At 52.6% G+C, this 139252-nt stretch overlaps 7 protein-coding genes across 10 annotated transcripts in view; 6 read left to right on the top strand and 1 right to left on the bottom strand.

The window, feature by feature from the left end:
• The window catches only part of PTK2B (protein tyrosine kinase 2 beta), a 92865-nt gene extending 70758 nt beyond the window's left edge, over positions 1 to 22107 (bottom strand). The window contains exon 1 of one of the 2 annotated variants that reach the window (XM_055145431.1): positions 21803 to 22107. The gene's annotated coding sequence lies outside the window, so the exon portion shown is untranslated. Of the gene's footprint in view, positions 1 to 21765 lie in introns of both variants that reach the window. The other variant, XM_004614733.2, reaches the window with a different exon arrangement.
• Positions 22108 to 31429: 9322 nt separating this feature from the next.
• Positions 31430 to 38605, top strand: TRIM35 (tripartite motif containing 35). Its single transcript, XM_004614731.2, has 6 exons — positions 31430 to 31894; positions 33061 to 33156; positions 34832 to 35062; positions 35284 to 35306; positions 35852 to 35970; positions 36672 to 38605. The coding sequence occupies exons 1-6, from the start codon at positions 31475 to 31477 to the stop codon at positions 37259 to 37261; spliced, it is 1479 nt and encodes a 492-aa protein (XP_004614788.1). The 5' UTR covers positions 31430 to 31474; the 3' UTR covers positions 37262 to 38605.
• A 19789-nt stretch (positions 38606 to 58394) lies between these two features.
• On the top strand, positions 58395 to 77609 carry STMN4 (stathmin 4). Of its 3 annotated transcripts, XM_055144725.1 has the most exons (8): positions 58395 to 58506; positions 69376 to 69426; positions 70418 to 70513; positions 70916 to 70996; positions 71491 to 71699; positions 72797 to 72988; positions 73707 to 73760; positions 75971 to 77609. In XM_055144725.1, exons 2-7 carry the CDS (start codon positions 69414 to 69416, stop codon positions 73725 to 73727), a joined length of 612 nt encoding a protein of 203 aa, XP_055000700.1. In that variant the 5' UTR covers positions 58395 to 58506; positions 69376 to 69413; the 3' UTR covers positions 73728 to 73760; positions 75971 to 77609. The 3 variants fall into 3 exon arrangements, with proteins under 3 accessions (XP_055000700.1, XP_004614747.2, XP_055000694.1); XM_004614690.2 differs by lacking the exon at positions 73707 to 73760 and having other exon boundaries at positions 58399 to 58506; XM_055144719.1 differs by lacking the exons at positions 58395 to 58506; positions 73707 to 73760 and adding an exon at positions 58543 to 58567.
• A 7817-nt stretch (positions 77610 to 85426) lies between these two features.
• LOC101544016 (tripartite motif-containing protein 75-like) lies at positions 85427 to 86812 on the top strand. The gene has a single exon (XM_004614730.2). It carries the CDS (start codon positions 85427 to 85429, stop codon positions 86810 to 86812), a length of 1386 nt encoding a protein of 461 aa, XP_004614787.2.
• Positions 86813 to 95403: 8591 nt separating this feature from the next.
• LOC101543765 (tripartite motif-containing protein 75-like) lies at positions 95404 to 116145 on the top strand. The gene is made up of 3 exons (XM_055127825.1): positions 95404 to 96493; positions 96584 to 96715; positions 116069 to 116145. Exons 1-3 carry the CDS (start codon positions 95404 to 95406, stop codon positions 116143 to 116145), a joined length of 1299 nt encoding a protein of 432 aa, XP_054983800.1.
• Positions 116146 to 117007: 862 nt separating this feature from the next.
• On the top strand, positions 117008 to 118408 carry LOC101543500 (tripartite motif-containing protein 75-like). Its single transcript, XM_004614728.2, has one exon. It carries the CDS (start codon positions 117008 to 117010, stop codon positions 118406 to 118408), a length of 1401 nt encoding a protein of 466 aa, XP_004614785.2.
• Positions 118409 to 128387: 9979 nt separating this feature from the next.
• LOC101543232 (tripartite motif-containing protein 75-like) lies at positions 128388 to 129788 on the top strand. Its single transcript, XM_004614727.2, has one exon. It carries the CDS (start codon positions 128388 to 128390, stop codon positions 129786 to 129788), a length of 1401 nt encoding a protein of 466 aa, XP_004614784.2.
• Positions 129789 to 139252: the final 9464 nt, after the last annotated feature.

The raw sequence follows: 139252 nt of genomic DNA on the forward strand, positions 1-139252 counted from the left end.
AGCAATTTCAGTGCCTGAAAAGTCTGGAGACATCAGAAGTGTCATCAGGCAGGAACTTTTGTCTGCAGCTACTTTTTAAGACTTTTTATTTTGAAATAATTACAGACTTATAGGAAATTGCAAAAACAGTACAGAGAGTGCCGTTTACCCTGGGCCTCACAACTCCCAGTGGGGAAATCTTTTCTTACAATGCCAAGGCCAGATAGATGATTGTATGACTCTGACAGGACAACCAACACAATCCATCTTTATCAATAGGTGTGTGTGTGTGTGTGTGTGTGTGTGTGTGCGCGCGCGCGTGCGCGCGCACGTGCACATGCCTCACAGGTCTGTGTGGTCTACATATGTGAAGTTCTATGTAATCTTACCCTATGTTGCATAACTTCCCCCACAACCAAGAAGTCCTTTAGGATACACTGCTCCCTGCATCTCCTCATTCCTGTCTACATCTCTAGGCCCAGCTCTGTGCTTTAGTCTTTGTAAAACTGTTTCATGGGGCTGGAGAGATAGGCCAGCAGGTAGGGCACTGGCCTTGCATGTGACTGTCCCAGCTTCAATTCCTGGCACATAAGGGCACAGCCAGGCCCTGAGCACAGAGCCAGGAGCTGCGAGCTCAGCCAAGTCAGCCCCCAAAAAGAACAATAAAAGAATTTTACCTCCATGTGTCACACCGGAAATGCATCGATGAGACGAGGTTGGTTTGTGGTGCTGGGGACCCAATGCTGGGCCAGTGTCCTTCTCAGCCGCTTATCCAGCGCCAGGAGAAGGCTCCAGGGAAGAAGCTTCTCTTCACCTCTGTGAATGCCCATGAGCCTGGTCACGTATGGACCAGCACTGCTGAGCAGTGCTCTGGGTTCAGACCCAGCGGCACCCATGTGGGCTGGGTTGGCGTTTTGCTGTGGATCGTGGGCCAGACCTGCTCCCAGGGATGGGGCTGTCAACCCTCTGCTCTGCCTTTCGTGACCATGAGGAGGGGAGGGGTCTCCGCTCGGCCACTCCTGCTGCAGGTCTCGGAGCTGGAAGGGGAACCTGACCATTTGTGACATGTGTGGGTGTGATAACGGGCTTCCTGACCGATGGCTGTGGTCCCCACCACCTTCCTCAGCGCCCTGGGCCTCTATGCCCCGAGTGCAGGTCTGGGTGAGCCCGCCAAGCAGCAGACCCTCTGCAGATGGCCAGCCGTGCTATCGTCACAGCCACTGTCGCACACAGGCCCTCCCCACCTGTCCTTGCAACACATTCTAGAAAGCACCAGCACTCGAGAAGGGCCACCAGCCACAGCGCTGCGTTTCCCCTGCCCGTCAGAGCAAACATGGAGATTAGATTCCGGGCCTGAGCTGTGGCTGGGAAGGCAGAGCCTGTGGCTGGCATTGTGACGCCCTGGGTTCCATGCCCAGCACTGCGTGCCCCTCTCCCCTGGCAGCACCACCTCGGCGTGGGGGGAGGCTAGTTTTTTTCTTTTTAAATGGACAGGGGCCAGAGTGATCGTAGAATGGGGCGGGCGCTTGCCTTGCATGTGGCCAACCCGGGTCCGATCCCCAGCATCCCCATAGGGTCCCCCGAGCACCACCAGGAGTAATTCCTGAGTGCATAGTCAGAAGGACCCCTGAGTATCGAGGGTGTGACCCTCCCAAATAAAATTTAAAAATGGGCGGAGGGTCTGCCCTCAAGTAGGGTCTTCAACTGGTTCCCAACTCGCAATTACAGCTACTCCTGTAGTGAACAGCTTGATGTGTGTGGGAGCACTTCCTGCCTGCGGGATGTTTCCTGGGAGAGAAATCCAGACGTCCCGGGAGACTGATGGGCTTCTGGGACTCCCCGTGCTCCCTGCCAGTCGCTTTCCAGACACAGCGTGGCACCAGCTGCTTCCTGCTGCCATCATAAAAGGACCATGCTTACAGTTTGTTGTTTAGGAGGTGCCAGAGATGGGACACAGGGCCAGCGCGAGACAGGGTGGTATAGAGGACCCTCCCTGAGTAACAAATGACCACACAAATGATGGCTTCAAATGACACCCAGCAATCTGAGAGTTCGGAGGAGATGAGCAGCCCTCAAATCCATGTGTTCCTCCTGGAGACACCAAAGGGGGAAAAAAATACATGTTCCTGGGGCAGGAGAGATAGTACAGTGGGTAGGGCACTTGCCTTGCATGCGGCCAAGCCGTCTTCACCCCCAGCACCCATAGGGCCCCCCAAACCTGTCTCAAGTGATCCCTGGACAGAGCCAGGAGTACGCCCTGCCTTACACTGCCAGGTGTGCCCCCCTCCCTCAAAAAAAATCTAAACAAACAAAAATTTTCCTTCTTGTTTCCAACTTCTAGTAGGGAATCTTTTCTCTGTAGAGTCATCTGGGTATTGATAACATCACCCACGGGCTTTAACTGCAGGCAGGTAGGCCACGGGCAGCCGACAAGAAGCATCCGTGTCTGACTCGTCACACACCAGGGCCAGAGCATGTAGCCCCAGGGGTCTTCCATCACCCATGACCCAGACGGTCCCCACTCCCATGGGCCTGCCTGCCAAGGCCCTGCGGCGTCTCTTGGGGGGGTCACTGTTAGGCACCCACCGGCCAGTATTGAAGTAGTGAGTCCTTAGCACAAGGGCAGCACGTCTGCAGGGCTAAGGGGTGCACCAGGAACCAGCTCAAGACAGAAGGGCGAGTGGGATTCCAACGGAAAGTTGGAGCCCCCCATCCCCCAAATAAAACATGATCTTTCAAAGGCAGGAAGGAGTGTACACAAGCCCCTCTTGCAGTGGGGTGTGAGTTCAGGCCCATCAAGGACTGACTCAGAGCCCGGCCCGAAGGCCCAGGAAGCCACATAGGAAACCTGTTTCCCACAGCCCAGCAGCACACGGCCGGAATTCACCACCAACCAAAACTGTTGACCGACAGCACGGCAGCGTGTGGATCCCTGGCCTTCACCCCCGCCTCTCGCAAAGCTGCACTGACTTTGTGCCCACGGCACGAAGAGAGGGTGCCAACCCCACAGCACTTCCCATGCCAACACTTCCCTCCAGACCATGTTCAGCGGTCCTGCCAGCGCGCACTCGCACCGGCGGGCCGCAGAGCTCTTCACGGCAGAGCCCGCGCCCGAAGGAACTGAGACGCTTGGTCTGCGGTGACTTCCCCAACTCCCAGACTCTCGTCACTGTGTTGGCTTCCTCCTCCCCCATAACAACCAGAAAGGAGGCTCTCCCTGCCCTCAGACCCCCTCATGACGTCCCCCCTGGGCAGAACACGGCGGGGACCCCTCCTCAAGCTGGGGCACACGCTGTCCCCTGGCCCCTGGCCCTGCAGATGATGCCCCAGGAACACACAAACCAAGTTGTGGGTCTTGGGCAGTGAATAAACCAACGGTGAGAGGGGAGAGGGTTTCCTCCTGCAGGTGAGGCTGTGGGTGCGGGCTGGGGTCATACGCTGCCATGCTCCCCATCTTTTTGTCCTGTTTGGGGGTGGTGCTCAGGGGCTACTCCCAGCTCAGTACCCCAGAGCTGTTCTTGGCAATCTCTGGGGGGCTGTGCAGACAGGGGACAGAACCCACCGGTTAGGAGTGCACTTAGCCCTCTGGGCTCTCAGCCCCTTTGCACCAGCCCTGAGGGGCTCTCGGCTGCCTGAACCAGCTGCCTCAGACTAGGCCCTCTGTGGGTGATGCGAGCACTGAGTCCCCTCTCTGGAGCCCCCTCTCTGGTCACCCGCCACCAAGAGCACAGGCGAGGGTGACAGTAGGGGTGAGGCGCCTGCGTTTCCTGCCTCCCCTCGGCCCACAGCCCTGTTCCTGGCCACTGCCTGCAGAGCTGCCTGGTCAGCGCATAGTGACCCCCCCCTGGAGGAAGGCATGGCCGCTCCCGGGAGACCACGGGCAGCGCATGCGCTCACTCGGACCTGCAGGGAAGGCTTGAGGATGGAGTGGGTGACAAGGTTGGGGGGACTGACAAGGAGGCAGAGACAGAGATAGAGCGAGACAGAGACAGAGACAGAGACAGACAGAGACAGAGACAGAGAGAGGGCCAGGGAGACGGCTCAGTAGTCAGGGGCTCACAGGTTCCGGCAACCAAGTTTGAAGTCCGGTTCCATGTGCCCACACCCCAGGCGCCATCAGGTGTGATCCCACTGGCCCCCAGCTCCGCAGAGACCTTGTGGCACTGCATCCTTGGCACTGGACACTGGCCCACCCACCCAGGTTAGCAGAGCATCCCTGTGAGGGGCTTTATTTATTTAAATTCATTTTGTTTTGTTTGCAGGGCCACACCCAGTGGTGCTCAGGGCTTCCTTCTGGTTCTGCACTGAGGGGACCCCCCCCAATTCCTGCACCTGGAAAAGCTCAGAAGACCCATTGGGGTGCCGTAGATGGAACCAGGTCAGCCCAGGTCAGCCACGTGCAGAGCAAGAGCCCTAACCACTATCCTATCACTCCGGCCCCTCCCTGCTTTCTTATTTCTGCTCTAGAAAATGCTGTGAGTGTTTCTCCTGCCCTGGGGTCCAGCCGACCGAACCTCCAGAGACATGCAAGCTCCGATCTTGGCTGACTCTTCCCTGCCACACGTTCCTCACAAGTGCGGGCTGGCCCGGAGGCACCCGTCCCTGGACGCACGAAGCATGACCCGTTCTTGCTGGAACAGCCCTGGGGAGAGGCAGGAGGGTGGCCTCCACCCGCCCGGCTGCTGCTGGCCCAGCACCCGCTGCCATCCGCCCTCCTGAGCCCCGAGCCTGTTCTGCAGAGGCTTCGGGGCTCGGGAAGACGCCGTTTGTCAGGATCACAGGGCATTTTATAAAGAGTAGGGTGGTGGGCAGATGGGGAGGGGTGGGAAGGGAGGGGAGCGGAGCCTTCAGCTCAGAAGCGCCGAGGGGGCTGGGTTTGATGAGTGGGTGGACAAGGGGGTACCCGTGAGCGTGGCCCCTGGCATCACGGGTGATGGACACAGGGGGATGTGGGGTTTGACGAGCGGATCTCATCGTGTGCACGGAGGCAACGAAGGGAACAGAAGCTGAGGCACAGCTGTGCGGGCGGCCAGCAGCAACTCTGCTCATCGTGCCCTGCTAGTGAGGGGCTCTGCGGGCTAGCGGCAGGGTGGGGGGGACACTGGACCCAACAAAGTACCAGCCCCGGGAACTTGTTTTCAGTCTGGAGAACTGGCTATGTCTGGGTGTTGGGCACCTGGCGAAGGTCCGACCCCACACCCGCCCCCTTCATTCCTTCTCTCCTTCCAAGGCGCGTTTGCGAAATTCGCGTGGACACTGTCCAGCGCTGATAACTCCAAGTCAGGTTCCACACGGCCAGGACCGATGGGCAGCACGGTCACATCTGGGCGAGATCAAGCTGTTCCGGCCAGCCGGCGTCTGGCGCCGATAGAAACCTCGTTCCCTGGGGACCAGTGGAAGTGTCAAAGGGCCTCGAGGATCTGGAAAGTTCCCTTTTGACCTCCCTCCAGGCCACCTTTCTGTTTGGTTGGGCGTCTTTTTAATCTGAAAAATTAAAGCCCGAGAGCAGCAGAGAAAAAGGGCTGGCATCCACATGGCCACAATCCCGAATTAACCACCGCTCATTAGCGTGTGGGAGACGCTTGTTTGTTAATAAAAGGGTTTGGACCCGGTAACTGCCTGCCACGGGCCCTTCCAGCCTAACCTCAGAGCAGTGACTCACTCTCCCAGCTTAAATCTGTTTTTTCACTGTTCCCCCACTTTATAGCTACATTTTAATTTATTAATTTTTTTGGGGGGGAGGGCTTTAGGGACCATACCTGGCGATGTGCACGGCTGATTCCTAGTTCTGAGCTCAAAGATCACTCTTGGCAGAGCTAGGGGGACCTAGGGGGTGACAGGGCCAGAAGCTGGGTCACCAAGGACTTTCCCAGCTATACTATCATGTTATCCCTCTTTCCCGACATTTTTTTTTAAAGTTAGTTAGGGTACTGCCCATGGATTCATCTGTCTCTCGAATCTTCAGCCTGATACAGAAGGAATTGTTGGCTTTCCAACACACATCCTGTTTCCCTGTTGCCCAACATCAAGAGACTTGGGGTGGCGGGGGGCTGGGCAGCTGCCAGACTCCCTGTGAAACGGCACCCTTCTCCCCAGAGCTGGAGGGTGCTGGGGTGTCATTCCCGCTGGATCTTCCTCGGGCACAAGCAGGGTCGGCGGCGAGAAACTTTGCAGAGGGCGATGCCGGCATCTCTCGATGCAGGCTGGCACTCCCTGGCCACACTCCCAGTCTTCAGGATTTCAACACCCTTCAGATTCCCTCCTTGCTGGCCGCGCTGTCACTGGCTACACACTGTGGGTGTCACATGCTCCTCTACCACCTCCAGCTCTGGGGAGTGTCTGCAAAGTCAGCGCTTCTCTGAGGCTTACTAAAGCCGCCAGAGCCTGGCAGAAGAGGCAGCCAGACCCCAGGGCATGCTCCTTCGGGACCTCTGCCCCCACCCCAGGCATGTTCTGACTCATGTGTTTTTCTCAAGAAAAGGTTAGTGCCATATCCTTTCCCAAGCCAGAACTGGAAGGAGCCTCTAGAACATTCCTGGGCTGAGGTTTGAATGAGGTGAGCTCGGTCACGGAGCCTCGGAGATTAGGGAGTGGAAGAAGACTCGGGCACCGAGAGCTTCTGGCTGCCCGCCCAGCCTGGTGTCGAGAAGGGTCTGGCCCTGCCCACCAGCGCTGGGGTCATCACCATGTGAGCTGTAAACACCGTGGGATCCAACCCCTCAGCTTCACAGGGGCACACGGTGCCAACTGCAAGGCTATTCTTCACCTCGGACATTTGCGAAACACCCTGGAAAGTGCCCAGGTGATGGGCACGGAGCTTCCGGCAGCTACGGGCTGGAGGGGCTGATGTTCTCAGCTCAGAAGCAGCCCTGGGCGGTGGGATCGGGGGCCCCGGGAAAAGTCTGGAGGTGGCACCGGAGCAGACCCTCCTTCCCAGCCTGCAACATGGGCACTGCTTGGCGCTTGCCTGGAGAATGCAGCCGGGAAATAGGGCGGCACTAGACGGAGGACGGTTTCCGACACCCCCGTGCTGCTGCTGGCACCCAGAGCACCTGTGGGTGTGGTACCTGAGCTTGGGAGCCAGGAGTAGCCCCTGAGCATCACTGGGTGGGGCTCCTGAAACCCAACAAACAAAAATTTAAAAAGAAGAAAGGGGAGGAAGACGTCTTCTGAGCTGAGCCCCCTGGACACTGTATCTTTGGCCAGCGTCCTTCTGGGTTCCTTCCTGGCATTGTCACGCTAACCTGTGGGGCAAATATTCCAACCCCTTCGGGAGACAACGGTTCGGAGAAGCAATGAACTTGCTGGCAATCACGAAAACAAGCTAAGAAGGGAAAGGAAGCCAATCTGGGGCTGGAACATATGCTTGGTTCTCTCTGTCCATGCTCCGGGAGGCCCTGGTCAGCCCAGCATAAGGACAGGAGCTGGCCCTTGAATCCTCGAGTTGGTACTGCAAGTGGCCCCTCAGACGCGGCATGTTGGCGACAGAGACTGGCAAAGGGGACGAAGGAGAACTGACGGCAGAGGGAGCAGGGCCTGCAAGGAGGAGGAGGCTGCAGGGAGCAGAGGAGGTGGGGAGGCAGGGGAGTGCCAGAACATTGCGGAACAATCTCCAAATGGAAGAGCCCGCAGGGGTGGGGGGTGGCGCCTGGTGGGGGGCTGCGGGCTGGGTGCAGGGCAGGGCTGCGTGGGAGCTGAGAGCCTTCTGCAGTCCCCCCTGTCTGCATCGCAGTCGTCCCCGAGAACAAGTGCAAGCAGAGAGATCCGGCCCTTCGAGAACCGCCTACACACACGCCCCCACAGAGGCAAAGCCGGGCAGCAAGCAATTTGGGCCCCCGGGGGCTGTGCCGTCTCTCTGGATCATGGTGCTGCCGGGGACCCCTGACAGCCCACTACCTTCCAGCTGCAGAGACCAGCCGGATAACTGTCGCTGGCGGGCATCACCGCAACATCACCGCCAAGGCAGGGAGGAGGTGTGAGCGCGTGCGCCCTTGCCGGTTGCCAGGCAACAAGGGAGCCAGGACCAAGCCGGCTTCTAGGAGGCGCGTGTGCGGGAATCTGCGCTCCCACCGCTTGGCGGGTCCGCGGGGTGGAGAAAAACGGAGGCCCGTTGTGCAGAGTGTGTGTGTGTGTGTGTGTGTGTGTGTGTGTGTGCGCGCGCGCGCGCGCGCGTGCGCGCGTGTGTTAGGAAGTTAGGGAGAGCCCCGTCTGGCAGAGAGAACACAGAAGTGGGCTCCATCCTCCTGAATTTGGGGAGGCCATGCAAAGAAAACATGGACAAAGACAAATGCCCAAAGGTTTCCCGACTCTGTGGAATAAAAAAAAAACCCAAAAACCAAAAACCAATGAACACAGCAAATGGAAAACTGAATAAACTGACAAAGCAAACAGAACCCAGCAAAAGACACGGAGACCAAACTTGGAGGCGGGGCGTGGTGGGGTACTGGAGGGAAGGAGGGTGGAACCTGGGAAATGAGTAAAGGAAGGGGTGGGAATACAGAGGGAAATGATCCCAGCTATAAGTAAATAACAAGGGAGCAGTGGGCAGTAGTGTGGGGACCTTTGGCAAATTCTAAAAATGGCTAAGAAGGGCGGGGCAACGGGCTTGTTTACACTGTAAACTCATGCAAGCAGCGTGTCCTGGAAACACACCTGAACTGAGGTTCCATTGAGTCAACTTTACTTTGAGCAAAGAAAGGAACATTTTGACTTGGACCTAGCTGGCTTTAAAACTGACCCCCCACGGGGTTGAAGCGATAGCACAGCGGGTAGGGTGTTTGCCTTGCACGCGGCCAACCTGGGTTCGATTCCCAGCATCCCATATGGTCCCCCGAGCACCCCAGGAGTAATTCCTGAGTGCATGAGCCAGGAGTAACCCCTGTGCATCGCCGGGTGTGACCCAAAAAACAAACAAACAAACAAACAAAACAAACCAAAAACAACTGACCCCCCCCACACACACCACAATAAAAAACCCTACCCCCCGAAAACTATTGCAAGATAGAGGTATCAGGCCTCGAACCTCCCCAGTCTCTGACTTCTGGGATATTTCTGTTCCCTTGCCCCCCCCCCCCCCCGCCGAGTTCTCCTCGGACAGGACAGAGAGATGACTGTATTTATGGGGTGTTCCTGACACCTGAGTGAGAAGATAATGTCCCTGTGGTTGGGGGCTCGAGGCCCTTCTCAGCCCCGCAGTCCCGGGCACAGGGCAGTAGGAGCCAACACCCTGGGCTGCCCTGGGAGAAAAGAGTGTCAGCCTCTGTGGGGGTCCCCAGGGACCCAACAGCCATCCCCATGAGAGGCTCTTGGAAAAGTAACCACAAGGAGAAGTCAGGCTGCAAGGCAGCAGACATGGAGCTGGGAGATGAAGACCAAGGCTGTGTTCTGGGGGGCCAGGTCAGGCCAGCTCTGGGGGGCTAGCGAGGTGCAACGTCACAGGTGGAACTGCCCCCTCCTGTCCCCATACTTTCACGCTGATGTCTCCACCGCTTCAGAAGGGGAAGCCGAGCAGGTGACCCTGTGCAGTCAATCTGCATCCTGGCAAGACCCAGGTGGGCACAGGGGGAAGACCCCGGGCCCAGCCCAGAGATCAGCCTGCCTTTCACCGTCACCTTCAGCCCTCAGGGTGCCTGGGGCAGGAGTCACCTGGCCCAGCGGTGTTTGTGGCCAGCCACGCTGACTGGTATGAGGATGGTGAGAGACAAGGGGGGCTGGGCGGAGAACACGCTGCAGGGAGCCTGGACACACATGAGCCCAATGGAGGAGTCCAAAGGGCCCTGTGACAGGTGGGTCTCCCCAAGGACATGTAACACACACAACATTTGGGATCAACAGGCCGCAGTGGACAAGGCAGGGTGACTGTGTGCCAGGCAAACACAGTTACCTCTCGGAGCCCCCCAAACAGCCCGTCTTTGGGCAAATGCAACTTCCCTCCACAGTGGGTTCAGGTTCCAGAGAATTGGACTCTGTGTAAAGAAGAAGCTTCTAGCAATCAGAATCTCCCAAGAGATTGGGAGATTGGGTGCGCTGCCCATCGGAAGTGTTGCCCACAAGACTCGAGGGAACCCAGACCGCTGTCCACGAGGTACTGGATGGATGCTCCCAGCAGGGACCCGCTCCTTCCCCCAGTCCTCCTTGGTTCTGGCCCACAGGAGCACCCCACTTCCGTAGGAGGGTGTGGGGGTGCAGACCATCTCCCAGCAGAAGTCAGGCTCTCCTTTCAGTCTTCGGTTTGGGGACTCCCTTTGGCTGTGCTCGGAGCTTACTCCTGGCTCTGGGCCCGGGGATCACTGAATCGTTTTCAGGGGACCCAGTGTGACTCTGGGAATAGAAACAGGGTCAGTTGTGTGCAAGGAAGGCACCTTAGCCCCTGTGCTGTCTCTCGAGGCTGCGTGAGAAGAGACTAGGGAAAGGCACACAGGGAGACAAATGCCCTCTGGGAAGTGCTCTGCTCTTGAGGGAGCAGGTGAATCCGAGTCTTCTCGGCTTCAGAAAGTCTCGAGATGACTTCTAACCCCCCACCCCACCGTGGGGCAGTGGGGCTGGTGCAGCAGGGACAGTGCTGACATGGCACATGGACTCAGTTTGACTCCCAACACCAGTGACCCAGAGCACAGAGCCAGGAGACATCCCTGAGCACTACTGGGTGCGGTCCCCAAGCCCCAGTGAATCAATCAGACAGAGTCCATCACTTGGCTTCTCTGTGCAGATTTGGAGAGGGAGAAGGCAGCTGTGAGAGCAGAGACGGCTGCTCGGGGGTGATTGGGCTCCTGGGGTGTATGGAGGAAGAGAGTGTGAATATGCACATGTGCGCGTGTGCATGTACATGTATGTGCATGCGTGTACCTGTGTGCACATGTGTGCATGTGTGTACATGCGTGTGCGTGTGTGCATGTGTCTGTGCATGTGTGCGCACACATGTGTGCATGTGCGCCCACATGTGTGTGCATGTGTGCATGCGCACGCGTGTGCGTGTGCGTGTGCGTGTGCGTGTGTGTGTGTGTGTGTGTGTGTGTACTCCCCCAGCACAAGCAAGGACAGAGCACGGCATACAAGTACTCAGCATTGCCGGCTGCATTCTGACTCCAAGCACAGATCCCACCAGATCCCATGAGGACGGGTCCCCTCAGACCCCCTTCCACCTACTTCACCCACCGCCTCCTCAGGCCTGAGGGGTTTCCTGCCGGGCCCTGCTGGGATGCAGAGACGGTCTTTGCTCATAGGGTCAGTGGTTCATTGTAAAGGTTACAACCCACAAGCCGCCGATGGAAGACAGACAGGGCTGATGCCCCCCACCCCCGGCCCACCAACACTGGTCCCCAGCACCCACAGGCATGTATGTACGTGTGTGCATGAGTGTGCACACCCCGAAGCCCCCCGCACCCCACCCTCCAGGGCTTTGGTGGGGGCTTGACGGCACAGCAGTACATACAGGCGGGGTGTCCCAAGGAGGCCCGCGGCTGACGGTGCAGGGATGGCCCTGGGTGGGGCCCAGTGTAGGCAGTGAGGGGCCAGCAGCCCCACGTGGTTCCGCCATGTGTGGCCCAGGGACCCCCAGAAACACAGCGTCATACTCGTGGGCCCTGCACGCTGAGCCCAGTCCCGCATGTGTGGGGGCAGCGCCTTGAAGGAAGGAGAGTCGGGGGCGGTGCGCAGGAGAGCCCGCCTGGGGGAGAGACGGACGCCAGCCGCCCCGCTGGCCCTGGCTGCCGGCTGAGCCCAGTGGTGTCCACCTGAAGCCCCAGCAACGGGCGGGACGCACTCTTCTCTGCTCACCTCCAGGACCCCCTTCAAACCAGCCTTTTCCTCACAACTCCAGCCCAGCCGACGCCTCCCCAGCCCCCGCCTGGCCCAACCTTTGCCGAGTTGTGACCGGGAGACTCGGGAGCACCGGCAAGGCTTGTACTTGTGAAAAACAGCCTTATGTCTAGGGAGCAGGTGACAGCAGAGAGGGGACGAGGTCCCGGGCGGAAGGCGGGCGTGGAGCTGGGGGCTGGAGTCTCACCCCACCTTCCAGCCGGAATATCTCACCTGCTCCCGAATTCCAAGGAAAGCTGCCAGCCAGCAGGGTGGGGAGCAAACACAGGCGGGCTGAGGGTGGGAACGCCGGGGCCCAGCCATGGCCCTGCAGGCAGTCTTGGCTATGGCCCTGTGGCCAGTCCCGGCTATGCCCCAGAAATGCCGGTTCATGTTCCTCCTAACGAAAGCCAAGTCTGCGCTTGGTACCACCCTGGCCTGACCGGCGGCCACAGCCTCTTCTCTAAAACAACCCCCCACCCCCTTGAACTGCTTCAGACCTGCTCTGGAAGGAGGTCACCCTCCCCCCTCGCTGCCCTCGAGCTTCCTGTGGCCAGAGAAAGACGTGCGATGCCAGGACCCTGCGCACCAGCGGTCACCACCACCATCCTGCCGGGCACTGAGCGGCCACGGCTTCTGAGAAAGACACCATTTCTCTGAAAAGGCTGTGCTCAAGAGCGCCTCTCCTGGCCGTGCTCCTCTTCACCCTTTAACGCCCTTCCCAGCATGACCCTCGTTGGTAAACCGTTTTTCTCCACATTGGATTAAGTTGCCAGCTCTGGTCTCAGGTCTCCGAGGCCAGGGCACAACTGGCCTTTGGGGGTGGGGCGTGCTCACCCACCTTGCTCCCTGCTCTTGGGTTTGTCCCCGAGTGTCCCCGGGGCCAGAGCAGGCCATCGGACCCTCCGCGCCAAGGCCACTGACCCCCCGGGGGTGGTTGAGTGTCTCACCGATGTCAGGCCCCTTCCTGACACAGCTCAGTTCTTTGGCTCCTTCCTGCCGAGGAACCAGAACTCAACCTCAAGGCTTGGCTTCTCGGACCTCCCTCCCCTGTCTAGACCCGCCCCGCCCACACCCCTGCACAGCATTAGAAAAGTAGGAGAGGCCCCAGAGGGAACCCACGAGGTCAGGTGCTCGCCTGGCACACGGCCAACCCCAGTTCCATCCCCAGCACCAGCTGGGGTTTTCCAAGAGCCACCCCGGAGCTAGCCCTGAGCAGGACTCAGCCCCGAGCACCGCTGGGCGTGCCCTCTCGCCCCTCCCTCCCCCCCACCAAGAGTCACATAAATAAGGAAACAGGACTATGGGAAGTGAACCGCAGACGCTCTTTCTCGCAGATGTTTAAACCAGGGAGGTGGTCACGTGGGGGGGCTGGACTCAGTCTCAAGGTGCTGAAGGGAGGGCCAGCTGGCCAGCAGAATGCAGGGACGCTAGCTCGGGATGGGGGAAAAATCGCCAAGGAGGGAACCCCTCTGCCCCGCCCCTGCCCCGCCCCCTCTCCAGCCCCGCCCCTTTCCAGCCCCGCCTCCTTAGCCCTGTACCCACCCTTGGACACTTATCACAAGGGCCCCGGACACTCCCCCCGCTCTCCCCCCCCCCCACCCCCCGTGTAGCCTGCCCTTGCCCCAGTTCCCTCCCGGGTACTGCTCCAGCCAAGAGCCTGCTCTTAGTTTGGCCAAACTGTGGAAATACCCGGGGCCTGCGCCACTGGGCAGGGCAGCTGGCTCCCCTGCTGACTCCTCTCTGCTCTCCTTCCCCTTTCCTCCGTCTGAGCGTCTGAGCCCCGGCGTCATAGAGCTGCCGGAGGACTCCAAGGGGACCCAGGTGTGGGACAGGCTCTGTCTGTGGAAGGGGCTGCGGGACACTCCAGGGGATGGATCCCTCTGTCCTGGGGTCCCCCGTGAGCCCACAGTCCCTGGGAGCCCCTGGGGCCCCCTTGCTTCCATCCCACCCCTTAGATGGACCCCAGGCTTCTGCCAACCTGATCCTGAGTGTGAGGATGAGGGGGGGTGGTTCCCAGCCACTGCCAGTAGCCTGAACAGATGTGGCCCCCCGACTAAACATGATGAAGACTCCAGACCACAGAAAGCTCTCAGCCATGAGGCTGGAGCAAGAGCACAGCGGGTAGGGCGTTTGCCTTGCACATGGCCGATCCCGGTTTGATTCCCAGCACCCCATATGGTCCTCTGAGCACTGCCAGGAGTAATTCCTGAGTGCAAAACCAGGAGTAACTCCTGTGCATTGCCGGGTGTGACCCCCCCCCAAAAAAAAGGAAAGAAAGAAAGAAAGCTCTCAAACTCTCAGCCTTGTTTTCAACTTACGACTACAATCTACCCTCAGAACACACACCCAAAACAAAACAAAACAAAAAAGCTTCATTTGAAAAAGATATTTGCATACCTGTGTTCACTGAAGGACTCGGTACAACAGCCAGAATATAGAACCAACTGAAAGGCCCCAGTGACAGATGGTTCTGTAGGCACGGTGGAATATTACACAGCTGTCAAAAATGATGTAGTCACATAGTTCATGGGAATGCTGATGGAGCTGCAGGGGCTTGTGTTCAGTGAAATTCTCAGAGGGAGAAGGGCAGCTACTGGATTATCTCACTCATCTACGCACAACAGAGAGACAGAACAAGGGAAGAGACAGGACAGTACAATGGTGCCCCCTTGACCGTCCATTACAAAACTTATAGACAGACACGTGGGAGAAGGGAGGGAGGGATGAAAATCACACCCAGGTGAGAAGGGACACTGGGGGAGGGTCATGGGGGGAGGGGTGCAGTGATGCTGTGCATTAATCCCACAAACAGTAACACCGTGGCAATATTTCCTAAAATATTAGAAAACGACTAAGATGAAACTGGTTTTCCATGACCTCAAGGACAGAGCTGTGGGCTCAGGGACCAGGGAAGAAGGCAGAGAGGCTTGGCGGCTCAGCTCATTCTTGCTCATTCATTTATTCATACATTCATTCATTAATTCATCCCTAAAATCATCGGTCCACCCATCTATCCATCCACCCACCCATCCACTCATCCACCAACTTAATTTTTTAATTCGGTTTTAAATGTTATTTATTTGAAATGCTTTGGTTCCGGTGGGGGCACAGACCCCATATACTCAAGGATCCCTCCTGGCTCTGCACGTGGGAATCACTCCTGATGGTGCTTCCGGGGGACCAAGTGGGCTGCCCGGAATGGAACCTGGCAAAGAGGCGAGGCAGACGCCCTCCCCGCTGGGCTCTCTCTCCATCCCCTCATCCACCTGAAAATGTCCGCACTTGAAGTTCCCCCCGCCTCGCTATCTGCCAGAGAAGGGAACTGTGTATTGCAGCCCTTTCAGATCCTCTCACACTGTGTGTTGTTCTCGCAATAACAATGGGGATGACACCGGCCTGGCACCACGGGCTGCCATGGCACTGGCCTGGCACTGGCGGCTGTCCTGTCATTCCGGGAGCTTACAGACATCTGGGCTGGGGACAGAGTACCGGGGTCAGGTGCTTGTTGTATGTGTAGGCGACCCCGGTCCCCAGCAATGCATAAGGCCCCCTGGGCACCGCCGAATGTGCCCCCTCCACACCCAACCCCCTGGGTTTCCTGTTGGGCGTTTAGGAAACCACATCAGCTTCTTTATCTCGAGGGAAGCATGGGTCGGGGCGTTCGAGATGCAGCAGCACCACCATCCACCACGCTGCCCCCGGGACAAGGGCCCGGTGCCTCGTGCCCAGGGTGACCCAGTGCGTCTGACCGGGAAGGGCCTGGCTCTGGGTTCTGGGTTCTCAGGGTTATCTGGTTTTGTTGGTTTGGTCTTTGTCTTGGGGGTGGGGGGGCTGGGCCACACCTGGCTCTGTGCTCACACCTGGCAGGCCTTTAGGGACCATATGGGGCGCCAGGGATCAAACCCAGCTGGTCTCGTGCCAAGGCAAGTGGCCCCCTCGGAACAGTCTCAACCCGGAACAAGGACCCTCTTGCTCCCTCTCTCTCCAGCTTCCCCCCAGCAGCGCCGTTCACCCCCCGCTCCTGGGCTAGGCCCCTCCGGCCTCCTCTGGAGTCGGGCGAGTCGGGCGCGACCTGCCCTCCTTGCTGCCCGGGTCAGCCGTGCTGGACAAAGTCCAGCCTTATCTCAGACGCTCTGCCCTGATCTTCCCCCTGCTCTCCTCCTCCACCCAGGGTGAGTCATCCGAGCCGAGTTCCCACCTCTCTGCTTGGATTTACACCCCCTGGCCACGGTGGTCATCCCATGTGGCCATGGACACTCCGCCCAACACCCCCAGAGGCCTTCCTTCCTCCAGGAAGCGCCCCAGGATTGCCCGGCAGCGGGGACTGGCCTTGGCTTGTCAGCACCGGGCCCCTCATTGGCTCTTTGTGACCTGGGGGCCTTCCCCTGTCAGACCTGCCGCTGGTATCCTGCCTCTCCCGGGCTGCGAGTGTGGAGGGGAAGCGGAGGGGGTGTGTTGAGCTGCGTGGAGTGAGTTACTGATCACGATCACTGCTATTGAGAGACAGACTCCCGAGCAGTCCCCAGCCGGCCACGTCCCACAGGAGGCCACCGACAGAGCCAGGATTCCAACCCAGGCCCAGAGCAGGGCGCCTGCCTTGCCAAGGACTGACCCAGTTCCATCCCTTAAGGTTCCTGAGCCCCACCAAGAGTGAGCCCCGAGCACAGAGCCAGGAGTCAGCCCCGAGCACAGAGCCCTGAGCACCGCTGGGTGTGGCCCCCAAATAAAAGCAAAGCAAAAAAGATCCAAATTCACTTCCCTGACCCCAGTCATGTCCCTCTACAGGGACAGTGCCCAGTGGGGCCCTGTGAGGACGCACATACCAACCGTCTCTCCCGGGGACCCTGTTTCTCCCGGGAACCTAATTCTCCACCTGCGGCTCATACACGGGGGGAGAGATATGGACCGCTGCCCCTTGGTCCTCAGGCTGGTGCGGGAAACGGGGCATGAATAAGTTCACTCATGGAGAACCCTGAGAGAGCTGGGTGCTCCCCAGGGAGAGAGCTGGGTGCTCCCTGGGGGTCGGGCGGGAAGCAGGACTGCTCCCTCCCAGCTCATATTTCCCAGCAGGCCACCGGGCAGACACAGAGCCCCAGGGAACCTCCCCAACACCCCACCATGCACTTGGGGGCGCTGGCCAGGGTGATTTCTGGGTTTGACCAGCATGGAGGACCAGGGCGCCCCTAAACCACTGTCCCGCCCTGGACACAGGTTCCCTGGGTCACTCAAACTCCTAGGCTCAGCAAACAGCCTGGAGCATGAGGCCCCCAGCCCCGCTCCCCGCGTCAGCTGCCACCCCGAATGACCATTACCCTTTGAGGAACAGCAGACACCCCGAGAGCAGCCCGCAGACCCCCCCACCCCAGTGGCCACAAGCTCTGCGCCAGGCACCCGGGAAGTGGCACCCCTCCCTTCCCTCCTGCGTCAGCTCCGGGCCTGGTGGCCAGCAGGCCTCCTGGCTGACCGATTAGCGGGCGCGGCCTGGCTGCCGACTGGGCGGGGAAGGGGGAGAATCAGCAGACAGGGGCGCGGCCCAAAGTGAGTCTGGGAGACCCAGGGCGCCTCGTGCTCAGGGCAATAAGGAGAGGCTGGGCCCCTGCTTTGGGGGGGCCATCAGGAGGGCGGGCATGGCCGGCCGGCCTGCTCACGGTCAGACTGGCACGGCCGGAGTAGTCTGACAACAAAGTCAAAGACAGTGCCAGACTCCGAAGGCAGCGGGCAGCATGGCGACATCTGGGAAATCACAGGCACACCCAAATACTCAGGTCTTCCGGCCCAGTGGCCAAGGGCCCCGCACACACAGGGCAGGGGTCTCCCCGAGACCTCCCTGCCGGAGCATGGCTGCCCCTCAGTGTGACTCCCCCAGGTGGGCATCTCAGGCCATCCTCAGACGGAGCTGACGGGCGTGAGGCTGGGTTGGGTGGGGGCGGGGGGCGCTGGGTCCCTTCCTGGAGAGGAGGCGGGTGGCCCTCCCCAGGAGCCTTGCCCCCTGCTGAATGCTGCATCTCGGCAACCCCCAAACCTCCCTGCAGAGGCCTGAGCACCACAGGGGGGATGTGAGTGACTGGCGTCCTTCCCTGGGGGGCTTAGCACAACCCTGATCCAGCACTGACCACAAGGGAACTGGATAAGTTCCCGGGGGCGTGTGTGACTGGCACCCTGGCGACACCCAGTGCCCACTATCTCTCTCTGTCTCTGTCTGTCTGTCTGTCTGTCTCTTTCTCTCATAGAGATGTTCCCGAACTCTCTTTAATGCTGCTGGGAAGGGCTGGAGATAACTGGGCTGAGCAGGAAACGAAGCCCCCAGGAGACGTTTTTAACCCAACGGTTCCCTGCTCACTGGGTGTTTTCTGCTCTCCCCTCCCCCCGACATAGAATTCACCCCCCCAACCCCCCATGGCCCCGCCGGGCTTCCCAGAAAGGCTTCCCTGCAGTCCCCCAGTGGGCAGGCACCCTCTCTTCACTCACCCCCCAGCCCTATTTTCCCAGTGAGACTCTTGTCGATCTCAACAGGAATAACCAGGCGGGGGGTACGAACACAAGCCTCCGAGTGGCCGTCTTGCTTGGACACGGCTCCGGCTGACTCGGGGTACCACGCGGCCCCGTCACCTCCCAGAAGCCCCAGGAGTGGCCCCCATCACAGTTTGAAAAAATCCAGGAAAGGTGACGGCTAAGTTTTAAGGAGTGCTTGTCCACAGCTTCACGGCGGGTTCTCTCTGGAGGCATCACACTTCCCTCCAGCCATCCCGGGTCCCCCCCCACATCCCCCCTCAAACCCGCAGAAGGGGAGCTGGTGCGTCTTCCTGGACTCAGCCCCCCCGGGAAGGAAACAGTGAAGACAAGCGTCTCCCAGATTTTCTCTCTGCTCCGAGCCCTCCCGCCCCACCGATGGCGTCTCGGAGCATCAATAACTATAAATGAGAATGTCTGAGCCCCACCCCGTCTGTGGGAGCTATTTGGGGCTCCCCCCACCCCAAAGAAGGTGCTAAAACAATATCTACCACTTCTTCATTAGCGCTAACCAGGCGATTTACATACATTATCACCCGTCTCCCCGCAACCCGGCAAGGAGAATCTCTTCTTGGCCTCTTTTCAGAAAAGAGATTTTGGGGTTCCCGGGAACTCTGTGGAGTGACCCCAACCCAGGCTTGGGGTTAAGGGGTCCAGGACTGAGCCCTGCTCCTAGGGGGCGTGCACGGTTTGGCAGTGGTGTGGACCAAGAGGCAGAGTGGGAGACAGACGCTGTTTTGTGGCCCTGGGAGGGGGCTGCGGGCTGCGACCCCCGGGTGTGGGGACAGCTCATGTGGGGTGCCGAGGGGGCAATGAGGCAAGCCTGAGTGGTCCAGCTGCCCACACCTCCGCCACACAGGCAGCCTTCTGAGACCCCGACCCTGTGTGCGCCCCTTGCTGAAGCCACACACGGAATTTGCCCTGAAACTGTCGTCAGCACGGAAGCCGGGCTCCGTCCTGTCCTGTGGCTGCCTTCGAGACCAGCTCGAGTCCTGGGGCCGGGCGCCCCAAGTCTGCCTGGGGCGATCTGGCACCCCCAGCCTGGAGGGGCGGCGTGCTAGAAAGTCTCCTGCCTGGTTCTGGGTCCCACGTGTGGCTCCAAGGAGTTGCCATGGCAGCCTGCACAGTCCTTCTGGAAACTTCTACCTGCCTCCCTGCTCCGCCTCACCCCTGCACTCTGGTGGTGCTCGGAGTACAGAACGTTTCACCAGTGATGTTAGGTTTCCTGTGTGTGTCCTGCTGCCCCCCGCCCCCAGGTCTGGTACTTCTGCCTGCCCCCACCCCTCCTCCTTAGCCCAGCCATTCTTATAGATCCTTGGGTTGCAACTTAGAGCCACTTCTTCCGGGAAGCCTTCCTGAATAACCATGTCCACCAGCACTGACCTTAGCAGGAACAAGTCACATCACTGCTGCCCCACATGGCCAGTGCCCAGCCTGAGCCTTCGGTGAAAAGTGAGGGGGTGCTAGGGAAGGAAGGAAGGAAGGAAGGAAGGAAGGAAGGAAGGAAGGAAGGAAGGAAGGAAGGAAGGAAGGAAGGAAGGAAGGGAGGGAGGGAGGGAGGAAGGAAGGAAGGAAGGAAGGGAGGGAGGAAGGGAGGGAGGAAGGAAGGGAGGAAGGAAGGGAGGGAGGAAGGAAGGGAGGAAGGAAGGGAGGGAGGAAGGAAGGGAGGAAGGAAGGGAGAGAGGGAGGGAGGAAGGAAGAAAGGAAGGAAGGAAGGAAGGGAGTGAAGGGAGGAAGGAAGGAAGGAAGGAAGGAAGGAAGGAAGGAAGGAAGGAAGGAAGGAAGGAAGGGAGGGAGGGAGGAAGGAAGGGAGGGAGGAAGGAAGGAAGGAAGGAAGGAAGGAAGGAAGGAAGGAAGGAAAGAGGGAAGGAAGGAAGGAAGGAAGGAAAGAGGGAGGAGGAAGAGGGAGGCAGGCAGGCGGGCCCGAGGGAGCTGTCCAGTCTGGCCAGAGCCGGTCAGCCCTGGGTCCCGTCTCTCCTGCCATCTCTGCTCGGGGCTCCCTGCCCCCACGCCCAGCTGGGAGAGGTGCGAGGTGCAGTGGTGTCTGAGGGCACAGGGCAGAGCCGGGGTGCAGCCTGGGGCGGGGAGACCGGGGGCTCGCACCCCTGCATCACAGCATGACCTGCAGCTGCCGTCCGCCACGTCTGTCCCCGCGTTGGGGACCCCCGACCAAGGTCTCCATGTCCAAAACGGGGCTCCCACGGGCCCTCACAGGAGCCCCTGGACTGCCCACGTGGAGCGGGGGCGGCAGTGTCAGATGGCAGAGGCTAGGGCGGGGGCTGGGCTCAGAACATCGCCCAGGCGTTCCCTGCGCCCACAGGTGCCCACGCACAGGCTGACAGTGAGAGTTAACCCCGCAGTGGCCGCGCTGCAGTCAGCCAGCCCCGGGGCCCGGAGGGGCACCCCCACCACACACGTGCATGCACCACACGCAACCGGGACTCACACACACGCCAGCACTCACACATGGCCCCCGCGCACACACACACACACACACACACACACTCCAGTACCCGCACACAGCTCTGTACACACATACACTCCAGCATTCACACATGGCCCCGCACACACACATACACACACACACTTCAGTACCCACACACAGCTCTGTACACACATACACTCCAGCATTCACACATGGCCCCGCACACACACATACACACACACACTTCAGTACCCACACACAGCTCTGTACACACATACACTCCAGCATTCACACATGGCCCCGTACACACACACACATACTCCAGTACCCACACACAGCTCTGTACACACACACACTCCAGTACTCACACACAGCCAGCTCTGCACACACACACACACACACACACACTCCTGAACACACACACCCTAGAACTCACAAACATACACCAGGGATCACACACAGCTCAGTACACACAAAACACACACAAAAAACAACTAAGACTCACACATATATGCCAGGACTTACACACTAGTGTTCACAATGCAGTACATATATACACACCAGGACTCAGACCCCAGTACTCACATACAGCCCAGCACACACAGACAAACAGACACACAGACACACACGTACACACCCTGGAACTCACATACACACGCTCACATGTACACACACCGTGGGACTCACATACATGCGCGCGCGCACACACACACCCTGAGACTGACACGTATACACGTGTACACCTACGCACATGTACACACACACACACACACACACTCCAGAATTAAACCCAAACCTGCGCTCTGGCACTTCCTTGCACGTTGTCAACTCTCACAGCCACAGCATACCGGCTGCACACACACCCACACAACTCTCACACTCAGGCCGGCCGGGGCCGCGGGGCTCAGAGCGGCTGGGTCCGGGCCCTGCGCTGCCCTTTGCGGCCCGCGGCCCGCAACCCCCAGCCCCCGGGGGCCGGAGCCCGCAGAGGACCGGCCGGTCTCCGAGTGGCCGTCCCGTCGGCGCTCAGCGCGGGCCCCCCCGCTGCCCACCTGTGCACCTCCAGCCTCGGGCGGCGCCGGGACTCACGGGGCAGCTCCGTGGCTCCGCGGAGCTGGACGGGCCGGTGCGCAGGACACACGGCCGGACGGGCAGGTGCGCGGCTGCGGACAGACGGACGGGCGGGTACAGCACAGGACGGCCGGGTGGACGGGTCCGAGCGCAGGACGGACAGACAGGTCCGAGCGCAGGACTGACGGCCGCACGGGCAGGTGCGCGCGGTGGGCGCACGGACGGCCGGGCCGGTGCGCGCGCGGCAGGTGCGGCCCCGCGGGGTGCGCGCTGGCTGGTCAGAGCGCCCCGCTTCGCCTCCCCCTGCGCTCGCTAACCACACCCCTGCGCTCCCCTCCCGCTCCCCTAACGACTGGGGAGTGTCGTCTGGGCGGCGCCGCCCGCTCGTACCATAAAGTCTGAAATAGACCCGCGGCCACTTCCACGCAGCCTGCAGCCCCTGGCAGGGGCGACCCGGCGCGGACCCTTCAACGCCTGGGCTCTTGACAGGCTCTCTCAGCCCCCATCTCCAAGGGTCTGCCCCAGACACTCTCCCAGGGCGTCTTCGCCCCATGCGGAGTGAATTGGGGGTGGGGGAGAGGGGGCTGGGGCAGGACGCGCCCCCAGGGGCCGGCGCGAGGCGGGGGGCGCACGGGTGACTCAAGACGTGCCCCATCCCTAGAGATTTCAGGCTTCCTCCTGCGTCCCAGAAAGTGGATGGGCTTAAAATCAGTTCCCAAAGCTGCCATCCACTCACGGGGGCTGGGGGGGGGGGGCACTCCAAGTTCCTCTCCAGAGACCCCGCCCCACACTTCATTCCGCCCGGAAGAAGGGCCGGGTGTCCTTCCAGGAGATGTGCAGGCAGGTGTGCAGTGCGCGTGGCTCTGGGGACTGGGAACTGAGCCCAGGGCTCCCAAGGGCCAACGATGAGCTTCAATTCTGGGTCTGTGCTCAGGAATCCCTCCTGGCAGTGCTCAGGGAGCACTCCTGGCTCTGCACTCAGGGATCACGCCTGGTGGTTCTCAGTGCTGACTCCTGGCTTTGTGCTCAAGGCTTGCTCCTGGCCATGCTCAGGGCTGACTCCTGGCTCTGAAGTCAAGAATCATTTCTGGTCATGCTCAGGGATCACTCCTGGCTCTGTGCTCAGGGATCCCCCTGGCAGTGCCCAGGGATCCCCCTGGCAGTGCCCAGGCCTGACTCCTGGCTCTGTGCTCAGGGATCTCTCATGGCAGTGCCCAGGTCTGACTCCTGGCACCTCTCAGGGATCCTTCTGGCAGTGCTCAGTAATCACTCTGGCTCTCTCTACGCTCAGGAATTTGAGCTCAGGGATTCCTGGTGGTGCTCAGGAATTATTCCTGGTGGGGTTTGGGGAACCCTATGGGGCACCAGGGATGAAACCACAGTCGGCCGCGTGCAAGGCAAGCGCCCTACCCACTGCACTATCTGTCCAGCCATCCCCTCTGTGTGCTCAGAGCATGAGGACGGTGAAAGCCAGGGGCCAAACTGGGAGCAGGTGGTGTGGACGCGCTGGTTGAAGGAAGGCATTGCCTATGCTGCTCCCGTGTGGCCAAACCTGGTACTGCACTCTCTTCGACCCAGATACAGCGGGGACCTCCCTTTCCCAACGTTGAGAGGTTGTTGAAACTTTGCGCGATTTGTTTTGAAGCTGTTAGAATCGTAGAAGTGCAGGCTTGGTTGGCGAAAGAGACTCCGGAGAGTTCTCTGGCAGGGGATGGCACGGGAGGCGGGGACGAAACGACTTCCGTGGTAGGAGCTGGGTTGCCCAGGGTCTCTGATACCAGCCTCCCCCACACTCCTTCCCTGTTGTCTTATTACTGTGATGAATGCACCCCCACCCTGTGCACACTTGGCTGCAGTGCACCAAAGTTCTGTAGTTCCAATTGGCAACGTCCCCTGGAGTCACAGTTGGCACATGGGGCAGTGCCAAGGATCAAACTTGAGTTCTCATGCCAGCAAGGCAGATTCTCAGACCCTTAGTTACCTGGTTTTTATCTTATTTTATTTTGTTTGTTTGGGGGCCACTCCAGGTAGTGCTCAAGGCTTACTTCTGGCTTTGTGCTCAGAAACCCCTCCTGGCAGTACTCAGAGATCATTCCTGGCTCTGTGCTTTGGCTGACTCCTGGCTCTGTGCTCAGGGATCCCTTCTGGCAGTGCTCAAGGCTGACTGCTGGCAGTGGTCAGAGCTGACTCCTGGCAGTGCTCAGGGCTGACCCCTGGCAGTGCCCAGGAACCATACAGAGTCCCGGGGATTGAATCAGGGTCACTGCATGCAGGGCAGTACCTGAACCCTGTGCTTCGTCTCGGCCCTTCCCCAGACCATGTCTTCTCATGCATCCTTCCAGGGTGCCCCTGGGGGTCAGCAGCAGTACCCCAGAACCATGTACTAGAACCATGGTAGTTCCCCCGGGACCCCCTTCTGGCCCTTCCCCACCTGCTACTTCCTCTCCTGAGTTTCTGTGCCTCCGTCCTGTGGGACCCCTGGCTCCCCACCCCCACCCCGTTCTGGAGGGTTGGGGACGACACACAGAGTGGTCTCAGCTAGCAGTGGACTTGAGGGCTGCAGCCACAGGGCAGCAGGGGAAGGCACCTGGGTGGACACAGGGGTCTGTTGGTGAGGAGGCAGAAGATGTGGACTGGGTGGGTGCTGCTGAGACCCTTGGAAGTGACACCTGTACCCACACCTGAGAAGGGCATCAAGGGTTGGGGTTCAGGGGCTGAGGGCGTAGGATTGTCGTTTGTTGGAGATGAGGGCGGTGGGGCAGGCATCAGGGGCCCTGGGAGGGGTCAGTCAGAAGGAAGTGACTTCGACCAGGGCACAGCCGTGTCTCTGTCTCCCGTCTGCCCACAGGGTACACAGCTCAGGTAGCAATGCTGTGTGGGCTGGGGGCAGTGTTTACTTGGCTTAGAGGCCACGTCCAGTGGTGCTCAAGGCTTACTCCTGGCTCTGAGCTCAGGACTCACTCCTGGAGGTGCCAGGAATCGAACCTTTGTCAGCTGTGTGCAAAGCAAATACCCAGCCCACTGTACAGCCCCTGAGGGAGGCATTTAGAACCCGACCGTGGAGTCAGGGGGAATAGTGGGCAAAGGTCGAGAGCTGTTGGCTCACGGTGAGCTGCTCGTCTGTGCCCTGGGTGTATTCCGTTACTGAGATAGTCTACACATGCCTGCACATAGCTATTACACACCTATCTGTTCCATCATGCTACTTCCAGACATATGGTATACTATAGAGAGCACGGTCACGCAGAGAGATATTCCGTAGTCGCCCATCATACGGACGTCTGTGACACAGATAGCATCTAGACCATGACGCAGATTTGACATATCTATCTGTCATATAGCTGCTACAGATATACTACATTGCTACTACCCATATCTGGTATATTGGTATGACATTTATCTGCTAGGCTCATATCTGCTATGCAGATCCTGTAGAAATAGCTATCCGAGAGATATTATATGGTCATTTGCTCCATAGATATGCCTATGGATGTCACAGATCTCCCCAGGAAGTGGTTCTGTCGATACGAGTGTCTTCCTGTTCTATATATTACAGGCACCTGTGGCAGAGATAGCTCGTGGATATCCGTTCCACAGCTTGCGTACATCTGCTGTACATCGGTACAGAGGTACCTGTTACACAGAGACGGGTTCTACCATGTAGAGAGTATGTACATTCTGTTTATAGATGCTCAGAAGCAGCGGTTCCGTCCTGATGTGGTTCTCACCGACGGGTCCACACTGCCTCCCAGAACCACGTTCAATACACAGTGCTGGAGAACACGCCTTGGCGTGGAGAAACAGACTCACCAAGGGGTGGGGAGACAAGATGCAGAGACCAAGGTGACGCAGCTGTCTCTGCTCACGCCCACCCGGTACCCAGGGGTGCCATGAGCGCTGAGGCACTGGCCTCTGGCCTCTCAATCTCCTGTTCACCTGTCAGAGCCTCCCTGATGGCCATCCCCACGCCAGCCTGCGGGTCAGTCCTGAAGCATCGGGGTGACCCATGAGCCATCCTGGTTTTGAGGGGACCCATGTAGTTCTCAGCACCCGGGTCCTGTGCTTGCAGCTGTGCTGGAAGCTTCTCTGGGAAGTGGAAGCAGGCTGGGGCGGATCCGCTGTTAGCCAGAAGAGCCCGTAGGTAGGAAACAAACAAAATGCCTGGCACAAGCAAAAGACCGCCCAATGTGAGCATCTGGGACCCTTCACACCCCCTCGTGCTCGCCAGCGCCCGAGGTCACCCCTCTATTACCCAGCATGGCACAGCAATTATTGTCTATTTTGGTAAATCGGGGGGGGGGGGGAGTGCAAGTTCCGCTCTGCAACCTACTGGCTAGAGGCAAAGAAAGCTACCCTGCATCTCTCAAAAAGCCACTAGTCAAGAACATTGGGTGCCCGGTGTACAGGAAGGTGGGAAGTCGGGCCAGGTTTTATTTCTTCAGGTATCGGAGGGTCCTGGGCAGACCTTGGTGATGGACAGCAGCGTGGCCTCTGCGGGGACGGCGGAAGCCCAGATGCCACAGGACAGGTGGCTGATGCGGAGACGAATGGAATAGAATCAAGAGCCACTAACCAGCACTTGTGCATATGGTCACACGATTTCTGAGCAGGCTGCCAAGACCACTCCGCGGAACAAGAAGAATCTTTCCCGCGAGCGAGCGGGGCTGGGAGATCTGGACCTTCACAGGCAGAGGAGGAAGCAGCCGCCGCCCCCCTCCCCCTCCCTGCTCAGGCAGCCTGGAGAGGGCTTCGAAGGCTGTCCTGGTGGTCCTCAGGGCCACTGTGATCCCACCCAGTGGGGCTCGGCCAGAAAACTCAGCACCTCTGCTCACAAGGCACGTGCTGTGGCCCTCGGGGCCGTCTCTCTGGCTCCCCCAAACATGACCTCTGGGAAATAGCTGTCCCAGATGGGCGGCAGGGATTTGGAGATGGAGCAGGGTGAGGCAAGGGGGCCTGGGTGCGAGCTGAGCGAGACAGAGGTGGCCACCCAGGAGGCTTTTCTGGGAGGGAGCTTCGGGCCACAGCTGACAGAGCTCAGGGGCTCTTCCTGTCTGTGCTCCCCGGAATGACCCCCAGCAGCGCTCAGGGGGCCATCTGCAGAGCCAGGAATTGAACTGAGATTGGCGGCAAGTGGGCGGGCGCCTGAACCCTCTGCTACCTCTCAGGCCTATTAGACCTTGCCGTGGGCTGGTCATAGCCAGGATCCTAACTCCAGGGCCGTCCCTCAGGAATGCTGCCTACTGAGCAGACAGGAGGCAGAGACACTGGCCCTAAGGCTGCTGGGAGTACTGCCTGTCGCTATCAAAATTGTGCATGGAGAGAGAGAGAGAGAGAGAGAGAGAGAGAGAGAGAGAGAGAGAGAGAGAGAGAGAGAGAGAGAGAGAGAGAGAGAGAGAGAGAGAGAGAGAGAGGAAGAGAGAGAGATGGAAGAAAGGAGGGAGGGAGGGAGAGAGGAGGAGAGAGGGAGGAAGAGAGGGAGGGAGGGAGGGAAGAGAACACTCTGGTAAGAACTTGGAACACCCAGGTCCCTTTTTTTCCCTTTATGCTCCAGGAAAAGGGATCAAGTGAGAGAAAGATTATGCGCCAGTCCTACCCCTCTGGTTAGTCAGTGGAACTCTGATTAGAACCAAATTCTTTCTAGAATTCTGGGAAGATGGGAGAACCTTACTGGTTTAACGGGAATCTTGAAATCCTACATTAGAAAAAAAAAAAAAGAAAAGGAAAGGAAAGGAAAGGAAAGGAAAGGAAAGGAAAGGAAAGGAAAGGAAAGGAAAGGAAAGGAAAGGAAAGGAAAGGAAAAGAGAAGAAAAAGATAGCATCTATACGTTCCTCTTCAACCTCACACTCCCGCGGTGATCCTGATAACAAAACCAACAACAAAAAAAAAACTGCACAGGGAAATCACATGAAGCCCCGGTGGAAAACAGAGACAGCAAAATCCGTCCAGGAGAAGCCAGAACTCTGTGCTCCGGGAACAGGCTGAAACCAAATACATGAGTCACTATTTCCCCGGGAGGGGGCCCGAGGCTGGTGGGGGGAGGGGAGGGGGAGGAGGGGTGCAGCAGGCTGCTGGCGCCCTCTAGTGGCCTTCTTGGACACTGCCGCTAAGGTTACCGCTGGAGCCAGGAGCCAGGAGCCCGGAGCCCGGCCCTGAACACTCTCCAAGCTGCTCCAACCTAGTCTGATTCTCACCTAGAGTAAGTGAAGATGCACGTGCCTGGGCCTTTCCCCAGAAAATGGAGGTGGGCCTAGAAATCTGCGTAAGTGACTTTTCCAAACTGTGGCAGGAGGAGCCTGACCCCAGACAGGGAATGTTCCAGAGAGGGGATGAGGAACTCTGGGTCTCCTTCCCCGTGGCCCCGTGATGGAAGGACTATCCTTGTTTTGTCTGTTTGGGGGCCACACCCAGTGGTCTTGGCTTGGGTGTCATTCCAGGTGTTGCGTGGGGGGAACTGTGTGTTGGGAACAGCCCCTGGGAAGTGGGGAGCCCATGCCTGGCCCACCGAGCTGTGTCTCGGGCCCCAAAGGGCTAGTCTGAGCCCAAGAAGCTTGGAAAGACAGTGCCAGAGCCCTCAAGGGCTGGAACATTATTTGCAAGCTGCCTTCAGAGTACTGTGGGCTGAAGTCAGTACGGGCTGAGCCCCCGACCCCACGCGCTGATGGAACGATGGTGCTGCAGAGTGAGAGCTTCCCAGATGTCTCGAACAAACTTGTCGGTTGAATTGCTGATTCTTTATCAACCTGCAGGGGCTGAGAGCAAGGGGCTCGGTGACTACACAGGCCCCAGCCGGAGTCCAGGCAAAGGTTTCATCCATCCATTATCGCATCCTGCTTGGCGGCGTCAGCCGGCCTTCTAGCTAAGCGAGAAACATCATTTTGGCACCAAAGTCAGATGTTTGCAGTGAACCTTGAACAGTTAAAAAAATATTTTTCTGGTTGGCCACTGAAAGAGCAACGTGTGAGAGCTGCTTTGTTGAAACTCAGGTTATTCTCAGGCATCTTGCCCCTGTGTTCTTGGAGGGTCACTTCCTCACAGTGGTTGGTCGCATTATAGGGGCTGGACTGGAGCTTAAGAAGATTAAGGACCTTTGCCTAGAGGGAGACTTTATTTCCCCAAGGCACCATTGGGGTGTTCTTCGTGGGAGATGGGAGAGTAAGGGGGGAGTAACCCCCATGTGAGTGCTATTACCCACTCTCTACACCCACCTCCATCTGCAGGGAAGTGCGGGGGTGGAGGGTGGGTGTGCAGGACTGGCTGAGTCTGTCACCAGCACCCTCATGGTGTGGACATGGGCATACCACCAATCCCATAAGGCAGCTGCCAAACAGCACCTGCTGTCACCTGATTGACATGGCCCAGATCTACAAGGGTTTCGGGGGAGCTGTGTGGCCTCAGCAGGGAGCCAAGATTGCTCTTTGCACAGAAAGAAGAGTCTGTTATGAGCTCTGCCTAGGTTCTCAGAGTCAAGTTCCATCTTGGCAAAAAAGAATTACAGAAGGAGATACAGAAGCAGGTAAAAAGGGTTTGCTTAGAAAATATGAGGAGGCAGAAATGAGAGAGGAAGGAGGGGGAGGAAGGTAATGGGAGAGAGAGAGAGAGAGAGAGAGAGAGAGAGAGCCAGAAAGAGAGGAGTAAAGACAGAAGGAGGGAGAAAGGGCACGAGAAGGAGGGAGGGAGAGGCATGTTCAAGAGAGAATAAAGAATGTGGGCTACTCCAATGCCCAAACTGCAAACTGAGAAGTGGGCAACTCCAGATGGGAAACGTGCTGATTGCTTTTGCAAATCTGGATTTTGGGGGGGGCATGTAGGGGCACATCTGGAGATGCTCAGGGGCTACTCCTGCTTCTGCACTCAGGAATGACTTCTGGTGGTGCTCAGGGGACCATACGGGATGCCAGGGATTGAACCCATATTGGCAGTGTGCAAGGCAAGCACCCTCCCCACTGTATTATCATGCAGACGCCTGCAAATTTGGGTTTACAGGTGTCCCCGCCCCCATCATATCTCTACTTGAGGCCTTGACTCCGCATCAGGCTGGTTTCATTCAGGCTGCCCCAGAGAGGTACCCTCCCCAGCCCAAGGGACCCAGCCCTGACAGCAGACCTCCACTACCCAACCGCCACCATGCTCCAGGCTGCTTTCCGACACATTATAAAGCATTTCCTACCCATTTTCTATAATTACCACACCATATTTGATGGAGTCCAGACAGTAGGCAACAAATCATAGACAGTAATATATATCAGTAGGCAACAAATCATAGACAGTAATATATATATATATATATATATATATATATATATATACATACCACATACCTCTTGGAGAGCCCGGCAAGCTACCAAGAGTATCCTGCCTGCACGGTCAGAGCCTGGCAAGCTACCCATGGCATATTTGATATGCCAAACACAGTAACGATAGGTCTCATTCCCCTGACCTGAAAGAGCCTCCAATCGTTGGGAAAGACAAGTAAGGAGAGGCTGCTAAAATCTCAGGGCTGGGAGGAATAGAGATGTTACTGGTGCCCGCTTGAGTAAATCGATGAATAATGGGATGACAGTGATACAGTGATACAGTGAGGCCTTCAATGTCCACATTTGTTTGAGAACTTTGTCAAGGGGAAAGGACTTTGAATTTCTTGCAAATTCTTACTTTGGGGGGCGGGTTTCTCCACTCTTGTTGGGGGGGGGGCCCAGCCTTTCCTTTAAAGTTTCATTGGACGGCATGAAGTGGTCCAGCCTTCATGGTATTAGGCTGCTTTTGGGGTGGCGATAGAGGAACTTATTTAGATCCTTTGTGTTTTATGACTTCCCCAAAACTCACTGCCAGCTGCCTCCATCAGATGCATTCTCGAAGATAACTAAAAGAATGCAAGGCAGGGCTGTCCCCGGCCCTGTGCAGAAACACAAGACAGAGGCACATTGTCCTCTAGTAGAAAAACCAGGGCAAAGGGACGCAGCCAGTGCAGGCTGTAAGGCCGGCAAGGCCGGGCAGGAATGCTGAGTGGGGAGACCCAGGGCTGCTCTCTGCACAAATTCAGCCTCAGTTCCAGTTCCCTCATCTAACTCTGCGTAAATCCTTAACACCTGGATTCCAGCTTAGGCATCTCCCTTTGCGTAAATCCTCCCTGATCTTTGCCTGGGAACCCTGTAAGGGGTCAACCCGTTGATCTCCATGTAGTCCTCCCATCTCATGAAGACAAGGCCAATCCTCTGTCCATAGAGGAGGAGATATTATGCAGGGTTGTGATTTGCCCACTTATTCACCCACCTCCGGCGACGGAAACTAGCCTGGCCAAACAACTGACGCCTGAGTGGGCACTGATCTTTGAGGGGGCCTCCCAAAAATAAGTTTTGCAAGTCGAATCCGGCATCTACTCCCGGAATCAGGAACCGCAGTGCCAGAGGTTTCCGGGGAACCAGTTTCCAGAAGCACTTTCCCTTCCCACCGGAAGTGAATTTCCGGAGACACGAAAGCCGCCCCCCGGGGCAGGCCCAATCCGGGCCCAGCCCAGCGCCTGGGCCCGCCCATCCCACGGGCCCGCCCCCACTCTTCCGGAGTTTCCCCAGAAGTGGGGCACCGCCTCGACCGCGCGCGCCCAGGCGATTGGCCGGCGGCCGTGTCACTCGGGTGACACGGAAGTAGCCGCGCGGAGTGCGGAAGTAGCCGCGCGGCGGGCCACTCGGGCCATGGATGCTTCGTGCCCCGCGGCCGTGGGGCCGTCGCGCGCCTTCAAGGAGGAGCTGCTGTGCGCCGTGTGCTACGATCCCTTCCGCGACGCCGTGACGCTGCGCTGCGGCCACAACTTCTGCCGCGGCTGCGTGAGCCGCTGCTGGGAGGCGCAGGCGGCGCCCGCGTGCCCCGTGTGCCAGGAGCGCGCGCTGCCCGGCGCCCTGCGCACCAACCACACGCTCAACAACCTGGTGGAGCAGCTGCGGCGCGACGAGGCCCAGGGCGGCCGCCCCGCGCGCCTCTGCCGCTCGCACCGCGCCCCGCTCGGCCTCTTCTGCCTGGACGAGCAGGAGCTGCTGTGCTGCGCGTGCCAGGGCGAGCCTCGCCACCAGGGCCACCGCGTGCAGCCCGTCGGGGACACGGCGCTGGACTTCCGGGTGAGGGTCCCCGGGCCGCTTCCCCTCCCCGGTGCCGCAGCCCGGCGACAGAGCCCCCGGGGTCCCCGCTCCTCCAGCGGCTGGCGACCCTCGGGGTTCCTCCCCGGAGCATCCCCTGCAGCAGCGGGCCGGAGGCGTCAGACGTCAGGGGCTCCGGGTTCCGGCCTGACCCCCGTCCCGGGAGGGAAAGGCTTGGCCTCCCGGCTGCTCTGTGCTTTCGCGTCCTGAGGCCGGGGGATGCAACCGCCCCGGTCTCGCCGCGTTTCCCCTAAAACAGCAGCAGCAGCTGCACGGAGCGTGGAACACTTGGCACCGAGGGTGTCTGTTGGCGGGGGCCACGGGGGAGTCCTCGGAGTCCAGCCCTGGTCCCCCGCAGCTGGAGCTGCGTCCAGGGCGGGCTGGAGACTCTGGGTCCTGGACAGGAGGCAGGGCGAATGGGGAAGGCGACCCCCTCCCCTCGTGTCCTGTCACCCCCCTGCCCAGTGGCCTGCCTACCTGCGTTTCCACTCGCACCCGTGCCAGGTGTGGACCCGGGGCAGCTGGGGCCTGGCCTCCCGGGGCAGGGCCCTGAATCGGCCCTCCTGGCTGGAGAGACGCCCACAGAACAGCGAGCAGCGGGAGGCACACCCAGCAGCCGTGGGCAGCAGCCCAGGCCTGGCACAGGGTTCTGCCCATTCCTGCCCCCAGGAGCTCCGAGCCGAGCCCGGCAGGTGACTCAGCAGCCCGGCGGGTCTGGACTGGGGAGACTTGCCCCGCCTGAGAGAAGCTCTGCCAGCACCAGGCTGGCGCTGCAGGGAGGGGCGGGCGGGAGCCACAGCCCGCTGTGCCTTGGGACCGCTCTGCAGCCTGGGATCAGGACCCTGGTGGGGACAGCTCCGTGGCCCTCGGTCTAGACCCGCAGGTGCTGCACATCAGGGCTTGGGCTTGGAGCCCTGTTTGGGCAGCTGCAGGCCCGTGCAGGCCTCCCTGGTTGAGGGGGGGGGGCCCTGGACAGGGCGGGGGGGGCTTTGTGTGCCACCTCCCAACCTGCCCCCCAAGCTCCGGTAGAGGTGTTACCTGCAGCCTCGCGGTCTAGGGGGCAGGGGGAAGCTGGGATTGCGTGAGCATTCATGTTCCCTGCTCCCAGGGCCCCTGCAGCCCTAACCCGCCCCCGCGTGCCCCCACAGGCCCGGTGCCGGAACATGGAGCACGCGCTGCGGGAGAAAGCCAAGGCCTTCTGGGCTGTGCGGCGCTCCTACGAGGCCATCGCCAAGCACAACCAGGTGAGGGGGTGGGGTGCGTCAGTCCTGACCTGGGACACTGACCCGAGACACTGGCTGTTGCCACCCCTCAGACCTCAGGGCCCACCCGTGCCCCCTGCTCTCCCGTCCACCCTCTTCAGCATTGCTGCCCCGTGAGCTGGTGCCACCAATGGCCACTGTCAGAGGGGCCGTGTGTCCTGCCCCCAGGCCTGTGTCCACAGCGCCAGCCTCTCCTAGTCCCCACACCCCGGCCGCACAGTGCGAAACCCTCCCCTCAAAGGCCCTGTGATCCCGGCTTCCACATGGGGGCGGGCCCCCTGCTCTCGCTGTAGCTCATAGCCATCTGAGCTTACACACTGATGTCCTCCCGGTTCGCCAGTAGGGAGCGTTGGTTTTTCATAGTTCTGAGTAGCCCATAGTATTAGGGACTTGGATTGATTTTGAAGAAGTACTTCCTCCTGCTCTTCCGGAAAACCTCTGGATCAGTGAGTTTGCGATCCTGAGCTGGGAAGTTTGTGATTTCGGGACTCCCCTGCCTGTTTCTCTGAAGGTCTAGGTCGGAACTTGTGTGTGCTGACAATTCCAATTTTTTCCAGATATGTCTTTATTGACAACATTGGTTTATACTGGGAGTTTTGGGGTGTGGCTATATCTTTGGAAGTCTGTGTACCGTAAGCCATGATCAACAGGGAAGTCTGCCTTCCCTCCCCCAACATTGAGGGCCCCCTGTCCCCGCAACTCTAGCCCCTGCCCGCTGGTACTCCGCCAGGTGGTGTGCAGGGTTTACTCCTGAGCCCAGGGGTCACTCCTGCAGTGCTCAGGGACCATTCGTGGTACGGGAGATCAAACCTGGATCGACTGTGTGCAAGGCCAGCGCCCTACCCGCTGAACTATCTCTCCAGCCCCCGTTCTCTCTATCTTAAGGATGGCTTGGGGGCTGGAGAGATCCCTGAGCACAGAGCCAGGAGTAAGCTGCTGGGTATGACTGCTGGGTATGACCTGAAAGCCAAAGGAGAGAGAGAGGGAGAGAGGAAGCAGGCTTCTGATGTTCTTGATTTGCTCTTTTATTTCCAGCTGAGTGAGACCTCGCCTGTGCCCTTCCCCCAGCAGAATTCCTTGGCAGGGAGGTTGTGTTGGTGCAGAGATGAGCTGCCTGTGTTTCAGAGTTCCTCCGCTTTGTGCCCTTTCTTTTTCTTCTCTTTTTTCTTTCTTTCTTTTTTTTTTTGGAGGGGGGCACCACCAGCTGTGCTCAGGGCTTACTCCTGGCTCTGTGTTCAGGGATCACTCCGGTTGGGGCACAGGGGGCACCATACGGGGTGCCAGGACTCAAACCTGGGTCGGTTGGGTGCAAGGCATGTGCCCTCCCCGCTGTGCTATCGCCCTGGCCGTCTGCAGTTTCTTACACACCTTCACGCTCTCCTGAGTGGACAGACCGTGCACAGCACTGCACTGAGCTTGTTGTGTCTTGGCGGCAGGTGAAAATAGAAGCTTGTGAGTTTTTGTTTCGGGCTTCAATCATATCCTTCCCCCAACACACACACACCACGAATGCACATAGTTTATTAAAACCTCATTATGCCTCTTGACTTATTAAAAACGTGAAGCCGCATCCTCTGTTCTCACCTGCTGGGGTCTTCCAGTGGGACCCGGGTGCAGAGATGTCTCTGGTGCGGCAGCTGCCCCCTCTCTGCTGCAGGGGGAGCGCGCGTGGCTCGAGGGCCGCATCCGGCGGGAGTTCGAGAAGCTGCGGGAGTTCCTGGAGGCTGAGGAGCAGGCCGTGCTGGACGCTGTGGCCGAGGAGGCGCGCCAGAAGCAGGGCCTGGCCGAGGAGAGGATGAAGCGGCTGGCCGAGGACGCGGAGGCGCTGACCCACGAGATGGAGCGGCTGCAGAAGGAGCTGAAGGAGGACGACGTCTCCTTCCTCATGGTGAGCCGGGGAGGACGCCGGGACACGGGGCACCGTTGTCCCTCGAACCGTGCAGAGCTGGCGGCCAGGACCTTCCCGCCAGGGTCAGGCCAGAGAAGCTGCTGAGGGCGGCGTCCCAGGAACGGGAGTGGGACTGGCTTGGCCGGGAGCGTGGCACATGGGGTTCTGTGTGCGGCAAAAACTGACCCGTTTTCCGTCGGTGTCTCTGGCTTCTCTTTCAGAAACACAAGAGCCGGAAGCGCCGGTGAGTGGCCAAGCAAGAGCAGATGGGCGGTGGGGGGTGGACGCCAGTGGCTCCGGGCCAGCAGGTCAGGGAGGCGCGGGTTGCATTGGGGAGGGGGGCACTGGGGAGCTTCCCCGGGCTGTCCACTTGTGGGTGGCATGGGGCGGCTGCCCTCCTGCAGCTGACCTGCTTCCCTAGAGGGCCCCCCGACATCTCAGGCCCTCCGAGCCTCAGGATGCCCCGCTTAGGGTCGGAGGGTGGAATGAGGCAGGCCGGGTCCTGGACAGGCTGTGCAGAGAGAGGAGATTGGGGGGCCTGAGTTTCCCTCTGTCCCGGGCATCCTTGAGGCGGTTTCTGTCTCCACTAGGGGAGGACCGTGTTAGAGAACCTCCCCGGCCAGGCGAGCTGACTGCTGGGTTCCTGGCGTGCCGCCCTTCAGAGCCCGGTTGGGTCTGCCTGTTGGGTCTGCCTGGCCAGAGGCGGGTGCCAGGGTATGGCAGCCCTTTGCAGAGGTGGGGTGCCCTGGGGCCCGGGATGCAGGGCCCACCGCCCACCTCTCCTTGCAGCCTCTTCTGCACCATGGAGCCCGAGCCTGTGCAGGCTGGCCTGCTGCTGGACGTTTGCAAGCACCTGGACTCGCTGCCGTACCGGGTCTGGAGGAAGATGATGGCATCTGTGGAGTCCGGTGAGTGCACCCGGCAGCGGAACGCTTCGGAAGTGCCTGCTCCCTCCAGGGTGCCAGCCCCACTCGGGGCCAAGGGCTTGTCTCCCGCCCCACTGTGGGATGGCATTTGGTGGTCATGAGTCTCGATGCGGAAAGGCACCACATCTGGTCCTCTGGGAGGACGCAGCGGGGAGGTGGTCAGGCCCCCTGAACCCGGGGCACCCCCAGTACCCACAGCTGCGCTGGCACTTGATCCGGGCTGTGATGCTGTAGCCGTAGCTACCCGCCACACTGGTGACAATACGTCTCGTAGGTGTCCTGGCCCTCGTGGGAGCATCAGGACCCGTCTTCCTGCCAGAGCCACCCCTGAAAGTGCAGAAGTGGTTTGGCTCTGAGTGCTGAAGTTGGGTCAGCACTGGGCTTGGAGTTCTGTTAGGCAGGTCCTGGGCCCTCTGGGGGGACCTGCCAGCCCAGGGTCTCTGGGGGTCCTGCTGGCCTGGGCCCTCTAGGGGGTGCCCTTGCCAGCTTGCGCCCCCTGCCTCCTGGGTCCATGCCCTCACCCCATCCGTCCCCTCTCCTGAGGACCACAGTCCACTGGTCAGGACCCTGTAAGGCCCCCCTGAGAACGCAACTCCTTTGGATTCACTCCTGGGGTTCCCCTCAGCTGGGGGAACAGGGTTGGCAGAGGCCACTGACACCCCCTTCCCCCCCTCCCCCCGCAGTGCCCTTCAGCTTGGATCCCAACACCGCGGCCGGCTGGCTGTCCGTGTCCGAGGACCTCACCAGCGTCTCTAACCAGGGCTACCGCGTGCAGGTGGAGAACCCGGAGCGCTTCGCGTCGGCGCCCTGCCTGCTGGGCTCGCGCACCTTCTCTCGGGGCTCGCACATCTGGGAGGTGGACCTGGGGGGGCTGCCCAGCTGGCGCGTGGGCGTGGCGCGAGTCCGCGCTGATGCCGGCCCCGAGGGCCACACGCACAGCTGCTACCATGACGCCCGCGCCGGCTTCTGGTACCTGAGCCGCACGCAGGGCGTGGGCGGCGACCACTGTGTCACGTCGGACCCCACCGCCTCGCCGCTGGGGCCCGGTCTGCCACGCCGGCTGCGCGTGGAGCTGGACTGCGACGGCGGGGAGCTGTCCTTCTACGACGCCGAGCGCCGCTGCCACCTCTACACCTTCCACGCCCGCTTCGGGGACGTGCGGCCCTACTTCTACGTGGGGGGCGCGGGCGCGCGGGGCGACAGCCCAGGCCAGCCCGAGGCGCTGCGCATCTGCCCGTTGCGCATTGTGGTCAGGGAGCTGCTGGATAGCTGAGGCCTAGGCGGGCGCTGCCCCTGCCTCTCCCCAGGGCTCCTCTCTGCAGCCTCCTCCCCTGCAGACCCGCCTCCCCCTGCAGACCCGCCTCCCCCTGCAGGCCCGCCTCCTCCTGCAGGCCTCCCTCCTCCTGCAGACCCCCTCCCCCTGCAGGCCCCCACCCCTGCAGGCCCCGCCCCCTGTAGGCCCGCCTCCTGCAGGCCCTCCTGCAGGCCCCCCTCCTCCTGCAGGCCCCGCCCCCTGCAAGTCCGCCTCCCCCTGCAGGCCCACCTCCTCTTGCAGGCCAGCCTCCCCCTGCAGCCCCGCCTTCTGCAGGCCCCCTCCCCCTGCAGGCCCCCCTGCTCTTGCAGTCTCACCTCTGCTCGCAATCTGACACCACCTGGAGGAACTGTTTCAGTGGTTTTCTTTGGGGGCCATACCTGGTGATGCTCAGGGCTTATTCCTGCCTCTGTGCTCAGGGATCACTCTTCTTGGTGCTCGGAGAACCAAATGGGTTGCGGGTGATTGAACCTATGTGGGTGGTGTGCAAGGCAAGTGCTCCCACCCCCCCCTCCCGGCTGTACGAGGGCCCCAGCCCCAGTGCTACTGTTCTTTATGCAGGTTCTAGAACTGCCCTGGCAAACCTGGTGGCCAGGCTGGGGCAGGAGGTTGTGGGCTACTGTCCCAGAGGAAGGGGAGCCCTGGGGACCCTGGGGTGCTGGCTGGCTCGCGGAGGGGCCCTCCTTAAGGGAGGCTGGGCGTTGAGTCTGCATTTGAAACAGTTGCGGGTGCCGGGTGCCTGCCCCTGCGGTGGGTTGGAAGCCCTGGAATGGCCACATTTGGGGGTCTGGGAGTTGGTTGTTTGCACCAGAATACCTTTGCAGGGTGTAGGGAGGGACTCCGGGAGAGGTGGTCATCCTGGCACGCCTATGGTGGGGAGCCCCGCCTCCTGCCCAGCTTGCAGCCTCCCCTGCCCGGTGTCCCCCTGGGAGCGTGTTTGTGACACGCCCTTCGGCCCTCGCCTGTGCCCGCCTCCCGGCGGGACCTTCAAACAACCTGTGCCTCGGCCCGTGGGTGGGTCGGAAGGTGCTGTGCTCGGCCTTAACCTGGGAGGTGCCGACCCTCTGGCGGGGCTGGACTCGGCAGTTAAAGCACTTTGGAGCCAAACACTTTCGGGGCCAGCGTGTCAGTCTGGCCCGTTAAACAATGTAACGGTCTTTAACCTGAAATTATGTTTTTGTTGTTAAAACATTTGATGTTTTTATTTCCATGTTACATGTTGGATTTGTTACTATTTTTTAAGTGGGTCCGATGGCCTTATCCTCTTTTGTAAAACGTGATTTGAATAAAGCCCCCTTTCCTGGCCTTGCGTTCTTGGTTCTTTCTGTCCCGTTCTGGGGAGTGTCCGGCGCTTGGCCTCACTGGGCCTTGCCTTGGGTACGCACGGGTGTGCTGTGTCCCCTCCGAGGAACATTGCTTGGGCCCTAAGAACGTGTCATTAGCATTGGACACTGATGGCTGAGGCTTCTCGAGCTGCCATGTGTGTCCAGGGTGGCTGTGAACATACTTAAACCACAGGCAGAGGAAGCCCGCCCCCTGCCACATCCCTCCCGCACCTGGTCCATTTGGTTCATTTGGTTGGTTGGTTGTGTGTGTGTGTGTGTGTGTGTGTGTGTGTGTGTATGTTTGTGTGTGTGTGTGTGCTACATCCCTCCCACACCCGATCCATTTGGTTGGGGGTGTGTGTGTGTGTGTGTGTATGTGTGTGTGTGTGTGTGTGTGCTACATCCCTCCCGCACCTGATCCATTTACCCCAGCCAGAGTGTGTGTGTGGGGGTAGGGGGGTGGCGTGGATTTGCAATTCCCGTTGCCTGGAGAAGTTCAGCTCCGTTCCTGTGCTTAGTCACCCCCATGTGCCTGCCCAGGGCATCATCTCAAAGGTCCTGTGCCCATTTTCAGGTGTTTTTTTTTTTTGTCTTCTATTGTTACATTGTAATTTTTTTATGTTGGGGAGGGGGTTGGGCCACATCTGTTGGTGCTCAGGGCTGACTCCTGACTGCTCAGACCACATGGAATGCCGGGGACAGAAGCCAGGTCAGCGTCCTTCGAGGTGAGGCCCTCTCCGCTGTACTGCCACTCTGGCTCCATGCTGTAGCTTTTTGTTGTTGATCGAGCTGAGGTGGGACTGCCGGTGTTTAGGGAGCTGAGGTATAATAGGAGCAAATCCATGGGACAGAGGAAGTACGGAGGTTGGTCGGCTGCTTGCGAACACAGCCAACCTGGGTTTGATTCCCGGCTTCCCATATGGTCACCCAGGCTCACCAAGAGTAAGCTATGAGCACCGCTGGGTGTCGCCCCCAAACCTAACGATGAAAAAACAGGAGGGATGCCCAGCCCTTGGCCAGGGTTTGTGGGAAAAGGGTGAAGGCGGTGGGTCACCCACGCCTTGGGTGCTAGGGCTCAGTGAGGGGAGTCCCAAGGGCAGCTTCACAGGGGACAAACGGCCTGGCATCCAGTGCCCTGTCCCCAAAGCGGCAGAGGGCCCCGCCTGGGATGGCGGGAGGTTATTTAGGGTGCAGATGCCCACGTCTTGTCAGCAAACACACAGCGTGGGGAGATTGGGAGTGTGGCCCTTCCCTCGTGTTGATGACGAATCCCGAAGGCTGGATGGAAGCACCCACGCCGGCAACGTTCTTTTTTTTTTTTATTTTTTTTAAAAAATTATTTTTTTATTGAATCACCATGTGAAAAGTTACAAAGCTTTCAGGTTTAAGTCTTAGTCATGCAGTGATCAAACACCCATCCCTTCACCAGTGCACATGTTCCACCACCAAAAACTCCAGTATACCTCCCCTCCCATCTCCCCGCCTCCCCCTCCCCCCACCCCACCCCACCTCTCCTGTGTGCTGTGAGGCTGATGATTTTCACTTTACTCTCTTTTACTTTGATTACATTGAATATTTCAACGGGAAACTCACTATTATTGTCTGGAATTTCCCTCCAACAACCAGACCTGCCGAAAAGGCATCATTTGATAATTTGTTTTCCATTGCTGAGAATGAAGAGCATATGAAGTCACACGGCTGCTAGATTTGGATTCCTGGTATTTTAGTAATTAAGTCCAGAGAAATTTCTGCCAGAAGTCGTGTCACTGCAAGCTCGTACCTCTGTTTAGTGGGCCTTATAAGATGGTGGTCGTCACACCACCGGTGAAAGGAAAGACAGAAAAACCTTTCCCCTCCCGGGGCAGCATGAGGCTGTAGCTTAGTTCACAGTCTAGAAGCATTTCTGCCGCATATGGTTATTTTAAAAATACACCCCACGACACTTGGGAAGTCTCGGGCTGGGGCTGGTATGGGCTCCGGCTTGCGCTCCGCCGGGATTCGAACCGGGGGGCCATGCGTTTGCACGGCCGCTTTGCTGCTGAACGACCAACATCCAGAGCCAGCTAGATGACTTCTGAACCCAGCAAGTGCTCGCAACCATGTCCCCAGACCATGAACTAAGCTTTTGCTTTATGCTGTCCCAGGAAGGGAAATGATGAAATTTCCCACTTAAATCTCCATGTACTTAATTACTAAAACACAGAAATCCTAAACCACACAGCCGCTATGGCGGCAGCGCGACCTTTTACCTCCTTATTCTCATTCATGGAGAACTAATTATCAAATGTTTCCTTGTCAATAGGGCCGTATTTTGGGGGGATAAACTCCAAGAATAGTGAGTTCAGTGCTGAAACCCCAACAACAATAGTGAGTTTTGGGTTGAAATATGGAATGTAATCAAGGTAAAGAGAAAATGAAGTGAATCTTATCAGTTATGCAGGTGGGGGTGGGGGGTGGGGGGGTGGGAGGTGTACTGGTTTTTTCTTTTTTTTTTGGTGGTGGAATATGGGCACTGGTGAAAGGATGGGTGTTTGAACATTGTATAACTAAGCCTGAGAACTTTGTAACTTTCCACATGGTGATTCAATAAAATAAATTAAAAAAAAATACACCCCAGGTTCGGAAAGATAGCACAGCAGGTAGGGCATTTGCCTTGTGTGTGGCAGACCTGCGTTTGATCCCTGGCATCCTATATAGTCCCTTGAGCACTGCCAGGAGTAATTCCTGAGCACTGCCGGGTGTCTCCTGTCCTCTGCAACAGATACCCCTAGGCCCCGTGGAGGTCAGCAGCCCTGGCCCTGGTCCCCCTAAATCTTCCCTGAAGGTGCCCTGGCACCAATAGCACAGGCTGACCTAGATGTGGTCTGTGGCATCCCGTACTGTTCCCCCAGGATTGCGGCCCGAGAATGCAGAGCCAGGAGTAAGCCCTGAGCACAGTCTGATCTCTCCCTCCCCCTCAGAACAGGAAAAGCACCCCCCTCCCAAACACCACCCCGAGACCCCTTATGCCAGCAAGCATCCCAATTCTGAGTATATTTGCTTCCCTGCCTGCTGGGAAGTGTGAGCAGGTAGGCAACGCTAGCAGGTCCCTGAGCAAGGCGACAGGCAGAGGAAACTTGGACGGTGCTCTGCTGATTTCCCCTCCGCCCAGGGAGGTTCGTGGCGGGGTGCTTCCAGCAAGCCAGCGTTCGAGAACTCGCTTCCTCCTGCTGAAGTGCTTTCTCCTGGGTGACCTGGCAGACAAGCTCTCAGCACGGGTTTTTAGGGTTCCAGTCCTCGGTGGGTGCCCGGCCATGGGATGGGAGAGGGCTGGAGGACCTGGGTTCCGAGTCCACACGGTGTGATCCCGGTACGAGGTACATGATGGCTCTGTGCCTCAGTTTACCACCGTGTGCTACAGAGGGTGGGCGAAGTGTGGGGTCTGGCACAGCCCTGCAGTGGAAGTGACCGTTTGCTCGGCTTTGCTAGCCCCTTGCCGAGCTTTCTGGAGTGGGGGAACTGAGGACACCCCAATTTCCAGCGCCAGATCCTGTGACTCACAATTGGTGTCACTAGCAACTAAAATAAAAAAGCCTCGTGTCTTGCAGGCGGTCGGGGCGGTGGAGGCGGGAGCTGCTGCCCGCCTGGGGTGGGGGACAGACAGGTCTGGGCGAGTGCCCACTGCCCTGGGCACAGGCGATGATGTGGGGGGTCACACAAGGTGCAGCCTGGGCGACTCAGTCCCCCGCGGCCACACCCCAGGGCGCGGGGGCTGTGGGCCTGGGCGTGTCCCATGGTGGGCTTCCTTAGAACCGGCAGAGACGGCGGTTTCCATGGAGACGCGAGCGGGGATGTGCAGACGTTCCCAGAACACACAGTCTGGAACAATGGGGACCAACGGGGCTGGCGGCGCACGCGCGGGATCGCGGGAACCCCTGGCCGACTCAGCAGCCCCTGCCAGTGTCCCCCCTAACCCTCCCCTGCAGACAGCCGTGTGTTCGCTTCTAGGGTCCCCCAATCCCCGCTTGCAGGAACATCCGGCTCCCCTCCTCCCCTGCAACCGCCTCAGTTCCAGATTGGGGAGGGGGGGCTTCCTGACCCCCCCCCACTCCCTGCAGAGACCAGCAGCCCTGACAAGGGAGCTAGGATAAAGAGGGGAGGGGTGGGAGAGGGGTTGGGAGAGGGGGTGGGAGGCGTGACTGTGGGTCCCCGAGGCTGGCTGGGGGGTTGAGGGGAGACATTGCAGCTCAGGGTCCCGTCAAGGGATGAGGCAAGGGTCTGTGAGGTCCCTGGGGGGTGACCTCTCACACAGTCTAGAATAAATGGGGGGGCATCTCGGAGGTGCAGGAAGGAGATGCGAGGGGTGCTGGGGAGGCAGAGGGGGCGACCTGTGGACAGAGACCTGAAGACCCTGCTGAAGGTGGGATGGAGGGTGGGGAAGATGAGGCAGGATTGAGCATCTCACCATGGAGGAAGTCAGACAGATGGAAAACGGCTCAACATCAGGGGGGAGTGAAGGCGACTGGTTGGCAGGACTTGGGGAAGGGCCCCAGACGATAAAGCCCTTGGAGCTGGTTTTCTTGTTTGTTTGTTTTTTGTTGTTTGTTTATTTGTTTGGGGGCCACACCCACCCGTGCTCAGGGATCACTCCTGGCGGGGCTCAGGGTGTGTGCCTGGGATGGAACCTGGGTATGCTGCATGCACGGCAAACATCTTTCCCACTGTACTATCACTCTGCCCGGAGAGATTTTTTTTTTTTTTCTTATAACCCTTTTGAGGTGGGGAACCCAGGGCTTCGCATAGGCAGGCATGTTCCCCCTCTCTGAGCCAGAGCAATCTTAAGCTACATTGTCCCGTGTGTGTGTGTGTGTGTGTGTGTGTGTGTGTGTGTGTATGTGTGTGTGTTCCACATATGCCAGATGTGAGGGAGCCTCATACATTGGCCTCTAGCTTCTAAAGGGCTGGGCTTGTCCAGCCTCGAAGGCCTGCTCCCAGGTTACTGACTGTTTGATCTCTTTTTGCCCCTATGAACACGTTCTTCTCGGGATGCTGGAATCCCACTGGGAGAGATGGGGCTAAATTGGGGCAGAAGTGCAGAATTTCAAGCAGTCGTAAGAATGAGAATGCAAAGAAGTAGGGAGAGACCTTTCCTTAATTAAGGAAAAATAAAGATGTGGAGGACAGAAAATCAAAGCCAATTTAAGGATTACAGGTGTTGACCAGAACAAATTAAGAGTGACCCATGACTGGAGTGCAAGTAGGGATTGAAAATGTATGTCGAGAATGACCAGATAATTTTCTGGTGAAGGCCTCCTGAACTTTGGCCTCAGGAGAAATGGGTCCAGAGCAATAATATAGCAGGTAGGGTGTTTGGCTTTGTATGCAGCCAACCTGAGTTCGAACCCCTGGCAGATGGTTTCCCCAGCACCATCAGGGGTAATTCCTGAGTGCAGAAACAGGAGTCACCCCTGAGCCTTGCGCGTGTGGCCCTCAAACAATTAAGGTGCTGGTTCTGCTCTCCCCAATCTTGCGTGCTCATTGTACGTACCCCCGGCAGAGAAAGCTTATCCAGCTGAAATTCATCTCTCCTTCAGGCCATCAAGTTCTTTCCCTACATGCCCTTTCCTTTCACGGTAGCCGGTGAGACTCACTTCTGTGCTTCCACCTAACTCCCCTTGACTCACCCCCTTTCAGTGTCCCTGGCCCCACCCTCTGGGTACCCACCCTTGGCTCCGCCCACTCCCAGTCACTTGCGTGTACTGTTACTTCCCAATAAAAGTGCTTTGACTCTAAAAAATTGAAAAAATTTTTTAAAAGAAAGTGTATGTCGCATCTTGGATACGCCTATGGCAAATGCTTTGAACTACAGGATAGAGGAGAGATAATAGCACCCAGGGCTCTTACGGAGAGCCACATGCATGCATGGAGTCTGTGTACAAATGAATATAAATCTAGTGACCAAAAGACTGGGAAGTTGGGGAAGGTGATGCATCCCATCTTTTTCCCCCCAAGGATTGCTTTAGCTATTTGTGGGGGTTTATTGTTCCATATAAATTTCAGGAGTGTTTTGTCTATTTCTTTGAAAAATGTCATGGGTATCCTGATAGGGACTGCATTAATAAAGTTTTAAAAAAAATTTTTTTTAAAAAAAGAAAGACTGGGATAGGGAGGATAAGTATAAAATCCTGAGCAAACTTTCCCGAGTCCCCTGAGAATTTGAAACCCAAAGTTGTACAAAGGTCAGAAAAGACATTTCCAGAAAGGCAAGGATTAGAGACCACCTAATTGAAATGAAATGAAATCAAAATGATCTCATTGGAGATGTCTTATCTGCAAATGTCAACAATTATTTTTAGCAGCCAATGAAGGGACTGGACCTGGTGAGCTCATTCCATACTCATTACCTTGTCCTGTTTCTCTATCCACCACAGATGAATGAGCTCATCCAGTATTTGTCCTCTCGCTGACTTATTTTGCTTAACGCGATGCCCTCAAGTTCCATCCAAGTTGCGGCAAAATGCATGATAGGAAAATTATACTTGGAAGAGATAGTACGTAATGCAAAACATAATGGAATAGCAATGATCTGGTCATATAACTCCAGGTTATATTAGCCAGATCAGACCATCAGTAGTCAGGGAAAGTAAATTTCTTAATCTTTCCTACAAAGAAGGAGGTGAGAAGGAACAGAATTTTATAATCTATATGTTATTATTCTTTTGACATTGAAATAAGTTTATATTCGAAGGTAACTAAAACACCAGGAGACTTTAAAACACACATATTCTTTCCCAAATATGGAAAAATAGAAAAGAAATGTAAGTGCAGGCAGCTTAAAGGAAAAAGGAAGGAAGCAAGATGCTGCAAAATTAAATGTAATTGTTGCTATGCCAACAAATACGTGCCTGTTAAAAATTAAGATTTGCAAATAAGATTTGAAAAACGAATCAACTGCTTGTTAAGTGAAAGGACAAAAGCACGTCTCAGAAAAAAATAGGGAATTCACCACAGCGGTAAGGGATCTAGTTCTGATAACACAGCCAGCCAGAAAGAAAACAAGGGTGGAGATAAGTAATTTCACACAGAAACTTAAAGAGAAAGAACAAAAGGGAGGTCGAGGAACATTTCATACCGACAAATGTGCGAAGCAGATGGGGTGAGATGTTACATGAGCACTACAAGTTTGAATTCCTGCATACAAGCCCCCGGAAACAGACAGGGTAAGAGATATAGTAAAAGTGAATTCAAACAACACAGTTTACAAAGCTCTACAGATCTTATACCAACACTGTCGGGTTAAAAAATAAAAGGAAGAATTCAGTCACAAAAGCAAACCGGAGATATAAAATTTTTCGAGTGAAAATTTGAAACTGAACTACAAAAATTTACTCTGATTTTTTTTAATTTTTAATTTTTTAAAAAACAGTTTTTATTAACGAATCACCGTGGGGTACTACTCTGATGTTTTTAAAAGTTACTAGGGGGCCAGAGAGATAGTACAGTGGGTGAAGTGCTTGCTTGGCACGTGACCGACTCAGGTTCAATCCTGGCATCCCATATGGTTCCCTAAGCACTGCCAGGAGTCAGGAAAGCAGCCAGTGAAGGGTCTGGAATCAGGAGTAACCCCTGAGCATTGCTGGATGTGGTTCCCAAACAAAACCAAAAATTGATCAATAGGCATAAATCAAAATACCCCCCAATATTGGTTTTAAAAATAAAGAAAGCGGTTTTATTTTAACTTTATTGAGGGCCACACTGGGCTTTTGCTTAGGGCTTCTGGCAGTGCTCTGGGAACACGTGGTATTGGGGATCGAACCAGTGTTGGCCGTATGTAAGGTGCCTTAACTCCTGATAAATTTTTCTGGCCTCATCCCCTGGGTGAAATACAACAATCTTCAGACACTCTCCTCTAAGGAAAGTGTTTTGGAATGTTTTCAGTGGATTCTTCACAACTGTCACTGTCATTGCCATCCTGTGGCTCATTGATTTGCTTGAGCGGGCACCAGTCATGTCTCCATTGTGAGACTTGTTAATGTTTTTGGCATATCGAATATGCCACAGGTAGCTTGCCAGGCTCTGCTGTGTGGGCGAGATACTCTTGGTAGCTTGCCAGGCTCTCCGAGAGGAATACAGGAATCAAACCTGGGTTGGCCATGTACAAGGCGAACACCCTGTCCTCTGTGCTATCACTCCAGCACCTCTTCACAACAGATAACACAAAATAAATTATTTCAGTTCTGCTTTGGGGCAGGGGTTGGGGTTTGGGATGGAAACACCCAAAATAGCGTGGTGGGAAGCTGTTCAAATATTAAGTGTAATCAAATATTGTGAACTACTTTATAAAAATAAAATAATTTTTTTGAAAAAGTGAAAAAAAAAGTTAATATTATTTCAGTTGGAATCCTCAGAAAGGAAGGTTAATCTAAACATATGTTTTCTGGTTTGCTTTTTTTGGGGGGGAGTGGTCAACCTGGCTGTTGACCTGGCTGTTGATTAAGGCTCAGGCCTTAGTCTTGGCTGTGTACTTAGGGATCATTGCTGAGGGGCTTGTAAGGCTGTATGGGGTGACAGGGGTCAATCCTGGGTTGGCTGCACGCAAGGCAAGTGATCTATCCACCGAACTCTCTCTCCAGTTCCAATCCAAATATTTGAGAAGCAGCAGAGTCTTTAAGATGATTATATCACTAAGATTGCATCTTTACAGATTCAAACGACCAAACAGAAGCTTAGGAACGAAGGATTCTTGTTCAAGGCCAGAGAGATGGCTCAAGGGCTAGCACGCAGGCTTTGTGTACAGGAGACCTGAGTTTGGGGTTCGATCCCCAGCACCCCACGATCTTTCTGAGTGGCCCCAAAACCCCAAACGAAATTATGCAAATGATCCTTGTTCATCATAGGACTTGTTTAAAGTAGGGAGTAGTGGACAGTAGTGGAAATGAACAAAGAGGAAAGTATGTTTGTTCCTTAGGCTGACTAACTGTAAGCCACTACGAAGGAAATAAAATGAAACTTAAAAATGTCTCAAGAGGGAGGGTGGGAAAGGGGGGGTATTCCCGGGATATTGGTAGTGGGGAATGTGCACTGGTGGAGGGATGGGTGTTTGATCATTGTGAGATTGTAACCCAAACATGAAAGCTTGTAACTATCTCACAGTGATTCAATAAAATTAAAAAAAGAGAGAGAATTTAATGAGATGATGTTGATATAAAATGTGCATCTCAAGCAGTGGTTATTCAATAAACAATGCTTGGAGGTTATAAAAAAAAAGAATGTCTCAAGACTTGAGGAAATGCTTGTTGACAGCAGGCAAAGTGGAAAACAAAATAAAATATGCCCTACCTCCACCCCGCCAAGACTATCATCCACGCAAGTCCAATTTGCACGTCTTTCATATTTTTGAAGCAAACACCCTGTATTTTGAACTGTGGATCTCTTGTGTGTATTGATGATGCTCTTGCCCCTGCTCTCACTCCTTGGATTTCTAGAAGGCACACGCAGGGGACTCACCTGCAGGAAGCTGTGCATTAAGCGCAGGATGTGGTGGGACCCAGGCTTTATTTTCAGAACCTCAGGCTATGAGAGGTACAGGACGCAGGGACCCAGAGAGAGGACGGATGACCGCATGGGGACACGTGGACACAACCGCACTGACTCATTCTGAATCCAGGGTCACCGGTGGTGGGGGGGTGCGGGGTGGACACAGGCAACTCTGGGAGAGCCAGAAGCTCTGGGGGAAAAGGGCGGGGAGACACAGCGTTTGGAAGGGCAGCCAGCGAGAATCCGAGCTCACGGACCCAGAGGTGACCTCAGGCTGCACAATTGTGCAGCATCGCGTGTGCCAGGCAGGGGTCCGCAGGGCGGGGCAGGCAGCGTTCTTACACCCCCTCTCCCCGCCGTGCAGGTCATTACGGCATCCGGGTAGCAGGAAACTTTCTTCATCTGGGACGCTTCTATTGGCTCCTGCTACTGGCATGATGTCACCATCAGCCAATGAAAAGTCCGTTTCTCCTCCCATCCTAAGTAGACAATGGGGACTTAATTAACTCTTCCTGAACCCAAACAGCTGAAACTGTTCCTCTAGCCCTTTGGGGTTCTCTTCAAAGGGGATTGAGGGGAGGGGAGTGAAGAGGTGGTGATGGAAATAAAGATCCAGCAGATAGTGACAGGTTTTGCAGATACAGGGATGGACGCATTTTTTTTTAAGGTATAAAAGTGATGTCTTTCATTCAGAAAATTGTCAAGAGAAGCCAGAGCTCTAGTACAGTGGGTAGGGCTGACCTGGGTTTGATTCCAGCACCCCACATGATCACAGAGCGCTCCAGGAGTGATCTCTGAGATAGAGCTGGGAGTAAGCCCAGAGCACCTCTGGGTGTGCCACCCTCTTCCTCACCCACCTCAAGACAAAAAAATTTGTAAAGAGCATCACTTAGCATTCCACCATCCTGAGTTATTACCACCAGACATTCAATGTAATCTTCTCCTACCTTTTAAACCTTTCAAGTCTGAAACTTGTGCAGAAATGAACTCACTATACTTTGGGGCATTTTGTAGTTTTACCTACTGTGAGAACAATCTTTCGCTATTTTTTTTTTTTTTTGCCTTTTGGGTCACACCCAGCGATGCACAGAGGTTAACTCCTGGCTCTACACTCAGGAATCACTCCTGGCGGTGCTTAGGGGACCATATGGGACGTTGAGGATGAACCCGGGTTGGCCTCGAAGGCAAATGCCCTACCCGCTGTGCTATTGTTCCAGCCCCAGTCTTTCCTTATTAAGCAGTCTTCAAATGCGGAATATTTAATGGTGGCAAAAACTTTTCAATGAAGTGAATGCTCCATAAGTGCGTTGTTTTTTCGTTGATGAATCAATGCTCTGATCTGTAGTGCTACAAAGAGTTTTATTGTCTGGGTGTCATAATTAATTTGAAAAGTGCTCAAGTCGTTGCTGTAATGCTCTGTGGGATAGAAATTGTCTTGTAGGACCCTGGTCCAATTAGTTCCGAAGGATAAAGTCTGACAAGCAAAATTCCTCTATCAAAGAAATATACATGGTCTTTGAGCAAGCAGTTCCTCATGTCCTAAATAAACCCGAGTAAACATCACCAGAACACATCAAGCACATCTTTGATATTCTAGTGCAAAAGTATAGATCGTGTTTTTTTGGTGTGGGTTTGTTTGTTTGTTTGTTTGTTTTTGCAACACACCTGCTGATACTCAGGGCTTACTCTTGATTCTGTGCTCTAGGGACCACATGTGGTATTGAGGATTTATTAGTCCTGGCAGTTCTCGGGGACCATATGGAATGCCAAGTATCGAACTTGCGTCAGCCTCCTGCAAGGCAAATAAATGCCTTACCTGCTGTACTATCGCTCTGGCCCCAGGATCGTGATTCTTTTCATTTCTTTCATTACCGTAATAGAGCCATATTTCCTGGCATCCTGGCCTCTTCATGAATGATCTGTCTTCTTTGCCCATTTGAAAAATTATCAGGATGTTCATCTTCCCCCTTTCATTTCTATAATCTTCATTTCAGGTCGGTGGTATTTTCTCATGTTTTCCTATGATCTTAGTGTGTGTCTTCATGATGCTGTGCAGCTTTCCCCTGTGGGGGAATGGTCTCTGTTACTTAAAGAAGCAGTTGCTCCTGGAGGCCACGACTGGATCAAGTCTAAAATAGCTTGCGATGCTGTTAATTCAATTCTAGTCTTCTATTTATTAAAAACATTAATGTTATTCATTTTTAGCTAAAATACTTAAAGCTCTAACTAAAACTTTGTCAAAATTTCTTATCAAGAGTTAACAAAAAGTAATATTCACTTGGGTACAAATACAAAATTCCAGGGAAGACAGTGATCAACAAGTTTCTTCTCTCTGTCCCTAACCTACTTCTTTCCAAGCAACCATATTACTGGTTGATTATGGATATTTCCAAAGAAATACTCCAAATAAGTCTATTCTTTATTAAGATTGCAAGATGTCACAGTATATGTGTGTATTGTCTTTTAAAAATACAAAATAATTTTTGTTTTGCTTTTTGGGTCACACCCAGCGATGCTCAGGGGTTACTCCTGGCTTTGCACTCAGGAACTGCTCCTGGCAGTGCTTGGGGCACCATATGGGATGGCGGGGATCGAACCCGGTTCGGCCGTGTGCAAGGTGAACGCCCTACCCACTGTGCTATCGCTCCGGCCCCCAAAAATACAAAATAATCTGATGATGACATCTTCTTTAAAACAAATAGAATTGGAAAAATTTTTATAGAGCAATGTCACTCATAACCAAAGATTAGAAACAAAAATCCTGTACAAACCAAATCTTATTCAGCTATATTTGGTTTGGGGGTCAGGTCCAGTGGTGCTCTCTCCCTAGCTATTCTGAACTATTGCCACCCTCCTGTGCTTTGGGAACGGCAGGGTGGAAGAACCATATTCCCTGGACCAGAAAACCAGAAGAGATTGGGTTGGGTCTTAAATAATGAGGAGGTGGGTGTCAGTCTCGAAGTCAGAAGGAAGGACAGTGCTGTCAGTGGCGGGAAATGGGATGGCAGCTTTGGGGGAAGGGGGCAGCATCTCAGGTAGTGCAGAGATGTATGCACCTTGTTTTTGGAGGTGCTGCGAAGTCAGTGATGGTTTAGCCGGAGGGTCCAGCTAGGAGCCAGGTTCCCAGCAGCCTCCCCTCTGTGTCTGGGCGAGGAGAGTTGCCAGGAATAGACTGACTGCCTGGCCGTGCTCCTCGTCAGCACGGAGCTGCCATCCCTGGTCTCAGATCACCTGCCTCAGCCTTTCCCTGGGGTGCTGAGAGCATCCCTGGAGTCCTCAGTGCCTCAGTCACCAGGATGATGTCATGCTTCATGTGGCCGCCTGCTCCTCCCTCAGGGACAGCCAGGAGCATCTCCCTGGGCAGGAGGGAGGTGGTGCAGGGCCTAGGGCTAGGCTCTGAGTTTTGTATGCAGCGTCCACACCACCTGCCTTTCTCCAGCTGCTCTCTTGGGGGGCCTTCAGCCCCTGATGCTTTAACCGCCTGTGCAAAATGTGCCCATGTTTCTCTCCTGCACCGGAAACTATCCCAAGCATATCAACCTGCAGCCAGGAAGAAGATGGACCCACGAAGGAGATGAGAAACTGGGCATTGTTTACCAGATTGGGCACTCTCTGAAATTAGTTTGCCCACTAGCCCGCAGAGCTGGGGCCTAGAGTTTCCACCTGTGGACCCTCCGCTCTGCATAGGCCAGCCCATGCCATATCCTTGAAATCTGGTTCTCAGTGACAGCGGGTTGGACCCCAACAACTCTGCCGGAAAGAGTTGTCCAAGCAGGCAGTGGCGTCCCTGGCCAATGCAGGGGCTGCTCCCGTTGTCCTGAAGAAATCTGTCTACAGTTTCTGTCTCCAAATGTTCCCGTCTCCTTTTTATTTATTTATTTTTTGGTTGTCTTTTTGGGTCACACCCGGCAATGCTCAGGGGTTCCTCCTGGCTCTGCACTCAGAAATTACTCCTGGTGGTGCTTGGGGGACCATATGGGATGCCGGAGATCAAACCTGGGTCTGCCACTTGAAGGCAAAGGCCCTCCCTGCTGTACTATGGCTCCCACCACCTGTTCCCAGATCCTTAAGTGTCCCACTTCCCGGGGGGTTTCTGGGACATGCTGGGCTCACAGGCTGTGGGCACCTTCCACTCCCCTCCCCCTCCCCCCACTCTGCCAACCTGCCTCTGCATTATGGTGGAAGGGCATAAGTCAAGGATGGAGGGGACCAAGAGAGCACTCATCCCGCAGGACAACAGGCAGACACATTCTTCCCAACTCTCTGGAGAGAGTTCCAGAACCCTCCACGGTGAGTTCTGGGTCTGCATTCTTGTGAAAAGGCTGAGGTCGCCAACCTCAGGCCAGGTCCCGGGATTTGCTCGCTCATACCATAAGGGGGAAGTCCTAGCAGGATCACCCCCATCACGTGCATCAATTCTTTGGATAAATGAGATTAGCAAGGGAAATGAGAGTTTAATTTTGTGCGTCCATAAGATCCGGAACTTGGTCAATGGTTCAGACAGCCACTGCCATTGCTCTGGCACAAATAAGCACAAACAGGATGAAGAAACCGAGGCGAGTCCTGCTCCAGGGGAACCCCACAAGCTTGAGAAGCTTCTCCCTGCAGCTCCCCCACCCCCACCCCCTCATCCCTGCCCATAGCTCGTCCTGTGGTCATCCCGAAGACCAGGGCACCTGGAGAAGGAGCAGAGACCGTTCCTGCTGGTAGGGAAGAGGGAGCATTAGGGATCAACATCCTCCCAGATCACCCCGAGGGATTGCAACACTGCCCAGAGAATGCTGTGCCGTGGGGAAGAGGGTGTCGCTGTGAGGGTGGAGGCTGATGCGAGTCCCAGGCGAGCAGGATTGCGAAGCAGGATTGTGAGCAGGATTGTGTGTGTGTCTGGGTGGCAGAGGAGGGGAAGGGGTGTGTGTGGGGAGAGAGAGAGAGAGAGAGATACTGAGATAAACAGCATTGCAAATCACAGTGCTTAAAAGGAAAATGAGAGAGAGAGAGAGAGAGAGAGAGAAAGGGAGAGAGAGAGAGGGAGAGAAAAAAGAGAGTCTGCCATAGAGGCCATAGAGGTAGGCTGTGGGGAGTGCAGGGGTATGTGTGGGAGGAAAACTGGTGACTTTGGTGGTGGGAAATGTGCACTGGTGAAGGGACGGGTGTTGGAACATTGTGTGACTGAAACTAAAACATGAACAACTTTGTAACTATTATCTCATGGTGATTCAATTAAAAAACCTAAAAAAAATTAAAAAATAAAGGAACCGACCGTGCAACATCATATGCTCTTTGTTACCAATAATAGAAAACATATAATCTAATGATGTCATTCCTACAGGTCTGACTGTTGGGGGTAAAACACCAAATAATGATAGCGAGTTTCCTGTCGAAAATTGAATGTAATCAAAGTAAGGAAAGAGTAAGGTGATAATCATCTGCCACACAGGCAGAGGGGGAGTGGGATGGGGGGTATGCTGGGGTTATTGGTGGTGGAACATGTGGTGGTGGAGCATTAAAAAAAAAGGAACTGAGATCACTAAAGCAAAGGATAGGGAAATGGAGAGAGGGAGAGAAATAGAGATGGGAGGGAGGGGAAGAGAATGGAGAAGAAGGAGGAGGGGGGAGAAGAGAGAAATAGAGAGGAGAGAGGTAGAGGGAGAAAAGGGAAAGTTAGAGGCGGAGAGGGAGGAAGGGAGAGAAATAGGAAGAGAGAGAAGAAGGAAGGAGAGAAAAGGGAAGAAGAGAGAAGTGGAGAGGGAGAGAGAGGGAAAGGGGGAGGGGAAGGGAATAAGAGGAATATAGAGAGGGATAACAGAGAGAGAGGAGAAGGAGAGAGAGGGAGAGAGAGGGGAGGAGAGAGAGGGAGAGAAAAGGAGACAGAGGGAGAGAGAGGGAGAGAGAAGGATGGAGAGGGAGGGAGGAGAAGGGAGAGAGAGAGGAGAGGAGAGAGGAGACAGGTGTCCAGCCTGCTGACCCCTCTGTCCAGCTGTCTTATCCCCGTTGAGTTCTACTTCTCAGGCTCCATGTGCCTCTCCACAGACTCTGATGAACTTCCTGCTTGTGCGTCAGGTGACTGGAGCAGTTTCCTGTTTGTGCGTGGCCCAAGATGTTGACTCGAATGGTCACGTGAATGCAGGGAGCGGGTGCAGACTGAAGCCAGGAGCAGCTGCATGTATGACTGATGTTTGGGGGTCTTCCAGTGTTTCTCCTGAGCTCGGCTTTGGGGCCCGAGATGCTGACTCCCCACTTCCTTCTAGAACTTCCGAGTCCACCAAACTCTGCATCCAGCCCCTGACAACCTGCTCCCAGTGGAGAATGGGAGCAAACCTGTAGCCCCTGGTGAGATGGTTCTGGTCCGTTCTGGAATCCCGTAGGTGCTGGTGAGATGTACTGGTCCATTCTGGATCCCTTAGCCCCTGGTGAGATGGTTCTGGTCTGCTCTGGAATCCCATAGCCCCTTGTGAGATGATTCCGGTCTGTTCTGGAATCCCGCACGCTGGTGAGATGGTTCTGGTCCATTCTGGATACCCGTAGGCCCTGGTGAGATGGTTCTGGTTCGTCTTGGAATCCCGTAGGCCCTGGGTGAGATGGTTCTGGTTCGTCTTGGAATCCTGTAGGCCCTGGGTGAGATGGTTCTGGTCCGTTCTAGAATCCCACCGGCAGCTCCTGGGCCTCAGGCTCTTCACCCCGGGGCACGTGCCAGTGAGGAAGCAAACGTGCCAGTGAGGAAGCAAACCCTTTGTGGGGGAAACTCACTAGCACCCTGATTTTGAGACCCCTTTGCTGGATGGGGAGATGTATGTCTGATGTGAAATGCACGTGAGGAAGAGATTGGGGTGATCCGTGGGGAGAATGAGGCCACGGCAAACATGGCCCCCTCTGCACCCCTGAGCTGAGAGAACACAGGTGCAGGAGGGCAAGACTTGGAAAGGGAGACCCCCAGTCCCCTGCTAGGGCCAGAGGCAGCCGGCTCCATTAAGCCGGGGTCACATTTCCCGCTCTGCTATCAGGGGTGGGTCACTTACCCCAGCAAACCTGGGCTGTGAGAGTGGCAGCCACAAGCACCACCGGGGACCTGTGCCTGGGGGCTGGCGTCCATGGCCCTGATGGGCCGAGCACTGTCCGCTGAGTCAGGAGGCTCAGGGACAGTCCCAGCTGAGCCACCAGCCCCAGGAAATCACTGCCCCGCATCGCCTTCCAGTGCTGATCTTGCCAACTTCTCTTCAGGTTGGCCCCAGCCCCCCACCCCTTGGGTTCCAAGCTTCCCTGCACAGTTCTGTTGGGAAGGAAGCTGTTCCTCAACTCCTGCCCCTTCTCGCGGCTGGAAGGTCATCCTGTGGACACGAGAGGTCAGCAGTGGACACCTGAGACAGAGGCAGACTCACGGGCTGTCTCCTCCACAGACCCAGAGGTGCTCCGGGTTCCAGAAAGGGGTCCTCCAACTCAGGAGGGGAAAACGGGACAAACAAGCAGCAGGTGGCAGACCCCCATCTGGGGCCCTATGGTGGGCAGTCCTGGGCTTTAGAGGGCTGGAGTGTTCGGGGGTCCTCTCTCATGTCTCCCTACTGAAATCACATGCCCTGCATGTCTTTTTTTTAATGATATTTGGGGGCAGGTGGCACCCTGAGATACTCCGGAGTTTTTTCTGGCTCTGCACTCAGGAATCACTCCTGGCGGTGTGCGTGCTGATATGCCAGAATCGAACCCAGGTTTTCTGCATGCAAGGCAAGAGCCTTACTCACTGTACTAGCTCTCTGAGCCCCCTCAAGGTCTGCGGGTCTTTGGATGCCAAATCCTTGTCTTTGTCTCTTCACCCCAGCAGCCAGGCTCCAGAGAGAGGTGCTAGGAGGCCCCTCTTATTCTCCTTCCCCAGCGCCCCCACCTCTCCAGCCCCGCCCCCCAAGACACTGGCTACTGGGAAGTTCCCTTTCCCATCGCACTGTTTCTTTAAGAAATGGGGCAGCACACCCCTCTCTCCAAGGCATTGTGAGAGGAACAGGTTAGGGACGCACCATCTCTATTTCCATCTCAACCAGTGCTCAAAAGTGGTACAGCTAGAGATTTCTAGAAATAGGGCAGCCCTTCCCCGCCTACCTCCTGCTATCGGTGTAGTAGTGGCCTGTGAATGTCCTGTGCCTGCTCACCCCACCCTTACCCCCCATTCACCTGTCCAGAGCTGGGGGCAGGCTGAGGACCCCCTCCCTAGTAGCTGAGTATCTCTTCTCTCATTGGCTGCCATCACCATGGCAACTCACAGTACCCTCCCCCACCCCTCTCCAGATTTATGGCATTCTGCCTTCCCGCAGCGCAGCGGGAGGAGGGGAGGGGAGGGGGACTCCTGGACTGCAGAGGTGGCCACCTGGCGGGGTGCGCCCGGGTTGCCCAGCCCCGAATGCACTGTGGGGGGAACCCTGGCATTCCACGTAGGCAGCGCGGAGTCCCTTGATAACGATCCAGCCCCAAGGGCCAGGGGCTGGTTCCTGGGGGCTTGCGGGCTCAGCGCGTTGTTCAAAGAGAAGCGGGCAGTGCCACGCAGCCAGTGGGGGGAGGGGCTCTGGAAAGCCCCAGGACTGCTGTTGGGGTCCTTCCTCACTTTGACCACAGGGGTATTAAGGGCCCGGGAGGGGAGGGGTGGCTTCATTCCGCCCGCCCAATGCACGGGCAGGAAGGGGGCTTCGCTTCTGTTAGCATGAACCGCCAGAGGAAATCCAGGAGCAGACACTGAGTGCCAGCTAGGGGGTCCCAGTGGAGGGTGCATGTGGGGGTCCGAGAGATCCTACTTCCTCCCCAGATGGGGCGGTGGTGTCTGCAGGTACTCACTGGGGCTCAAAGAAGGGGCAGCTGAGCTCAGGAACCTTGTCAAGACTTGGGGGCGGGGGTTCTCCGGGAGGAGGAGGGGGGTGAATGAGGGGGAACACGGAGAGGCGCACGGAGACCAGATGGTTTGACCGGTGGGTCATGGATTTGCTAGAACAGACAAATCCACGGAGACACAAAGGGGCTTCCCAGGGGCTGCATGTGTGTGTGCATGTGTGTGTGTGTGTGTGTGTGTGCATTCATGTGTGCAGGAGTGTGCATGCATGTGTGAGTGTGCATGCATGTGTGAGTGTGCATGTGATACTCATATGTGCATGTGTGTGCGTATGTGTGTGTGTGCATTCATGTGTGCAGGAGTGTGCATGCATGTGTGAGTGTGCATGCATGTGTGAGTGTGCATGTGATACTCATATGTGCATGTGTGTGTGTATGTGTGTGTGTGTGCACGAGTGTGCATGTGTGTGTGTGTGTTCACTACAGAGCTCCCCTTTGGAAGAGGGTGGTGACGGCTGCACAAGTACGTGGCAAGATTTAAGGCCACAAACTGGCCACTTAGCTTCGGCCCACCTTCTGCCCACAATAAAAAACACTTCCCAGCCCCTGTCCCCAGGTAAAGGGGGCAAGGCTGGGTTGAGAGGGGTCTACACCTGCCTGGAGAACTCGGGGGTGGGCAGAGGATGCACTCAGGGGCTCCTTGGTGGGGCTCAGGGCTTGGGAGAGGGGGGTCTTCCTTGGCAGGCTGCCACCACCCAGAGAGCAGACAGCTGTGTCAGGGGTTCCCTTGTGCCCTGCCCAGCCCCCGGGAATTGTAAACTACCAAGAAGATGCATCAGCCCCTCCAGGGGGCCCTTTCTGGTCCTGGGGATGCCCCACTGTCTGGCAGCCCCACTCTGGGAAGACTCAGGGGCTTGGGGTCCCCAGTGCTAAGCAGGTGACCCCAGGAGAGATGTGTGTGGTCACAATCATAGCCCAGGGACCCCCAGGGCCACCCCAGGGAGTACTGCGGCCCCACCTTGCCTAGAAGTCATTGTTTGAAGCCCCTAAATCTTCTGACGGGGCCAATAACAGGCCTCAAGCCCTCCCGGGCATCTATTTGTAGGGTTCACCTGTGCTTTCTGGTCTCTCCTCCAGAGTCCGTGTCCCCCCAGCCCCAGGTGCATGAGTGCTAACGATGCTCCCAGCCATGGCCCCATCTGTCCCCCTCCCTCCCCAGCTGGCCTCTACACCCACTTCCCCGACCACTCCCTCTTTCTTTCTTCTTCCATCCCCACCCTCGTGCCCCCCTTCCCCTCAACTCCCCAGCTTTGCAGGCTGCACGGGAAGCAGCCAAGGGGTCTGACATCATCGGCCCCTCCCGGCCTGGGAAGTCACTCACTAGGCAATCCCAGCTCCGCAGCCCGGGGAGATGGTCCAATTGCCAAGCAAGCCGGGCTGGCCAATCACCGCGCTCAGAGGTGATGTCATGGCGAGAGCCTGGTGGTGCTGATGTGGAGAAGCCCTGGATACCACTAATTGAGGGAGTGAAGACGGTGCCGGCCGGCAGCCGACCGACTGCGGGTGAGTAGAAAGGAACCGCGAGTGACTGGGGCTTCGTGGGCATCGGACAAAGACCCAGCAGGTAGAAGCGGGGACAGCCACCCCTCGGGGCATCTTTGCTCGTTTAAACTTTGTCTCGGTCTCACGGAGGCGGGCTGGGGGTGGTGGGGGAGGCAGGGGGCTGCAGGTGTGGTGTCATGTCCATGGGAGAGGGAGGCCGGGTGGGAAGGGGCCAGGTGCGTGTGGGGGCAGATGTCCACGCGGGGTTCTCTCTGCTTAAAACAATGTTCCGTGGCTCACGGACAGGTTTGGTCGAGTCTGGCTTCTCCGTGGAGCGGGCCTCGACCCCCCAGCCCCGTGCTGAGTTAAAACTGCCTGGTGCCTCCTTTCCTTCCCCAGCGTCCGCTTCCCCGTCCCCCATGCCATGCACAGTCTTTCCTTTCTCCTCTCTCTGGGGTGACTGAGACAATGAGATCACCCCTATTCCTGGCCCTGCCCCACCCGAGCTGTACCTGCCCCTACCTGGAGGGGTCAGCCAGCCCCTGAGCTGCCCAGAGCCCCTGGGGCCTGTCCACCTCCTTCCACCCCTCCAGGCTCAACCCCCTACCCCTGCCCTCACGGGGTTTTTGGCTTTGTCCTTTGCGTCCCTGTGCCCAGGGCTGACCAGAGACCAGCTTGGTCCCCACGTGGTGGTGCTGTCTTTGTTTTTTTCCCTCCCAGGAAGACGTGACCAGGTGTGTAAGAGCCCCATGGCGCTGAGAAAGGGCAGGTCCCGGATCCCATGGAGGGGGGCTCAGGAATGCACAGACAGCCCTGGCCTGAGGGGATGTGGGCAGGGACCCCTGTGTGTCCCCAGACCCCATGGAGAAGAGGTCATGGGGGAGGTTTCAGGACTGTGAAGGAATCTGCCCACCCCCCACCCCCCCCGCTGTGGGATCCAGGTGTCAGGGGGGAATGAGATCATTGTTAGATAAGGAAATAATCCCAGTTTCAGAGGCGAGATCTCTGCATCAGCACCTCCCCCCCCCCCACTCCCATCCCCACCCTGCAGCTAGGAACCCTGCTCTCATCAGGACCGTCATGGTCCTCTAGCATCTGGCAGCTGGCCCTGGTCCCTCCTGTTGGGCATAGGTTCAGAGTGAGCGAGGTGGCTGGACAGAACCTCTGTGGGTACACGCAGGGACTGAGATCCCCGTTGCCAAAGGCATTCAAGCCGGAAACCTGCCTGGCACGGGGTCTCCAGAGGAGATTTCTGCATGGTGCGGGAGGTTGGTGTAGACTCATGTTCTCCGGGATATAGGTGGAAACCCATTCTGGACTGTGAGAAGGATTGATGGGTTAGAAGGGAGACAGAGGAGGGAAAGTCAGTGAATGCCTCCTGTAGTAAAGCACGTTTCGATATCATTTTTAGTGATTCTATTTTCAGTTATGTATATACTTATAAAATTATTACATTTATAAATATATTATTTAAAAAGCATGGTTAGAAGTACAATGTCTAAATATTTATTTTTATATTTCAATTATGTGTTCATTCTCATATATATACCACATATAATACATTGTATAATATATTTTATTACACATAATGCTTTATATGTAATAGATATTCATATAGATGTCAACTTCATGATTTAAGTATCATGAAATATACAAACTGGATCATGATATAATATAAAGTTCTTTATTGTGGGTCCTGGTTAAAGAGAAGGGCTTGGACTTGGTGACTTTCAACTCCAAGGCTAAGTGTAGGGGCCGGGAATGTGGCTCATTGGCCGAGTGTGTGTCTTACACGTTTGAGACTTGGGTTTGGTCACTGGCACAGCAAAGATAAAATAGGTAATAAGTGTAGAAGCATATGGAAGACTCTTAATAGGTGATGATCTTCTTTAAAAACTGTGATAAAACATACATAATATAAAATTTGTCATCTAACCCTTTCCAAATGTAAAGCCTGTGATGGCATTTGGTACAACCATGGCTATGGACCCCCTCCACCTTCCTCTCCAAACCTTTCCCATTGTATAAAGTGGAAACAGTGCCTCCCCCTTCAACTTTCTGTCACCCCACCCTACCTTGAGCGTCCCATTCTCCTTCCTGCCTGCCAACCACAGAAGTGGGATTGGGCAGTGTTCATTCTCTAAGTGACCATCTTTCACTTCTCATCTCGTCCTCCCAACCCACCTGTGTCATCGGTTGTGGACTTCTGTCTGGAATTCTCTCCTTTGTCTCTGTCCCTATGAATGACCAAGTGTGAAAATCCATTTTGTTTGAAAAATAAAACTATTTCGGGCAATGTTCTTCAGCTACCAGCCAATCTGCAGGTAGAGAAAAGTTGAAGACTGTTCTAACACCTTGGTTCTAACTGCTGGTTTGTGGGCTTGCAGGCATCAGATGGTTGAAGAGTGCTGTTTTGGGGAGACCCTTGGTTCCAAAGAGCCCATCAAAGACAGAGAATTTCTGCTTCAGGGTGTCAGTCCTGAGTGGACTGTGGGATATATTGTTGGTGCTGGAGTAGTGGCGATGTCTAGTGAGTTTTAATGTCTAGTTTTCATTTTGGCTCAAAGAGAGAAGTCTGAGGGCCAAGTGCAATTGGCTTCTTTCTCGCATGTGATTAAGTATTTAAAAACCACATTTGCCCTGTGGGATCTCTCCAAAGAAAGATATAGCATGTGGTGTGCATATGCATATTGATGTAGATGAATTGTTGGTGAATGGAACAACAAAGACTGATATACTGATAGCTAGAGAGTAAGGAAGTGGGAAAGAAGGAAGGCAATCGAGGAGACTGTCTACAGCAGGCCAACCCCAGGAATCCCCATCTTTTGTGTGCTTGATTTAAAATAATTGGACAATATTTTGGGAGGTTGGGCCACACCCAGTGATTCTCTGGGCTAACTTATGACTCAGGAATCACTCTTAGTGGTTCTTGGGGCACCGTATGTCATGCCAGGATTGAACTGGGGTTAGCCCCGTGCAAAGCAAGCAACATCCTCTTTCCAATACTATCTCTCTGGTTGTGTGTGTGTGTGTGTGTGTGTGTGTGTGTGAGCATGCGCAGCATTATTTAATGCTCAATTAATGTCTGATTAAGTCACCATCTTAACCAAAGGAAGACTTATTTTCTCTTGACTCCTTAAGAGCGTCATCTTAATCCTCCACATATCTTTGAATATTTCCTATGTATCTGGAGACATAGAATTTCCAGAGATTTTTCAAGTCATGGGTGGGTAGAGATGAGGCCTTGTGTGTGGGGAGTGGGGTGGGGGCACGGGGGGTGAGGGAAGATAAAAATTTTGGGGGAAATGATAACATGTGTGGAATGCAATTCTTATGATGTTCTGGAGGTACCAAACTCCTTTCCCCCTCCCATCCCTTTGTGTTGGCTTCGAGATAAATATGCCTCATGTTTAATTTAGTTCACTTATTAAATTAGAATTGACTGTAGGTGTAGAGATGTGGTAGCCTGGGGAAAGATGACTTTCTCTGATTTTCTTTTTGAGGTGGAGTAGGAACAATCTTGTCTTCCACAGTAGGGGATATTTTTTTCCCCACTTTTTGTCCCCTTGGAAGACAGACGTGGACACATCCCCCACCCCCATCCCCTAAAACCAATCCTTGTTACCCACCAAAGCTCATGGTCTTCTCAATCCATTGCAACAGATCTCCAAGTGTCCACTGCACCTCTTGGGCTGGGGAAATAAAATGCTAGTTGTCCCCTCCCAGAGTGGACAGAGTGCTTTGATTCTCTGGAAATATCAGCCAGCTCTGTTGCTGAGATGATTTCATGGATGAACACTGGGTGGTTCTGGTGTGTGTGGGGTTTGTTACTTTGTTTGTTCTTGGCACTCTGGCAGTGCTCAGGGCTTACTCCTGGCTCTGTGCTCAGGAATCACTCCTGGCTGTATTTGGGGGACCAAGTGGGGCTCTGGGTATCAAACCTGGGTCAATCTGAGCAAGGCAAGTGCCTTACCTACTGTACTCGCGCTATTCTGACCCTATGGTTTGTGTTCTGACAGGGGTTTGTAGAGGCAATAGCAAAGAAAAAGTGCTAAGCACTGGGTGCCCTCCTGGGTAGTGGGTGGACTGGAGTCTCACCACACATCAACCCTAGAGTGCCTTCATCAGGTTCATGTCTTCTTTGGACCTCGGGTATGATGGAGTACCCTGAGACTTTATTGGAAACAGCAGGTGGTTTGCTCATAGACTTGGGCTCAAATCTCATCTTCATCATTTTTTTCCTCAGATGACTCAGGCCAGGCTCAAGTCTGACTCAATTATCTCGAGAATGGGGGTCCTAGTCTTTATTTCATAGGATTTAGGGTACAAGGATATTAAGCAATAATCACAGGTGTAGGAGAGAGAAAATTAGAAAGGCACTTTCTAATTGGCAGGGATTTCCTTGCCTTTCTGGCCACACAGGTGCTCTAAAATTGCTGATATGTTTGTAATTAAAGTGTGAACCATGTCTGTGTGTAGAAAGTTCTACTACTCTCAAGCACCCCAAAATATTAGCATTGAGGCGACAGAAGCAAGATGACAAGGACTTCTGTGGGAAACTGAAGCCTCCTCAGGGTTTTGACCTGGGGATTCCCCCAACCTCCTTGTGCCGGGACCCCTGGCCCAAGGTCCTGCAAGCTAAGACTGGAAGGGAAGTCTTGCCCCAATGGGAAATCCAGCTCCGACAAGCACTTCCACCCAAGGGTGCCCCCTATAGACTGGAAGGGAAAATGAAAGAGACCGTCAAGGCTCTTGAAGGCCCTGGAAGCAAACCTAAGGGGTCTGCATCAGTGACCCACACCCCCAGACAGCTCCTCATGCAATGTCTGTTCTGCCTAGGCACCCTTGCTGGTCCCGGGTTGAGCAGTTTCTTCCCCTCCCTCTATGCCACCGGTAGTGTCACTGTCCCCATGAGTGTGCCGTGACTTGCCCTCCAAGAGCTCCAAAGCCACACCCAGGGGATCACTTACTCTTGGTCATCACCGTCCAAAAGCCCTGTGAATATTTTTAGGACCTGGCCAAGGGCTTGGCATGAAATAAATATTCAATGAATATTGTGGAAAGAATAAAAACCGCATTCATGAAAAAATAATTGATCTCTTTTACCTTCCATCCCCTCTCATCTCCACCTTCCCCCACAGAACATCAGCGCTCTAATCAGCCTAATCTAACCAGGAATGCCCCGTAGAGATGCCCTGATTCTGGGGAAAATGTTACACTTCACAGGACTTTGGAAAAGACCCAGGCCAAGGGGCTCACTGCTTCCCCGCTCCCTCTCACCCCCAACTCTGGACTTTCAACATGGTCTCTGGACCCCATGCTAGGGACCACACCCTCCAAACCACTTGCAAGCATGTTTGCTTCTTAACTCTCAAAACTAGTCCCAGGAGACTGGGAATTCCTGGATGGTCCTATCCAGCCTCTGCTGGCATCACCAAGTCAGTCTCTTAACTCACCTTGGCTATATGGGGGAGTTGAAAGCACCCATGGGAGGCGTCCTGTGTGCACTCATCAATGGGCATGTGGTCTCTGAGAGTCAGAGAGTCAAAGGCGCTTCCCTCTCAGCTCCTGGTCATTGGCTGTGTTAGTAGAAGCCAGAGGCCTGGGAATGCCATTCCTGGTCAGGTGACAACCCCTTTTTGCTGTGGCATCAAGTCCGAACCACCATCTTTTCATGGCTGCCCTGACTTGGTGGGGTCCTGCGCCTCCTGGCTCGTGTGTGGAGAGGGAGGATAGCAGAAGGGGGAGGCTGACTTCACTCTCCAGAGGATTGAACTTGGGGCCCCCACTCTGCTCTCAACTCAATATGATCTTTGGGTCATATTGGTCACCAGTTCCTCTCGGTTCCCTGCATCTCTGCTCCTCCGGGATACCTGGATCTCTTGTCCCCTGAGTACCTGGACCTCAGTTTATTGCTCACTGATTGACTTTGGCTAATAGCTCAAATCACCCACCCACACCCACACCCACACCCACACACAATTGTCCGCTTGCCTGCTTTCCCATGCTAAGCATTTTCGAGGCTGTTGCTGGGGAAATAGAAGCTGCTTTTGCAGAGGGGCCAGCACCACCAGACAAACCTATTGTGCTTGGTGGGCTGAAACAGTGCCATATGTAGGTCGCTCGTCAGAGGCAGCTACAGATCTCTGCTCCCGGGCTCTCCTCTCCACCGGAGCTGGCCAGGGACACTTAGGAGAGCAACAGCCTAAGCCGGAGACACAGCCAGGCATTCATTCATTCAGTCATTCGTTATCTTTGCACCATGCCTAACAGTATTGGGGGGGTGCAGGGGCTCCTGTATGTGTACCTGCTCAGGGTATCATACGGGGTGCTGAGGACCAAACTGGGTTTGGCTGTGTACAGGACAAAGTGCTACTTTCCCTACCATCTCTGTCCCCAGACACAGCGTGAGACGGCAAGTCCCAGGTTGCCTCTCCACACCCCAAGACTCGGTGTCTTTACCAGGCCTCACTTCCTCCCAAATGGAGCCCAGAGAATCACTTGAGGGATGCCGGCTCTTCCTGAGACGAAGTGGGGTGCCTGTTACTGCTCTCATCATTATGCCTCCCTCCCCCCTTCCTCAAGGCATGCCAGTGGCTTCCTACTGGGTAGCAGGTCAAGCTCAAATTCTTTCCCAGGGTTCGAGGTTCCCCTTTCTATTTAACGCACCCTGCAGGCAGTCTGAGAGACCCCCTCTGTGCCCTGAAACACCCAGCCCCCAGGCTCACACAGTCAAGCCCTTGAGCCCTTGGGGGGTTGCAGGCTTTGCAGGACCCACTCTGCGAACAGGCCCAGGTCTCTGCCCTGTGTCACCTGAGCTTGAGTCTGTCCCATCACCCGCCCCATACACCCATCAGTGGGGGCTCAGGGCCTGTCTGCTTCCCTCAAGGAACCTGGAAGCGAGCACTGGGCAGGAGTTGGGAGGCTGCTGCCCTGGGCTGTCAGTCTGGGCCTGTGGAGGCGGGCTCAGAGACCACAGCACACCCACTTCTGGGCTCTGGAGGTGGGCAGTTCCCTGCCCCTTCCCAGACGCCACCCAAGTCCTGGCACGTGCCTTCATGGGGGTGGCACGAGGAGCCTCTGGAAGGCCAGGGGGTCCCCTCTGATGTCTTGGACTGAATCACTGCAGCTGGACCTGACCCCCTGGTTCACTCTGGCCTCTCCGACCTCTGGTTTCCTGGCACCCTGTCCCTTTTCTCTTGAGCACCCACACTCCTGACTGTCCCAGCCTGGGCCTGCCGGCTCCTCTCCAGGGCAGGTGTGTGGCTGGCTGTGACATCCTGTCCTGGGGTGCTGAGGCCCTGGATATGTGTGTGTGTGTGTGTGTGTGTGTGTGTGTGTGCGCGCGCGTGCATGCTTGGGTGGGGGAGGGGGCAGTGTCCAGGCCTCGAGGAGTACTGTGCAGTTAGGAGGTACCCTGGCCATATCACTTCTTTGTGAGGCTGAAGCCACAGGCTAGCTGTAGAGGAAGTTAGGCTCCATGCCGGAGCCCTCCCCCCACCCGGTGAGCCCTTGGTGCTGTGGGATACTCCCCCGTCTATCCTTCCTCAGAGTCACCCATGGCAGCGGCAGCTCCGGGTTCTGAGTCAACAGCAATGACATCATTAAGGCAAGAGCGGGTCCATGGGGCCTAACTCAGATCCTGTGCAGACACGGAGCACAGAGGTTTCCCGCGGGTGCTGTTGCTCACTGAGGATCTCACGTCCTGTGGCCCACACCACACTGACCACCAGCTCAGTGACCTCAGCAGCGGAAACTGTCTTACTCTTCTGGGGCCCGAAGGATTATCTCCCGCCTCTCCCAACGCCGGGAAACTCTGTGGTCACATCCTGCCAAGTTCATCCCTGTCCTCACTGGGGCTCTTCCCTTTCAGGGGCTCCCTAACACATGTCTCCTCTAAGGACACTGGTCATTGGCGTTGGCGTTACCACCTGGAGTTACCATGATCAACTCTGCCAAGACCTTTTCCCAATAGCTGCAATCACAAGTGTCCTGTGTGTGTGTGTGTGTGTGTGTGTGTGTGTGTGTGTGTGTGTGTGTGTGTGGTGGTGGTGGTGGTGGTGCGGGGGGGACACACTCTCTGCTGAGTGACCTTGTGAATGTGGCTCAGCCTCCCTGAGTTCCCCACTGTCCATGCCACATCAGAGGTGCTCTATAAATACACTCACCTAATTGTGCAGGTTCCAGGCGTGAGAGCCAGGCTTCTCAGTCCCGCCTCCCTGGGGAGTCTCTCTGGGGGCAGGGGGGTGGGGGGCTTACCTGTTCTCTCCTGCCCTCCTTCTCTGCCTCCCGCGCCTGTATTTTATTCTTATTTTTTGGGTGGTGGGAGGTATCCTTAGCAGCGTTCAGGAGACCGGAGGGGCCCTAGTGACAGTTGACCTACCAGGCTGTGACTCAGTGTGGAAGCCAGGGGCCTTCAGACCCTCAGGTGCTGGGGGTGACTGCAGGACTCCTGGGCAGTGCTTTGGGACTTGGTGACTCCAGGGCTGCCTGGAGTGTTGCTCCGGTGGGAGAAGGCCACGAATGGGGCTGGGGCAGCTGCGGGGGGCAGGCCTTCATCCTGATGCTATTCCTCCAGCCTCTCGCTTCTATTTTCTACCTAATTTCTCCCTGCACCGCACCTTCCATGTAGAAAGCACTTAATATATATGCATCTGAAGTAGGTCAGTTCCTGGGGCCAGATGGGTTTCACTTGGGACCTGGCAGGGAGGGGCAAACTGTCCTTTCCCAGGCTGTGGGCAGACTGGGCCTGAGTTCACGGAGCCGGCCAAGGGGGCGAGTGGAGCGTCTTAGCCCCAGATTCCTCCCCCCGCGCCCCCCTGAAAGGGAAGTTGACTTGGTGCATTTCACGAGCACAGCTCTAGCCCCTGCAGCTCCCACGGGTGGGGAAAGGCCAGCTGGGGGACAGGGGTCTCTGGCCTGCTCTGCCAGCTCTGTATCCTGTCCCCTCTGCCTTCCTCCCCCTAGCTGAGCCCCTCGTGATAGTCCTGGCGGGCGGCGCTCTCGCTCCCCGCCAGGCACTGCCTTGCCTCGCCCAGCCCTCTCATGAGCTCAGCCGGTGCCGAGGGGAGCCTGGACGACGATGGTGTGGCCTGGCACCAGCCCCACGCTGGTACTGGCAGGGCTGAGTCCGGGGAGAGAGGCCCATTGTGTGGCGTGGGGTGGGGTGTGTGTGGTGTGTGGGGGAGGTGGGTCCTGGCGTCACAAAGCCGCTTCGGGTCAGTTGGCGCTGCCTCCCACCCTGCTCTCTCCCTTTCTGCCTGTGCCTCACCAGTCAAGCCCCACTAGCCCCAGCACTTCATCTGCAAGCGGGGGCGACCGTGGGGGCTGGTGAGGACCCCAGAGAATGACTCTGAATTAGGTTTGGGTCTCCTCTCCCCCGCCTCGAACCCCCAGGACTGGCCCTGATGCTGAAAGTGGAGAAAAGGAAGGCACATTTCTTTTCTTTTCTTTTCTTTTCTTTCTTTTCTTTTCTTTTCTTTTCTTTTCTTTTCTTTTCTTTTCTTTTCTTTTCTTTTCTTTTCTTTTCTTTTCTTTTCTTTTCTTTTCTCTTCTCTTCTTTTCTCTTCTCTTCTTTTCTCTCCTCTCCTCTCCTCTCCTCTCCTCTCCTCTCCTCTCCTCTCCTCTCCTCTCCTCTCCTCTCCTCTCCTCTCCTCTCCTCTCCTCTCCTCCCCTCTCCTCTCCTCCCCTCCCCTCCCCTCCCTTCTCTTCTCTTCTCTTCTCTTCTCTTCTCTTCTCTTCTCTTCTCTTCTCTTCTCTTCTCTTCTCTTCTCTTCTCTTCTCTTCTCTTCTCTTCTCTTCTCTTCTTCTCTTCTCTTCTCTTCTCTCCTTTTCTTTTCTTTTCTTTCCTTTTCTTTTCTTTTCTTTCCTTTTCTTTCCTTTTCTTCTTTTTCCTTTCCTTTCCTTCCTTTTCTTTTCTTTTCTTTTCTTTTCTTTTCTTTTCTTTTCTTTTCTTTTCTTTTCTTTTCTTTTCTTTTCTTTACTTTTTCTTTGCTTTTTGGGTCACACCCAGCAATGCTCAGGGGTTACTCCTGGCTCTGTACTCAGGAATCACTCCTAGCGGTGCTTGGGGGACCATATGGGATGCCAGGGATGGAACCTAGGTTGGCCCCGTGCAAGGCAAACGCCCTCCCCGCTGGCACATTTCCTCAGGCACATTTCTTAAGCCCACCCTGAACCAGATACTGTCCATCCACCTTCCTCCCTTTGTGAGTTTGTCCAGCGCCATGCAGAATTAGAACGGGGTCAGGCTTGGACACGTGACGTGAGTGGTGGCAACCACAGAGGGGATGACTCTGTGTGGATGCTCCCTGGTCTGAATGACAGGGCTGGGCCTGGGAGAGAGGACAGCTGGTGAGGCCCTTGCCAGTGTACAGCTGACCAGAGTTGGATCCCCGGTACTGAACCCTTCTGGGAATGACCCTTGAGTACAGAGCCGGGAGTGAGACTTGAGCACAGCTGGGTGCAGCCCCAGACAAACAACAACAGAAAGAAAAAGAAAAGAAAAGCTAAACTTTGCTCTCACTGCCCTGCTCTGTCCAGGGCCAGCCAGTAGGGACCCTGGTTCCCAAAGGGAAAATGCTCAGAAGGGAAGAAAGGGACAGAAGGGAAGGAAGGGAAAGGGAGGGAAGGAGAAGAAGGAAGGGAAGGAAGCTGTGCGCTCTCTCTCTGGCCCAGACGAGCACTCCTTAATCCATCCCACTTTGGGGGCTACCCATGCTTGTTCACTCAGGGGACCAAGACTTGGAGGCAGAAGGGAAACTGAACCGCTGGGAGGCTGTGTGGGGGCGGGGTGGGGAGGGAGAGCCGGGGAGGGGGGCTCCCTAAAGACTGTCCTTGGCACTCATCACCCCCATGCACCAGGCCTCATGCTCGCTCTCTCTTTCTCAGCTTCGTGACTGCCCTGTGACTGCCCAAACCCGAACAACATGACCCTTGCAGGTAGGTGCCGGAGCCGCTGCTGGTGGGCACCAGTGCTGTCCAGGTGGCCCCGCCCCGCCAGGCCACCCCATGAAGCAGGACCATGGGAACCACATGGAGGGGTGCAAGGAGGGCTAACTGGGCGGTGGGTGGGGTCCTGGCTCATGTGTAGGTGTGTGTGTGTGTGTGTGTGTGTGTGTGTGTGTGTGTGTGTGTGTGTGTGAGATACATCGCACAGACATTGTTTCTGCAGTTGACTGTTTCCGGTTTGGAAAACAGAAGCCAAGGGACCTAGCACTGGAGGCAGCACTTTGGGGTCCGTGTTGAGTGGCAGGGTGGGGCTGGGGGAGGGGCTGGACTGGGTGAGAGCCCTGTGGCCATCTGCCCGTCTGCTCCTCCAGGGACCTCCTGCTCTTTAGGTCCCAGCCCCCTCCCTGCCTCAGAGACTTCAGATTGCTGCTCTTGGGGGCCTGACCATGCCCATGAACGAGGGGAGAGGCCAGAGGAAGGTGGGAGATGCCTTTCCCGGACCCCCTCCCTTCCCTCTCAGGGAAACACTGGAGGAAAAGGGTACCGGGAACAGGAGAGAGAATCAACAGCCTGGAGCACAGGGCTTGCATGCAGGAGGCGCGAGTGTGACCCCCAGCAGTGCTGTTGGTCCCCCAAGCACCAAGCTGGGAGTAGCCCCTTGAGTGCCCCTGAGTGTGTCCCTCCCCTGAAAGCAAGACCCTGTGTGAATCTCCTGTGTTGCGGGGCGAAAGAAATGGCAGGTGCGGGGTGCATGGAGCACTGGAGCTGGGGTGCCAGCTGGGATGAAGGTGTGGGTGCTCATGCCCCTTTCCCAAGGGCATTTGGCAAACGTGTTCCCAAAGGGGTGGTTGTGCTGGGGTGTCAGAGGGGCGCTGGGAGGCTCAGGTCAAATGGGGCACCAGGGAGGGGAGTGTGAGTCCAGCCCCGCTGGCCTCTGCAGCTTGGCCGTCACCACCCCCCTCTCCCCACCTTGTCTCTGCAGCCTACAAGGAGAAGATGAGGGAGCTCCCGCTGGTGTCCCTGTTCTGCTCCTGCTTCCTGGCTGACCCCCCGAACCAGTCCTCCTACACCTATGAAGGTGAGTGCCAGCTGCAGCTCCCTGAGGCGGCCCCTTCCCCGGGCACGGCCCCTTCCCCGAAGCCAGGGACGTTTGTGAAGTTCTGAGTCAGACTCTGGGCTGGGTGCTTGGCTCCTGGTTTGATGGACAGGTGCTGGGGGAGGGGGTGCAGAGGCAGGGCAGAGACTGGCCCAGGTGAACCCCAGGCTAGAGGGGAAGAAAGGGGTCCCCAGGTTGGGAGAGTCCAGGGGTGTGATGGGGACAGCTGTGCTGCCTGGACATGTGGCAGGGTCCCGGTCAGGACAGGAGGCCGGCTCCAGTGCCCCCTCCTACTTTGGTGGGGTTCCAAGGGAAAGAACGGGGTGCCGTCTGGAAATGGGGCACTCGCTCAGCTGACCTGACTTTCTGTTCTCTCTGTTGTAGGCTGGTGCGGGAGACAGTGTCGGAGGAAAGATCAGAGCCAGCGGAAGGAGAGTGCAGACTGGAGGGAGAGAAGAGAGCAGGGTAGGAGGGAGTGGGCCGAGGTGGAGCCCCCTGTACCCGGGGACCCCCAGGACATGCACCCAGCCGGGGAGCAGCCGGGGTAGAAAGCAGATGATGTGGGGCTGGAGTGATTGCACAGCGGGGAGGGCGTTTGCCTTGCACCCGGCCGACCCAGGTTCAATCCCGAGCATCCCATATGGTCCTCCAAGCACTGCCAGGAGCAATTCCTGAGTGCAGAGCCAGAGGAAACCCTGTGCATCGCCGGGTGTGACCCAAAAAGAAAAAGAAAGAAAAAAAGAAAGAAAGCAGATGATGCAACCATGGGTCCAACCCTCATTCCCAGGCCCTCCTGACTCTGAGACCCCCACCGGGCCCACCGTGGCCTCCTCTGCCTCCTCTGGTGCCACGCCCAGGATTGGGTCAGACCCAGGGGAGCTCAGATATCCCCCACTGGTGGGCACGTGTGCTGGGTGCCCGGAGCTGTGCCGGGCTGAGTGGCCCCCTTGCTTTCACAGCTGACACGGTGGACTTGAACTGGTGCGTCATTTCCGACATGGAAGTCATTGAGCTCAACAAATGCACCTCGGGGCAGTCCTTCGAGGTCATCCTGAAGCCGCCCTCCTTCGACGGGGTGCCCGAGTTCAATGCGTCCCTGCCCCGGCGGCGAGACCCGTCGCTGGAAGAGATTCAGAAGAAACTGGAAGCCGCCGAGGAGCGAAGGAAGGTGGGGACCCCCTGCTTCCCCATCTCAGTCTGGTGGGGAAGGGCTGCGGGCCTGAGTGCTGGGCTCAGTTCTTATCCCACCTCCAAAGAGCTCAGTACCCGAGAGGGGGTGTTGATACCCAGAGTGAGACCTGGGCGGATGCTAAGACGCTGGGTTTATAACTGGAGGAGGAAGAAGCCGAGAGTCTGACGCATTGGAGTGTCCACTGGGCAGGAAGTGCGTCTGCGCCTCGGTGGGTCTCCGGCAGGAATGGGGGAGCTCCTCTGAGGCAGAGTCCCAGAGCACTCTGAGGGAGACGGGGGAGTCAGAGGAAAGGGGCGTGAGCCTGGTTTTGTGAGTCTCTGGGGACTAGAACTTGCAGGGATGCAGCTGAGACCTGCTATTGTCCTGGAAGATTGGACCTCAGATCTCCTAGCAATCCCGGGGGTCCCAGGGAGGGGGTCCTGTTGAGGACATCCTGGCCCCGTCCATGAATGTCTCCCTGCAGTAGCTTCCAAGACTACAAAGTTGGAACTCTGGTGCCATCTGTGAAGGAGTTTTTCATTTAAAAAAAGGAAAGAATTCTTTTCTTCCTTCCCTGCCAGAGGCCAATTTATTTATAACAGTTTTCACAGTTTTCAGCAAGTCCAGGAGCTGGCTCCTTCCTCCCTCCCTCCGTCCTTACCTCCCTCCCTCCCTCCTTCTCTCCTTCTCTCCTTTCTTCCTTCCTTCCCTCCCTCCTTCCTTCCTTCCTTCCTTCCTTCCTTCCTTCCTTCCTTCCTTCCTTCCTTCCTTCCTTCCTTCCTTCCTTCCGCTTTTGGTGCCACACCTGGCAGTGCTTCAGGGATTACTCCTGACTCTGTGCTCAGAGAGCACTCCTGGTGGGCTCAGGGAACTCTATGGCATGCCAGGGATCAAACTCAGGTCAGCTACATGCAAGGCAAGCGCTCTCCCCACTGTACTATCTCTCTGGCCCCAATTTCATCCCTTTTATACTGGTAATCTGCAGGAGCATATATTCCGTGGCATGTATTGGGTGCTCTTAGCACGCAATGCTCCGCCCCCCCACCCCCCGAACACTCATCTCTAAGCATCCTTCTCTCTCTGTGCTTCTCCAGTACCAAGAAGCTGAGCTGCTGAAGCACCTGGCAGAGAAACGTGAACATGAGCGGGAGGTGATCCAAAAAGCCATTGAGGAAAACAACAACTTCATCAAGATGGCCAAGGAGAAACTGGCCCAGAAGATGGAGTCCAATAAGGAGAACCGAGAGGCACACCTGGCCGCCATGTTGGAGCGGCTGCAAGAGAAGGTGAGTGGTCTGGGGGTCTGCAAATCCGGACTGGGCCTCTCTCCCTGCATGGCAAGTACTCATGGACGTACATATTATTATTTCAGGGGAAAAGCAGTCTTCGGCAGGAAAGGGGGCTGTTTCCTCTTAGACTGGATCTTTAGAGAGTTCCCAGGGGTGATGTGGGGAGTCAGGGGCAGGAAACACGAATGCATCTTTGGGGACGTGTTCCACAGCACCAGTGTCCCGACGACGATGGCGTTCTACGGCGTTAGGGATTAGATCTCGAGTCAGCAGCAGGAGGCCAGCCGAGGGGAAGGGCGGAGGGGCCACGTGGTGCCCATCCCTGGCTTCACTCTTGAATGCACCCGCTCGATTTAGTACAAGAGGCCACCCCCACCTCTGCTTCCATCCCATTCCATCCCCTGGGACTCTTGGGCAGGAAGCGGGCTCCCGCCCACAGGCCACCAGGAGCCCGCTGGTCATGGGTTGCGATTTTCTCCCAATTCTTGAGGCGGAGCGCGTGACTCTGGGTCTGTTTAAGGTGCAGCTCTCTGTCAATAAGCCCCCCGGTGTCACCTCGACCTGAGAAATGCCAGAGGCCGGGGGCTGTGTGGTCCGGGGGTCTGCGGCAGCTCCCCCGTTCTGTGGTGCGCACGCTGGCCTCGTTTCCGAGCCTCCAGGCCGCCCCGGTGTCTCTGCAGCTCCTGAGGGCTCCAGCTCTGTGTTTTATTTCCAGGAGCCGCCTGCTGCGCGGTGACGCCAGGGACCCGATCGGTGGCCTCGTCCCATGGTGAGCAGCGGGGTTCCCCTCCTTCCTGCAGGTCCACCCAAGGTCGCAGGCCCTTGGCAATGGCTGCTAGACATTTCTGACTCTTCTTCACCAGGGAGGAGCGTGTGGCCCGAGCCTGGGAGCTTCACCTCTTGGCAGGGCCTGGTTTCGGTCCAAGTCCCACAGCCAGGGGGACGCTGGAGCATCCGGTCGCGTTTGGGCTCGGGAGAGATGAGGGCTCAGAGTTGGTGCTGAGGAGAGAGGAGGGTGTTGGTTTCTCACCGGAAACACTCAGTGAGACTCGAGCCATGCTAGGGGGCTGAAGAGATGGCCAGAGCCCGTTCCAGGGCTCCGTCATCACAGCAGCCGCGTCAGGGAAGGGCCACTGCGGATGACTCGGCCGAGGAGGCGGCGGCAATAGTGTGCCAGGGTCCCACAGCCACCTGCCCCGAGGAGCAGGAGCCAGAAGCCAGCTCCTTGGGGACGACCAACTCACAACTGTCTGGTGGGCCTCTTGTCACAGTGGGGGCTACAGAGACCAGACAAGGGAGCCCAGATGCCCTGTGTTCTGGGATTGGAAGTAGGTTGGGAAGGTTCGTCCCTGCTTTCAAGGGGGAGTCCAAGAAGCAAGATGCTGGAGCAGACAGTCGAGGGGAGTTCCTGCCCCATGGGAGCGTGACCCCACTCATCAGGGATGGCAGGAAGCTCTGCCCTCACACCTGCGTTCTAATCCTTGGAAGTATTGTGCTCACCTGACCACCCGCGCCGCACTCATTGGCTGTTGAAATCACAGTTGAGCTATAGAAATCACAGCTATCCACCCACCTCCTGCAGTCTGCAACCCCTGGCTTCCTAGAATCATCTCTTCGGACACATACTTTCCCAGGTTTCCTAGGTGATCACAGCAAGGTTATAAGAAACATTGCCCCTGGGGGCCAGAGAGATGGTATAGTGGGCAGGGCACTTGCCTTGCACACAGTTAACTCAAATTCAATCCCAGACACCACATATGGTTCCCTGACCCCAAGGAATGATCCTTAAATGCAGACACACAGCTGGGTGTGTCCTCAAAACCAAGATAACCCTTCCCCCAAAGAAGCAACAGCACTATTGCCCCTAAACTTCACAGATCTCCCAGGGCCATAGAAAATTCCAGACCTCATAAGTTAAGGTACTTTTGAGATCCAGGACTGCTCCACACTCACTCTTGGTCTCTGGAGGCGGTGCCAGTGGGCAGCAGAGACCATCATTGATTCCGGCTGTGCTCAGGGTGCTATCGCAGGAACCAGGGTGCAGGGGCCATCTTCTCTGCTCACAGTGAGGTGACCGTCCAGAGAAGCCTTAGGCATCTGGCCCAGGCAGTGGCCTGGGGCAGTCCCTGCCAGGGCTTCCCCGGCAGGCTTCTTGGCGTACAGACCAGTGAACACAGTGGGAGTGTATTGGTTAGGGCATGTGAAAGGGGCTTTACAGCTGGAGCTGACCTTGGGGGTGGTTTGGCTGCAAAATAAAAGCTGGGGTGGGCTGTGGGGAGGCTCTTGCAGCATTTGCCAGAAAACCCCCTCCTTCCCCATTTTGGAGCAGGACATTTCCAGATGTCCTCCCATCAGTTTATAGTTGGGATGGAAGCCCATCTTTTCCCAGGGAGCTAAGCCTGTTGTTACCAAGGAGATGGGATAACAGCTGCACCCAGATAGTGTATATGTGGGGGTCTGGGGCACTGGCCAAGAAGCCTGCCTGATTGCCAGCCATGTTTTTTTTTTTTTTTTTTAAAAAACATATTTATTTAGTTATTTGGCTTTTTGGGTCATATACCGCAATTCTCAGTAGTCACTTCTGGTGGTGCTCAGAGGACCACGTGGGATGCCGGGGATCGAACCCAGTCTACTGTGGGCAAAGCAAATTGCTCCGGCCCCCACATGGAGTTCTTGATGCAAAGAACCCCAGGCATCCAGAAGAGGAAGGATGTGGCCGTGGCCCTGGGGTCACTGCCAGGGAGGTCCCCATGGGAGGGTGGCCCGGTCATGAGCTCCGGGGGCTACACTGGCAGCCTTTGCCCCTACCTCCTGCCTGGCCTCACCTGCCATCTTCCACCCCTCTCAGGACACTAGGCCAAGCCTGCTCTTCACTTCCGGTGGCCGCTAACCTTGCTGGGGCTTCTCTTGCCCCTCGGTGACTCTTTGTGGCCCTGGAAACCCCGTGTGACCTGCCCTCTCCCCTCCTTTCCCTCCCAGGACAAGCACGCGGAGGAGGTGCGGAAAAACAAGGAGCTGAAGGAAGAGGCCTCCAGGTAAAGCCAGAGGCCGACAGAAGTTTCCAGAACAGCCGGACAGCTCCAGCAGCTGCAGCTCCGAGGCTGCCTCGCCTCGCCCGCCGGCTGCTCGCCCAGCACTGGGGTTTGGGGGGAGGGGGGTGGCCAGGGGCGTTTCCTCTGCTTTCGGTGTTTGTACATGTAAAGAATTGAGCAGTGAAGCCATCCTGTTTGTTTCCGGGGAACAATGATGGGGTGGGAGAGGGGAGAGAAGGAGACTGGGGAAGGGAGACGGAGCAGGACTCAGGGACTTTGAGATCCTTCCCGCCGTGGACACTGTGGAGTCAGCGTCCAGGTGCCCTGAAGAGCCGCGCTCAACCTGGGCAAAGGCGGTTCCTGGTGGAGGGCAGAGCCCGGCAGGAACCTGGTGCCCAGCGTGGCCAAGGGAATCCCAGCCACAGGGGATGAAGGGGCCAAGCTGTGCTGCTGCCTGGCCTGAGCAGGCTGAGTGCTGAGTGTGTCTGTGTGTTAGCTGTCCACTTTTGATCATCATGACCAAGGAAATATTTATCCCGTCTCCAGCGCCTTCGTTCTGGGACCTGTCCTTGGGAGCACTGACAGCATGTTCTAGAATTTGCCCGCCAGCCTTCAAAGCCTGGGTTTAGTGCTCAGAGCAGTCGCAGAGCTGGGCCATACGGGTCGACCCCCCCCCCCCCACCCCACCCCAGCTTCGGCATCTGCTTTGGCTTCTTCTTCCTTGTAAAGCAACTTGGTGGGTTGCCTCTTACTGAATTCAGTGCTCTGGATAACTAACAAAGAAATCCAACCCTTCTAATATGGTCCCCCAGAAAAAGGAAGGACTTTTTCTCACTTTGGGAGTGTGGGCTTGTAAACGATCACAAAAAGTTAGCCAGGAAATAAACACGCTAGTGACTAGCTGAGTTAGTTCTGTTTCTGTGTCCGGAACCCCGAGCCGTGGCTGTGAAGGGGGTCCCCTCTTCTTCCCAAGCTAAGTGAGGGGGAGCAGACCAAACAAAGAGGGTCTGGGAATTTCTCCCCACCTTGCCAGGCACAAAGGGCCATTTTCCGCAGCTTTGTAAATGCGTTGCTTGGTTTTTGCTTTTCCTTTCCTGCCAGTGGCACTGCAGTTTCGAGTCCTTTTCAGAGAGGAGAGAGGGCATCAGGGAAGACTAGGCTGATAAAGATGATGATGATGATAGACAAAGGCTAGCACTCAGGCATCGCTGACTAGCAACTAGGCAATTTTCCGGGCACTTATCTCTGGGGTCTTGGGATTTATTTGCAGCACCCCCATTGTCTTCAAAGCATCTGTTCTAAGATCCCCAGTCAATGCCCAGAATCATGGAGAGTATTGATCCCTGTTTGTACTGTCTTTTCCTCTGCATTTTAATGAATTAGTTGTACTTAGGCACCGTGATTTACAAAGCTGTTGATAAACAGAGTTTAAGGTATTTCATGTTCCAACTCCGTTTCCTCTACATTCTAAAAGTGATTCTCAAGTCCTTTAACTTACCAATTAGGCACAGCAAGAGCGCAAAAATACCTCTTAATAAACTAGAGTAATTGTAACAAGATCCTGAAATAAAAGTGATGTGAATGTGTCCTCTCTCTCTGTGTCTCTCTCATTCAGACTCTCTTCCTGTGTTTGGTATTTGAGGGCTTCCCCTAATCAGCGGGAACAGAAACCCAGGAACCCTTTGCAGAACCTCAGCTGAGGGGGTTGGCTGTAGAAAGGGTCTCACGTAATCCTTGCACTGAGCCTGCTGGGGAGGTCCTCTGCTTTCATTTGGAAGACAAGAATGCAGAGGTCTGGTAGGAGAAGTAAGGTGGTCCAGATTTGGAGTGGGGGGATAGGAATGGAAGTTTCTGCTGCTTGTCCCAGAGTTCATGGTTGGCGCCACTACACAGGGCGCTGGATTAGATAGTGACACACACCTGTGTATTCCACCCAACTTCCCGCCTTTATTTAATGGAAGAAGGACGTGGACCATATCTAGTGGAGATCCCAAGCTGCTCCTGGTTCTGTGCTCAAAGGCAACTCCTGACAGTGCTTGGGGAACCACACATGATTAAAACTGGGTTAGAACTAGAGTCAGCAAGGCAAGCACCTGACCCCCTCTGCTATTTCTCTGGCCCCTACTTTTTTTTCTTTCAACAGAATGAATATAGACAACACCCATGGAGATTTTCCTAGTTCAGTTCCAGACCGATTAACTTAATAGGGCAATAAGGCAAATCAAGTAACATTTGGTTTCTCAGAGAATCTTAGTTTTGTTTACACTACACTACATTTAAAGTGTGCACTAGTATGCTGTCTAAAATTTGACATTCCTTAATGACCAATACTTAATTGCTGGGAGATTAAAAAAAGTGAAAACAAATTATTCAGCGAATGGTATCTCTAGACTTGCTTGATGCAGAGTTTTCCCCCAAACTTCCAATTTGTGAACACAACAGTGTCTGTAAAGTTCGGTCAACCAAAATGAGGCAACTCTGAAGGAAGCAAAATATCAAAGTGTTCCCAAGCAATAGAAAGGCTTCCAGGGTTGTAGAAATTTTGCTTTAAATTTATATTAGGGGCTTTATGTATTATTTCACAGCATAAAACTTCCCCTTCCCTTCCCTGCCCAGGCCACACTCTGGGATTACTTCTTGGTCCCTAGAACTCTCACTCATGCATCCTGAGAGCAGTTTGTCCTCTGTCTTTGCCCCAACCTCACCAGTACTTCTATACCCCTAGCGGCTTGGGAGACTGGGTAGTTATTTGTGTACTTACCTACCTTATGTATTAGACCAGAAGCTCCTTGAAACAGGAACTTGTCTTACTCATCTTTGCCTCTGGCACAGGCTGACCCAGAATTTCTGTATAAGATGGAATTAGGGGTAGTAACCCAGTTGAAAGAATAGTTGGGAGTCTAGAGAGATAGTCCAGTGGTAGGGAACCTGCTTTGTATGTGGCTGACACAGATTGGACACATCCCCTCCAGACCCGGCATCCCACATGGTCCTCTAAGCAGTACCAGGAGTAATTCTTGAGTGCAAAGACAGGGGTTACCCCTGAACATTGCTGGGTGTGGCCCCAAACCAACAAATGTAATGCAACAAGAGTGTTTATATGATTCATAAGTGATATAAAATATAGAAAAACTGGACAAGAGGAAGTAAGGCATCAAAGGAGGGATGTGTAGATTACCCTGGACCTGGACTAGAGAACTGAGGAGAGGGAAGGAAAGAAACTGAAGGGGGTAAAGAAAGAAGAGGTGGAGGAAGGTAAGAGGGGCAGGCGCAGGGAACTCATACACACTGGTGGTGAAGAGCTGCTGTCTAATTGTTCATCAGAACCAAAAACAAAACTCAAAGCATGAGATCCAAACTATAAGACCCAAATGAAAAAACATTCCTTTCTAGGAGGCAGGCTGGGGGGGGCGGGAGGGAAACTGTGGACATTGGTGGAGTTTGTTACTTGGCCATTGATGGGATTAAATGGAACCGGGGGCAGTTTGTGGGCGTGAACTCTCTGGATACTGGAAAATGGGGGATCTGGTTGGAGGAGGCCCAGTCGAGAGCAGGCTTGGAGATCTCAGCCCCCAGGTGCCCCACACCTGGGTTCCTCTGCCGGCTCCTGGAGGTAAGATTGGTGTTTGAAAATCATATACTTGAATAACCTTGAATAATCATCTATGAATAACTTTGCCAATTATGATAACTTGCTAAAAAAATAAATTAAACAAAACACACAAAGGTGATCCTTAGCAGGAGAGCATCTTGCAAGCATTGAAAAGCAACTCCCACATTGAAAGGGTTCATGGACCAGTAGAATGTACACAGAACTGCCAAGGTGATGGTCCTTAATAATTCAATTTATGGCAAACTCAGTATCACTGTATCACGGGCATCCCATTGTTCATCGATTTGCTCGAGTGGGCGCCAATAACATCTCCATTCGTCCTAGCCCTGAGATTTTAGCAGCCTCTCTTTACTCGTCCTTCTCAACAGTGCTGCATTGGAGGCTCTTTCAGAGTCAGGGGAATGAGACCCATCATTGTTACTGTTTTTGGCATATCTAATACGCCACGGGGAGTTTGCCAGACTCTGCTGTGTGGGCAGGATACTCTTGGTAGCTTGCTGGGTTATCTGAGAGGAAGACTAGACAATAAGAGGTGGCCGTGTACTTCCGGGAGCTTTGTTTTATAGTCTCTGGATCTTGACCATTGATGGGATTACATGGCGGCGGGGCAGTATGTGGGAGTGACTGCTGGGGGGATCTGGGTGGAGGAGGCCCAGTCCCGATCTGAGCAGGCTTGGAGATCTTGGCCCTGGGTCCCGCACACCTGGGTTCCTCATGCGTGAGGCTCATCCGAGCGTGTGGAGAGTGGCCTTAAGCATGGCTGTGGCTGGATTTCCAGAGGTCTTTGGCTGCTGGGGCTCTGTTTGGGGTGGGGAGGGAAACCCAACCCACCCCCATCGAGGGGCCCGGGTGAAGACACCCAGGCATGGGGGCAGGAGACTCCGCATCGCATTGCTCTCTTCCAGGAGCTTTGTTTTATAGACTCTGGATCTTGGCCATTGATGGGATTACATGGAAGGGGGGGAGGGGAGAGGGGGGACAGTTTGTGGGTGTGACTGTCTGGCTACTGGCAAATGGGAGATCTGGGTGGAGCAGGGAGCAGGCTTAGAGATCTCAGCCCTGCACACCTGGGTTTTCAGTCCCGCACACCTGGGTTCCTCTGCCAGTTCCTTCATGCGTGAGGTGTCTCCAAGCGTGTGGAGAGTGGCCACTCTCTCTGAGCATTTGTTAAATAGTGCATTTCTTTGCTTTGGGTGTTTGTTGGTGAACAGACCTGACCTGGCCTTTTGAGCTATCTCCTGAGATTTTCCTGAAACCTGCTTTTCAATATAAACCTTTTCTCACAGTTTTAGGGGTTAATCATTAGGATGACCATGTGAGGCCCTGTATAATAAAGAGCTAAAGCACAAGTGGTGTTTCCAAAGGCAGAAGGAAAACCTGGCTGCTGACTCAGGACAGAGGGCACCACTGGAGATGGCTTTATGGAGTGAACCACCGCTGAGCTGAAACTTTTCAGGATGAACAGACTTTAAACAGAGAAAAATGACCTCTTGACCACCAAGCTGGAAATTAAGAGCCTCAGCTGCAGTTACAGAAGGGAGTGAATCCATCATTCTGAATGGTGGAATGTAGGAAGGAAAGAACTCTGGGGATTTCCCTGAAGATGGAGCCATTGGGGTCAAGAGAGGGCAAAGCAAGAGACAGACATAGTTCAAATCCAAGACCGTGGTTTTCAGTGGGGCAGGAAAACCCCCGCCTGGGTCTGGCAAACGTATAGTAGCAATTTTTGCTGCCAGTGGAGATGAAGTACATTTGGGGAGTGTTCCACATCAAACTCAGTGCTGCAGAGAAATCGAATTGCTGTCTAGGGCTGTTCTTTCAGCCCAGAAGCTCATTTGATTTTACAGTCTCTCCCAGCCCTGGCCCAGTTTAAATGCTCACATTTGTAAGAAAGCCACTCCTGAACTTCACTGGTTCAGTCTGTGAGCCTTTGTTCATCTCACTTCTCTGTTCTGTCTCTGGATCATGAGCCCATTCCTCTCCCTGCCCAATCAGTTCTTGGGCCTGATTCCTTTCCATTATTCAGTACTTTCTCATTGACACAAGGCTGGTTTTTTTTTTTTGTTTTTTTTTTTTTGCTTTTTGGGTCACCCGGCCACACACAGGAGTCACTCCTGGCTCTGCACTCAGGAATTACCCCTGGCGGTGCTCAGGGGACCATATATGGGATGCTGGGAATCGAACCCGGGTCGGCCGCGTGCAAGGCAAACGCCCTACCCGCTGTGCTATTGCTCCAGCCCCACAAGGCTGGTTTTTGAACTGTCTTGACAAAAATTACAAGCAAAGGTGAAAGACTTGGACTATTTTAAATAAAATGAAGGCTTAACCAGAGCCATCTAAATAGAACAAAAAGGAATCCAACAAAAAAAAGCTAAGATCCAATACTGTAAATTCAGGATGTTTGTACCCAATGAAAAAATATCTAACAAGCATGGAAAAAGATATTACAGATAACCAGCAGGAAAACCTGTGGACTCGAATATAGAAATGGATTCCTCAATCCCATTACTGGCTATCTAGCCAGAGCCATGGAAACGTGTACGCCAAGAGTGATAGCCCTTCTGATGATTATGGTGGAGTTTCTTACAGAAACAAAGATATGGAAGTGCCCACTGAGTGGTGACTGTAGAAAGAAGACATGGGAGTACTATGAAATGATAATAAAGATGAAAATTTATTATCACAAGGTGTGAGTTTAAGGGTGACTGCATGCCATGGCTAAGAACTACCTCCCCAGGTTGGCTGGCAGACAGTGATGGATGAAAGAATGGAGCTGCAAGCTGGTTAGTAATCAGCAGCTGTTTATTCAAGTCTTACAGTGTTAGTGATGGAGAAATCATGAAAGGTGGGGTAGCAATTCCACATAGGTGTGGTTGAATATTACCATAACAACGAACACATATAAAGCCCCTCCTTCAGGGAAAGTTTTTTCTTTCTTTCTTTTTTTTTTCTTCTTGGGTCACACCTGGCAATGCACAGGGGTTACTCCTGGATCTGCACTCAGGAATCACCCCTGGTGGTGCTCAGAGGACCATGTGGGATGCTAGGAATCGAACCTGGGTTGGCCGCATGCAAGGCAAATGCCCTACCTGCTGAACTATTGCTCCAGCCCCCATGCAAGGCAAATGCCCTACCTGCTGAACTATTGCTCCAGCCCCGAAAATACTTTTTAAGAGATTAAGTCAAGGACAAAATCCTAACTGGGTGCTCAGCACTCTAGATTATTCCTAGAAGATCTGCCCAAGGACAGAATTCCATCTAAGATAGTCCATCCAAGGGCATATTGCTTTCTCCTCTCTTTATTTTTTATTTGTTTTTATTTATTTATATTTATTTATTTATTTTTATCAAATCACTGTGAGACACAGTTGCAAGCTTTCATGCTTGAGTTGTAATCATACAATGATCAAACACCCATCCTTCTACCAGTGGACATCCCCACCACCAATGTCCCCAGTATACCCCTCCATTCCCACTCTCCCCCTGCCTCCATGGCAGAAATTTCCCCCATACTCCCTCTTTTGGGCATTATGGTTTGTAATACCATAATGTAATACAGATGCTATTACTCCTCTCTTTAGTTAGTCACTGTCACTGTCATTCCGTTGCTCATCAATTTGTTTGAGTGGGCACCAGTAATGTTTCTCATTGAGAGACTTATTGTTACTGTTTTTGGCATATCTAATACGCCACGGGTAGCTTGCCAGGCTCTGCTGTGTGGGCTCGATACTCTCGATAGCTTGCCGGGCTCTCTGAGAGGGGCTCTCTGAGAGGGGCGGAGGAATCGAACATGGGTTGGCCGCGTGAAAGGCGAAAGCCCTACCGCTGTGCTATCGCTCCAGCCCCTCAGTTAGTAATCCACTTAAACAGTTATCTTTAATTTACTGCCTAATAATATTTATAGTTATTTTGTATGGACACAGTAAGAAATATTTTAAGCTTAAAGAGTAACTTCTCTTGGGGACATCCCATTATATATCTCAGACTACAGTCCGCAGGCCAGGTTAGTCTTCCCAAATCCCAGCAGGGTCCTTATTCAGTTACTTTAATACATTTAATTTTAATACATTTAATGTATTTCAGACATTACATGTTATTCATTAAATGTAATTTTAGAATTAAATATTAAACTTTTATTAAACTTTTGCTTTTTTCTTCTCAATGATCAGCCTGATAGTTATTTGGAAGGATTTCTACAGAACCTTACAACACAGCATGTCCCACTGGAAACTTAGGTAAGGTGGTTAGGGAGAGCAGGCGTTTGTCTTCCTGATGAGAGGACCATCTATTGCTGGCCTCAGAGAGGGGGAACATTGGTCAGGAAATGACCAAATCCTTCCTCCTCCTCACTGAAGCACCCCCTGGAGAGCTCAGCTGGGAGCCTGGTGTTCAGGCTGCTGGAGGATCCATGAGGGAGGAGCTCAGGATTGATGAAGGGAGATGTCGTGATTGTGTGTCAAGAGGGAAGTCCCACTGGGCTCACAGATGTTGACATGCAGATCAGAGAAAGATCCAGCCGGAGGCGGAGACCGGGATGACAGAAACCCACAGGGCATCAGGAGCTCCCGGGAGAATCCTTCAGCGACAAGCTGAGGTGTGCTGAGGAAATCCACCCAGCAGCTGCCCCTGCTCCTGCACTGCCCGACCCCCACCCCAGGAGAAGGGAGGTGAGTGCTGGGCTCCTGGGCACCAGGACAGTCCAGACTCCCTGACCATCTGTGATTCAGGGAGAGCACAAGGACAAATGTCTGCAGGTCCTAAGATAAGCCCTGCAAATAGTTCTGACTGGGTTCCCTGCCTGGAGAAGAAACCCCAGGGATTCTGGGTCCTTGAGATGAGTTTACAGGATATCCCCAGAATTAGGGAGGGGAGGGGAGGCCAAGAGATCCCCTGCCCCACCCTATGCAGATGATGGGATCTAGGGAGGTGCCCTGAGGGGCCAATCACTGCCCAGGAGTGGGTGGGTTTCAGACTGACCAATGGGAGAGAGCAAAGGACACACCCTAAAGGGTAGAAAAGGCCCTCTGGGCAGTCCTGATCTGCACTTCACCCCAGGAACTGGGGAAACTGGGAGCTGCACCCTGCACCCTGCACCCTGAGCCCAGAGCCTCGGACCTGGTGCCACAGCTGAGAGCTTCGAGCTGCAAGCAGCCACAGGACCCAGGTGAGCTGGGAGCTGCTTCCCGTGGGGGTCCCTGAGAAGGGTCCGGGGAACGAGCAAGGGGTTGGGGGTCCCTGTACTTGGCTCTCCGACCCTCTTACCTGGCAGGATCAGAGGACAAGCAGAGACGCCCTCCCGAGCCATTTGCAAGAGATTTTGCGGGAGGAGAGTGGGTGATGTGCAGGGTCCAGAGCTGCGGGCTGCGGGGAGGCTGGTCCCCCTGAGCAGAAAGAGCGCCCCCGCTGTGGCCTTCTTACTGATTAACTGTTTGAAAGGGCCCGTTTGGGTTTGTGATAAGGCGCATGAGCAGGCCGCGGTGTCCGCGCGCCATGGCCAGCTCTAGGGCCCCGTTGTCATCCTGTTTGTCTCCTTAGGAAGCGGCTGGGGTCCTGCAGAGTGTCCCTCGCAGCAGCCCACGTTTCTATCCCGACACCAGCGGGATTTTCCGTGTGTCCTCAGAGCTGAGCATCCTAGAACCCCCAGGACCAACTGACGCTTCCGTTTCCGGTCCCCGAGGAGGGCCAGGAAGGGCCTGGAGGAGCAGAGGCCCGAGCCGCCGCCCCGCCCCGCCCCCCCCAACAACCCGCAGGCCCGCGTGGCCGTCCCCGCTGCCCCCGCGGCCCCGCACCATGGCCCTGGCCGCCGCCCTGGCCGAGCTGCACGCACAGGCCCGCTGCCCGCTCTGCCGGGGGCCCCTGCGCGCGCCCCTGACCCTGGACTGCGGCCACAACTGCTGCGGCTCGTGCCTGCAGCGGCGCTGGCAGCACCTGCAGGCGCCCCTGCCCTGCCCCGTGTGCCAGCACCCCTGTTCCCGAGAGCCCCGCGGGACCAACACGCAGCTGGCGCAGCTGGCCGACCTGGTCAGCCGGCTGCCTGGCCCGAGGCCCGAGGGACACGCGCCGGAGGCCCAAGACCATTGCGCCGCGCACCAGCAGCCCCTGAGCCTTTTCTGCGAAGACCACCTGGAGCTGCTGTGTGACCAGTGCGGCGCCTCTGCTGCCCACCGCGGCCACCGCCTCACGCCCATCGGCCCCGCGGCTGCTCATCACAGGACCAAGCTCAAGGGCTACCTGGAGCCTCTGCGCAAGCAGCTGCAGGAGGCGCAGAGGGCGTGGGAGCTGCAAGACGCTGAGAGACAGGAGTGGAGAGAGCAGGTGGCCAATCAGAGGACCGAACTGCTTTGGGAATCGGAACATTTGAAGCATTTCTTGAGAATTGAGCACGACGTCCTTGACACAGGGGTACTGAGGCAGGTGTCGAGTCATTCCAAGAAGATCTTGCAGGGCAGAAAGAAGCTGTCAGAGTATCGCGCCAGCCTGCAGAGGACGCTGTGGGACATCATCCAGCTGTGTCTGCAGCCAGACCTGGGCCTGCTGGCCGGGGTCAGCACGGTGCACCAGCAGTGGGATGTCAAGCTCCCTGCAACCTTCTCCTACCAGCCTGTGGAGCCCGCTTTCATCTTACCCCCACATTACAGTGGCCTGCAGAACATAATCAGCAAGTTCCAGACGGATTTGACCCTGGATCCCGAAACCGCTCACCCCAGTCTGATCATCTCCCCGGACAGGAAAACTCTGAGTTGTCGCCAGGGAAGCACAGAGCCCATCTCGGACCCTCGGCCCAGGGCATTCACCTCTCAGGAAGCCGTCCTGGGTGTGGAAGGGTTCGAAGGTGGCAGGCACTTCTGGCAGGTCGAAATCCGAGGCTCGGGAATGTGGGCCCTGGGCGTGTGCGAGGAATCCTGGCCCAGAAATTCTCCTGTGACACCCACCCCGGCCGACGGCCTCTGGCAGCTCCAGCAGTTCACTGGCCTTCAGCTGGACTCTCGCCGAGCACACTATCGTGTTGGCGTGTTTCTGGACTTTGAGTTGGGAGAAGTTTCCTTTTATAATTTGGATAAGAGGTCGCACATCTCTACACTCACCGGGACCTTCACAGGAAAGCTCCTGCCCTTTTTCTGCCTTGGATCCTCATCCTTGAACTTCTCTATGACTGTTGTCAGCCAGGAATGGTGAACCTCTTGCCACCTTCTCTGTTTTGTTTGCTTCCTATGTAACAAAGTTTTGGTAATAAAATTGTGTTTTCTGAAGTTGGATGCTGGTGGTTTTTGCAGACTGACCTCTGCCTACAACCTGCACCCTGACTTTGGGGGAGGGTCCCACCAGCAAGTCTCTGGGAAGTATTTTTTCTCCAAAGGGTCCCCCCACCAATACCAAGAATATCTCCTCCTATCTTTGATCTTGGAAAGTCCCCACACAACACAAAAACACAAGCCAATCCATGTGTCTTAACATAGGGGAGGCAATGGTACTGGCGAAAATGATGTACATGGACAAGATTGAAGAAGGTCCTGCACTTAGTACAGAACATAATTTGTCTGCTGCTGTGGAGGAAGGACCAGCCCAAAGCTCGAGGTGGTCAAAGCTACTATTATTACTCTGACAGGGAGGGAAGGGAGGAGATCATACTCCCAGCTCTTCCCTCATGCACAACTTTATGGGTTTTTCTCTAGAAACAGGCATGCTGAGGCGGGGTGATGGTGTAGCCGACATTGGGGTGGGGGGTTAGTTTTACTACAGTGCTGGGATAGGCAGAAAATGGTGCTTTCATCACACTTGATGGCTGGGGTTTCCCAGGAGATCAAGGACAATACAGAATCCTCCTTCAGGGTCCTGAAGCTCCAGGTCAGGCTGAAACTGGTTGTATCCGGAGGAAACCAGGCTGCAGGGATTCAGCCCAGGTCAAGTTTGGTGGTGCTTAGCTCCAGGTTCTTATAGGTACATAAGAAACAGAGAAATCAGAGTAATACAATTGTAAACTATATCTATACCTACCCCCATTCATCCCACTTCCTCTTGCTAGAAAATCACCCCTGGAGGGAAGTGTCACTTTTCTTTGAAGTCCCTGGGGTTAAGGCAATTTGTCTGCGAGTGATTCCTGCTGAGGAGAGAAGCCCTGGGTCTGTTTGAGAGTGAAATGTTCTGGGCGCTAGTTTACGGCAGGTTGGATGGTCAGCCCCCAGTGACAGCCCATGTTGGCTGGGGTTAGGTATGTCATGGGGTCACTATTTTCAGTGAACATTGAGAAATAGGAAGCTAGGAAGAGAGCTAAGCGCTGGGTCTGAAATGAACACAAACATGCAGTAGACAGATGCCTCAGGAATGGAAGTCACCTGTGTTTCTACCTATGGAAGTCACCTGGAGTATTTGGCCGGGGCCAGGACTTAGTTCTTAGACACAAACTGACAGAAAGAGACAAGTGCCCCAAGGACACAAGGGCTAGAGCTGTAGCGGGTTTTCCCACACCCTAAAGAAACTTCGTGAGCTTTGTGGATGCAGAAGCAACAGTTCCCTAAAGCCCAACCTGGCTCTGGGTTTCTGGAGTTACCTCTGTGTTGGTTACCTAATAATAAATATTTATTATTATTATTGTTGTTGTTGTTATTTTGGCTTTCTGTTCTTCTGGGTCACACCTGAAAATTCTTAGAGGTTACTCCTGGCTCTGCAGTCAGGAATTACTCCTGGTAGTCTTTGGAATCCCTATGGGATGCTGGGGATAGAACCTGGGTCGACCACATGCAAGTCAAATGCCCTCCCTGCAATCCTAATGCTCCACTCCTAAAAGTTGTTTTATGGGGGAATAAAAAGAAAGACAAACTCTGAGATGCAACAATGGAATTGTGATCTAAGAGTGCTCAGGTAGGAGTGAGGTACCTGGGCTAATGGGGACAGGGGCGGGGGCAGCACTGCCCTCATAAAACAATAATATTGGATTATTGGCTGAAGCAATAGCTCAGTGGGTAGGTTGTTTGCCTTGCATGTGGCCAACCCGAGTTCAATTCCTCTGTCCCTCTTGGAGAGCCTGGCAAGCTACTGAGAGTATCCTGCCTGCATGGCAGAGCCTGGCAATCTACCTGTGGCGTATTCGATATGCCAAAAACAGTAATAAGAAGTCTCACAATGGAGACGTTACTGGTGCCCACTCGAGCAAATTGGTCAGCAACGGGATGACAGTGATATAGTGATATTGTGAAAAAAAAATTACCTGGGTTGGAGGAATGCTATAGTGAGGCAATTTCTTGCCTTACTGGTGCCCCACACAGGTTCTATCTTTGACACCACACCTGATTCCCTGAAACCCAGTAGGAATGATCCCTCAGTATAGCTCCAGGAATAATCTCTGAGCACCATTGCTTGTGACTCCCAAAACCAAAAAACAAACAAACTTACCCCCCAAATAAATTCTTGCTAAAAACAAAAAGGACAATGTTTAAAGAATGAAGCAGACTAAATATCCAGCAGATAAAGGTGTAAGATAGAAACATCTTCATATGATCCCTGGGGTTGAAGTCACTGACATCCTGAAATATTGATACAGGTTGCTATGGAGATATTGTCTGCATATATTCATTGTGGGTATCTTTCTGAAATTTATATCAAGCTTATTCTTTCCCGCAGTTGGTTTCCATAAAAAAAATTCTCACTTCTCAGCTATTTAGATTAAAAAATTTTTTTTTCTTTTTGGGTCACACTTGGCGATGCACAGGGGTCACTCCTGGCTCATGCACTCAGGAATTACCCCTAGCGGTGCTCAGGGGACCATATGGGATGCTGGGAATCTAACCTGGGTTGGCCGCATGCAAGGCAAATGCCCTACCTGCTGTACTATCACTCCAGCCCCTATTTAGATTTTTTTAAAAAAGAAAAATTTGGGAGAAAAGCTGGAAATAACCATTTATAAAGTCATAGTCAATTAGAGAAACTGAGGATTCATTTCTGTTCACAAGAAAGAAATAGAAAATATTGCAATGTCTATGAAGACAACAACATGGGTATCAAAGGGCTGTTACAGGAATACACTGTTCTCACCTCCTTTTCTCACTTCCTATAAGAACATCAAAACAAACCATTTGTATGTTTGCCTGCATGAGAGCAAAGATAACCATACTTCTTTTCACTTGTTTTATTGAAGCCTTTTCTAAGGGATTTCAGGTTGAGCTTTTCATGGTCTCCCAGAAATCATGTTAAGATTCCATGATTTAACATCACCATTTTTGTATTCCTGCCAACTTTTTTCATAAGGTCTCCCAAAGATGAAAGAAATTCTGTGCTTTTCCAGGGGCTCTCTTCTTTGCCCCATTAGTTGACTGGAACCCCTATAAATAGGGGATTAGCCTCATCTCTGTTCCCTGTATTAGAGAGACCAGTCTTTTTAATTTTTTTTGCCTTTTTTTTGCGGGGGTGGGGGCGCTCACACCCGGTGATGTACAGGGGTTACTCCTGGCTTTGCACTCAGGAATTACTCCTGGCAGTGCTCTGGGGACCATATGGGATGCTGGGGATCAAAATTGGGTTGACAGCATGCAAGGCAAATGCCCTACCTGCCGTGCTATGGCTCCAGGCCTGAGAGATCAGTCTTCAGTCTTGAGAACAGTGTGGTACCTCACAATCTGATCAGACCCACATTAATACAACTATGATTATTCCTATGCTAGAGACAAAAGAAAGAAAATTTCTTGGGGATTAACTATCAGGAAAATGTCTTGTCAAGAAAGATCCCTGAGCACAGAGCTAGGAGTAATTCCTGAGGACTGCTGCGTGTGGCCCCCCTGAAATTTCTTCTTGGATTTATGCAAACACATTGTCATGAGAAGTAAGAATATTTACTAAAAGTTTAATAGGCAGATGGCCTTAGAGAAAGAGAAAAGAAAATCTTTCATCTCCACTTACATAAAGATTAAAGTAAACAACATACTGCAAGCTATAGTCAGATAAGAAAAAAAGGAAGAAAAAAGGAGAAGGATAAACAAGAACCTAAATCTGTTTTAAAAACAAAATTGCATTACAATTATGCTTTCTTTGGGCAGAACTAGAGTGATAGGACCACTGGCAGGGCACTTGCCTTTGCACATGGTTGATCTGAGTTCTATTCTAGGTACTATGTACTGTCTCTTGAGACCCACCAAGAACGACCCCTGAGCCCATAGCCAGGACTAAATCCTGAGCACTGCTGGGTGTGGTCCCTCAAAACTAAATAAATTATATTCTTCCACAGTCACAGATTTGTTCTGTATAATATTAAATCCTATTTGCAATTTTTATCTATTTTATTCTTAATTAGATTAATGATACATCTGTATTATAGAGGATTTATATAAGTTCTTCTCTGTGAATGAGTAGGTTGGAAAATTTTGGAGACAGGGCCAGAGAGATAGAACAGCAGGGAGGGCATTAGCCTTGCACACCAGGGTTTGATCCCCAGCACCCCATATGGTCCCCTGAGCACCTCCAGAAGTGATTCCTGAGTGCAGGGCCAGGAGTGACCCCTGTGCATCACAGGGTGTGACCCAAAAACCAAGAATCAATAACAAAAAAGAAAGTATTGGAGTAAATTAGTGACTGTCAATAGTAAAAGAAAAAAAAGATAAAAATTAAAGTTCTTATTATACTAATATTGAGTTGGGATTTTGCTCAACTTATGGTATACCATGCTCAGAATTATACTCAGAACTGACAGAAACATTTCAGTTCTTAAAAATTTATGTAATTTTAGAATATCCGTAGGCTGTGAACAGGTACTGGAATCAGGTGGTCAAGAACTTGATAATTGCCCTCCACCTTACTGGTGGGTATCAGATTACATCCTTATCCAGTGTAGAGCCCTCCAGGGAAAATTCCGGACTTGATGAGCTAATAACTCATTGACTGGGGGCTAAGACCCGTGCTTGAGCCTAGCCCACCAAGAAACCAGCCCTTCCACCCACATCTTGCAAGCAAATTGCAAGGTGAAGACCACGTTCCACGGACCAACCAAGTGCGGTCCATTAGCACGGGCCTCCCTCTTGCTTATGTGCTCTGATCGGCCCGGAAAATGTGTTCTATGATGGAGAGCCCAGGCTCATTCTTACACTCACCTCCCTTGAAACTTCCCCTCTACCACCCATGCAGGCGTGACCAACAGGGCAGCCTGGGTGATGCCCAACACTGGCCACTGCGTTCCCCTACTTGCCACTCAGGCCCTCTTGATCTTGGTGTTTGGATGCCTCTGGGCACTTGTTATTTTATTTTATTATTATTTTTTGTTTTTATTTTTTGTGGCAAATTTTCATGTATGTTTTATTTTATTTCATTTAAAAATTTATTATTTTTTTTATTAGTGAATTGGGCTGGAGCGATAGCGCAGTGGGTAGGGTGTTCACCTTGCGCGCGGGAGACCCAGGTTTGATTCCTCCGCCCCTCTCGGAGAGCCTGGCAAGCTACCGAGTGTATCTAGCCCCCACGGCAGAGCCTGGCAAGCTACTCGTGGCGTGTTCAGTATGCCAAAAACAGTAACAAGAAGTCTCACAATGGAGACGTTACTGGTGCCCGCTCAAGCAAATTGATGAGCAATGGGATGATGCCAGTGATAGTGATGACAGTGATTAGTGAATCACTGTGAGGATACAGTTACAGATTTACATATTTTCGTGCGTGTATTTCAGTCATACAATGCTCGAGTACCCGTCCCTCCACAGACTGCAATATTTCTATGTCTGTCTCTCTTTCTGACTCATTTCACTTAGCATAATACTTTCCATGTTGGTCCACTTATATGCAAAGTTCATGACTTCATCTTTTCTAACAGCTGCATAGTATTTCATCGTGTAATGTACCAAATTTGTTTTTATTTTTAAATGAATCACCGTGAGTACAGTTACAGACTTACAAACTTTTGTGCTTATGTTTCAGTCATATAATGATCGAGTACCCATCCCTCCACTAGTGCCCATTCTCCACCACCAATGATCCCAGTATCCCTCCCACCACCCCCACCCCATCCCCCCATCTCACCCGGCCTCTGTGGGAGGGCATTCCCTTTTGCTCTCTCCCACCTTTTGGGTGTTGTGGTTTGCAATATAGGTATTGAGTGGTCATCATGCTTGTTCTATAGTCTACTTTCAGCTTGCATCTCCCATCTCGAGCGGGCCCTCCAAACACCCTTTACTTGGTGGTCCCTTCTCTATCTGAGCTGCCTTTTCCCCCTGCATGTGAGGCCGGCTTTCAAGCCTTGGAGCAATCCTCCTGGTAATCATCTCTATTATTCTTGGGTGTAAATCTCCCATTCTGTTACTTTATATTCCATAAATGAGTGCAATCTTTCTATGTCTGTCCCTCTCTTTCTGACTCATTTCACTTAACACTTTTAGAACCAAGCACCAACCAGGTTTATTCTAACTTGACACACAGCTGTTGGGGACATTTGTGACTGCACCCCCGGTTCCCTCCTGTCTCATTAAATTTGGTGCCGGGGGTCCCCCAGGCACTGGGCAATCTTGAATCCTGGGTTGCCCAGCTTGCTTGCAAAACTTAACACATAGAGGCTGGAGCCATAGTATAGAGAGTGGGTAGGGCACTTCCTTGGCAAGTGGCCCACCTGGGTTCAATCCCCTGTATTCCAAAAGCAGTCCCCCAACTGCTGCCAGGAATGGTCCCTGAGCACAGAGTCTGGAGTAACTCCTGAGCACCACTGGTGTGACAAAAAACTAAGGAATCAAAACTTGACACACAGATGCCCCCAATGCCCTGCAGTTCCGGCTTCTGCTCACTACCTGGTACAGCCAAATTTGTGCTCAGTTTCCCTCAGGCCCCAGAGGTTTGGAGCTTTTGGTTGCAGCACAGACTTGCTTGAACTTGGTGCCACAACTTGCCAAAAACTCCAACCCCCCGAGCTAGGCATGGTCCATATGTCTGCTTGGCACTGGCACCCCGGGTGCTCATGGCACAAGAAGCTCATGACATACTCATGTTCCTCATGTTGGACTTTTGCTCTATGTTTCATATGACCCCAGAGCAAATCCCTGGCAGTGGAACCAGCCAGCAGGGTGTTGACTGGGAGCCCCGCTGTGTCACTCCCCAGAAGCAGGTGACCTTGGCAGGCCACAGGTGCCAGGCACTAGTGACCCTGTCCCCTGGCGTACCTTGCAAACCTGCTCAACTTCTGGCACAGAGTACCCATGGCCACAAATATCAGACATCCCTCCAAGCCTCACACAGCCACAACCACTGCTTGGAATTTGAGATCATGGGCCTCCAATACCCACCCACCACGGCAGCTCACTCAACACCAACCCTCGGCCAAACCCAGATCAAATGTGAAGATTCCAAATGGCCCAGGAACTCCTAAGTTGTCAGAAGCACCTGGGAGATTCCTGAGTCTCCTTTTCTATGTCTCCCAGGGGTAGATTCAGCTCCTTTGTCCCCTCCAGCCGGCTCACTCCTCCAGGCTCCTAGACTGGTCCTGGCACTGCCAAGTGCCTCCCACCTCTACCTTCTCCCAACCCTGTCAGGCCCCAGGAGGAGCGAAGGATTGCTGCAGCTTCCTAGAGGTTGTTTATCTGCTGCCTGGAGGCCACTGGACCTCGAGAAGCCCAGAACGTGTTTGTGCTTCTAGGAAACCAGACAAGGGCAAATGCCGCAAAGCCGCACTTCAGTGGCAGAGGGACCTACAGCAACCCCGGAAAGGAAATGGAGCGTGTAGACTTTTCCAAAGAGACAACTGCGACCAGCAGAGCTGCTGCACATGCCAGGGCAGCCACAGATGAGATTCAGTGAGTAAGGACAGGATTAGGACGGGGTGGGGCACAGGACAGGGATTTAAAGCGCCCCACCCTGGAGATGGGATCAGACAGGACTGGGAAATCTGGTGCAGATCAACCCTTCCTGGGATGATGGGATTTGCCATCCAGCCAGGAAACAAAGGCAAGGACCCACCCTTGGGGATATAAAGCCTGGTGTCTACCTCACAGCAGCTGTCCCCAGAAAACTAGAGTCTGGTGTGTCCTGACCAGCCATAGCTGCTCTTCAGGAAGGAGGACGCAGACCTGAGCAGGCCCAGGTAAGCTGCCATTCTGGCTGAGCAGAGGGTCTTGGAGGCTGTAAGCTGACAGGAAGTAGGCCTGGGTTCATTTGCCAGAGATGACCTTGATGGGTGGATGAAGGAGAGGAGGGTGGGGGGTGGGTGGGAGGTATACTTTTTTTTTTTTTTTTTTGGTGGTGGAATATGGGCACTGGTGAAAGGATGGGTGTTTGAGCATTGTATAACTGAGACATAAGCCTGAGAACTTTGTAACTTTCCACATGGTGATTCAATAAAATAAATTAAAAAAAAATAAAAAAGAAATGGGCGAGTAAAGAGACATGAGACCAACATTGAGATAGTGTTCAAGGGAGAAGCAAGGGCTTCAGGAGGAGCTGTTTATTTGTTCCTCTATGGGCCTTGCCCAGCAGTGTTTAGGGGCTACCTGGTGCTCAGGGGGGTCTTATTCCTGGTTGTGCTGGGGATCAACTTAAGTAAGGTGTATGCAAAGCAAATTCTTAGCTGTTATGTCTTGGACCGCATATATTAGCTTAATCGTGTGCGCTATTTTTTAAAAGATCTTGGTGGATGTTGCATATTGTCCATCATCTTGTTTCATATTTCTATCCCATCCTTGCCTTAGGTTTTTCACATCTCGACTGGGAGTTGAGCCTCTTCCACGCCCGCAGAACCAACTGACGCTTCCGTTTCCGGTCCCCGGGGAGGGCCGGGAGAGGACCAGGAGGAGCAGAGACCTGAGCTGCCCCTGACCATGGCCCTGGCCGCCGCCCTGGCCGAGCTGCACGCACAGGCCCGCTGCCCGCTGTGCCAGGGGCCCCTGCGCGCGCCCCTGACCCTGGACTGCGGCCACAACTGCTGCAGCTCGTGCCTGCGGCGGCGCTGGCAGCACCTGCGGGAGCCCCTGCCCTGCCCCGTGTGCCAGCACCCCTGCCCCCGCGAGCCCCTCGGGCCCAACACGCAGCTGGCGCTGCTGGCCGACCTGGTCAGCCTGCTGCCCGGCCGGAGGCCCAAGGGACATGCGCCAGAAGCTCGAGGCCGTTGTGCCACGCACCGCCAGCCCTTGATCCTCTTCTGTGAGGACCACCTGGAGCTGCTGTGTGGCAAGTGCGGCGCCTCTGCTGCCCACCGCGGCCACCGCCTCACGCCCATCAGCGCCTCGGCTGCTCATCACAGGACCAAGCTCAAGGGCTACCTGGAGCCTCTGGGCCAGCAGCTGGCAGAGGCAGACGGGCAGTTAGAAAGGCAAGATGCAGAGTTAGGTGAAATCAAAGACCAGCTGAAGACGCATAAGGAGAATGTGTGCCGTGAAGCCCACCAGTTGAAGCATTTCCTGAAAAGAAAGGAGTGTGCCATTGAGAATAAGATGTTTCGGGAACTGTCCCATGTTTATCGAGACTTGTTGAAGAACAAAGCCCAACTGTCCCAGTATGCCCAGACCCTGAAGAATCGGCTGATGGACGCCAAGCTGTTCTCTCTGAAGGCCGACTCGGACCTCCTGGCAGAGGGCAGCGATGTGCACCTGGACTGGCGTGAGTGTTTGAGCACGGAGCTCCCCTCGGTGCCTGCCATCAAGTATGAAAGGGAGAGTCTCTATCTCCCCCCACATTACATCGGCTTGGACAACATGGTAGCCAAGTTCCAGGTGAATTTGACATTGGATCCTGAGACTGCTCACGGGGATCTCCACATCTCCCAGCAGAGAATTGCCAGCTGCTGCCAGAAGGGCACGAAGCCCACCAAGACCCCTCCTCCCCAGGCATTCACCTCTCACGTAGCTGTCCTCGGGATGCCGGGTTTTTTGGGCGGAAGGCACTTCTGGCTGGTGGAAATCCGAGGTCCAGGTGTGTGGTCTTTGGGTGTGTGCAAGGAATCCTTACCCAGAAAGGGTCTGGTGAGGCCTGCCCCTCGCAATGGCTGCTGGCGCTTCTCAGTGTCCTCCATGGCCGAGCCCGCCTGCCGACAGGACCGACGGTGCCAGCAAATTGGCGTTTTTCTGGACTACGACTTGGGAGAAATTTCCTTTTACAACTGGAGCAAGAGAACCCACTTATGTACAATCGCAGGTGAATTTACAGAAAAACTCATGCCTTATTTTTCCGTCAGAAATTTTTCCTTGACATCTTCCTTGAGCGTAATCAGAGAAGGATGCTGAAGAACATGCAAGCTGTGGTTGTGTTCTGTGAAGTGGTTAAGTGCTGGCAATAAGAGTCTTGATTCTGAACCACCACTGGCACCGTATAAGGAACTACCTTTGGCCCCATGTCAGCTTATCTACTGACCATGATCCAGAGGCTTATACATCTCAATTAAATCCTGAAAGAGAACAGCAACCTGCAGAAAACTCTTCTGGACACCCGTGCAAGGCTTAGTTGTCTGGGGCACCTTGGAGGGGGGCGGTTGAGCCCACCCAAAACAGAGCCCCAAGCAGCTGAAAACTTCCACACTGCACAATTACTGGCTTGCCTCCAGCTGGACTCCACTGCCCTTGGGTCGAGACTTACTTAGAAATTAATCTGCTAAAAAACTTAGTTACGTGGGTTTTGTGACTGAAATCTCTAGGTTTTCATGGAGTCAGGACCCGCTACCCTCCCCCATCTCTGCCAGAAGCCCCAGCAGTCATGCACACACCCAAAAGCTGCCACCAAGTCAACATTTAACTCCAACTGTATCATTCCCTTAAAAATTCCCTGGAGAGGGGCTGGAGTGATAGCACAGCGGGTAGGGCGTTTGCCTTGCACGCAGCCAACCCGGGTTCGAATCCCAGCATCCCATATGGTCCCCTGAGCACCGCCAGGGGTAATTCCTGAGTGAAGAGCCAGGAGTAACCCCTGTGCATCGCCAGGTGTGACCCAAAAAAAAAAAATTCCCTGGAGAAACTGTACAGCATGGATAAACCAATAGTTGCACACCAGACTAGATGGGATGTAGTGTAGAAGGCAACTAATCTTAATGAAGAAAATATTAACATCCAAGGCTTACCTATAACAACATCTTAGTAATCTCTTCTACAAGGACTTAATGGCTCCATCGTGAAATACAACTTTCTTCTAAGAAAACATTTTTTCATCATTCTGTTAGTAAATTATTGATAACAAACAATATGAAACAAATTATTGAGTACCTGCTATGGGGGCAGGCTTAAAGGGTTATTGGGAATATTGAAGACAACGGTGGAGGGAAGGTGCAATGGTGGTGGGATTGGTTTTGGAACATTGAATGTCTGTAACAAATTATGAGCGACTTTATAAACCACAGTGTTTGAAGTGTAAGGAGAAAATGTACCTATGTGTGGGCCTTACCTGTTCCATGTAAACTCCAAAATATATTAACATAGAATTGCTTTAAAAGTGTTGTTAATGCCAAGTGAGACATGATTATTACCATAATGAGATCCAAGTATAAAATAAAATTTAATGTAATATTGTAATATACTTTAGATTATAGAGTTGAAAATGTATATTTGTAAATAAGTATTTTTATATTGTGTTAATGGTTTTACTTTTCTTATTTACATAGGTCAAAATCATATAGCAATTTTTTTTTTTTTGCTTTTCGGGTCATACCTGGCAATGTTCAGGGCTTCCTCCTGGCTCTGCACTCAGGAATTAACTCCTGGTGGTGCTTGGGGGACCATATGGGATGCTGGGAATTGAACCCGGGTCGGCCACATGCAAGGCAAACACCCTACCCGCTGTGCTATCGCTCTAGCCCCTAGTAATCATTTTTTGACCCTTACTGATTTGTTTTTTTTATGTGCCCAAAGGGGCAGATTGGGATTGGGAGGGAAACTGGAGATATTGGTGGAAGGAAAGGTCACACTGATGGTGTTGGAACACTAAATGCTTGAAACATCTGTATAATGAACAACTTTGTAAATCATGGTGTTTTAAATAAATTTTTTTTTTAAAAAAAGAGTCTTGATTTCATTCTGGTATCTGAGTGGTGGTGATTTTCTCCCCCCATCCTACCTCTGGGCAAGTTATCAGTCAAGCTGCCACTCCCGTCAAGAGCTTGGGGGTGGGTCCCAGGAATTCTAAAGTTTTGAATGGGGTGATAGAGCTGGAGTTAAATTTTTAACTGGATGGTGACTTTGGGGTCTGGAGGCATCTCTGCAGCTTGTTTATCTCTTTTGAGATTTATTTATGAGTCTTGAATCATGGATGATTAATGAGTTTATAGGGCACCAGAGAAAGTGGTAATGATTATTCCTTTTCCTTAGGGAGAGGGGGAGACAGTTTGGGCTGCAACCAGTGGTGCTCAGAGCTTGTTCCTGACAGTGCTCAGGGGTCACTCCTGTTGGTTCTCCAGGGATCAGATGCAGTGCTGTGAACTGACCCAGGCTGATTTCACACAAGGGTAGTGTCTTAACCCTTGTACTCATTCTAGCCCAAGAAATGGTGTTCCTGCCAAGCTTGGTGAGGGTTTTTTTTTCCCCAGGGGTCTCCACACAAGGTCATTCAAGACTGTGCTTAAGGAAAGCACCCTTAATCCACTTTATTAGTGCTCTAGTCACTGATCTGGGATTTAAACATTTTGAAAAAAAAAAGGTGGTTGTAGAATTCCTACTTTGTCTCAGACTCAAGGGGAGCGTGCTAGTCAGAAACGCACGTAAGTCATATAAACATCACTTAAATGCCGAGACTGTTAGGGAAAGTTCAGGGAAAAGCCACCAATTGAGATTCCTCTGGAAAGGCCAGAAGGGAAGAGGTGGTCACTCGAACCATCCACACCCTGCAGGCCTTTCTGTGACGTGCCCCCATCACTCTTCCTGCAGTGGGTCTGGAAAGCTGGAATTTGTGTGTCTGGTTCAAGGAACCCTTAGTGCTGGATTCAGAGTCGATAAGCACAAACCAGGAAGAGGCCAAAGGCTTTATCCACCTCAACTCTCCCTGCCCTGATGGGATCTTGCTGGGAGCCTGGGTTCAGGATGCTGGGAGTAAGCACTCCCAGGATTGATGGAGGAGGCTTCAGTGACTGGGTGTCAGAATACGTCCTGTAAGGGTCACAAATGTTAGTATACAGGCCTGAGAAAGCTCAATCATGGAGGTGGAGAATTGAATTATCCAGAACGCAAAGTACCAGGTAAAATTCTTTCAGCTACATTTTGAGGGTTTCTGCAATGCTCTGGGTACGAAAAAATGCTCTTCTAAAATTTTTTCTTTTTGGGCCACACTTGGAGATGCTCAGTGGTTACTCCTGGTTCTGTACTCAGGAATTACTCCTGGTGGTGCTCAGGGGACCATATGGGATGCTGGGATGCTGGGGATCAAACTTGGGTTGGCCATGTGCAAGGCAAATGCCCTCCCTGCTGTACTATCACTCTGGTCCCATGAAGTACATTTCTTTTTCTTTTTTTTGGCTTTTTGGGTCACACCCATCGATGCACAGGGGTTACTCCTGGCTCATGCACTCAGGAATTAACTCCTGGTGGTTCTCAGGGGACCATATGGATGCTGGGAATCGAACCTGGTTTGGCCGCGTACAAGGCAAACACCCTATCTGCTGTGCTATTGCTCCAGCCCCCATGAAGTACATTCTACCCAGAAGAATCTGCAGCTTCTCCTCCTCCTGGTTCTGAAGTTTTGCCCTCACCTCCTCTATACCCCATATTAGCTATCTCCGGAGCCCCCCAGGATGAGGGGAAAGAGAAAAGTTGATCCCGAGAGCTTGTCTGCTGCCTGGATACCTGGGGCAGCAGAGACACACTTCCAGGAAAGGGACATAAGAGCAGAATCTATAAACAGCCACCCTCAGCACGGAGGGTGTTAAACAGCCTCTGAGGGATAAGCCAGCACTGCAGCGTCATTGGGGAGAAAGGCAGTAGGAGTTTCTCCCAAAATAGTGGACTCCAAAAGTAGATCACCAATGAGCATCCATAGGGAACCTGTGAGAGCGGGATTGGAGGAGAGTGGGCGGCCGGACTTGAGTGAGAAGTCTTGTCTTGGGGCAGGAGATGAGATCAGAGAGGCTGACGATGGAGAGGGCCCAGGGGAGCTAATTAGTTCTCTGAAAAGGATGAGGTTTAGAATAGACAAATGGGAGGGAAGGGATGACCATGCTTCCAGAGTAAAAAAGACCCTGCTTTGAAGCCCCTGCAGCCTCCCCCGTGAGGAATCAGATCTGAGCACCAGGAGGGCACCTGCCCATTGTAGGTGAACTGAGGCTCAAGGACCTTTAGCAGCCAGCAGCTTTGTGGGGGAGGCATTCAAGGGGAAGGGAGGAAACCTGAGGCAGGACAGGAGTTGTGCTTCTGTAGGTTCGGTGGTGGGTTCAGAGGTGGAGGTGCTGGAGGAGGGGCACCTCCAGCCATTTATGTTGGGGCGTCAGGGTGGGAGAGAGTCACGGAGGAAGGTGTGGGAGCCCAGGCTCCTGCTGGTGCTCAGAATTCGTGCCAGGACCATTGCTCACCATGGCACCACTTTATTATTTTTTTTAAATTGAATTACCATGAGATTCACAGTTACAAAAGCTGTTCATGGTTGGGTTTCAGTCATACACTGTTCCAACACCCATCCCTCCACCAGTGTACATTTCCCACCACCAATGTCCCTAGTTTCGCTTCTGCTACTCCTCCCCCACACAGCCGTTTCTCTCTCTCTCTCTCTCTCTCTCTCTCTCTCTCTCTCTCTCTCTCTCTCTCTCTCTTTCTCTCTCTGTCTCTCTCTCTCCCACACACCCTTTGTGGAACCACTTTTTGTATCTCAAATGGACCAACCAGTTAAGGTTTTGAACAAAGTGTGTGTGTGTGTGTGTGTGTGTGTGTGTGTGTGTGTGTGTGTGTTTTACATCCTTGTAAATTAAATATTGGCTGAAATGTGTGGATGTGTATACAGTCATGCATTTTCCTTTCAACTTGTCCTCAGCCACGTGGAATCAGCTCTCGTGATAATCACAAGATCCTACGTCGTCTGGGGTTTTGGTTTTATTTATAGCCGTGAGCAGAGTGTTGAAGACACTCAGCTAATGAGCAACCCACATACGGAAGAGAACCAAAAGGCTCTGGGCACGGGGCACCACCAGCGTCTTCTCCAGAGTTTATTTGTCATTTCATTGATGTTCTATCCGTGAGTGAGAAGACAGGACAGTGGACCTGGTGGGAGGTGGACACAGGGATGAGATCAGGCATGGACTCCTGCTGGTGGCATGTCTCCCCTTTCTATCATGTCAGGGAGGGGCAGAGGTGTGGAGAAGAGGGAGGTGAGGGGCTTAGAGTGGCAGGACTTGACTCCACTGTGAAGAAGGTGAGAACAGGGCGTGGAGGGACCCGCTCTGACATCGAGGGTATTTATAAGGAAGAAGAGGATGTGCCAGGGCTGCAACAGCTGAGCTCTAAGGCATTTGCAGACGTCAACTTTTAGGGAAAAACAGATCTAATTATAGATAGTTGATTTCTCCATAATGCAGTGAGAATATTTTAATGAATTCCGTGGCTCATGAAACCTAGTATGATTATGAATTAATTTCCAAACGTCTTTATTTGTTACCTCACCAACTTCTTTGCTGTTGAGTATTTTCAAGACATCCAAAGTTTCTGTGGCTCAGGAGGTGGTTCCTAGTGGTGCTCAGAGGACTATGTGTTCAGTCTGGGTTTATCTCTCAAGCCCAACCTTTATTGTTGTTCATTTTTCAGTGCTGAGGATTGAAGCCAGGCCTATATATCAACATCTTAACGTGGGGGCAGGAATTCAGGGGCCCAGCACCTAACGTGCACTTTGAAGACACAGAGGCCATCTCTGGCACCACAAAAGCAAACGTATAATGACAAAACCTACCTAACACCTGCTTTTCCCTTTCTCTATGCCCTGGGAACAATTAAAAAATAAAAAAATGAATATTAGCATTTGCCCATGTGTCAATGAAAGACTTTGAAAGACTTTAAAAAATACACAAAATGGATCGGGTTTATAAATTGCCATCTCCCCAAACTAAATGACCACATATATTATGTATGAGCAATCAGCCCCTATTGACATCCACTTACATGGTGACTGAGTGGCCCCTTGTTGCCCCTCCCTTATTGTGAGGGAAATTTTGACATGCATATATATGTATGAATACACACACACAAACATATATATATATACATATCTACATCTATATCTATATATATATATTACATCCAGAAAGAGACTTAAAAGCAAGCTCTCAGAAGCATGTGGCCGCAAAGCTTCTTTAGATATCTTTAGCCTTCTTCTCCCTCTGGGAGAAACTGGCAATCTTCTGAGAGTTTCCTGCCCACATGGGACAGCCTTGCAAGCTTCCCATGGTGTATTCATATGCAAAATCCAGTAACAAGCTGGATCTCATTCCCCTGACCCTGAAGAGCCCCCAGTGCAACATCCTTAGGAGGGCCGAGTCGAGATGGACTTCTAAGATCTCAGGGAAAGGATGAAATGAGATGTTACTGAGCCCGCCTGAGAAATCGGTGATTAACAGGATTTCGTGATTCATAATATATGTATGAATACACACATATATGTATGTATATATATATATTATATCCCTCTCAACTATCCTCTCACTCATGAACAGTCAGTCACAGCATTTTTTTTAAATGTGAGTTTATTTTTTAATTTTTAATTTTTTTTTTCTTTTTGGGTCACACCTGGAGATGTACAGGGCTCATTCCTGGCTCATGCACTCAGGAATCACCCCTGGCGGTGCTCAGGGGACCATATGGGATGCTGGGATTCGAACCCGGGTCGACCACGTGCAAGGCAAACGCCCTACCCGCTGTGCTATCACTCCAGCTCCAGTCCCAGCATTTTGAAAAACCACCAGACACGTCTGTCTGAGTCATTGTTGGTTTGTGTAGGTTAAGTTAGAAAACAAAGCTGGTGAGCTGTAGTCTGTGGTCTTTAGTCCCTGAATATTTATTGCCTTTAACCACTTGTACTATTTTTTGAAGGATCCATGTGAATTCCCCATAGTTCTGCAGTCTGGATTTTCCAAGTGTCCTCCGGGCTGAGCATCCTGCGAACCCCCAGGACCAACTGATGCTTCAGTTTCCAGTCCCCGGGAATCGCTGGGAGAGGACCAGGACGAATAGAGACCTGAGCCGCCCCTGCAGGCCCAAATGGCCATCCCAGTTCCCAGTGGCCAGCGTCACTGCCCACTGCTCTCCATCACCCCCACCCCCGAATCATCGCCCTGGCTGTCGCCCTGGCTGAGCTGCAGGCACAGGCCTGTTGCCTGCTGTGCCGGGCTGCTCGTCACAGAAGGAAGCTCAAGGGCTACTGGAGCCTCTGAAGAAGCAGCTGCAGGAGGCACAAAGGCCCTGGGGCTGCAAGATGTGAAGAGACAGGAGTGGAGAGAGGAGTTGGCTATTCACAAGCAAACCGTTATTTGCCAGTATCTGAAGGGGAACAGAGACCAACCAACCCAGCACGGCTCCAGGGTCTGCTGAGGGCTGTCACCCAGCTGTGCCTGCTGACGGGACTCAGAAGTGGAGTCTGAAGGTCCCTCTGGTGTTTCGGTAGTTTCAAGAAGGACATTCACAGTGTCTTCCCACTTTATGCTGCTTTGCAAAGCACAGTGAACAAGTTCCAAGTAGATTTGATACTGACCCCGAAAGTGCTCAGACCAGTTTAATCTCTCAGGACAGGAAAACTGTCAGTTGTCACCATGAAAGCACAGAATCCACCTCTGCTCATTCCCCAGCACCCGTGCCTCTCCCAGCTATCCTGGAAACTCAGGAATTTGTTGGCAGCAGGCCAGCCTGGCAGGGAGAAGCCCGGGAGACTGGGCTCTCTCATGAGCAAGGAACCCTTCCCCAGAATTGCTCCAACCCAGTCATCTGCACGCAGCTGCTGTCGGCGGTATGAAGGACCCACTTCCACACACCTTCACCTCCAAGGCTTTGAGCTTACAGTGGCGTTGGTGTTTTCCCAGACCTTGACGTGGGAGAAGTTTACTTCTTTTTTTTTTAATTTTGTTTTTAGTTTTTAATGAATCACTGTGAGATATATTTACAGACTTACAAACTTTCGTGCTTACATTTCAGCCATACAAAGATTGAGTACCCATCCCTCTACCAGTGCTCATTCTCCACCACCAATATTCCCAGTATCCCTCCCCTCCACCCCCACCCCCACATCTGTGGAGGCGGATTCCCTTTTATTCTCGCTCTCCTTTAGGGTGTTGTGGTCTGCAATGCAGGTATTAAGTGGCCATTATGTTCAGTCTACTTTGAGCATACATCTCCCATCCCGAGCAGGTCCCCCAAACATCTTTTACCTGGTGGTCCCTTCCCTATCTGAGCTGCCTTTTCCCCCAGCATGTGAGGCCAGCTTCCAAACCATGGAGCAATCCTTATCTCTACTATCCTTGGGTGTTAGTCTCCCATTCTGTTACTTTACATTCCACAAATGAGTATAGTCCTACTATGTCTGTCCCTCTCTTTCTGACTCATTTCACTTAGGATACTCTTCATGTGAATCCATTTATATGCAAATTTTATGACTTCATCTCTTATAACAGCTGCATAGTATTCGATTGTGTAGATGTACAAAAGTTTCTTTAGCCAGTCATCTGTTCTTGGGCACTTGGGATTTTTCCAGATTCTGGCTATTGTAAACAGTGCTGCGATGAACATACGAGTGTAGATGTCTTTTCTACTATATTTTTTTGCATCTCTGGGATGGGAGAAGTTTACTTCTACAAACTGAGTGAAAGAATCCACCTACGTAAACTCACTGCAACGGTTACAGAAGAAGTTGGGCCCTATGTCTCAAGTCATCTTTTCCCTGTAACATTTGATCTAAGTATTGTCAGGGATGAATTTCCTTGCAATGGAAAGTTCTGGAAATAAAGCGTTGCAGTTTAGCTCTGAGGTCTGTGTGCAGTGTTCTCTCTGAACTCTGGAACTCACCCTCAGCCTATCATCTGGGCCAATTGCAGACAATCTGCTCCTCCCTGGGGAGAAAGGCTCTATCTGCAAACTTCTCTCCAGGGTTCCCCACCCCTGGCACCCCAAGTGGCCATCTCCCTCCACCCCCTCCTTTGGCCATGTGGCCGCATCGCTTTGCCCATGTAGCCTCAGTCTGGGTGACCTGGGCCCGTGACTTGCTCTTGGTATGTTTGGATTCAGCTAGCTCCCCACATGAGAACAGAATTGCTTTTCTTTCTTTCACCCAACCCTACCTGTTTTTTCAAAACAGGAAATATGTAGAAGTAGAAACAGATGAACACCCACCACAATCCTTTAAGGCACCTTCACCCTCTTTTCACCATGCTCGCTCTTGCCCTCTTTCACCTCAGCCACTTTAGCCTGCTCTCTTATGGACAGAGAGAGAGAGAAAGAGAGAGAGAGAGAGAGAGAGAGAGAGAGAGAGAGAGAGAGAGAGAGAGAGAGAGAGAGAGAGAGAGAGAGAGAAGAAATTAGACTACTTCCCCTTTAATTTGCAAGATGATCATTTGCCAAGGGTTGGGGCGTCCTTGGGAGAACTTGTAGTAACTTATTTGGAGTCTGACCAGAAGCCCAAGGCTCAGCTAGTTGGTATACTGTCGGAAACACACACCATCCTGGTGCTCTTGCTTCATCTTGGGAGGACGATCATGGCACCCCTCTTTCGTGGGACCCCCTTGACTCTGCACATTGCCTCTCCCCCAGCTTTGATTGCACCTGGGTGGTTGATAGGAGAGGTCCACACTCACAGCCTCTGTCAGACACCCTGGGACATTTGGGGTTGCCTGGAGCCCATGGTTGAGAAAATAACCTGCTTTCAAAGTCCTTTTATCTCTTTTCCTTATAGGAAAATATTGATTGAAAACCCTAATCCTGCGCTGGAGACACAGCTCAAGGGGATGGAGAGCAGGCTTTGCACACAAGGGATCTGGGCTCCACCCCCGGGCACTGAATGGTTCCAGAGTACCCCTGGACATTTCCTAGGGTGGCCCCCAAACAACAAAACAAATCAACAACACAAAAAAGAAACTGAAAACTCTATTGTCAAGCTGAACCCATTGTACAGAGAGGGTGCCAGAGTTAATTTTCCATTTTCTAACTTTCCTACTTGGGTCTGGGAGACCATTGAGATGGTATCTGCATTATTGGAGACTCTGAGAGAAGAAGTAATTTCAAATCTCAGCATCTTCTGGGTCCTCAGACATGTTTCAAAACAGGGGGTACAAGACTGGAGAGCTCGTGCAGAAGTTAAGGGTCTTGCTTTGGAGCCAAGTTTGGTTCGATCCCGGGCACCACATGTGGTCTCCCAATCCTCATCAGAAGTAACTCATGAGCGCTGCTGGGTGTGCCCCCTCCCAAATATAAAAAAAGTGAAAGTGGGGGCAAACAGCCTGATGAGGAGGGGGCCACTCAAGGCCAGCAGAGAAAGCTCAGGTCCACTGTAGGGGAGTCCTGCAAGCTTTCTCTGAGGGATAAAATCAGGTTGGTCAGCACGAGGGGTGCTGGGAGGTCCTTCCAGATGAGAGGGGGCCTGCGAGCCAGGGGACTTCCTCCCAGAGCTTGCCTATCTTGGAGAGTCCTGCATTTGGTGAGAGAGACATAAAGCACTGCACATAAGACTTCCCATTTCATTTTTACTTTCAAAGACAAATCTGCTTGGGGGAGCATACTGGGGTTCAGGGAACCCTTTCCTGCCGTATTCTCTAGGTCTCTGTTGGGTGTTGTGGTCAGGTTCAGTCATGAATGAAAACCAATGGTGCCTTAGTCAGGCACTCAGATATATAACCAGGATTTACAGTGTGTCCAGTGAACTGTTCTGATGGCAGCGACTGAAGGGGACTCCACATTCCTCTGAGCTGTTGGGGAACTTTGCTTACCAGGTTCGAAGGATGATGGGTACACGGAGAAACCACTCTGGGAGACAGCTGATGGTCACTCACTTTACTGCCAAATCCACACATATTTTATAGAGGGTCTCGGCTTAAGAGGATGGTCCAATCACATAAAGCTTAGCGTGACTGACCTGTCACCTTTCCAACTCTGCTTTGCCCCGGCCAAATCCCAAATAGGGCAAGATGCTGCAGTTAGGAATGCAGTTAGGTGACAATTCTTGGGGGATGAGACTTAACACCGGATACCTGGTGGTTATAAAAATGCACCCAGACACTCCCTACTGGGTTGCTATGCAGGGATAGATCTAATCTGCTCCGGGCGCCTGTTCCCATACTCTACACTGAACCACTGAGCTCCTGGTCTTCCATGGTGGTGAGAGGAGACTAGAATCCCGTAGCACGGAGCCCAGCAAAGGGCCTGCTGTTTTGTTTCCAGTTCTAAGGGGTCTGTCCCTCACGGGCCCTCCGTGAGGTTGCTCAGGCAGCAGCTGTTCAATGAAAAGGGAACTTTTCTGGTACAGGGACACCGAGTTAACTCAGATGACTAAATAGCTACCATTTCTCCATGCTGGGCTTCCAGTATGACCCAGCTGGTCCTGAGAATCTTTTTTTTCTTTTAGGGTTTTGGGTCACACCCAGAGACCTCAGGGTCACTCCTAGTTCTGCACTCAGGAATTACTCCTGGCAGGTTTGGGAGAACCACATGGGATTTGGGGATCAAACATAGGTCGGCCATGTGTAAGGCAAATACCCTACCCACTGCACTATCACTCCAGCCCTGATAACTTTTTAACCAGATCAGCTGGGCAAACCAGATCCCCCAAATACCAAGGTTTCTACATCAGAGTCTAACCGGGTTCAGTTCTTCCTGAGTTCTAAAAAAAAAAAAAATCTCTGAGGAATGTCCTGTATGTGTCCCTCATATTAACACAGAAACCCAAGCATTCACATCTAGATGTGAAGATTTGGATTACCCAAAAATGCACAAAACGTCCAAGTAGTAGAATTCTGCCAACTGTATCTGGTGCTGGTGCTGCCCAAGACGAAGCACATTGTACCCAGGTGCCCCTGCGCCTCTGCTCCTGGTGTTCCGGCTCCCAGGCCCCTTAGCCCTCTCCACTCCTCCATAAATTTAGTTCTCCCCTGTTGGATATCATTGGTTTGTCCTTTCCCCCTTGCCACTAGGAGCTTAGGTTTATCAGTCACACCCATCAAAGTGCTCCCGAGTCACTCCCATTCTTTTGTTTATCTGTAACCAATTCTACCAGTTTATCTGCTCTTCCCTTAATCAAACTCTGTTAATTGGTAAGGTCAGAACTTCCTAGGACACTGAATATTATAACATTGCCTTTCTCTCCTCTTTATGCCTTTTGAATAATTTACTTTAAAGCTATGTCTTTTTTGTATAGACACAAGAAGACAATATTATGTTTTTATAACTTAAGACTTAATTGGCCTCGATATTCCTTCCTGGACATCTGCTTTCTCCACTTAAGCCTCAGTTGCCCTCAGTTCCTAGCACCTCAAAGTAGGGTCCCCGACGTGGGACGGGAAGGATCCAGGGCAAGCGGTGAGTTATGTGCTACCCTGGCATCGAGATGGGCCTGGCCAAAGTGCCTAATTCTTAACTATAAGTTAAGAGCTTGATCATAGACAAATACTGTCATGATCCAATAGTAATTATGAGACTGGGACCCTGCTAGGGATAGGAAAGACTGATCTGGCCTGAGCACTGTAGTCTGAGATTGAGATGGCCCCAGGAGAGCAATTCTATAAGCTTTAATGCATCTCTTATTGTGTCCATACAAAATGATTAATATTATGAATTCTTATATGTTTGCTGGCTGAGGAGAAGAGAAACACATTCATGGGACTCTGCCCTTGGGTGGGTCTTCCTGCTGAAAGAGAGATTCTGTCCTAGTGAAGGCATTCCCCTGAGAGATAGAACTATACCCCCTATGGATTGTAACCACACCTTTAGATAAGCCCCAGGCTGCAGGGGGACGGGGAGATTTAAGGTAGCTGTATGAGGGGGCAAGGGGGGAGTTCCAGAGGAGAGTGTATAGAGGGAAGATTGGAATAAACTGCAAGTGAGACCAACCATCTTGGCTCCGTTCCTTCCTTCGCCTGCCACATCTTCGCCATCAACCTCCCCGGGGTGGGGGAAGCGGCTGGAGGCTACCGAACTCGGGTGGCGGGAGAGACAGCTGCTGCCCTAGGCCCTGTGCCTGGCTCGGTGCGGTGAGGCTTCCCTTTCCTCGCCCGCGCCTTTTCTTTTTATTTTTATTTTTATACAACTGGCGTCCCTGTGCGTGCCCGAATCTCCAACCGCTGTGCAACTAAAGGTAAGAATAGCGTTCGGTAGAATTCCACTCTAGAAAAGTTTGGTGGGAGAACAGAATTTTGTGGTGCAGTGAATTAAAATACTAGACTTACTGCCCCAGTAAGATGGGACAAAAACAGTGCCGCGAGAAGTCCGCTCAAAATTTTTCGCGCCAAACTGAACGTGGCAAGTTTTTTATTGAATTAATTAAGCATTTTGCAAAGAGAACTGGGCATCGTGTTTCTCGGGACCAACTCCGGTCCTGCCTAAAAATTGTCTATAAGTTTCATCCCTGGTTTTCAGATAAGGGTACTTTGGAGCCTAAGGTTTGGGAAAAAATTAAGGATAATGTCTTTAAGGAATTTAAAGGAGGGGCTAAAATCCCCAAACAATTCTGGGTAACTTGGGAAATCATTAATTCCATTCTCAAAGCTTTGGAAGATACCTCCGAGGAGGAGGAAATTAGATATGCTATGGGAGGCTTTCCTCAGGAGTTAAACAGAGAGGATTTTAAATTTGAGGATGAAGTAAAGAAAGTTTCTACTACGGAGAGAGCCTTACCCTCAGCTCCTCCCATACCCAAGCCTAGAAAGAAGCCTGCTGCTCAATGCGTGGCTGCTCCCATACCCAAACCCCGAAAGCATCTCAAGGCGTTTCCAGTGCAGACACGTTCTCAGAGCAAAAATCACTCTGCCACTGAAGAATTAACGTTCTCTACTGACGTTAGACCAGAGAGACCACCACCTCCCTTGTATGACTCCACTTCTAGTGAATCAGAGGAAAGTGATGGGTATGATGAGCCAGCTACCACTTCCTCAGATTCTGAGTCTGAGAGCAGCATGGTAGAGGAGGCTTCTCACAGGAGCCGCCGCCCTTCAACCAAGCGGCCTCCAGGTCGCTCGGGACATGCTCCCGACAGAAGCTTACAGCTGAGACCTCTCGACCGTAAATGGTCAATTCCACCCAGACCCCATGAGCTCCATCTATTTTTTCCCATCCAGCTAGAGGAAAATCAGTCTCCATCTTATGAAGGGTTAGGAATGGACTCACTCAGTAATTTTAAAAAGGCCTGTGCCTTGTACGGACCTACATCTCCGTACTGTAAGGAGTATCTTACAGGCTGGAGCAAAAAGGCTCATTGGGTACCTCAAGATTTTCACGTGGTTGCTAAGACGTGCTTAAGCCCTTCTCAGTATATGCAGTGGAGGATGTGGTTCAGTGATGAGGCCAAGGCGAAACTACAGAGCCTAGGCCACGCTGGACGAAAATTTTCAGGGATTAAATTGACGTATGAGATGTTAATAGGTGAAGGGAAATGGCACAACCCTAAAAAGCAAGTCACCTTACCTCGTGCTGTGTTTTCTCACGTCCGTGATATCGCCTTGTGGGCCTGGGAGAGGATTGATGCAGACGCTGAATTCAAGGGAAGCTACACAAAGATTATTCAGGGAGTCTCAGAACCTTATGCAGACTTCATAGGGAGACTGATGGAAGCCATAGAAAAGCAGGTGAAGGGTAAGGAAACTCAGGAGCTTTTGTCCAAACAATTGGCCTTTGAAAATGCTAATGAGGATTGCCAGGCCATCTTGCGCCCCATTAAGGAGAAGGAAGATATTATGGGATACTTGAAGGCATGTCGGAATGTTGGTTCTATCAAACATCAGGCGCGCATTAACGCTGTTGAGGCCTATGCCATACAGAGGCAAGATAAGGGCAAATGTTTTAATTGTGGGAGATCAGGCCACTTCCGTAAGGACTGCAGGGCACCTCCAAACCGTGCCACTGTGAGAGCACCACCTGGACCTTGTCCACGATGCCGTAAGGGAAACCATTGGGCCAGAGATTGTCCCTCCAATCTTGGTGTGGCTGCTGACCCCAATTCGGGAAACTTGCAGTGGGGCCAGCCCCAGGCCCCGCAAAACCAGGGGACGTTCCCAGCTGCAGCCCTTCTCCCCAGTGTGGAGCTTCAGAGCTCCAGTCAATAGATTCACTGCAACCAGCCACGGCAGGGAGCAATGCCTTGGATATTCCCTGCCCTGATACAGTTATCATCTGCCCCACCCAGAGTCCTGACAAATTAAATTCTGCTGTAAAGGGACAAGATTTGAGCCCCCAGGTAGAAAGGGAGCTTGCTCAAGTGAACCTTGCAAGCAGCACATCAGGTTTTCATGGTTGTCTGGAGGATTTCCTAACAGTGAAGGTAAAGGCATCGCCAATTTCTGACTCCACTCATGGAGTGCATCTAGAATCTCAGCAACAAGCGGCTGAGTTCAGGGAACAGGAAGCTATCCCGCGTATGGGATATGCGGAGCTGAGTTCTGTACCTAATGGGCATCAGGTTTTGAGCCAGGATAGAAGCAAGGAACTTTGGAATCAAAGAGTTGTGTCTATTGGTGAATTTGCACTGGCTAACCGAGCAGAACTTTGTATAAAAGGGCTCAGCTACCCTGAGAGGCCTCAGTCAGGTCAGAGGTGGAGAAAGCCTTGTCTAGTTTCTAGTCTTAATTCCAAAGACCATCAGTCAGGAACTCAGTCTGGACAACTGAATCTCAAGTTTTTTATCAGAACCTGTGGTGATATGCTATTTCCAAAGAAGATTATTCAAAAATTCAGGCTGGTACAGTTTTATTTTTGGGGAAGTGAACTTCTACTTCTAGTTCATGAGATGCCACCTCTAGGAAAACGGCTTCAGGGCCAGTGGGTACGTGGTTATTCTCCCACTCGGCAATTGCTTATTGACCCAGGAGGCACAGAGATGCCTCATTCCTGGGTGCTCACCCACTCAGCCACTACAGATGCTGAGTCTGGTGAGGGACAGAAGGCATTGTCACTAGGATACTTCTGCTTGTGTGTGTGCATGGTTATGAAGCAGGTTATTTTGGATACCAGAAAAGAGCTTCCAATGAAGGCTGTAACTTGCCACATTGGTTTTTTCATTGCCCATGTGCCAGGGCTGGCTAATATCATCTCAAACTCAGTTTATGCTGTTGGTTTCTTCCCTGGTATTATGACTATGTCTCTAAATGCATCAAACACTATAGTTCAAAAATTGCTTCAGCAGCTACAAGCTGTTTTACAAAAGTGCTCTGAATTTTTTTTTTTCCTTTTCCTTTATTACTCTTATCTGATCTCATTCTGGTCTGACTGGATCTATGACTTGAGCACAGTTTAAAAAAAAAAAAAAAAAGGAGGTATGCCCCGTTTGACTCCTTGTCCTTGACACTGTTCACTTTAAACTTTTTAAATTTACCTTAAGGAGAGCCATATACAGCAGCTGAAAGGCATTTTCAGGAAAATGCACAGACTCAGGAAACTACTAATTCTCCTATTTGGATTAAAATTGACAAATTAAGTAGCAGGGAGACTCCTCACTCGAGGAAAAGGCTATGTTTTTCTTTCAACAGACAACCCCACCAAGAAACTTTGGTTCCCATTTTGCATTTCGTCAGGAGCCGAATTCATCTGCCTGCTTTAACTTTCAGAACTCTGCAGTTTTACAACCCTCCAAATTCCAGCCACAAGCCATCACCAAGCTGATTTCAGCTGGAAGCCACAAGGAAACCAGAAGAGGAGTTTGCATCAGAGGGCCTGCAGCAAAGGCCTCTAGCTCCTCTATCATATCACAAGGCCACATTAAGAGCATTCCTTGTATCCTTCTTTTACAGGTTGTAGAATGGAAAACGCCAGGACCCCATATTTTGGATTAATAATTCTTTACTTTTACCCTTTCCTTGGAATTCACAGGTGCCTCAGTTTCCAAAGGAGGAAGGAATGACTTTTAACAGGAATACCTTCTCATTTCTCTCTAGGATATCCATTTGTATTGGAGCTTTTCCTCTGTCTCTTTATCCACAGGCGTGGAGATGTACCAAACCCCAATGGTCGAAGCCTCTAATAACTTTAAAAAGTATTTTTTCCAAACATAAGCTAGGTTGCACAGATATGACTGCCAGTGGACCTGACCAGAGAATGGCTGCATCCCTCTGCTGAAGGACTCCTGACAGAAGTTGTGATGCTCCTGTTCCAGTGCTCCCTGCCTGATCCAGTACTTCATGAGATTCATCAGACTCCTATAGCTGCTCCTCTAGGACTCGTTGCTGTGACCACTACTGCTGCTGCTGCAGAAACAACTCTTCAATTTTGATCCAGACAATTCATTTCTTCAGAATGGGACTAACTGACTCTCATCATTGGTGACTTGCCTCACCCTTGGACAGTGCAGGACAATTGGACGCTTTACTACTACAAGCACTGCTCTGGCCAAGGGTCGGACTGAAATTTTATTACAATTTATAAGACTGTATTGTGTTTGGAATTGTTCCTCTTTCTATTTAAAATTTTTGTAATTTTGTAAACAGAAAAGGGGGAGATGTTGGATATCATTGGTTTGTCCTTTCCCCCTTGCCACTAGGAGCTTAGGTTTATCAGTCACACCCATCAAAGTGCTCCCGAGTCACTCCCATTCTTTTGTTTATCTGTAACCAATTCTACCAGTTTATCTGCTCTTCCCTTAATCAAACTCTGTTAATTGGTAAGGTCAGAACTTCCTAGGACACTGAATATTATAACATTGCCTTTCTCTCCTCTTTATGCCTTTTGAATAATTTACTTTAAAGCTATGTCTTTTTTGTATAGACACAAGAAGACAATATTATGTTTTTATAACTTAAGACTTAATTGGCCTCGATATTCCTTCCTGGACATCTGCTTTCTCCACTTAAGCCTCAGTTGCCCTCAGTTCCTAGCACCTCAAAGTAGGGTCCCCGACGTGGGACGGGAAGGATCCAGGGCAAGCGGTGAGTTATGTGCTACCCTGGCATCGAGATGGGCCTGGCCAAAGTGCCTAATTCTTAACTATAAGTTAAGAGCTTGATCATAGACAAATACTGTCATGATCCAATAGTAATTATGAGACTGGGACCCTGCTAGGGATAGGAAAGACTGATCTGGCCTGAGCACTGTAGTCTGAGATTGAGATGGCCCCAGGAGAGCAATTCTATAAGCTTTAATGCATCTCTTATTGTGTCCATACAAAATAATTAATATTATGAATTCTTATATGTTTGCTGGCAGAGGAGAAGAGAAACACATTCATGGGACTCTGCCCTTGGGTGGATCCTCCTGCTGAAAGAGAATTAAGTCCTAGGAGAAGCATCCCCTGAGGGAAAAGAACCTTACCCTATTGCTGACCACACCTATGTGTATGCCCCAACCCCCTCATGCTGTGGAGATTTAACTAGGCTGTAAGAGTGGGTTGGGGGCCAGATCCAGATCCACGGCGCCAGATCCATAGGGGCCAGATCCATGGCGCCAGATCCGCCGGAGCCAGATCCACGGCGCCAGATCCACCAGGGCCAGATCCACGGGGGCCAGATCCACGGGGGCCAGATCCACAGATCGAAAGAGAGACCGAGAGCCGGGAGAGAGGCAGAGAGAGAGAGAGAATGAAGTAGGATGGGGGAGAAAGAAGCAGGAGGAGAATCAGAGGAGAATGGAGATGGACATGAAATAAACCGATCGAGCAACCAGTTTGGCCTTCTTCTTCCTTCGCCTGCCTCGCCGCCTGCGCGCCCTTTCCTTTCTTTTTATTTTTATACACTCCCCCAGCCTCGGTCGGTCGAGAGAACAGAATGAGTTTGTGCATCCAGGACAAAGAGTTGAGGACAGACTCCGGGAATACCTACTCTAGAGTCAGAATGGGTTGAAAGGCTTTCAGAAGGGGAAGTGGAGACTGGGCCACAACTTCACACAGGTTAACCGAAAAAAAACACAATACATAAAATTAGATCCCACATGCGGGAGGCCTGTTTAGGAGTGATCCTTTTAGGAGTGATCGTCGGAGAAAAGGGGCAGGATACGCTCCTTCCCCACCACAGGAAAAGAGATTTCTCTTAAGGGGAGAGCTGGAATTCAGTCCCTCCACTACCACAAATTATGTAGTCCAGTTTCCCACCAGACGGCAGCGGATATGCCTCACTCTGGGAAAGTCGGGGAGAGATACCAGAGATATCAGAGATACCACTTTCTCATTGGAGAGAAAGACAGTCATCACTGATAAGCCTTCAACAAATTAAGCCAGTTCACAACTTATATGAACGCTTTCAACTCAGCGGTCAACTCATTCAGTGCAGGGATGGTAGGGCGGGGCTGGGATCTAAAGGGAAGCCCCACCCTGGCATCCGATTGAAGAGATTAAAATCTGACCAATGGGAGGAGAGCAAAGGACACACCCAAGGCCTATAAAATCAGCCTCCACAAGGACTGGAGAGCTCACAGCTTCTTCTCTGGACTCCAGAAGACAGGCTGCGCTGGAGGAAAGAGGAGTTTGGAGCACAGCTGCCTTGGACTCAGCAGAACCCAGATATGAGCTGAGCATTTCGGAGAGCAAGGAACTGGGAGCAGGACACAGTAAGTAGGAATGAGGCGGCTATGCAGGGTGCCCACAGCAGACAGATGGGGGGTCAGGCAGTGAAGGGAACTTGGCAAAGTCTGCGGTTCCAGAGGATTCCCGTTTAAATAGGCTTGAATTTATTTGTCAGAGATTTTCTGGGTGGCATAGGGAAATCTGGGGTGCCTTCGGAGAAGCAGAAACTGGGGAGATGGGGGGGGTGTCACATCACGCAGGGCTCTTTGGCGGGTTCCAGGTGAGGGATGTGTGGGAAATTGTGGAATTTCCAAAGCTGAACCATGAGGGAAATCAAAGCTCTAATAGAGATTCATGCCATTTTACCAATTATGGCACCATTTTAATTTTTCAAATGACTCCCAAATTAAGACTTTTTAAAATGTGTTTCCACAACAGTAGATAAAGTATTGGCAGAAAAATTTATATGTGTATCTATTCCTGCAATTTCATTTTAATCAGTGGTGTGGGAATTTTTTCATGATAATGACAAGATTTCAGGGACTTCCAATTTCCTTTTTCTTTAAGTAGTTCTGAGGGTGTAGAATGAGTTCCCAGGAGTGTGACCCCATAATGTAAGTGATACTACATTGTTTATAAATCTGTTATTCATATATATTTTTATATATTATTTTCTTAGGAAAGTGGTGGATATTATCCTGTTATCTACAGTCTGCATTTTGTGCCTGTCTACACCAATTGGATTTTCCATCTACACTCTGAGTTGAGCATCTTGTGCACCCCCAGGACCAACTGACACTTCTGTTTCCGGTCCCCAGGGAGGGCTGAGAGAGGACCAGGAGGAGCACAGACTCAAGCGGCCCCTGAACCATGGCCCTGGCCGCCGGCCTGGCCGAGCTGCATGCACAGGCCTGCTGCCCGCTCTGCCAGGGGCCCCTGTGCGAGCCCCTGACCCTGGACTGTGGCCACAACTGCTGCAGTGCGTGCCTACAGCAGCGCTGGCAGCACCTGCAGGAGCCCCTGCCCTGCCCCGTGTGCCAGCACCCCTGTCCCCATGGGCCCCGCGGAACCAACACGCAGCTGGCGCAGCTGGCTGACCTGGTCAGCCGGCTGCCTGGCCCGAGGCCCGAGGGACACGCGCTGGAAGCCCGAGGCCGCTGTGCTGTGCACCTGCAGCCCCTGAGCCTGTTCTGCGAAGACCACCTGGAGCTGCTGTGTGACCAGTGCGGCGCCTCTGCTGCCCACCGCGGCCACCGCCTCACGCCCATCGGCGCCGCGGCTGCTCATCACAGGACCAAGCTCAAGGGCTACCTGGAGCCTCTGCGCAAGCAGCTGCAGGAGGCACAGAGGGCCCGGGAGCAGCAAATTTTAAAGAGAGACGAACTGAGAGAGGAGTTGGAAAAGCAGAGGTCTGAATTGTACTGGGAATTGAAAGAGTTTAAGGACTGCCTGCGGTCGGAGCAGAACATCTTCGACATCACGGAAGAAAATCACATGAGGGCAGTTTTCCAAGAGGGCATCAGAAGCAGGAAGCAGCTGTCCGCCCTCAGCTCCACTCTGAGGGCAGCCCTGTGGGACCTCACCCAGCTCCACCTGCAGGCGGACCAGAACCTGCTGGCAGGGGTCAGGGAGGCGCAGCTGCAGAGGAGCCGGTGGGACAGCGCCGAGCTCCCTGCGACCTTTGTCTACCGCCCGACCCAGCAGATCCGAACCTTCCCCCCACATCACATCGGCCTGCAGAACATACTGAGCAGGTTCCAGGTGGACGTGACCCTGGACCCCGAAACCGCTCACTCCAGTCTGCTGGTCTCCCCGGACAGGAGAAGGGTGGTCTACTGCCCTGAGATGTTGGTCATGCAGCTCGGCCGCGCCCCTCCCCCCAACACACCCTTGTCTCATGTCGCCGTCATGGGTGCTCAGGGATTCCAAGGCGGCAGACACTTCTGGCAAGTAGAAATCAGTGGCATGGGGATGTGGTCCATAGGCGTGTGTGAGGACACCCCCAGAAATGCCCCCAACACACCGTCCCCAGAAAGGGGCTTCTGGGAGCTCATTCTGATGACCAGACATCACCTCGACTCGCTGCCTGAGCAGACCCTCGTGGGCATTTTCCTGGATTACGACTTGGGACAGGTTTCCTTTTACAATATGTACAACAGGTCTCACTTCCATACCATCACAGACACATGGACAGGGCGGCTCCTGCCCTATTTCTCTGTCGGGACTGCTTCTAGCATGTTTTCCCTGAGTGTTGTTAGAGACGAATGCTGACTGCCTTGTGGACGTTGTAATGGGAATAAAGTTGGAGTCTTGTCTAATGAGGTGGCTGGACTGTTTCTCCCCACCCTCTGCTGTCACTCTGGACCCTGTCTATGGGCCACGTGGCAGGAAATCTTGCAGCTGTCTCCTGGGTTTGGGGGGAGTTTCCCATGAGCTACCCTTGCTAGGGAGTTCTCCCACTGCTCCACCCCCCCTTCCCAACTACGACACTCAAGAGTGATCTTTTCCACTAATGCTGGAATATGTGGTCACCCTCTGCTCTGAGTCACACTGGGTGCAGCATGAATCCCAACACTGCACCATAGCTGAATTATAAGTTATCTTATCTAACTTTATTAACGCCCTCAAAATTAATTTTAACATTAGCACCCACCACTTTCTTTTTTTAAAAAATTTTTAAAATTTTGTTGAATCACCATGAGATAGTTACAAGCTTTCATGTTTGGGTTACAATCTCACAATGATCAAACACCCATCCCTCCACCAGTGTACATTCCCCACCACCAATATCCCCAGTATACACCCCCTTTCCCACCCTCCCCCTGCCTCTATGGTAGACAATATTCCCCATACTCTCTCTCTACTTTTGGGCATTATGGCTTGCAACACAGACACTGAGAGGTCATCATGTTTGGTCCATTATCTACTTTCGGCATGCATCTCCCATCCTGACTTGTTCCTCCAGCCATCATTTTCTTAGTGATCCCTTCTCTATTCCATCTGCCTTCTCCCTTCCGCTCATGAAGCAGTCTTCCAGCTATGGGGCAATCCCCCTGGCCCTTGTATCTACGGTCCTTGGGAGCATCCACCACTTTTTCTAAACCACTGACCCCCTTTCCCACACCCCCACTCTACCCCTCTGATAACCTAAGTTACTTCTGGGGCTGGAGCAATAGTACAGTGGGTAGGGGTACATTTGCCTTTTTCATGACCCACCTGGGTTTGAGACTCATCTGGGTTTGATTCTCGGTATCTCCCCCACGCCCCCAAGCAGAAGCCAGGAGAAACTCCTGAGCATCATCGAATGTGGCCTCAAAATAAAACAAAACCCCCAAATAACCTCAATCATTTCTTTGTCCCCTGAAGAACTGAATCGTGACTAGATCATTGGAGCCCGAGTGAGTGGCTATAACAGTACTTTGAATATGCACGTGCTCTTGGTGGGATTCATGGGGTGTTTCTATTCTCTAAGACCTTGGATTTTTATAGTAATGAGCCTCATCCTTCATGGGAAGGCTGAAGAACCACTGACATCTTCCATTCACATTTTGTTGGCCACACCTGGTGGCACCCAGGATCCAACTGACACCTCGGCCAGATCAGGTGTGCACTCTACTATGTGAGCTGTCTCCCAGCCATGCACCGGGACCCTCAGGGTGAGTTTGGGGAGCACCAGGACCATACCTGGCAGGACTGGGGGTGGAGTCGGCTCTAGCTGGTGATATTTGGCACTGAACTGTGGTCTGGAACCTGAGCCCCCAAGCCCTTGTGCTCTCACCCTGACCCCAAGGCACAGAACTCTGTCCTTTGGACTAGGAGGTGGGGAGAGGCTGAGCTCCAGCCCCCTAACACAACCATCCTAGATTCACATCCCTGAGTGGGAGAGAAGACCACAGGCTGTGAACAGGTACTCGAATCGCCAGTGGCCATGATCTTGATAACTCCCCTCCATCTTACTGGTGGACATCAGATTGCATCCTTAGTCCAGTGTAAAGCCCTCCAGGTAAGTGGGGGCTAAGACCCTTGCTTTAGCCTAGCCCACCAAGAAACCAGCCCTTCCACCCACATCTGACCACTTGAGCAAGAAAATTCCAAGGCAAAGACCTTGGATTCCATGGACGAACCAAGTGCAGCCCATTGGCATGGGCCTCCCTCTTGCTTGTGTGCTCGGTTCGGCCTGGAAAGTGTGTTCTATGGCTGAGAGCCCAGGGTTATTCTTATACTCATCTCTCTCACAACTTCCCCTCTACCACCCATGCAGGCGTGACCAGCAGGGCAGCCTGGGTGATGCCCAACACTGGCCACTGCACTTACCCTACTTGCCACTCAGGCCCTTTTGACCTTGGTGTTTGGATGCCTCTGGGCAGTTGTTATTTTAGAGCCAAGCACAGCCCAAGTTAATTCAAACTCGATACACAGATGTTGGGAACACTGGTGACTGCACCCCTGGTGCCCTCCTGTTTTATTAACTTTGGTGCGGAGGGTCCCCAGGCACTGGGCAACCTTGAATCCTGAGTAGCCTCCCTGCTTGTTAAACTTGACACACAGATTCCCGCAGTGCCCTGCACTTCATCCTCCTGCTCTCTACTCAGGTCCACCCACATTTGTGCACAGTTCCTTCAGGCTACTTAGATTTGGAGCATTTTGGATGCAGCACAGGCTTGCTTGAACTTGGTGCCACAGTCTTGCCAAACACTCCAGCTTTCCCACATGGCACATTCCACAGGTCTGCTTGGCACGGCCACCTCCAGGTGCCGCCATGTAATTGCAAAGCAAAACCCTGGTAGTGGTGCCATCCAGCTGGGTGCTGCTGCTATTGGGCACCCCTGACTGTGGCCTCCCCTGGGTCACGGCCCAGATGCATCCATCTTGGCATGCCACAGGTGCCAGGCACTAGCAACCTGTTCCCTGGGTTTCCATCCCAGCTGCTTTGTCTCTGTGCTACAGCTGCTACAGGCACCCAGGACCATTTATTTTGGCAGTTCTTACGACCACACAGATGCAGAATTACAGATACTGCTTGGGTTTTAAGTGCTCTGTGAACCTCCATTACCTGATTCAACATGGACCTGCCCTCTGACCCTAGAACTGCTCTAGGAATAATGACAAATGAGAAACTTACCTGCTCTGGTGGAGAAGGACAATGGCTGGGGCAGAACCCAGAACTGTCATTCTTTGCACACGGTACTAATATACACAGAAAATGCCAAAGGCTACCCTAAAAACTGTCACTGTTGGGGCCGGAGCGATAGCACAGCGGGTAGGGCGTTTGCCTTGCACACGGCCGACCCGGGTTCGATCCCCGGCATCCCATATGGTCCCCCAAGCACTGCCAAGAGTAATTCCTGAGTGCAAAGCCAGGAGTAACCCCTGAGCATCGCTGGGTGTGACCCAAAAAAAAAAAACCAAACTGTCACTGTCACTGTCATCCCGTTGTTCATCGATTTGCTTGTGTGGGCACCAGTAACGTCTCTCATTGTGAGACTTACTGTTACTGTTTTTGGCATATCTAATACACCACGGGTAGCTTGCCAGGCTCTGCTGTGCAGGCTTGATACTCTTGGTAGCTTGCTGGGCTCTTCCAGATGGACGGAGGAATTGAACAGGGGTTGGCCACGTGCAAGGCGAACGCCCTACCGCTGTGCTATTGCTCCAGCCCTAAAAGCTATCAGGAAAGCCATGTACTCAGGAATTACTCCTGGTGGTGCTCTGGGGACCATATGGGATGCTGGGAATCGAACCAGGTTGGCCACGTGCAAGGCAAATGCCCTACCTGCTGTGCTATCACTCCAGCCCCATTCAGGTTGGAAGATGTGAACTGAAAGTAGACTATAGACCGAACATGAAGGCCACTCAATACCTCTATTGCAAACTACAACACCCAAAAGGAGAGAGAACAAAAGGGAATGCCCTGCCGAAGAGGCAGGGTGGGGTGGTGGGGGATGCAGTGGGGGTGGTGAGAGGGATACTGGGATCATTGGTGGAGGTGAATGGGCACTGGTGGAGGGATAGGTAAACGATCACTGTATGAGTGAAATGCAAATCCAAAAGTTCATAAGTTTGTAACATCACAGAGATTCTCTAATAAAAAAATTTTTTAAAAATAAAAAAAATAAACCAATACAGAATACAACATTAATATGTAAAAATACTTTGCAGTTCTACATGAAAATAGCATGCCAGAATAGAAAGAAGTAAAGAAAATATTCTCACTTATAGATAATCAAAAGAATCAAGTAGGTTCTGGGGTAATAGTACAGTGGGTAATAGTAAAGTTGGTACTTGCCATGTTTAATCCATGTTTAATCCATGGGTTAGTGATCCCTGAGTGCAGAGTCAGGAGTTAGCTCTGAGCACAGCCAGGTGTGACTCCAAAACACACCAAAAAAAGAAAAAAATGAGTCAAGTAACTAGGAATCAAATTTTATAACAGAGGCAAAAGATTTGTACATTGAAAACTATGTCATTGCTAAGAGAAAAAGAGGAAGGCTCAAGCAAATAGAAAAATGTTTAATGTCCATAGATTGAAGAATTGATATTATTAAACTAACCATCCTTTTGCAAAGCATAATACAACATTCTACTACTCATTATGAAAACTCTAGTGGCATTCTTGAAGGACACAGAGCAAACATTGCTTAACTTTGCACGGAATTCAAGTCCTAAAACAGCCCAATTCTTACATGGGAGACACTGGGTTTTACTTAGATGGCTGTTAGTCTTTTGAAACTGGGTTTGTTGAAATTTAGAGTCAAAGAAATTCCATACTTCTTTTGAGAGATCTCTTAACTGCAGTTCTCCCTTTTTAATTATTTGGTTATTTATTTTTTGTTTTTTTTTTGGCGGCGGGGAGGACATACATGTGCTGTGTCAAGGCTTACTCATTGCTCTCTGCTCAGGAATTACTCCTGGCAGGGCTTGGGGAATCCTATGTGATGCTGGGGATTGAATCCAGGTCAGCCACATGTAAGACGAGTGCCCTACGTGCTATAAGTTGCCCCTTTTTAAAAAAGTCTTTTTTTTTTTTTTAACAAATAGGGTCATGTTCAGTAGAATTTCTCTCATTTATGTGCCATTTCCTCATGGAATCATTACACTCATTTTCTCCATCACTGTGTCTGAAGATACAGGGAGTTGTTGAAGTTACATTCACTTTCGGGGGAAAAGTTATTCAAGATGATTCGTCTAGTCCATACAGCATCAAAGTAGGCTGCATAGGATGTCAAGTTGCTCTCCTGAGTGATACTACAATTGATTGGTGGGTTAGTGGGGGGGGGGGACACAGCTCAGTGTAACTATACCCAGTAGAGTACAGGTCCGCTATCCAACTGAGGGTGAGAAAATATTTTATTTTTTGTCAATGGAGGAACCACTGGAGTAATACTCAACAGATATCGTTGGCCTTTAGAAATATCAAGTCTATGGGGCCTGAGCAATAGCACAATGGGTTGTGCATTTGCCTTGCATGTGGCCAACCTGCATTTGATCCCGGCATCCCATATTGTCCTCTGACCATTGCTCCCAAACAAAACAAAACAAAGAAACACTTTGGATCTACAAGTACATTATAAAGAGTTAACAGATTTGGACAAATTTCTGTATTTATTTTTTATTTTATTCTGTTGTTTTTCGGGGTTACCCATGCCCAGCGATGCTCAGGGGTTACTCCTGGCTCTGCATTCAAGAATCACTCCTGGTGGTGTTTGGGGGGACCATACGGGATGCTGGGGATCGAACCAGGTTGTCCGAGTGCAAGGCAACCAACCATCTAATGCTGTACTATTTCTCCAGTGAGATTTTTGTATTTAAAATGAATATTCTCTTGAGAGCAGCAAAGGTAAAACTGAAATGTTTGTGGTGGCTTATACATTAGCAAAATTGTAAAATAGTTCAAGTGAATCTGGTGACAAATGTGGAGGAGGATAATGAATAACATTTAAAAACAATTAATAGTAAGAAGACCCTATGGGATGTGAAAATGGTCCACACACCCTGGATTGCAGGATACTTGGGGAAGGAGCAATCCTCAAAAGGGATTAAGGCTTTAACTGAACAGCAAATAAAACCCCTAGGGCCATTACTTCACTAATGAGAGTATGCTGTGTTTATTTATTTATTTATCTTTTTGGGTCACACCCGGTAGTGCACAGGGATTATTCCTGACTCATGCACTCAGGAATTACTCCTGGCGGTGCTCAGGGGACCATATAGGATGCTGGGAATCAAACCCAGTTCGGCTGCATGCAAGGCAAACGCCCTACCCTCTGTGCTATTGCTCCAGCCCCCTGTTTTATTTATTTTTTAAACCTTATTTTCTTGGACCATATGCAGTGCCAGGAATTGAATCCTCTGGGTCACGTGCAAGGCAAATGTCTTACGTGCTAGACTATCTCTCTGGCCCATATTGACTTATTGTTCAGCTATGCTCAGGGAACAAATGGGAGTGGTTAGAGAAGTGGGTGGTCTTCACATGACACAAAAACACGAAATATTTTAATTATTTCACATTAGGATTTTCCTACGTGTGGGAACGCATTGGACAAGGATGGATTTCTCTGCTGATAAATGATAAAAAAGAGAAATAAGGTAGTTTTAGAGTATATCATTTGACTCCTATGGAGATAGGCAAAGGGGAATATTCTAGTTAGAACCACACATAAATCATAGAAACTTTAGTTAAGTGAAACTGTTGGGGAAGATTCTGGGAAAAGCCACCAGCTGCGATTTTTCTAGAAAAGCCAGAAAGGGCGAGGAGGTCACTCTAAGCATCCGAACCCACTAGCTGTTTCTGTTATCTCCCGCCATTTTTCTTCCTGCAGAACTTTTTGGGGGGAAATGGTTCTGAGGAGCTGGCATTTTTTGTGTCTGGTTTAAGAAAACTCGAGTGCCGGCCTCAGAGTAAATGAGCATCGAGCATTTCCTCTGCTGTCCTCCCTTTCTCCACCCCGTCTCTTCCTGCCCTGGTGGGAATTTGCTGGGAACTGGTTGTTCAAGCTGCTGGTAGATGCAGGAGAGTGAGCACTCCCAGGGTTAATGGAGGAGGGTGTGGTGATTGGGAGTCAAAGAGGGAATGTCAGGGTCACATATATTAATGTACAGACATGAAATCACCCAGGAGCTCACAAAAGTCAGAAACCCCTGCTAGAATTATTTCAACTACATTTTGAGGTCCCTCTACCTCTGCCCAAGCCAGGCAAGTGTATTGCACTCCAATTACAATTTACCTATATCCATCCTATATTCATTCTTCAGTGTTGGAGTTCAGTGTTGTTCCTATCTTCATCTTTTAATGGGTAGGTTTACAGTCCCACCTTTACTCTCCCCCATGACCCCCAAGATAATCGAGCGATTGAGGGGAAGGGCTGAAACCCTTGAAAATTTGATTTTAGAGGAGCCTGTGAAGTTCAAGAAGCACATTATAGTTTATGAATTCAAGAAGACATGTGGAGATAATCTGGAAGCACCAGCTTAATAGGGCAAAAGTTATTAAAAGCAACTCTAAGTCAAGACTAGTAGAATTTCGATAGAAGAAAAACAGAAGGAAATTAGATTATGTCCAACCTAGAGGGAGATTAAGTAGAGGTCGAGATAAGGGCAGGATGAAGGAGAGTGTGAAAGTACTCAGAGCATTGATGATGGGATTAGAGAGGCTGCTGAAGATTATCTGTGGGAGCCAATCATTTCCCAGCAAACTGATGAGATTAGAAACTGGCAAATTGGAGGAGAGAAAAGGATCCATCCACTGGCTTATAAAAACCTGGTCAAGAGCAGGAGAATTCATTGCTTCTCTCCTGGATCACTGAGGACAGACGACTCTGCGGGAAGGAGGGGCAGAGTGCCTCGGCCTTGGGCTGACTGCTCACTAAGCCCAGAGTGAAGCTCAGCACAGGACTGGGCTGGAACCAAGACAGAACTGGAGGTAAAGGGGAACTAGTCGAGTCAGAAGGCTTTAGAGAGAGCAGGAGGTCCTCTCTGGGCCATTTGTAAGAGCTTTTATTCTTTTCTTTTTTCTTCTTCTTTTTTTTTTCTTTTTTGTATGGTGGGTTCTGAGAAGCAAGTACTGGGGAAGGAGTGACTCTAGCTGGAATTGTGAGAGAGGAGAATAACTGCAGTGTTGCTTTTGTTGTTGGTTTAGGTTTGGAGAAGGATGTGTCCACATCATTATAGGTTAAGTGTTGGCAGGAAGTGTAGATGTGTATATATGTTTGCATTTCCCCTTTGAACTTAGCAATGTGGGATTTATTCTCATGATAAAAGCAAGATTAGGTATCCCAGGGATTAAAAATATTTTTAAAAATACTTTTTGGGGGGCTGGAGCGATAGCACAGCGGGTAGGGCGTTTGCCTTGCAAGCGGCCAACCCGGGTTCAATTCCCAGCATCCCATTTGGTCCCCCAAGCACCACCAGGAGTAATTCCTGAGTGCATGAGCCAGGAGTAAACCCTGTGCATCCCTGGGTGTGGCCCAAAAAAGAAAAAAAATACTCTAGGAGAGATTCATGAGTGCAGAGCAAAGAGTAAGACCTGAGTACTGCCAGGTGCAAAAACAAGCAAACAGGTTTGGAGAAGAGTGTTGAGAATAATTAGAGATCCCCACTGAGCAAGAGAAACACAAAGCCTCTGGATTCTATATAGAACTCATGAAACCTTCTCCAGGTGTTTCTCTCTGCTGGTACTTGGCTTCACTCAGCTAAAGGGAGCTGAGGAGAGGCGCCATGTTCTGTGTACCCAGTTAGGGATGGAGAAAGCAGATCATGATGACACACCTGGGTGGGATCAAACACAATGGACATTGTTTATTATCTAAGTAGCTTTAACTAATCCTCTCCTTTCCTTATTTATGGTGTAGAGAGGGGTTTCTGTAGACTAAAGATAAAAGGAAGGTCTGTGGAGTGGAAAGAGATTTCGGGCAGGTTAAAAAGTCATCTGTTGGGGCTGGAGTGATAGCACAGTGGATAGGGCGTTTGCAGCCAGAAGTAATTTCTGAGTGCATGAGCCAGGAGTAACCCCTGTGCAATGTTGGGTGTGACCCAAAAAGAAAAAGAAAAAGTTATCTGTAGAATGAAAAGAGAAGGGTGCACCAGGAATTAACTGTTTGTGACAGTAGGAGCCAAGGGGGAAAAGATTTGGGATTATGGTTGTCACAGGGAAATTAAGAAAGTTCCAAAGCTGAGTTCAGGGTAAAACTCTAAGAGCAGAATAATCTACTTCTACACAATAGTAGAATGTTAGGGTGACAATTACCATGGTTCAAGTTATCAGGGAGTTGATTATGCATTCATTTTCAATTTTATCTATAAGCTCACCATTTCACTGTTGTTCTTTGAACTCATAACTGAGAATTCAAATGTAATTGTAAGCATTAGCCTAATCTACCATTGAGATATATTTTCGGATGTGTGTGTGAACACACCAAGTGTACTCTGGGCTTACTCCTGGCTCTGTGTTCAGTTCCTCCTGGTGGATGGTGGGGGGACGGGATCATAAGTGAAGCTAATCATAAGTGAAGCTAATCATAATCCAGAGATATGAGATGTCAGGGGTCAATCTCAGGTTGACTTCCTGCAGGGCAGGTAACCTACCCACTCACTTTACCATCTCCGGTCTCTGAGATATATATTGTAATAAAATGATTATTACCATCATTATGACTTTAAATAATTTGAAAAAATTTTGTTTTCATCATGAATATCCTTCCCGCAAATGAAATGAAAGACCATCTCATGTATTATGTACCAAGAACCATTATGCTAGTGACATCCTTGTACACATAGCTATGGAGTGACTGCAGACGTCCCTCCACTAAATGTTGTGATGTGAGTTATGCTGCTCCAAGGAGTACATCTACATATACTCTGCGTATAGTTTGCTACCACGAAGAATCCATTTTTACATTATTCATTATTAAGCATCAAGTTTGTATCCCACTTACTGAAGTTATTTAAGTTAGAAGTTTATGTATTTGAATTTAGGACAGAAGAATGATAAAACAGTGTTATACCTGAGCTTTTTACACGCTGTGGCCAATACTCTTCTTAAGGTCTTATCCTTTTCTCTGGAAGCACGGTGGATTTTTCAGAGTTTTCCACAATTCTGACCAGCATTTCTATCCCATCATTGCCTTAGGTTTCCGTCTCTACTCGGACTGAGCAACCCCCAGGACCAACTGAAGCTTCTGTTTCCGGTTCCCGGGGAGGGCTGGGAAAAGACCAGGAGGAGCAGATACCCAAGCTGCCCCCGCGGCCCTGCACCATGGCCCTGGCCGCCGCCCTGGCCGAGCTGCACGCACAGGCCCGCTGCCCGCTCTGCCAGGGGCCCCTGCGCGCGCCCCTGACCCTGGACTGCGGCCACAACTGCTGCTGCTCCTGCCTGCGGGGGCGCTGGCAGCACCTGCGGGAGCCCCTGCCCTGCCCCGTGTGCCAGCACCCCTGCCCCCATGAGCCCCGCGGGCCCAACACGCAGCTGGCGCTGCTGGCCGACCTGGTCAGCCGGCTGCCTGGCCCGAGGCCCGAGGGACACGCGCCGGAGGCCCGAGGCCGCTGTGCCGCGCACCTGCAGCCCCTGAGCCTGTTCTGCGAAGACCACCTGGAGCTGCTGTGTGGCCAGTGCGGCGCCTCTGCTGCCCACCGCGGCCACCGCCTCACGCCCATCGGCGCCGCGGCTGCTCATCACAGGACCAAGCTCAAGGGCTACCTGGAGCCTCTGCACAAGCAGCTGCAGGAGGCACAGAGGGCCCGGGAGCTGCAAGACGCCGAGAGACAGGAGTGGAGAGAGCAGGTGGCCAAGCAAAGGAGTGATTTGAAATCTGAATTAGAACAACTGAAGTATTTATTGAAAGCAGAACAGAACTTAATTAACTACAGGCTACAAAGGGAGATGAGGAGTATGTCCCAGACATTGCTAAAACACCACTGCCTGTTGTCCAACTACCGCTCCACCCTAGAGTGTCTGATGACTAACGTCTCCCGGCTGTGTCTGCAGCCAGACCTGGGCCTGCTCAGTGGGCTCAGGGCCGTGCACCAGGAGTGGAACAAGTATAAGAGCATCGAGCTCCCTGCAGCCTTCTCCTACCAATATATTGAGCCGACTTACACCTTCCCCCCACATCACATTGGCCTGCAGAACATAATCAGCAAGTTCCAGACGGATTTGACCCTGGATCCCGAAACCGCTCACCCCAGTCTGATCATCTCCCCGGACAGGAAAACTCTGAGTTGTCGCCAGGGAAGCACAGAGCCCGCCTCGGACCCTCCGCCCAGGGCATTCACCTCTCAGGAAGCCGTCCTGAGTGTGGAGGGGTTCGAAGGTGGCAGGCACTTCTGGCAGGTCGAAATCCGAGGCTCGGGAATGTGGGCCCTGGGCGTGTGCGAGGAATCCTGGCCCAGAAATGCGCCCGTGACACCCACCCCTGCCGACGGCCTCTGGCAGCTCCAGCAGTTCACTGGCCTTCAGCTGGACTCTCACCGAGCACACTATCGTGTTGGTGTGTTTCTGGACTTTGAGTTGGGAGAAGTTTCCTTTTATGATTTGGATAAGAGGTCCCACATCTCTACACTCACCGGGACCTTCACAGGAAAGCTCCTGCCCTTTTTCTCTCTTACATCCTTGGCCTTGGACTTTTTTTCTATGACTGTTGTCAGCCAGGAATGGTGAATCTCTTGCCCATGTTCTCTGTTTTGTATGCTTCCTAATGTAACAGAAAGTTCTGGTAATGAAGTCGAGTACACTCTGATGTGGGTGTTGGTTATTCCTGTCCTCCCTCCCCCTCTCACCTTCACTCTATAAGCATCATCTGGTCAATTTTCAGCAAAGCTGATGCTCCCTGAGCTTTAGCAAGGGTATCCCCAGAAAGACTGTGCTGGGAACATCTACCCAAGACTCCCAACAGCCAGGAATTTAGGATGTGATTGCCCTGTACCCCAAATATTCCCTCAGCAAGTAACAAGTGAGCCCTCTCCACCCCTCTTGGTGCATTTGTGAACTCATCTGTTCCACTCTGGAACTGATTTGTGTGTGTGTGTGTGTGTGTGTGTGTGTGTGTGTATGTACCTATCTATTTTCATGTCACCCAAACTCTTATTTCTATTTACTTTCCAAATAAAATTACTAAGAACAAAATTTTTTAGGTAGCACATAGTCTAAGCAAGCACAGTGAAAATATCCCTCTTGATGCTTTGTGTATTCCAATGTCTTGATGCCTGAACCAGAGTTTTGTTTCTTTTTCAATAAAGCAGGAAGAATAAATGAAAACATTTAAAAATGACAGCTACCTGTTCCTCTAACTACCTTTGCTTTCCATCCTGCACCCATACACTTCACCTCTGGTGCCCTCTAGCATGTCTCTGGTGAAAGCAGGACCAAGTTGTGAAGTTGTGTCCATGACCTTAACAGTAGTATAGGTTATATGTTCAATCTCATTGAAATATTTTGTTCCCTGTGTGTATGATGTGTTTCTGTTTTCCAACTATATTCCCCTTTACTCTTGGGTAAGCATAAGAATCATTTTACTTTGCATACAATTTTAATATCGACCAAAAGAGCTTTACACTACTCGTTCTTCCAACTACTTTTTTTTCTTTTTTGGGTCACACCAGGCGATGCACAGGGGTTACTCCTGGCTCTGCACTCAGGAATTACTCCTGGCAGTGCTCAGGGGACCACATGGGATGCTGGTATTCGAACCTGGGTTGGCTTTGAGCAAGGCAAATGCCCTACCCACTGTGCTATCGCTCCAGCCCCCCCCTCCAACTATATCTTATGCATCTTTACATGGGGTAGCACTGCACTGATGTCCCATTGTTCATCAATTTGCTTGAGCAGGCACCAGTAACGTCTCCATTGTGAGACTTGTTACTGTTTTTGGCATATCGAATGCACTACGGGTAGTTTGCCAGGCTCTGCTGTACAGGCGGGATACTCTCTGTAGCTTGCCAGGCTCTCCGAGACAGGATGGAGGAATCAACCTGGGTGGGTCACGTGCAAGGCAAACACACTACCCGCTGTGATATCGCTCCAGGCCCTTACATGGGGTAAACATTTTTAAATGATGGAACGTCATGGGTAAGAGTCTGGTTAGTTTGGTGGCAGTAAGAGAATTTGCTAATGGCTAGGATAAAGATGAAAAACAGATTTATTGAGTACACTGCAAGGAGGTGCAAGCAAACTTGAAGGAAGCAGCCAGCTGGGGACACTCAGCCTTAGAGCAGAGGACGTGGCATGTCCCCTGCTTGTGCTGTTACCATAATTGTGCTGCAAAGTTCTAACAGTGCTGTGGCAAGTTTTCTTGATGTCATTTCTCCAACTTAGGTCTTTTTCCCTTGTGCACAAACAGCAGGATATTCTGAGAATGGGACGTGCTGTGGGCAGCCAGTCTGCACAATTGTGCTCACCTTAATTTGTAGTGCACATATAGATGACATAGGTCTACACTGGCGAAAACCAAACACTTCTCTCAGTTCAATGAAACAAAGCAAAGAAAATACCGTGTTTAGTTAACAAATGCCAGAAGAATGCTCTTTCTAAGCGTGTGAAGAGGAGGAAGAGGAAGACGAATATTTCAGAGAAGATTTTATGCATTATGCATGTCAGTAAAATGGAAGACAATAGTCATAGGATAATAATAATAGATATTGAGAAAGCATTGACAAGGTTGAGATTTATTTATGAAAACAAGTGGGAATAAAAATCACTTGTATCACTTGTCATCCAGTTGATCTTCGATTTGCTCGAGCGGACGCCAATAACGTCTCCATTTGTCCCTGTCGCGTGCTAGTGTAGCCTAATGGTATCCTGAGGCTCTTCAGGAACATGAAGAGCCTCAAACCGTTCATTCAGGGTTTTGATGAAGAAGTCTGACCATCTTGTAGGTGGACCGCCACGAGGTTGGGAATCAAAATGAAATTCCTATACTCAGCACCATGTTTGCAAACAATGGACACATATTATAAATTACAATGATATCCTATTCAATGGTGAGAAACTAAAAGGTCTTTCTTTAAATTCTGGAACAAGACAAGATTGTCTCTCTTACCACTTCTGTTGATAAAGGGTAAAGGTCTTAGTCAATGCAATTAGACCACAAGCAATAAAAGAAATTGAGGAGTAGAATGATAGCATAGGGATTAATGCACTTGCATAGCCTGAGATGGACCCATATTAGGTTCCTGGCACCACATAGGGTCCCTTGAGCACTATCAGGAGTGATCCTTGAGCATCTGTGTCAAGGAGTAAGACTAAGCATTTCCGGCATGACTCAAAAATCCAAACAGCAAAATGCAATAAAGAATTAAAAAAAAATCAAAGGAATCTAGATTGCAAGAACATTACGACTATTTGCATCCTGAAAACTTTGTAACTTTCCACATGGTGACTCAATAAAAAATTAAAAAAAAAAGACTATTTGCAAATAAACCACAACACCTAATCAGAGAGAGAGAGAACAAAAGGGAATACCTTGCCATAGTGGCAGTGTGGGGTGGGGGGAGATGGGACTGGGGAGGGTGGGAGGGATGCTGGGTTTACTGGTGGTAGAGAATGGGCATTGGTGAAGGGATGGGTTCTTGAACTTTGTATGGGGGAAACATGAGCACAAAAATGTATAAATCTGTAACTGTACCCTCACGGTGATTCACTAATTAAAAATAAATAAATTATAAAAACAGAATAAAGAATGAACACAAAAAAGACTATTTGCAAATAACATGATGATATCTATAGAAAGGTAAAAACTACTAGCAACAATAAATGAGGTCAGCAGAGTGGCAGGTGGCAAAGCCAACGCACAACCATTAGCTAACTGTTCTCTACACATCACAACTGAAAAATCAGGTCCTGCAGACCCTGAGTCTTGTCCCCAGGACACTTCAGAGAAACCATGTCCTCATAGTAGAAAGGTCTTGGGGATGAAGAACTCTGACGTGCCCCTCTCTAAAGTCCCCACAGAGACAGACCTGAACCTGTCTGCAGCGTGTCCTTGAACTCTGAGTGCAAACTTTTCCCAGATGTCCTATTAGTCTGTCTGACAAATCCAGTTCCTTCAGAACAAAGAGTGATGGTCACTCTCTTCTGCTGCTTTTGAACAGGCTGCTGGGGACCCCGCCCCTGAGTGGGTCTGAAGCAGCGACACTGTTACAATTTAGAGGACAAGACAGCACTTGCCTTATACACAGCTGACCCAGGTTTGGTCCCTGTTGTCCCATATGGTCCCTTGAACACTGCCAGAGGTAATTCCTGAGTGCAGAGCCAGGAGTAACTCCTGAGCGTCGTCAGGTAGACCTCCTCCCCCACCCCCCCAAAAAATAAGAGGACAAGACAGACATAGGAGAGAAAAGTGTAAGATCAAGGGGCTCACAGCCTTGTGGACTAAGCTCTGATTCTCTATCAGGTTCTGTGTTGTCTTAAACTAACAATCATAGAAAGAGCAAGAGTCATCGTGTATAGACCTCTGCTCCTCAATACTCAGCTAACCAGGCAAAGCTAATGTAAGTCAACAGGGACCATGTGACTGAGGAGACCCTCTGAAATGTATTGTCTCTAAGGAATCTTCTCTGAGAGAGGTAACAGAGATAAAGGTGGTTACAACGCCCATGAAGGAGCTTTCACCCGATCAATGCTGGCTTTCTGAGCTGTGAAGTTCTCAAAAAAACGTTCTGCAGCCTCAGTCTATTCTACTTAAACTTTTCCTTTTTGGATCACACCCAGCAATGCACAGGGGCTCCTCCTGACTCATGCGCTCAGGAATTACCCCTGGCGGTGCTCAGGGGACTATATGGGATGCTGGGAATCGAACCCGGGGTTGGTTGGCTGAGTGCAAGGCAAACACCCTACCTGCTGTGCTATCGCTCCAGCCCCTCTACTTAATCTTTCTAACTAAGTTTAATCATATCTATTTCTTTTTTTTAAAATTTTTTTTATTGAATCACCAAGTGGAGGGTTACATAGTTCTCAGGATTATGTCAGTTATACAATACTCAAACACCCTTCCCTTCACCAGTGCCCATCTTCCATCACCAACCCCCCCCAGTATATCTGCCGCCCCCTCCCACCTCCCCAGTCCCCACCCTTGTACGTGATAAGTTTCACTTCGTTTACGCTTTATCTCGATTACATTCCATGTTTCAACACACAACTCACTACCGTTGCTGGGGTTTCCCCCCAAAAAGAAAAAGACAGTCCTATTGCCAAGGAAGCATTTGATAGTTCTCCATTGCTAAGAATATAGAGATATTAAGTCCTGCTGTTTGTTACATAACTTTTCTTTTTCCCCCTTGCCCTGCGCCACCGAGTTCACGCCTGTTTAGTAATCGCCACGCTGTCTGACAAAGGGAAAAAAACATAAGAGGATGGTTATTTCCCGTCATCAGCCGGCGTGGGGCTCTGGCTTAGTTGATAGTCTAGTAGAGTGTCTGCAAGCAGTTTCTGGAACCAAAGGTCTTGCGCTGGTATCGGCTCCGGCTCGAGATTCCACCAGCGTCCCGCTGTTCCATGTACATATTTTTTCCCCTTATATCCCATTCCCACGCCACCAGGTCTGTATGCTTAATGGACATCACACTATGTTTGACACCACGCCGCGTTTCTTCCCGAGAAAGAAGGATATTTCTTCTCAGCCGGCGTGGGGATATAGCTTAGTTCAGTCTTGAGAGATGGCTACCACTTTGATTGCCTTCAATATTTCAGCAAAAGATTTACTATTCTTGTTAGGACCTCCCACAAAAGTCCGACCCATTAAGAAGGAACCATTACATATTGCTGATACTAAGATGACATTAGGTTTTGGGTTTCTGTATAAAGTCCAGGGAAAGTACAACCAGAAATAACATCACTATAAACTTTTACCCTTTTATGGTGCTCATAAGATAAAGAAACCTATAGAGAAGTTCGGCGTCTCCATTTTGCACTCAGAAAGCCATGGACCCTGCGCTGTGCTCGGGAGGAAGGGATTGAGAGAGAGAGGTTAAAAGAATTGGGGAATTCCCGGTTTCCACTTTCGCAGCCCGCCATGGGGTCTCCGATCCCATGCCGGAATTAGTTCAGTGGGCTGCTTGGAGTCCAAGGGCGCGCTTTTGGGTTCTTCCATCATGCTCGATCCACAGCACGGCCCAAAGGAACGCACAGTGGGGGAGGTGGGTTTAAGTATCTATCTGCGGTGGGCGGGGGTCACCGCCCCCGCCCTCCTGGGGTCTCCCTCGCGCGCATCCTGTTTCAGCTGGCTCGGCATCTCCATTTTGCACTCAGAAAGCCGTGGACCCTGCGCTGTGCTCGGGAGGAAGGGATTGAGAGAGAGAGGTTAAAAGAATTGGGGAATTCCTGGTTTCCACTCTCGCAGCCCACTGTGGGGTCTCCGATCCCGTGCCGGAATTAGTTCAGTGGGCTGCTTGGAGTCCAAGGGCGCGGCGCGCTTTTGGGTTCTTCCATCATGCTCGATCCACAGCACGGCCCAAAGGCTAATCATATCTATTTCTGATAGCAGGTGACATCTTTGGCTTTTCAACCCAAGGCACCAGGCTGTTACTCTCAACACACAGGAGTCACTGGGTTGACTGAAGGGCCAGCCATGGAAATTCTCCCTGCTCCGCTTCTTGTGTACCTTATCAGAGCAGGAGACAAGCAGCCTTTTACAGGAAGGGTGAGTACATGGAGGTGCAAGAAAGACATGCACTTCACCTTCTGGAAGCACTAATAGCAAGCAGGGTCAACCTTATAATTATAAGGGACAAAAATCCCCAAATATCTTAGGGGAACTTCCAGAATGTACTTGCACAAAGTAAAGCAGAATGCTGTGGTCCTTGCTTCCTTTTTGGCTGGAGCCCTATTTGCTCCAGTAACTGCTCCCTGGCATTGTTTTACTGAGCTCTCATTTATGGGAGGGGATAGGGACAGTTGCTGAGAAGCAAAAAAGGGAAAGCTCTGGGGGAGGGACTGCCTACTGCTTGTCCCTTTCTTGTCAAGTCTCGGGGGCCTGATCCTCACCTCTAACTGCCCCCCAACTACGCCTCACAACATATCCCACACCAGGTGATACTCCCTTCCAATCACCTCAAGTCTGCCAGACGTTCAGCACAACACAGGCATGGGGGTCGAGCGAGTGAACTCCGTCCCAGCCACTGCTGCCAAACTCTGGGGGCCAGAAAGGACAGGACATTTCGACACACTTTCCCCAGGATGTCACACATAGGTGGAAAGTGTCTGTAGTGATGCCTCACTGGCCTCCTTCCAAGGCATCCCTGGAGAAATCATGTTTCCCCCTTCCTCCCCACCCTCTCCTGACTTCCAGTCTGGGAGGCATTGAGGTAGAAGTTTGGACACCAAGCTCCCAGCAGGAGACCCAGAACCCACCTCCAGAAAGAAGGAACCCCCCCATCCCCAGAGAGAACAGTTGGGAGCCCAGATGTCTCTATAAATGCACCACCTGAGGCTTCATGAGCTGAGGACAATCACAATTCCAACAAGGGTGAAAGGGGAAGGTCACTCTTGTGTGCCAATGGTAGGAGCAGAGCCTCCTTCCCGATGGGACTTCCCCCACATCCAGGAAAAGAACCAGTGGGTTTTCCTGACACCTTGGCCTGATGTGGGGCCCAGGGTGACAGCAGAGAATGAGGTGTGAAATCAGCAATGCACAGACATCAGACAGAGCAGACAGGCTTTATTACCAACATTTGGTGACACAGGAAGTGAGCAAAATGAGATTCAACATTCAACATTCTTCATGGAAAAGACTCATGTTGAAGATATTGGAAGTGGGTGCAGCAAAGAAATAGGGCCAAAGTTTTTCTTTAAAGGTGTCAGTGAGCGTCTGCACGTGGGATCTAGTACTCAAATTATAAAAGGAAACCTGTCCCAATTCAAAGTCCAGAAAGACACCCATGTGCCTGGAAGAGCCTTGGTGTTCCAGGGTGTGGTAGATGGGCTGTCGGAATTTCCAGCAGTCATCGCTCGAACTCTGCTTTATAAGGTTGTGTCTGGAGAAGGATTCTTTGCACACACCTACGGACCACATACCCAAGCCTCGGACTTTGACCTGCCAGAAGTGGCGGCCTGTGTCAAAGCCCTCGGATCCCAGGACAGCAAGGTGAGAGGTGAATGCCCTGGGGTGAGGGACAGAGGAACGTTTCCTAGTTCTAGAGCTAAACAGAACAGTTCTGCGATCTGGGGAGATGGTGAGACTAGGGTGAGCAGTGTCAGGATCCACAGTCAAATCCACCTGGAACTTGCAGATCATGTTTTGCAGGCCGATGTAACACGGAGGGACAGTGGGAACCTGCTTGGGGATTTGCTGCTCTAGGAGTTCTGGTAACTTGAGGCTTTCACACCTACTGGCCAGCAGCTGGACCTTGTCTGCCTCTAGCAAGAGATCCAGGTCCTTCTGCAGAAAATGCTTGGTGACATCTCTCAGCAGACTATTCAGGGTGGAGGCATTGCCTGACAGTTGGCCCTGGAAGCTCAGGAGAGAATGTGTAATAAGCTCCATTTCCTCACGTGTATTTGATTCCATGGCTTCCTGTTCTTTTTTTAAGTGAAATCTGAAGTGTTCAGACTCCAAGTATACATCATTTGTTTGACTTTTGAACTTCTCTTTCAAGTCCTGTCTCCTTGAGACTAGCTTTTCCAGGTCCCTCTGCGCCTCCTGCAGCTGCTTGCGCAGAGGCTCCAGGTAGCCCTTGAGCTTGGTCCTGTGATGAGCAGCCGCGGGGCCGATGGGCGTGAGGCGGTGGCCACGGTGGGCAGCAGAGGCGCCGCACTGGTCACACAGCAGCTCCAGGTGGTCTTCGCAGAAAAGGCTCAGGGGCTGCTGGTGCGTGGCGCAATGGTCTTGGGCCTCCGGCGTGTGTCCCTCGGGCCTCGAGCCGGGCAGCCAGCTGACCAGGTCAGCCAGCTGCGCCAGCTGCGTGTTGGGCCCGCGGGGCACTCCGGGACAGGGCTGCTGGCACACGGGGCAGGGCAGGGGCGCCTGCAGGTGCTGCCAGCACCGCTGTAGACACGGGCTGCAGCAGTTGTGGCCGCAGTCCAGGGTCAGGGGCGCGCGCAGGGGCCCCTGGCAGAGCGGGCAGCGGGTCTGTGCGTGCAGCTCGGCCAGGGCGGCGGCCAGGGCCATGGTGGGGCGATGCTGGCCACTGGGAGCGGGGATGGCCATGCGGGCCTGCGCAGGGGTGTGGGGCTCCGCGGGGCAGCGGCTGGGCGGGGGCTGCTCGGGTCTCTGCTCCTTCTGGTTCTCTCCGGACTCTTCCCGGGGACCGGAAACGGAAGCGTCAGTTGGTCCTGCGGACATGGAGGAGGCTCAACTCCCAGTAGAGATGGGAAATACCTAAGGTGAGGATGAAACGCAGATGATGGACAATATGCAACATCCACCAAGATCCTTTTAAAAATAGCACACAGGATTAAGCTAATATATATGATCCGAGACTGAACGGCTAAGAATATGCTTTGAATACACATTTCTGAAGTGGATCCTCGGCAAAACCAGGAATAAGACCTCCCTGAGCACCAGGTAGCCCCTAAATACTTCTAGGCAAGGCCCATAGAGGAACAAATAAACAGCTCCTCCTGAAGCCCTTGTTTCTCCCTTGAGCACTATCTCAATGTTGGTCTCGTGTCTCTTTACTCGCCCATTTCCACTCTGGAGAAGCCTGTGCTCTCTCTTAACAGACTTTTCTTTCCGTTTCCTCACATCATTCTCTCTCCCCTCATCTAAGTAAGCTTCAATTGAAAACTTTCTTGCTTCACAAACAGCAACAAATATACATATATAATGTGTAAATTAAACATATATTTGATGATTTGCTCAAATTAATACCCAAGTGCAATAGGTAGGGTTACAGTGAAGACAGACAGAAATTAATTCTTGATCATACTATCCTGGTCCATTGGCTGGAGCGATAGCACAGCAGGTAGGGCATTTGCCTTGTACGTGCTAATCTGGGTTTGATTCCTCTGTCCCTCTTGGAGAGCCCAGCAGGCTACCGAGAGTATCTAGCCCCCACGGCAGAGCCTGGCAAGCTACCTGTGGCGTATTCGATATGCCAAAAACAGTAACAACAAGTCTCACAATGGAGACATTACTGGTGCTCGCTCGAGCAAATCGATGAGCAATGGGATGACAGTAATACAGTGAGACA

The sequence above is a fragment of the Sorex araneus genome, chromosome 1 (genome assembly GCF_027595985.1).
Source record: "Sorex araneus isolate mSorAra2 chromosome 1, mSorAra2.pri, whole genome shotgun sequence".
Classification (NCBI taxonomy): domain Eukaryota; kingdom Metazoa; phylum Chordata; class Mammalia; order Eulipotyphla; family Soricidae; genus Sorex; species Sorex araneus.

Bases quoted from the DNA above. Each gene is read 5' to 3' on its own strand.
- STMN4 (XM_004614690.2), top strand. The intron at 71,700-72,796 runs GTGGGGACCCCC...GTGCTTCTCCAG, and splicing joins CCGCCGAGGAGCGAAGGAAG to TACCAAGAAGCTGAGCTGCT. The intron at 72,989-75,970 runs GTGAGTGGTCTG...TTTCCCTCCCAG, and splicing joins TGGAGCGGCTGCAAGAGAAG to GACAAGCACGCGGAGGAGGT.
- LOC101543500 (XM_004614728.2), top strand. From the start codon at position 117,008: ATGGCCCTGGCCGCCGGCCTGGCCGAGCTGCATGCACAGGCCTGCTGC.
- LOC101543232 (XM_004614727.2), top strand. From the start codon at position 128,388: ATGGCCCTGGCCGCCGCCCTGGCCGAGCTGCACGCACAGGCCCGCTGC.
- LOC101543765 (XM_055127825.1), top strand. From the start codon at position 95,404: ATGGCCCTGGCCGCCGCCCTGGCCGAGCTGCACGCACAGGCCCGCTGC. The intron at 96,494-96,583 runs GTGTGTGGTCTT...GGCGCTTCTCAG, and splicing joins GGTGGAAATCCGAGGTCCAG to TGTCCTCCATGGCCGAGCCC. The intron at 96,716-116,068 runs GTGAATTTACAG...TCTGGACTCCAG, and splicing joins CCACTTATGTACAATCGCAG to AAGACAGGCTGCGCTGGAGG.
- LOC101544016 (XM_004614730.2), top strand. From the start codon at position 85,427: ATGGCCCTGGCCGCCGCCCTGGCCGAGCTGCACGCACAGGCCCGCTGC.
- TRIM35 (XM_004614731.2), top strand. From the start codon at position 31,475: ATGGATGCTTCGTGCCCCGCGGCCGTGGGGCCGTCGCGCGCCTTCAAG. The intron at 31,895-33,060 runs GTGAGGGTCCCC...GTGCCCCCACAG, and splicing joins ACACGGCGCTGGACTTCCGG to GCCCGGTGCCGGAACATGGA. The intron at 33,157-34,831 runs GTGAGGGGGTGG...TCTCTGCTGCAG, and splicing joins CCATCGCCAAGCACAACCAG to GGGGAGCGCGCGTGGCTCGA.